The following is a 144,179-nucleotide window of genomic DNA, read 5'->3' as shown; positions in this document are numbered from 1 at the left end:
TTAACAGAGCACTGACTGTGTCTCAGTCCATACAAATCAGATCAGGGTGTCATGGTGGTCATAACACAAAACTCCACTTCTGCTGGAATGAAAACCCTCTCACATGACCACTGTGTGTGTGTGCGTGTGCGTGCGTGTGTGTGTGTGTGTGCGTGTGTGTGCGTGTGTGTGTGTGCGTGCGTGCGTGCGTGCGTGCGTGCGTGCGTGCGTGTGAAACGAAAAGAGAAGAAAGGGAGGGGAAAAAATGAAGACAGCAGAAATAGGACTGGCATTGTATTATATAGCGCCAGCGGTCCTGCTTGTTTATTCACCTATATAGCCATGGCACCTGAGAAAAAAGGAGAACTTAATGCCAGATTTATATGAAGATGGTAAGAAAGAAAGAAAGAAAGAAAGAAAGAAAGAAAGAAAGAAAGAAAGAAAGAAAGAAAGAAAGAAGTATATTGAACCAAAATGATTATGTTTCATCATGCAATCTGCATTGACTATACAATAGTGGAAATAAGCTTAGTCTTTTCTAGGATCTCCTTTTAGTAGACCTTGTACCAGTGAACTGTACCGTCATGAAACTGTACCTTTTCCTATGCAAACTTCAAATAAAGTCTTCAATCAATCAATCAATCAATCAATTTATTTAAGCTTTGTACTGCAACGGCAGATGACAACGGCAACCGGAAATGATCAGCCCTCGATAGATCAACCGCCGCAGCCGTCTCTACTACGGCAGGAGCTAGCTTTCCACGTAGCGTCTACAACGCCTGCTGCGTAGACACGTCGCCATGGGAACCCAAGAGTTCAGCGAAAGGGGTGGGACCCCGCCGCCGACGGCTGTTTTGCTTAACGGTTTGGACCGCAACGGCGATTACGTCATAGCAGGCACCGTAGTCCCGCCTCGCGTCGCGGTAGTTGAAACGGGCTCCTTAAATTCCCCAGTATCTTTAGGCGGGGAGTATATCGCGACAAGGTGCACATTAGCCATACATTTTGAGATATTTTGTGTGTGTCGCTATTAGGGATGGGACGATATGAAAATGTCATATCACGATTATCGTGTAAAAAGAAATGGCGATTTACGATATTATCGCGATAATCAAAATCCATTATCCTGGGGCGGAACATTTGCCAAAAAATTGCAGATCTTTGAAGATCGGCTATTTTTTGGCAAAGATATTTGATAGAGAGTGAAAAAAAGACTGTATCAAGTACGTATATTATAAGTACCTTTAATTACAGAGGGTTTAAGTGGTACCAGATATGCAGCTCGGAAAATAAAAGGTGAATTGATCCCAGTGCATGACGGAGGACGATATCACGATAAATGAAATCTCCACGATACGATTATTGTGAGTGTTTTTTTATCACGATAAACGATAATATCGCGTATCGTCCCATCCCTAGTCGCTATACCAAAGGATATGGGGACACCAAGATCAGATCAGTTGTATAACTTGTGTTCATCCTCTAGGGCGAACAGGAATCCAGACAGAGGTTTTTCGAGAAATTAAGAATAACTAGTAAGACGCCTCAGGGCGACAAGGGCGAGGTCACGCCACAGTGATGTGGACAACTGGACATCATGGGATGTGGACTTCAGGGATCTCCATATATGGGTATAAAAGGGATTTGTTCCACCTGGCATCACAGGGATCTCTCTAACAGGGCATCATTAATATTGATGACACCAGGGAACTCCATATATGGGCATAAAAGGGATTCTCACGCGGCGGTGCTTGACAGCTCTTTGGCATGGGATCAACTTAGAGTCTTGAAGGATGTCATAACAGGTCATATGTTGAGTCTTTGAGGTCAGATGTAGAATCTTCATGTCATTGCTAATTGCGATTTATACCATTCTGCTGAGTCTGAGTCACAGTGATGTGGCACAGAGTATCATCAGAGCATGATGTCAGAGCAGCAAACCCATAGACCGTAGAAATGTGTAGCCCACACGTGTACGCGTCTACATGTGGACAAGCTGTGACAATTCTCATGGTAAACTGCGACCTTTGGTCGCAATAAGATAATGTGTTGGAAGAACAGTCCGACCAACTACTGTATGTCTGTTCACGTACAAGGGATGTGACTTGGATTGCTCTCACACACATTATAGACAAATTATCGTTGTTGTCGGTTGGAAACCTTGTATGTCCAAAACCGTTTGTTTTGTATTTATAAAAATGATTTAAACTAGTGAAAACAGCCGATCTACAAACACACAACGCCTCGCATCTGCTGTTTTCACTACTTTTGTGCGACAGCCTTGTACGATGAAGCAGGGCTTTGCTTTGCGAAAAAATGTACAAATTTGAAACTCGGAAAAACGAGGTTTCTGCCCGACAGTGACGATATAAATCACGAATCATGTTCGTTCGGAAAGTGTCTGCAACCCAACCATCCTGTTTCCTGCTCGGTTACTCCCATTGACGCCGGGTGCATTCAATTATACTGTATTGGATATGTCAATAGCACTAAACAACCGGACAGAAGTCAACTACTCAGATACACTATAAACCCTTAACTCTGAAAGTGGCAGGGCCCACGGTCCCATTTCCTCCAAATAATGATCATTGGGTATTATTATCTGCACCAGGCCTGGCGGGCTGGTTGTATTACTGTAGGTCAGAGGTCTTCAACAGGGTGTTCGGGACCCCTAGGGGGTCCTCAGAGTTACTACAGGGGGTCCTCCAAATCTTTGAGTGATAGAAACCTTTTTTTGCCCTTTTTTATATTAACCACTTGAACCCTAGCGTCCATATTCTGAGAACGTTAGCCAAAAATAGCAGATCTACAAGCTCACAACGCCTCGCAGCTATTTTCGTCAAAGAGGTTTGGTGTAGAGGGGAAAAAGAGCAGACTAAGTACAGAGTGAAAGGTCAAGTTTATTAAGTATTGACGGTTCAAGTGGTTAAATATCTGAAAACACAAATTGACATGAATCCAAAATACACTGATGATTGTGCAGTCAAACGATGAAACTATATGGAATCTATGAACAGGTTGTGGGGGTCCCTGCTTCATCTCTCTCTCAACTAAGGTGTCCTTGGCCTGAAAACGTTGAAGACCCCTGCTGTAGGTCATACTGTACAATCAATTGTGTCCCCCTGGATTCCTTGGATCATGATGCAACTCCTCATATAGGCCTTGGCCAAAACATAACATAAATCGGGTGATCAGGTATATCATCCAGATGTTTAACGTTCCAGTCCGATTGGCTACAGGAGTCTATTTAGTAATAGGATGCTACCCCCAAATTTGAATCACCTCTCAATTTGGTGTAGATCCTGTACTATCCTATGCTATGATCCTATGCTACAAATTTTAGTCACATACCCAAATTAGTTAAAATAGCAGATATACAAGCTCACAACGCAACGCTTCGAGCTGAGTTGTGAGCTTGTAGATTAGCATTTTTTTTCCCCTAATTTATGACATTTCTTTCATGACAGGCTTTTGAAATGTAGATTTTCTTTTTCTCCATGAAAATGTTGCATTGTTGGGGATATTCTTTCTATTTTTATGTTTTGACAATTACTTGTGACCCATAAAATGTGTTTGGGAAACAGCGGTTTAGGATGACATACTGATATGATGAAAATCCAAATGATCTCCAGTTTGATCTGAGCCTCTTCCATCATAGAATTATTAGTTGTTAGTTATTAAATCTAACTATAACTTAGCCTCGGCTCAATGGACAGCTATCCTATGTTACAAAAGACGCCATCTTTAGACGCCAAGTTTACTTTTTTGGTGATAAAACGTAACTGACAGTACACAAGGTATTTACCAGTAAGACTCCCTAATCGGGAGATAATAAGCGACCGTCAGGTCGAAGCATGATTTTAGGCCAAAATGTGTAGGAGCAGTGTCCAAAAATGTGTTTGAAAAAATCGGCCTGATGGTGGCGCTATGTGGGACAGATCCATGTTGATGACATGAGTGTAGACATACTGTGTAGCGATTTGCGTGATTTTAGGGCAAAATCTGTAGGAGTAGTGTCCAAAAATGTGTTTTAAATAATCGGCCTGAAGGTGGCGCTAAATGGGACAGATCCATGTTGATGACATGAGTGTAGAGCAAGTGTGTACCGATTTGCGTGATTTTAGGGCAAAATGTGTAGGAGCAGTGTCCAAAAATGTGTTTGAAAACATTGGCCTGATGGTGGCGCTATATGGGACAGATCCATGTTGATGACATGTGTAGACATACTGTGTACCGATTTGCGTGATTTTAGGGCAAAATCTGTAGGAGCAGTGTCCAAAAATGTGTTATAAAAAATCGGCCTGAAGGTGGCGCTAAATGGGACAGATCCATGTTGATGAGATGAGTGTAGACATACTGTGTACCGATGTGCGTGATTTTAGGGCAAAATCTGTAGGAGCAGTGTCCAAAAATGTGTTTTGCAAGAATCGGATTCATGGTGGCGCTAGAAGAGGGCCATGTGAGAATGTGAGGCAAGGAGTGTGTGTGCAAAATTTGGCATGGATCGGGGCAACGGTTGCGGAGATATGAGCAGGGCAAAAGTGTGATGTGACGTGACAGACACACTGACTGACTGACTGACTGACTGACTGACGGACGGACGGACGGACGGACGGACAGACAGGCGGTGGAAGTTTTGATAGTAAATGCGACCTGACGGTCGTAATAAACATTTTGTGTGGATGACAGAGAAATATTGACCAAGGAAGGAAGGACGACGGACATGCACTGCAAATTATTTGACTGCTGTGTGTGTGCTCTCAGCTGTGTTGGGTGCACTGCGTGTGCGAGGTTCATGTTACGGCACGCAGCCCCAATAGGATCGGCTCGGAGTGGAGGAGGGTCGGCACTCCAAGGAGCGGAGGAAAATCATCGCTCCACTGTCGCTCGGACCCATTTTAAATCTCGCTCGCTCACACTAATCGCCACTCCGATCCCCGTGCAGCTCGTGCTCCGCACCGCAAAAGGGACACAGTCAGAGGCCCAGACAGATACAGAGATCTCCATATACGGGCATGAAATGGACGCAGACAGACAGATATCTCCATATATGGGCATACATGGACACAGACAAACAGATGGTCAAAACGGGTCCTATCATGACAACAGGTATAATGGGGTTTGCATTGAAGGGTTCCCTATTTACATTTACATCATTCCCGAGTAGGCCCACCCCCCACCGCTGAGCTTCTAGTATATCCTAAAAACCAGTAAGACTCCCTAATCGGGAGATAAGCGACTGTAGGTGGCTTATCCCAGTTTATTCCACAAGGCCACTAAACTGCTCCACAAGAGCAAACTGGTATAAAATGACTGCCAGCTGCCTTTACTTCCAGGTTAGGTCATCGATAGGGATGTGAAAAAAAATCGAAAATCGGCGCGTCGATCGTCTCATGCTCACCGCGACTCAAAAAGTACGAGTCGAAAAATCGAAAAATATATATATATTTTTTATTTTTCTAAAGTTTTTCCCCCAAAAATGACTGTTTTAATCGTTGTTCAAAAACGTTATAAGCGTTAATGTTTTCCAAATGTGAGAGGACCGGGTGTGTGTGTGTCGGAGACTGTTGTCGTGTTGTGCATGCGTGCGGCGCTAGTCAGGTCCGCGGACTACAGGTTGAGAAACACTGCTGGACCAGGATGATGCGCACGTCATAGCAGTGCGCGCTGACTTGCCTGACTGTATCAACTCTATGGACTGGATGCGTTTTGTTTACCTCCTGCCTCTGCATGCATGCTTGACACGAAAGCTCGCTTGTTAATGGCAGCGTCGCCGTTGTGTGCGATGATCACAAACCACACTACTCGTCGTTAACGTTAATGCGACACACCCGTGGGGATATATGAGAGCGAGCAGTCAGCGCTCCCGCATGTCCCATATGGACTTTGTCACTCCGCTTCTAGTCTCTAGAGAACAGACTCCATGCTATGATGCTAACGCAAAGAAAAGCAATTATTTATTATAATTATTATTAGGGCTTTGATGCTAGAAGTTCTGATGGGTGCAGCTGCAAAAGTTGTGTTGCTTAAAGTAATGGGCCGTTGTGCTCTCCTCTCAGCTGCTGCTTACCGGGGGAAAAAAAGTGAAAAAAGTCGATCGACGCGTCGATTTTCGGCCACGATGCGTCGATTCGCAAATAATGCGTCGATTAACATCCCTAGTCATCGACTTGATTCAATAATTCAACTAAAAAAATGGATGAATTGCAACTGGTCAGGTGTGCAAAATCGGTGTTATTAGGAATGATGTCAATGGTTTGTGTTGTGTGACGTCAGACCAGTGCTCTGGTCAACCTGGATAAAATGTGACACAGTTTTTGAAGCGGTGAAAGCCGCTTCCAAGGAGTGGCTTTGTGTGTGTCCCATGTCCATATATGGTCATTTCAGTCCAGAATGAACAGGTTTTATCTGTCCGTAAATGTGTGTCCCCCATGTCCATATATGGTCATTTCAGTCCAGAACGAACAGGATTTATCTGTCCGTAAATGTGTGTCCCATGTGTGTCCCCCATGTCCATATATGGTCATTTCAGTCCAGAATGAACAGGTTTTATCTGAATATATTTGTAGTGTCTGTCCCGGTGATTAAAAATGTCCAATGAGACCATAGTTTGAGGATTGGTCAAGCTTCACATGACAATCCGGCCCTCCAGATAAAATCATTCATTCATTCAGAATTCAGAATTCTGTAGCTCTATAGACAATTCAGATTCACCGCTTCACTTCGAACCGAGGTTTGATTTTTAAACCTCACATTTAGTCTGGGTAACACTTCTTTACAGACAGATTGTACTGTGGGAGTCGGAGAGGCAGCGAGCGATACAGAGACAGAGGAGGAGAAAGAGATTGACAGAGAATACATTAGTCTTTCAGCCAGCAAGAGAAAAGGAAACACCTTCCAATTTACAGTCCAAGTAGCAGAAGTGGTGTCCATGAACCAATCTTCCAGGACACAGGTGTCCTGTTCAGAGTGTCCATACACCTTCACGTCTCGGGTCACCCTCCATGAAGACATGACGAGGAGCCACAACAACCTCTACAGTCAAACGAAGAGCAATGAACAGCTGCCCTCATCTTCCTGTCAGACAATCACCAGCTGTGTAACCAGCCAGAAACAAGGAGACACAGACAGGCCGAGATCTTGCGAGGACTTCAACGCAGCCAGGAGAAGAAAAGACACATTTGATGTCCAACCCAGGAAAGAAAACCTCTTATGTGATAAGAGCTTCATTGAGGTATCGACACAGCATGTCCAGCATGTCCACACCAAAGAAAAACCTTTCCAGTGTAAACACTGTGACAAGGGTTTCAGTCATTTAGCAACTCTGAAGAATCACCAGGGTGTCCACAGTGGTGAAAAACCCTTTGTGTGTAAACAGTGTGACAATGGTTTCAGTGAGTTAGGGACTCTGAAGAAGCACAAGCGTATCCACAGCGGAGAAAAACCCTTCGTCTGTAAACAGTGTGACAAGGGTTTCAGTCAGAAAGGTGACCTGAAAAGACACTATCGTGTCCACACTGGAGAAAAACCCTTTGTGTGTAAACAGTGTGACAAGGGTTTCAGTGAGGTAGGGACTTTCAAGACACACCAGCGTATCCACAGTGGAGAAAAACCCTTCGTCTGTAAACAGTGTGACAAGGGTTTCAGTCAGAAAGGTGACCTGAAAAAACACTATCGTGTCCACACTGGAGAAAAACCCTTTGTGTGTAAACAGTGTGACAAGAGTTTTAGTCAGTTATGTAACCTGAAGAGGCACCAGCATGTCCACACTGGACAAAAACCCTTCCAGTGTAAAACAGTGTGACAAGAGTTTCAGGCAGTTAGAAACTCTGAAGTATCACCAGTGTGTCCATAGCGGAGATAAGCCGGGGCGTGACGTTGGAGCAGTGGAAAGTTGAGTGTTTCAAACCCTGCCTAGGCCGACGTCAAGGCAAGGGGGAGAAGGCGACAGCCACCTCATGGCCTCCCCTATATAAGTAACAAGAAATCTTGTGAAATAAAATGCCGCCTATGTATTCTAGTCGCTTCTATCTCTTCACTTTGGTTGCGCAGGTCCGCGTTGGTAAAACATCATGTCCCGTTGGAATCAAGGCGAAACGCCTGGAAAAAAATGGGAGTCCAAACACCAAACACCAAAAATATTTCTGTATCTCCGGACAACATCAACCCTCAGTTGGGCATTGTTACCATTCTGGCGACACTGTTTAGTATCAATGATGTCAGCATGCAGACAGACGGACGGTATTAATAATACCAGTAAGACGCCTCAGGGCGACAGGTGACGGGCCATGTCTTGGCAGTCTGGCCAGTGATGTATATCGGACCGGTTACGCATAATTGAGACCCCTGGCTGGTACCCATATATGGAGATCCCTGTACTGTATATGGAGATATGCTGCGACCCCAAACATGCTTACTCGGTTATTCGTTATGTGAAAATCCTATGACGTCCATCACATCTGACATCATACATACAATCCCTTTTATGCCCATACATGGAGATCCCTGTCAGAACCAGCCACACAGATATGGTCTGTCTTCCTCCATATATGGGCATTCCCATATGAATCCCTGTTAGATATGGGCTTAATATTGATGACATCAGGGATCTCCATATGGGCATAAAAGGGATTCTGTTAGAGTGGTTCCCATGACATCACTAGTTTCAGTAATATTTTTTTTCCCCCAGGCAGTCAGGTTGCTCAACGAAGGGATGAAAGTGAAACGTAGGTAAACATGGGCACTGTACGCATTTTTAAACTGTACACTGTTACACTGTATGGTATTGTTGTTGTTGGGACTTGTCTTGTGTGGCCTGCATGGTATGTGGCCCACACTATTGTCGGTCACTGTGACCATGTCTTTGTGTAATAAGGCTGAGAGTGCTCCTGGCACAAGCATTTCATTCAAACTGAACCTGAACCTGAACAACATACAATCTAGTTTATGCCCATACATGGAGATCCCTGTCTGAACCAGCCATGCCGATATGGGCTGTCTTCCTCCATATATGGGCATTCCCAATTTTCCCACATGAAGTCCTCTTAGATATGAGCCTAATATTGATGACATCAGGGATCTCCATATATGGGCATAAAAGGGATTCTGTTAGAGTGGTTCCCATGACATCACAGTGATGTCAAAGCCTGATGTCAGAGCGGCAAACCCATAGACCGTAAATAAGTGTACACGTCAAGACAGACTGACAGACAGGGTCAGCGAGTGCCGTTTCACATACTAAACTGCGACCTTCGGTCGCAATCAGATATCATGCATGTGAGTCAGGGACGTGCTGGGCCCCTGATTTAGCCCGGGAAAAAGAGTTGTAGAGGCCCTCATTGCGCGCTATAGAGAGAGATCTCTCTCTATAGCGCTGCTGCTACTCAAAGATTTGCCATTTCAGATCATGACAAGCGACAAGCCAGTGGGCCAGTTACTGTACATGAGTTATATTTCGTCGTTGTCGGGTGGAAACCTTGTATGTCCAAAACTGTTTGTTTTGTATTTATCATTTTAAGAATGATTGGTGCGAGGCGTTGTGTGCTTGTAGATCTGCTGTTTTCACTACTTTTGTGCACCGCCCTTATATGATGAAGCAGGGCTTTGCTTTGCGAAAAAATGTATACATTTGAAACTTGGAGATACAAGGTTTCTGCCCAACAGTGACGATTTACTTTGTTGGCCGCCCAGCCCCCAAAATGGAACGAAGGCCGACAGTTGTCCCGCATTTCCCAATGGCCAGCACGTCCCTGATGTGAGTGCAAATGTGGAGGTACTCCATTGGTGTACTGGCAGGCAGCGTAGACAATAAATATAACTGACCATCTAAAGCCCCTTTTTGACTGCAGTTTTAGCACCACACCAAACCACACTACACCACACCACACCGCACCACATAAATATATCTACATTTTCCATTACAAAAAAGTACCCCTATCGGTAAGAAACAAATTGACCCTTTTAACTGTGATTATAATACAATATACATTTGTATTACAACTATCCTAATTATAATGCACTGTAATGGATTATAACTGTGATTATAATACATTATAAAGTATTAATGTATTACTATGATAATTAAAATACACTATAATAGATTATAATAGTGGTTATAACACAATAGAATCTATTATCATGTATTACAACTATATCCTGGTGGTCTAAATGAAAAGTCAGTGAGTGATCAGTCATTATGAAGTGTTTGGCCCTATTTGGCCTAGCTCAGACCTACACTAGAGTGGATACTTTTTAGTACCCTGTTTAGTACCACTTTCACACCACTCTACCCAGGTCCTTGTAGTGGAAAACCTGGCACAAGTGGGCGGTGTGGTGTGGAGTGGTGTGGAGTTGGGCCAGTGGAAAATGGGCTTTATAGACCAGGGTTTCCCAAAGTGGGTGCCGTGGCACCCTAGGGTGCCGTGATGTCAGTCCAGGGGTGCCTCCAGAATAATCTGATATTTGGAAAACATCAATTCATCAATTTGCGCTGTACTTGATGAGTTCTTTTTCAATCTACCAGTGATGTCATTACGTGCGCGTCCCGCGTCAAATACGCGTTCATGTCGCCCAGAGACGCATTCACGTCTTGTTTCTGGGGTCCCGGGGACGCGCCTCCATTATTAATCCATAATTTACCGCATCGCGGTAAAAGAAAAACATTAGCGATTAGCGAATCGCAAAGGCCGCGATGTTCTGCTAAGTAGACTTCCCAAGCAATATGGAGACGTTTAAATTTTTGAAATCCCTTCATAATTGACTACGCAATGATCAAATCAAACCGTGGTGTCTGTCTTTGCTTCCTATTAAACCTGCGGAGAGGAGAGGAGCCAACTGTCTGTCTAACAGCACGTACAAGTTTATTTCCGTTCCAACAGAGTAGGTTCCAACGGAGTAGGCCTACTCCATAGCTACAGGTAGTGAATGTTCTTGTAATCATTATAAATATAATGTCCTTAAATCCTTGTGCATTGATTAAAAGCTGCCGTTTGTCATAAGCTGAAAGTGAAAGTGATTTCTGTGCAACGGTGGCTGCCCCTCCTCTTTCCCCCGCACACACAACTTTTGGTGTGTGTCTTAGGGTGCTTTTTTTTGCCTTGATGAAACTTAAGCAAGGCAGCGACATGCGGTACTTTCTTCCTTGACAATAATGAGAGGCAGACAATACCATTACTGACATTTTGCTGAATATAAAAACGTTTTATATTGCTAATAGCAAAGTAAAAGGGAATCTTTTGGAAACTTAATGGGTCTGTTACTCGGTGAACAAATGGAACCAAATGGACCTGTTCCATTTGTAGGCCTACTCTAGTTTTTTAAAATGTAATATAAATTGGGGTCCCAGTGATATAAATATAATTAAATGCGTGTCTGTAGCCTAGTGTATTTAGAAATCCTAGTTCTAAGTTCAAACATTAGCCAAATTGTAAAATAAATATAAGAAATAGGCAAACATTTTGAAAATAGCCGATCTACAAGCTCAGTCTTTAGACGGCCTTAATAACCTATTGTGGTGTGTAAAATAGCCTATAGAAAAAAGTTAATAATAATAATAATAATGGTACTAATAATAAGGGTAGTAATAATAATAATACATAAAAAAGTATCGAAAACGGTATCGAAAAAGGTATCGTATCGATTCCCAGGTATCGAAAAAGGTATCGTATCGATTCAGAGGTGAACGATACCCATCTCCGCGGCGTTGAATTTTTTTGGGACCCATAAAATATTCCTGGGACTCATCCGAAAAACTCTTCTGGGGTCCCGGGACTCATTACATTAAAAACCTATTAACATCACTGATCTACAACCAACTCTCTTCACGAAAAATAGCAGATCTACAAGCTCACAACGCGTCACAAGCGTTGTGAGCTTGTAGATCGGCTATTTTCCGTGAACCTTCCTCCCCGGAACAGAGATGCTGGGGTTCAGGTGGTTAAACGTCAAGTATAAAGTTCAGGGTTCCCACGGTCATGAAATTCCTGGAAATATTTTGAAATTAGAAAAATATTTTTCCAGTACTGGAAAGGTTTTGGAATTGATCAAGGGTCCTGGAAGGTCCTGGAAAAATAGCTATGCATTGTCTTTGGTTATTGATTTTGTTAATACCTCTGAAATGACAAATTAAACATTGGCCAAATTGTCAAATATTAGAGTAAGAAATTGTGAAAATAGCAGATCTACATGCTCACAACGCCTCGCGTTGCGAGGCGTTGTGAACAAGTAGATGGGCTATTCTCACAATAGAACCGTGTTATACAAAATTCCTCAACTTAGTGCTCATCAGGGTGCCAGGGTCCCCAGTTGAGGTCACGGCCTGAAAAGGTTGAGAACCACTAGCATACACTACCTGTCTTTAGGCATTGCGTATAGGAGTACGCGACTTGTTATTGAGCGGAATTATTGTTATAATATAGTCTTGGAAATTGGGTTAAATATTCTGGAAAAGTTTTGGAAAAGTTTTGGAAATTAATTGGTAAAAATGTGTGGGAACCCTGAAAGTTATTTTCAGTCAGTTCTGATTTCTTTGTGACATAGCCTCCCGTAACTCAGGTGGAAAGATGTGCATATTCACATTTCTTTATAATAATGTAAGATTCAAAGAATTAACTGTAATTCATGGGTGCCGTGGATGAAAACGTTATTTAGAGGGGTGCCCCGAGTCAAAAAGGTTTGAAAACCCCTGTTATAGACAGCTAGCCATCTATCTGCACAGGAGAAGAAAGGAATGGAAGGAATGGAGGGTCAGAATCAAGTTTGACCTGTGTGGAAACAGCATGTTATGATGATATACAGTAGGCTACAGCAATGGTTCTCAAACTTTTAAATTTGAAGCTCTCCCCTTAACTTTGACAGTGTACAAATGGAACCAAATGGACCCGCTGGGGTCCATTTGGTTCCATTTTTTACACTGTCAAAGTTACAGACTTGTAAGGGTCAATTTATCTCTGGTCCAGAGCGTCAGACTGCTGGCTAAAAGACTAGACCAGGATTTCTCAGCCCCTGCGACAGCTCAACTTCAATCAAAATAAACTAAACTACTTCACTACTCTGCAAACCAAAGGTAGTTTTGCGTTCTTGAAAGTCTATTCTCCGCAGTGGGAAACCTCTCAGCACCCCACCCACTCTGTAAAATACATTACTTTTGTCATGAAATAAAATGCATCCAACTCGACCGCCGCTTATTTCCGGGTTGTGAACCATTGTGTCTGCGGTGGCCGCTGGGTGGCTCGAGGTGGGTGCGTTTTATTTCATGACAAAAATAATGTATTTTACAGAGTGGGTGGGGTGCTGAGAGGTTTCCCACCGCAGAGAATAGACTTTCAACAACGCAAAACTACCTTTGGTTTGGAGAGTAGCGAAGTAGTTTAGTTTATTTTGACTGAAGTTGAGCCGTCGTAGGGGCTGAGAAATCCCGGTCTAGTCTTTTAGCCAGCAGTCTGTCAGAGCGTCAGTGCAGCTGACGCTCTGGACCAGAGCTAGGGTCAATTTAGACCCCCGTAAAGGAACCTAGAGAGTCCCTGAAATCCAATTTGAGAACCACTGGGCTACTGGACACACCAGGAGAGGGTATTTTGTTTCACATCCATTTAAACGTCTGTTTGTGTTATCATTACATGCACGCTAAATGCCCTTAAAAGGTCTTTACAGTTCGTAAAGGTCATTGCGAATAAACCGTAAGAAAAAGAAACACGATTATTTCACACTTTTGGTGATGCCTCCATTCATTCATACGGGCAAAAAAAACGACCTTGTTTCGAAAAATAGCGTGCGGTGTGCATGTACTAATACAGTACAAACAGCGGCTTAAATTACTGCAAATTAATCATAATACGAAATAACCGCTCCCGGTGCGCGTGGACCTTTAGGCTCGTAAAAAGGATTCATTACAGTATAACAGATGAGCTCCTGTACGCCCGGGCGCTACATAACCATTGTCAGGTTTGACAAACTGATGAGCTCCGTTGACCTCGCCTCCCCCCCCAAAACGTCCATTGGTAAAACGTCCACATCAAAAGCACTGTCAGTAATATAATAGCTATATTCACAGAGTAGGTTAAAGGGAAGGGGTCAGTTTGGGGTACTTGCGTCTGTTCTGACTTGCGCATGTGATCCAGTCAAACATGCCCTCAGGAGCCCTCCAATTGCGTACTAGAGGCTCCCGTATCACAACAACGCGGTCTTTGTTCGGGCCCGGCCTGTCTAAACACTATCCGGAGTGTTTTGCACATACAGCTAAAGAGATGGATAGCGGACGGGACCTCGAGTTTGTTTTTACCAGAACACTTGAGACTGTTACTGTCTCAGGGACATGCTGGGCCCCTGATTCAGCCCGGGAAAAAGAGTTGGAGAGGCCCTCATTGTGTGCTATGGAGAGAGATCTCTCTCTTTAGCGCTGCTGCTACTCAAAGATTTGCCATTTCAGATCATGACAAGTGACAAGCCAGTGGGCCAATTACTGTGTACATGAGTTATATTTTGTCGTTGTCGGGTGGAAACCTTGTATGTCCAAAACCGTTTGTTTTGTATTTATCATTTAAAAAATGTTTTCTACAAGCACGCGACGCCTCACGGTGCGAGGCGTTGTGTGCTTGTAGATCGGCTGTTTTCACTACTTTTGTGCAACGGCCTTATATGATGAAGCAGGGCTTTGCTTTGCGAAAAAAATATATAAATTTGAAACTTGTAGATACAAGGTTTCTGCCCGACAGTGACGATTTACTTTGTTGGCCGCCCAGCCCCCAAAATGGAACGAAGACCAACATTTTATTTTTAATTTTTTCCTAATGGCCGGCCTGGACCGGCAGGGAATGAACCGGCTGTTCGGGATTTGTCCCGCTTTTCCCAATGGCCAGCACGTCCCTGACTGTCTGTGTGGTATCTGACCGAGGGATCAGAGAGATGCCCTCGCTGTTGCTGCAGGCCTGCTGGGGAAGTCAGTCTCCTCGGTGTATGACAACTAGATGGACAGCCCAGCCCAATCCTCAGTGTACATTTAACTCTCTGTGGGTGTGCAAAATGTAACCGAATGGATTTGGTTACATTTGTACGCTCACAGACACAGGGTTACAAATGGATAAGGTTACGGCGTAACTTAACCCTGCCCAGTTTTTCAGACTTTTTTTAAAGTGTTTTTTGCAGGTCTTTCAGTCCGAGTGTTTCAAAAAAGCAACTTGGTTAAGCACCGTTGGTCCGATCAGTTTAACATTCACCAGGTTAGCATTCACCAGCGTCGGCAGGTTAGCATTCACCATTGTGGCATTCAAAAGTGTCAGCAGGTTAGCATTCGCCAATTTAGCATTCAACAGCATCGGCAGGTTAGCATTCACCAGGTTAGCATTCACCAGTGTTAGTTTTACTGAGGTTAAGGTTAGGTTTAGGAGTATCTCCGTCCCCCAGACTTTCGTCACCTCCGCGCAGCCAATCACAAGCTTCCGCTGCCTTAACCCAGTTTATTTTTTGATACACTCGGACTGAACGACCTGCAAAAACACTCTCCCATGTAGGACTACTGTATATATTAAAATAAGTTCTGGTTTGCACTGCAGATTTATCTGTCTTCAGAGAGGCTAAATGAAACATGAGAATTTTCTCCAGCAGGCTACTTGTCCCGTACACACTCTACGTGTTTATTTGAAGCTTGTTGTCAGGCTGGCATTTCCCCTCATTCTATGCCTTTGACCTCACTTCCATCTCTCTGCCATGCAGAATTGGCAACTGCCATAAAACAATCAGCACGGTTTTAATTGGCAACTGCCATAAAACAATCAGCACGGTTGTAATAAGCTGCCATTATCTTCATTACTATCATTATCTGATAGCGACACTGGGGGAGTGCAAAGTCTCACACTTCCACACTACACAAAGCATTCTGTACAGCGCAGTTCACAGCTATAGTCGACGGCTACGGCTGTCAGTGATGTATCAGCCAACACCATTTACCACCGCATTCCCAGGGAGGGGGAGAGACAATTTGAACCCAAATTCTGACACGTTTATGATTTTGATATCACTTGAAACCATGGCCTGGAAAAGGGGAAGTGGTTTTATGATCCCAGGCTGCTAATCAGTTTGACAGTTTTAAAATCCGACAAAGGCGACAAAGATCCTCACATATGAACTGAAGCTAAGCGCATGTGTTGTTTTTGAGAGCAAAATTTTGATTTAGTTTTAGTCATAGTCTTTTGAATAAAATGTCTTTTAGTTTTAGTCATAATTTAGTCACCTGAAAACTTTCAGTTTTAGTCTAGTTTTAGTTGACTGAATATCATTCAGATTTTAGGCGACTAAATCTACAGTTGATTTAGTCAACTGAAATGTATTTTTGGCAGGCCGTGATGGCATCGTAATGACTGATTTTACACTTGGTTGCTGAAAATAGCAGATCTACAAGCTCACAACGCGTCGCAGCACGGCTATTTTCAGCACGCAACATAGGAGAGCAACCAAATGTAAAATGACTCTTCTCTCCAACATTTTAGTCCCTCCCCAACATTTTAGTCTAGTTTTTATTTTATTGACGAAATTGTCAATATATTTAGTCTTAGTTTTAGTCATTACAGCTTAGTTTTTATTTCGTTTTTATTTCGTTTTCGTCAGTGAAAAAAACGCAGTCGACAAACATTTTTCGTCATAGTTTTAGTCTACAAAATAAGCACTGCTAAGCACATGATTCCCCTTCCATGGAGCTTTGTTTTTCATTTCAGATACCTTGAGAGCACACAGGTGAAAACAATCTTGTGAAAATACGTTTTTAGCGCCTAGCGGCGGCCCTCAAGCGGTCCCTAGAGGCTTACGTCTGCCTGTATCAATATTGACTCGGGCAGTTAGCGTAGAGCGGTACAATCGTCAGGGGATGGTAAACACAACGCAGTAAGTGCACTGTAAGTACGAGTGGCCAGGCGCGTCGCGCCAAATTCTGGGCCCTGGGTACAAGGATTCACTGCGCATGAATGCTTTAACTATTGAAAAATAGCAGATATACAAGCTCACAGCGCGGCACCGAGTGCCGCGCTGCAATTTTTGAAATAGCATCGTGAAAATCTTTGCAAGCCTTTGAATATTTCAAATCGTTCCAAGGTTTTTTGAAAAACCTATGTTTCTATGTCAGTGGTGCGCAAACCTTTTCATGTGAAGGACCCCCAAAATGATATGTATTTGGCCAACGGACCCCCATCTCAAAACATTTAGTTCCAGGGACCCCCCCAGAAGCAAAATTTGAGTTGCAAACGTTCGCTTAAAAAATTAATATATTCAAAGATTTAGACACGTTTTCACGACTTTTCAAAAATAGCAGATCTGCAAGCTCGCAGCGCGGCACCCGGTGCCGCGCTGTGAGCTTGTTGATCTGCTAAAAATGCTAGAAAATAATTAAGGCTCCTCCACCGTGGGCCCTAGTAACTCAGTCCCACTCCCCCCCCCCCCTTGTGAGTTGTGACGCCCCTGCGAGTGGCATTTCTCTGAGGCACCGTTAAACCCCTTCCTTTACAGTATGAAAATGAATGTTAGGACTGGACTGGACTGGAGTGGTGTGGCGTGTGGTCACGCCGATTCCTGTCAGTGCACGGCTGAAGCGCCGCCAAGGGGATGAAGTGCTGCTGAAAGGTCGGAGCACGCAGACAAATTGGCTCGTTGAAAAGTGCAGGCTAACTTCATTATAGCCTTCTGCGAAGAAAAAAGTGTAACACTGCAGTATACTCGACTTGCTCTTCATTATTCATATATTTGCACAAACATCTCAGCATCAGCGACGTATTAAAACTACTTCAACTTAAACAGTATTTTGGGCACGTCTTTATACCGTTGTTCCCTATTGAGCTTGGCCCATTTCCTGGGGCAAGCTGCCCAGATCAAGCTGCACAGGTCACACGTGTCTGTCTACGTATTTCTTCACTCTCAAAAAGCGCCTGCAATGTAGTGCATTTGAAACTACATTGCAGTGCACATCATGGGGTGAGCACTGCTTGCCTCTTGTGAATTGTTTTATTTTAATTTTTGTTTATTTTTATTTGCTGAGTGAGGTCAGACAAAGTGACGTGAGTGAGGTGAAAAAACCTATAACAGAAAACAACGGTAGGTGGACATTTTCAAAAAGTGTCTAAGGTGCCGTCCACATGAAGACGTTTTAGGTGAATACGCAAAGGTTTTTAATCATTTAGACCTTTTGGCCACATGGAACCGGCATTTTTTGAGTGCCTGAATACACATTTTTGAAACCGGGTCCCAGAGTGTCTGAAGATGCTGCCCTCGCATCTCTGTGTGTACAACCAAATGCGCATTTCCTGAAACGATGACGTTAATAATATCTCCCTTAACCCGCATGCGCCGACTCCCCCCTCCCCAACAACAACAACAAACATGGCGGCCCCCATCAGCGTTACGTTCATGCTGCTGAGCGTGATAAGGCTTTAAAGCAAAATGCACCGCTCCCTCCTAGTCCTACACTACCACCGTCAGCAACAAGTGGACAGAAAAATAAATTGCTCTCTCTTTTCGGAGGTTTTTCAAAACCTTCCACAAGCACCAGATGCATCATGGGCTAGTAAGTGTTTCTGTGGGGTGTTTGCATGTTGGGTTACAAAATCGTGGGATCAAAGAAAATTAAGTAAGTGTTTCTTTCTAGTGCTCAGGGACGTGCAGAGAATGTTAGAGAGGCAGGGGCTGAAATTTCTAAAAGGGCCTTTTGGTGGAAATATTGAAAATAGCAGACCTCCAAGCTCACAATGCATCGCGCTGCGACACGTTGTGAGCTTGGAGGTCGGCTATTTTCGGTGCGTGATACCACACTGAACTAAGCATAATCAAGTCAATACAAGATATTTGGTGTAACTAACAGCATGGACTTCTACACAGAAAGGGCAATTCTTTCAACATAAGATGCTGCATTCCAAGTTCAGGAGAGTTTGGACAAGGCAATTTTCTTGAATGCCACTTTCAGGTATGGCATGGAAAGCGGGCATTTGCATTTCTTTTACCATAGTAAAAACAGCATTCATGGTCTGGAAAGGGCACTTTTAAAGGGATCCCTGGCTAATACGACAAATATGCCTTAGTACATTTTCTAAAACGGCTAGTTCCATTCCTTGATTTTGATTGGCTGGTTGCCATGGTATACCTGAGACTGTAACCCACACCTTGAATCAGTTTATATCAAAGCCAGGTGCGTTATTTCTTTCCACTGTGCCGTGAGGCTGAACTAGAGATGCGAGCGTTTGATTTCCTCTCAAATCCTGCCGTGCGGGTGCTTAAAGCACCACCCACATGCATAGGACAGTGACTGAATGGCTCCGGGCGGGGCTTGTAAAGGCAACAAGCGCCCTCTATTCTCCAGGCACCACTCGGCTGTTTAGCTTAGGTTGCTATGCTAGCGTTTTGTTCACCCACATAGCAGCTAAATCTGGATGAAAATAAACATGTGTATGGATCGAATATGGTTCTTAACTTCTTAACATGAGACTGATCTAACACAAGTGTTGTTTCCCTATTTTTTTGGCAAAAAGAATGACGTGACTTTGTAAACACACACTGGCTTCTGTAAGTTCCATTCCTGGATGTGACTGGTAAACGCAAGGAAATGTCTCTTCCTGGTGGCGGAGAAGTGTACTTTTTTCTTTAAATAATGCAATGCTATGATTTTCATGTTGCAATATTTGTGACCGTTTTAGAAAAGCAATAAGCCACGCGAGGCTTGTGGTTACCGGGGTAGTATACACCGGCTGAGAGGCGTTGGGAAACACGAGGCGCAACCACTTGCCTCTTGTGGCTTATTGCTTTAATAATTGTCCTCTATAAATACAATGTAAAATTAAAAACACCCTAATTATTTTATTTCTTCTAGAAATAGCTAATCTTTCACTCAATAGGGGAAATGCCCGTCGCAAGTTGACGATGTCATAAATGTAATTTGTGATCTAACCCTATGGAATGTATGGCATGCTTGTGCAAATAAAAACAAATGTAATACTTCCTATGGTTAATATGAGCATCAAATCAATATTTCAAATGTGTTTGTGTTTTTTTTTTGCACATGCATGCCATAAAAATGACACATGACATTTATGACATCATCAACTTGCGACAGGCATTTCCCCTATTGAGTGAAAGATTAGCTATTTCTAGAAGAAATACAATATTTAAGGTGTTTTTAATTTTACATTGTAGTTATAGAGGACAATTATAATGTATTAAGGCATATTTGTCGTATTAGTCAGGGATCCTTTTAACAGACGGGTAAAAGGGCAGGGGCTCAAGACAAGGCCCCTTGATGTCTATGTGTGCACGTGCCTGCTAGTGCTAATTATAGTTAACTGTTAGTCCCCTTTAGGTGTTTTGTTGATATTTGTCACTGTACATTTGCACATATGAAATTTGTCAACACTACTGGGTGGAGCGGGTGTAAAAACATTAAATACCTTGAGCTCTAAGGCAAGCATTCTCAAACTCTTTCAGGCCGCTACCCCCTAAAATAATCATATTTTAACTGGGGACCCCCCCCCCCCCCCCCCCCCCAACAACCAGCTTGCACTGAGAGCTTGTACATCGACTATTTCCACAATGTTGCCTCTTTCTTATGTAATATTTGACAATTTGGCCAATTGGGTATTACAAAGGTCTTAAAGGTCATTAAATTGTACCTGTAGAAATGTGCAAATGTATACATACACTTGCTGTATATGCTGGTTTCTTTACTGTTGAGTGAAAAAACAATATTGCATCTGGGGACCCCACTAAATAACTTGGGGACTCCCCTGGGGGTCCCGACCCCCAGTTTGGAAATCAGAGCTATAGCGAGCGCTAGCTGCCTCTGGGACTGTAATGGAGCAGTGCAAAGCAGAGTGGATCTCAGTTCACAGCTCTTCTATAAACTTTACACCTTTTATGTACCTTTGCTCCGTTTTCCCACACCCGCACAGCGACTGTTACAGTAGGTCAATACAAATAAAAAAGGCACAGGCCGATACACAACACGCTGCGTTTGGAACGGGTCCAAGTGACCTCAAATATGAGATGACGGATGGAGGGATTATAGCTGCCATGCGTTGTCCGGGTCGGGTGGTTGCCTGCATGGCGGGATCCCTGCAGAGCTGCATGCTCACGGACAGGGGCGTCACTTGGGGGGGGGGGGGGGGGGGGGGGGGGGAGAAGTGGGACTGAGTTACTAGGGCCCAAGGTGGAGGGTAGGGCTGCAAATCTTTGGGTATCCCACGATTCGATTCAGAATCGGTTCTTGGGGTCAAGATTCACGATTCTTTTCGATTCTTTCAAATCCAAATGATTCGAATTCAGAAACGATTGTTTTCCGATTTAAAAACAATTCTCGATTCAAAACGATTCTCGATTCAAAAAGATTCTCGATTCAATTCATATATCAGGATCTACTCCAGTCTGCTGGCATGAAAGCAGAGTACATTTACGTAGCTTTTATAATTGTAAAGGTTTTATCAACTTGCAATAATGTAAACACACAAAGGTAAATCCATTTTTGGAAAATGATAATTGATTCTGAATCTTACCATGTTAGAAACACGATTCGAATTAAAATCGTTTTTTTCCTGCACCCCTAGGAGGGGCCCTAGTAATTTTAGCAATCGAAAAATAGCAGATATACAAGCTCACAGCGCGGCACCGAGTGCCGCGCTGCGAGCTTGTCGATCTGCTATTTTTGAAAAGTCGTGAAAATGTGTGCAAATCTTTGAATATATATATTTTTTATCAAACATTTGTAACTCAAATTTTGCTTCTGGGGGGTCCCTGGTGTAACTCAAATTTTGCTTCTGGGGGGTCCCTGGAACGAAATATTTTGAGATGGGGGTCTGTGGCCAAATACACATCATCTTGGGTGGGGTTCCTTGGCATGAAAAAGTTTGAGCACCACTGACATGGAAACATAGGTTTCTTGCACACATTTTCACAATCTTTCAAAAATAGCAGATCTACAAGCTCACAGCGCGGCACTCGGTGCCGCGCTGTGAGCTTGTATATCTGCTATTTTTCAATAGTTAACATTCATGGGGGGCCCCGCAGTGAATCCTTGTACCCAGGGCCCAGAATTTGGTGTGACGCCCATGCTCACGGATCTACTGTACATGGAGCTGCATGACAATTACCTGGCTGTCACTCCTGTACAGCACATGCAGACAGTGGTGGAAAAAGTACACACATTTTGTAAAAGTATCAATACTGCCCTGTAGATGTACTCCGATACAAGCTTAATGTCCAGAATTCAAAATGCACTTGAGTAAAAGTACGAAAGTATTTGTATCAAAATGTACTTAAAGTACCAAAAGTAAAAGAAAAAATGCCAATGCTACTGCATCGCAGTAGCATTGGAAATTGGAAATACTCAAGTAAAGTACAAATACAGCAACATTGTACTTAAGTACAGTACTTAAGTAAATGTACTTAGTTACTTTCCACCACTGCTTGCAGAGAATGTTAGAGAGGCATGGGCCTGAAATGTCTAAAAGGACCTTTTGGTGAAAATATCGAAAATAGCAGACCTCCGAGCTCCTGAGCTTGGAGGTCGGCTATTTTCGGTGCTTGAGACCACACTGAACTAATGAGATGTGGGGTAACGGCGTGGATTTCTACACAAAGAGGGCAATTCTTTCAACATAAGATGCTGCATTCAAGTTCAGGAGCATTTTGGACAAGGCAATTCATTCTCTTGAATGCTGCCTTCAGGTATGGCATGGAAAGAGGGGCATTTGCATTTCTTTCACCATAGTAAAAACTGCATTCATGGTCTGGAGAGGGCACTTTTTTACAGACAGTTAAATGGGCAGGGGCTCAAGCCCCCTTTGATGACTATGTGTGCACGTGCCTGCAGCACACACATGTATGCCACGCGCTTAATACCGCATGGCATGACACACACATGCACACGTCAGGCACACGTGTGTGTGCAGGGCAAGCAAGCACACATGCAAACACATGGGCGTAGATTTCACTCCTACATTGGGAGGGCCAAGCTACGGGGCCACAACAATCCAGGGTATTTTGTCCCTGTCTGAGCAAAAGCAACATAAGATTCTAATCACTTACTTACTTATTATGAGGGGTGGGGGGTGGGGGGAGTTCAGTGCCAATATTCCCACCCTAAACAGTCATCTTCATTCATTCATTATGTTAAATGACTGTGGCTCTTCTTAATGCAATGAATTTGGTCTGTTCCTCCACAGTGGCTCTCCTCTCTGGATCTGTTTATCTTAATTACCGTAACGTCTTTATTACTGTGGTAATGGCTGAAGACGTCGCTGATGAGCAATTATGTTTAAGTAACGATAGATCAACTTCTGCTTTTCTTCTGATAGTACATCTCACCATACCAAGCAGGGACGTGCTGGGCCCCTGATTCAGCCCGGGAAAAAGAGTTGGAGAGGCCCTCATTGCGCGCTATAGAGAGAGATCTCTCTCTATAGCGCTGCTGCTACTCAAAGATTTGCCGTTTCAGATGATGACAAGTGACAAGCCAGTGGGCCAATTACATGAGTTATATTTCGTTGTTGTCGGGTGGAAACCTTGTATGTCCAAAACCGTTTGTTTTGTATTTGTCATTTTAAAAATGATTTAAACTAGTGAAAACACTAGTGAAGCACACTGCTTGTAGATCTGCTGGTTTCACTACTTTTGTGCAACAGCCTTATATGATGAAGCAGGGCTTTGCTTTGAGAAAAAATGGACAAATTTGAAACTTGGAGATACAAGGTTTCTGCCCGACAGTGACGATTTACTTTGTTGGCCGCCCAGCTCCCAAAATGGAACGAAGGCCAACATTTTATTTTAATTTTTTTCCTAATGGCCTGGACCGGCCGGGAATGAACCGGCCGTTCGGGAGTTGTCCCACTTTTCCCAATGGCCAGCACGTCCCTGATACCAAGGCAAAACCAAAGCAATTTCCCACTTAACTGAATTCATTAGGTTCAGCTTGATTGATGGGAAATATCTATGTCCTGCCCCTGTTATTATTTTTTGACTGCCACCTAATAGCTTCCACCCACCACTTACAGTATTTTCTGGACTATAAGGCGCACCTGACTATAAGGCGCACTGTCAATGAATGGCCTATTTTCAAACTGTTTTCATATATAAGGCGCACCTGACTATAAGGCGCACATAATAGACACTACCGTTGCGTTATGCATCAAACAGATGGAGCTGTGCTAAAGGGAATGTCAATGTCAATGAATGATCCATATATAAGGCGCACTGGACTATAAGGCGCACTGTAGTTTTTTGAGAAAATTAAAGGCTTTTAAGTGCGCCTTATAGTCCGGAAAATACGGTATGTATGTTGTTGAGTGACATTAAATTGTTTTGTACGTTTTAGACTCTCAACTGTGGTATTGCACCGTACTATCCCATAGGCACAGTGTTTAATTTATTCACCAGTGGTGTAAAGTAACTAAGTAGATAAGTAAAATGTTGAGGTATTTGTAATTTACTTGAGTATTTCCAATATCTTTACTTCTACTCCACAACATCTCGGATGCAAATATTGTACTTTTACTCCACTATAATCATTTGAAAACTTTAGTTACTAGTTACTTTTTAGATATAAATGATAGTATTATAAAACATACTTTAACCACTTTAGCCCTATTTTATACCTAGGCAATGTGAAAATAGCCGATCATGCAAGGACCAATGACTCCCCCACATGTAGAGAATTCAGCTGGAGAAATGTGACTTGTTTCTTCTGCAATCCAGCACAGAAAAGCAAATATTCGATTCAGTCTGACTGCTGGAGAAGATCATGTGGCGAGACGTTGGAGAACCATTTTCACATTTTCTGGGGTTGCCCTTCTGTGGTTCCATTTCGGAGAAAGATTCACAGTGTCCTGGAAGCAGTTTTTGGAGATGCAATCCACTTTGATTTCAAAACCATGTATCTAGCTGATTTAGAAGAACTTCACTGTACAAACCAGGATCAATATTTACTAAAGGTATTAATTCTAGCATCCAAAAAGGCCATAACAAAAAAATGGCTTCTGAATAAACTATAAACTATAAATTATTATGGAGAGAATTACATTTAATTTAGCTTTAGAGTGAAATTGGTTTAAACTGGTTTAAATGGCTTTCTCATGTCTCTATTATAAGACCTGATTTTATTTGAATTCAGTTTTTTTAATTGGATTGAAATTTTTGATTGACCACCTAGAGGCGTAGGTTGAGTATGTCCCTTTAATGGACTTTATATACACATGTTAATGAAAGACCAAGTAAATGTGCTGCATGTATGCATAGTAACTAATATGTGAAAGAGTAGTGACAGATAATATCTCCTCTTGTATATTTATGAAGCGTCAGCGTTAGTTTATGCAGGACATGGGAGTCAAGTCGCTGCTCAGCTGTAGTCAGATGTCAGTCAGCTCTGTTCTCATACCTCATTAACATAATCTGCTGGTCATTATGTCACATGACTGCCATACTCCAATCAAAGCTCTCAATCAGTAGGGAAGGCTCCTTAAATACGGCTTGCTTTCTCTACCAATGCTTGGTTTCCGAAGCTTCGGAATCATTTGCTGCTCGCTGCCTCCTCCACCCCAGCCTCCACCTTCATCAGTCTGGCTAAGCTCAAATACTTGTGATTTTCTGATTAAGTTACATGTCAATGTGGTTAAGCTCAAATACTGTGATTTGACTAAGTTCGTGTCAATGTTGTTAAGCTCAATACTGTGATTTTTACTATGTTACATGTCAAGGTTAAGCTCAAATACAGTGATTTTGACTAAGTTACACGTCAATGTATTGCTATTATTCTGCTATTGTATCCCTATGGGGGGTATTGCTTTGCGTTCCCTGATTTTGCTTAGCATGCTCAGAAAAATTTGCACAAAATTTCAGGGAGCATCTCCTATCGCGGAGCCCTTTAAACGCCAAGATTAACTGCATTCCATGTATGCTATAAATGGTTAAATCTGCTTGTTGTGTATTCCATTTAGCAATAAACGGTTAAATGACTTGACGTGAATGTTCCTGACTAAAGTGTGTCTATTGTTTGTTTGGTTGTATGTCATGTGCTGGGTTTAATTTTATTTATTTCTTTCATGTTTGTTTTCCTGTTCTGTTGTGGTTTCCAAGGACACAAGGAAAATACAATAAAATAAATAAATGGGAAAATAAAAATATAGCCGATCTACAAGCTCACAACGCGTCGTTGTGAGCTTGTTAGATCTGCTATTTTCTAAGTAAAGTAGACAATTTACAATTATGGCATTTAGCAGACGCTCTTAGTCCAAAGCGACTTACAATAATAAGACATCAATACATCCACATCAATACATAGAAATAGTAATCTAAGAAAAAGAACGTGGGTAGACCAAGCACCTATTCAGGGAAAATACTTTATATAAAAACCTAAACACACTATCTAACTTTCATGTAAGGTCATTGATGGTAGGAGAGTGCAACGGTAAGTGCTATGGGCTAAGGTAGAGTAGAGTCTGAAGAGGTGAGTCTTCAGACCACGGGGGAAGCTATAGGGCAGGGTTCCCCAATAGGTGGCCCGTGGGCCATTTGCGGCCCGCGGGGGGCTACTGTCTGGCCCCCACCAACCCCAGTAATAATGGTGGTATAAGAGCAGCAACAACACTAGCATATCGTTGTCGTTGTATATCGTTGTCGGGTGGAAATCTCGTATCTCCAAATGTGTACATTCTTTCCCAAATCATACAAGGCCGTCGCACAAAAGTAGTGAAAACAGCAGATCTACAAGCACACAACGCCTCGCGGTGCGAGGCGTTGTGTGCTTGTAGATCAGCTGTTTTCACTACTTTAAATCATTTTTCAAATGATAAATGCAAAACGAACGGTTTTTGGACATACAAGATTTTCACCCGACAACGACGATAGCTGAACTGTCGCTGGAGTAGCGGGAACGCCACCGTCGTCCCCTGCCATGTTGTGGCCCTCGGCTTGGTACCCTAGACATGATTCGGCCCTTGGGGAAAACTAATCGGGGAACCCTGCTATAGGGAGTGAGTCTGTTGTTCTAAGTGCGACAGGGAGTTTATTCCACAGTTTGGGGTCCGGGATTTTGTCCTGGGGTTTTTGGCGAGGGTTCTGTGAGCATCCCTGTGTTAGCTGATCTGAGTGAACGGGTGGGGTTGTAGGGGTCGATCAGGCGATGCAAATAATGTAACGCGTGCAGTTTGGGTAACAAGTTTTCTTTGGTGACAGTAGAACGTTTATTTCTGTCTGGTTTATGGCAGCAGACAGAGTACACACACACACACACACACACACCCCTGCCCCCTCTTCCGAGGCCCCCCAAGACAAGACGGTCCACCACTCCCCCGATCACATGAATAGAGGACTGAGGACCCCCAGGCAATGGCAAGAGATAGAAGAAGCACATGACCACTGCACAGCATGCACGCACGCACACACGCACACATAATGAGAAACAAACACACAACGGCACACACACGCTCCCAGAAATTGTTGCCCTAAACCACATCTTTATAAACACAAAAGCATCCAAGCGAGAGCACATGTACACACACGCGTGCTCAACACACACACAAGCACAAGCACAAGCACACGCACGCACGCACGCATACACCCACACACACACACACACACACACACACACACACACACACAAACACACACACACACACACATACACACACACACACACACACACACACACACACACACACACACACACTTTTGTTTTCAGCAAACATGTCCAGATCCAGGTCAACCCCCGAGGATGCGACGATAAAACACTGTGTTCCAAATCCTACAGCATCGACATGGGGAGCAGGGGCGTCAATTGTGTATGGCAGGGGTATGCAGCTGCCATACCCTGGGTCCAGGGGGGAAAATAAAAGTTACTATTAAATATAAATCCATGAATGTCTCTTTGTCTATCTGCGCTGGTTATTATGTTGTTGAATTACAGTAAAATAACTAAAAATGCAAAATTTAACATAATGGTCGCACTTTAACAAGGTATTATAATTATATTCTCCACACTTGTATTCTCCCCATCTTGACAAAATGGTATATTCCCAGGTTCCGCAGGTCAGCTGCACAGGTGCAATGCATTATTGTTAATTGTAGCACGTTTACTAACATGCTAAGTTTAGCTGCATTTGAAAAACCATTCCAGGCTGCCATATCCAGCCCAAGAAACAGTAGAAACCTGTGTAAAAAACAGACAAAACCCCTTTTTTTCAGACATTGTGAAAATAGCCGATCTACATGCTCACAACGCCTCGCAGCGCGAGGCGTTGTGAGCAAGTGAGCATGTAGATCTGCTATTTTCACAATAGAACCGTGTTATCCAAAATGTAATGCCTATATTTTCCATGAGGACTCCCATCTTTGCCATACCCTAGCTTTTGCTGAACTGACGCCACTGATGGGGAGAAAAACAGGGGCCTTGCTCTGCCCGGTTCCTCCCATGCAGGACGCTGTGCCTGCTCTGGGATGACCGGGGACGTGCAGAGAATGTTAGAGAGACAGGAGCTGAAATATCGTGTGAAATATCGTGTGTCTAATAGTGAAAATGGTGCCATAACATTGTTCCGAAGGTTCACTGTTTCCGAAGGTTCATTAGTCAGAATTTGTTAAGAATACTATGCCCAACTCTAACCCTAACCCTAACCTTAACCTCAGTAACCCTAACTAAATTCGGGACTAATGAACCTTCGGACTAATGAACCTTCGGACTAATGAACCTTCGGACTAATGAACCTTCGTAATTATGGGCAGTCCCTGTGAAAATAGCGTCTAATAGTGAAAATAGAAGACCTCCGAGCTCACAGCTTAAGCTTGGAAGTCGGATATTTTCACTACTTTTATACATGGTCTGGATAGGGAACTTTTTACAGATGGATAAAAGGGCAGGGGCTCAAGCCCCCCTTTGAGTGCACGTGCCTGGGGATGCCTGCAGGTATAACACTAGCTGTGTGGAAGCGAGCGTGTGTATCAAAACACCATCCCACTTCCAGCATGCTTGTGATTGGCTGAACCGGAGGTAGGGAGCGCTCCGTTGTGTTCGCCCGGACCGCGCAGAGGTGCCGAAGATTTACTATTCTGTCCATAACGGCACATAGCTCGGTAACGGCGCTGAGTCGGCTCATGCGACCGTCGCAACGCTCGACACGGCGAATCGCTCGCTACCGTTCGCTCGGCGGTGTCTCACGTGGCCCATGGTCGCCTGAGACGGCGCGCCTCCGTCATCTCCACCAAAAACAAGCGCTCCGCCCTTGGTCCATTGTTGGAACTGGGATGGTGTTTGGATTGACGCTGTGGAAGCAGAGGTCAGTGGCTGGGGTGTATCCTGTGTAATGTATCTATAAAGCATCTGGGTTAAGGCAAGACCAGGGGCGTCAATTGGGTATGGCAGGGGTATGCAGCTGCCATACCCTGGGTCCAGGGGGGAGAATACAAGTTACTTTAAAATATAAATCCATGAATGTCTCTTTGTCTATCTGTGCTGGTTATGTTGTTAAATTACAGTAAAATAACTACAAATGCAAAATATAACAAGGTATTGTAATTATATTCTCCACACTTTTATTCTCCCCATCTTGACAGAATAGTATATTACCAGGTTCCGCAGTTCAGCTGCACAGGTGCAATTCATTATTGTTAATTGTGGCACGTTTACGCCAAGTTTAGCCACACTTGAACAACTGTTCCAGGCTGCCATATCCAGCCCAAGAAACCATATACATTTTGGGGGGAAAAATAGAATGTATTTCTTAAAATAAATGTATCATGCCTGTTGCTAAGGTATGTCAACATGACTGGTGTCTTGCACGCGCGCCTTCGTGCGCGTGCAAGACACCAGTCATGTTGCCATACCTTACCTTTTTCTGAACTGACGCCACTGGGCAAGACCCAAATTTAGAGTGAACATTTTAAACTCAAATCTTTGCTTCTGGGGGTCCCTGCCCCTGGAACTGAATATTTTGAGATGGGGGTCCGTGGCCAAATACATAACACTTTGGGGGTCCACAAAGTGACAAAGTTTGAGAACCACTGCTATACAGTAGCAACATACATTTTTTTCAGGAAACTGTTAGGATTTAGAAGACATTCGTAGAATCGGCCTATATCAGTCATTCTCGAACTTTGTCAGGACCCCCAAAATGATATGTATTTTGCCGCGGACCCCCATCTCAAAATATTTTGTTCCAGGGACCCCCAGAAGCAAAGGTTGAGTTAAAAATGTTCACTCTGAATTTGGGTCTTGCGTACGCGTGGACAAAGTACTCAACTCCAGTACTTCAGTCAAAGTAGGATAAATACTCCAGATCAAATATTACTCAACTACTGTACAAGTGCTCTGTCCCAAAAAAGAACGATAATAATGAAAATAGCAGATCTACAAGCTCACAACACGATGCAATGCAGTGAGTTGTGAGCTTGCAGATCTGCTATTTTCGCTGAAATAGGGCTTAGTAGTAGTAGTAATAATAGGGGCTTAAAGGAGTACTGTAGGTCACCCCCGAGATGACTCACGCCATGGAGAGAATTGATTTCAATAATATGTTTTTCTATATTTGTCACATTCCCAAGACAAACACTTTGATTATAGTAAATTTACCCCCATTGATTCCGGATGGGAACCCAAATGAATTTGGGTCCCCATCCGGAATCATTGGGGGTACATTTATTGTAATCAAATTATTGAATGTGACAAAAAATAAAATAAATAATAAATAAATAATGAACTCGAGTCTCCTTGGTGTGAGTAATCAATAGAACATTTTTCATTTTGGGGGTGAACTACTCCTTTAAAGGGATATTTCACTTTAAAAAAAAAGAGGGGCTTCTCCCCATACACACCCATTGTAACTTCAAACTCTATTTTAACCATGATAGATTCATTAAAAACATCCATTATTTTTTTCTGGTGACTCATACTAACCTCCTAATAAGTAAGCAGGCAGTTTTTTTACAATGGGTGTGTATGGGGAGAGGCCCTGGGCCTGGGGCGCCAGATAACATTTACAGTGCATCAAATATCTAAATATTGAATCAAGCAAATAAAAATATGACATATGACGTCTAATAGACCCTAGAGTCAGTTTTCTGGGCATGTCAGTATAGGCAAACATTGAGCAAAAACAAGATCTATAAGCTCAAAGGTAGTGGTATAAATATACTAGGGCTGGGACTATATTAATTGCGATTAATTAATTACAGAAAATTAACACGATTAAAAATATTAACGCATTTTAATCGCACTTAGTTTTTGCACCACAGAACCTTCAGTTTCGGGCATACCGATCATAGCGATGCACCAACCAAGAAGAGACAACAAACGCAAAGGGAAAAGTAGCCGATCAGAGCGCTTTGCTTGGCCCAGTGGATGCGAAATTTAGATTTAAAATACTCACTCGTTGATTGACTCACAAAATTAGTTTTACTTGAAAACAATGCTTCTCAGGACAAATATTTATATGCGATTCATTTCGATTAATTAATTACAAAGCCTCTGATTAATTAGATTATTTTTTTTAATCGAGTCCCAGCCCTAAAATATACCGATATCTTTGTGTTTTGATGTGAATGTATGGTAGACTGCAGGCAGCCTACCAAGACAATGAATTTGTTGTATATGAATTTAACAGACACACAGTGTGTTGTGAGGGAAGGTAGAAGTAGAAGGTCATCAAGGTTTTAGTACAGTACTACATTAACAACTCCAGACAGAGGGGGCAAGTCTGGTGGTGAAAGTTACACTCGCTCCGTGTCTAATTGGATTGCCACCGGGTACCATCTTTCTTAGAACTGCGGAAAAATATTATGTGAGGCTTGGAGCAAAGACGATGAATTGAAGACTATGTGGCAGGACTTATTTTAACCACTTAAACTCTATTTGCTTCCTATACCAGGCCAGGGTCCCCCAAGGGTCTATACATTGCCCCACTTCTTTTTCCCTCTACACCAAATATCTAACCACCACACTAAATGAAAGGCCCCTAATAGTCGACGGCTTAAGTTTGCAATTCGCCTGGAAGCAAATTGTCTTACCCAAATGTAGACCCGGGCATGATGATTTAGGGAGTGTGCCCGAGGTTTCTGCTATAACATTTGAAACAGTGAACTACAAGTGCGAACCTGGGCTACAACTGGGCCATATTTCATGCTGTCAAAGTGACACAATTAATCCGCATACACTATTATTGTACGTCAACTCCAGCCTCCAGGGATTCTGCCATAAAACAGTCTAATAAAAACAGCACCGCTGAGCGTTCCAAATGAAAGTAAATACTATTAAAGGTGTGAAGAAGGCCATGACAGAATTCAGATTTTTTTTTTATTGCCAGGTAATGTTTGCACATGTGGTGGGGAGGGTGGTGAGAAATATTTCACACAGCAAGTTCCCCAAAACATGCATCATAGAAATAAAGATATAACGCATGAACGCAATATAGGATATATGGATAAATATGTGTTAATTATTGCTTTTGTTTTGTGCAAAGCAGTATATACCGGTAAGTACATCTTGTAGTGTTACAGTGCTTATGCGTAGTGCTTGTGCTTATGCGTGTGTGTGTGTGCGTGTGTGTGTGTGTTTGTGCGTGCGTGCGTGCGTGCGTGCGTGCGTGCGTGCGTGCGTGCGTGCGTGTGCGCGGCTGCGCGCGTGTGTGTTACACCAGTGGAGTCTACTTGTGTAATTTGAAGCCGTCATTAGCTACTGCAAAAGAAGCATGTTGTCATTAGTTCGTCAAAACAGCGCAATGCCAGTAATCAGCATGGCGAATGCGTTCACATTTACATCATAAAATGCAGATAAGCGATGACATTTACGACGTGATTAGGGCGGAGGAATCATTATCAGTGTGTAAATCACAGATGAAATGGACGCTTGCTGTAATATACAGTTACGTTGTCAATATGTTCAACAGCGCTCACATGAAATGTCACGGTGTTTGCCTGGCGAACTGCGCTTCTGAGAAATCAGATTAATTTCATTTTATTTGTCAGGGATAATGTTACACAAAAACCAGAGTTAGCTTATAGGCTACACTAGCTCATTGTCATAATTATGCAGTCCCTTCTGCGGGTCATAATTTACCACTTAAACCCTGTATATACACCATCCTACGACAAATTGGCAAAATTGCAGATCTGCAGTACAAGTTCAAAACGCGTCATTAGCTTGTCGATTAACTATTTTCGCTATTCTATAATGATAATTGTAAGGAAAAAAGTGCATTTCTTTGAACATTTTGGAAACTGTCCGCTTATAATGACAGGGCCAAAATAGTTAAAGGGGAATTCTCATAGAGTTTACTAGCCTACTCGTTCTCAACATTAAACAATGCTCAACAAAGGTAAATCTGAGTGGAAATTCGGAGGGGAAAAAAAGGCTCAAACTAGTCTTCATTTTATATTCAAGTTGCGCTTGTTTCAGCTAGAGTCTCAATGCCCATTCAAGTCAGACTGCCTACAGGGCAGTTCAGAGGACACATCACATGACCCCCAAAATTGAGCCTACATTAATATACACAAAGGCTTAAAACAGTGATGTTTGGTGGGCTGAGCCACTTCTCCCTGCAGCAGTCTCATATGATATAGAATCATCACCTTGTGCAAGTCATACGTTGAAGTGTGTGTGTGTGTGTGTGTGTGTGTGCGTGTGCGTGTGCGTGTGCGTGTGCGTGCGTGCGTGCGTGCGTGCGTGCGTTGTGTGTGTGTGGGTGTGCGTGTGAGAGAGTGAGACAAGTGAGTGTACGTGGAGGCGATGGCAGTTGTTTTTACATGTCTGTCTGTCTGTCTGTCTGTCTGTCTGTCTGTCTGTCTGTCTGTCTGCAGCTAATTTGGCAAATTACTGCATCTATCAGCATCACATTACACGTGCACGATGCCAGCACGGAGCACACTAAGGAACTTGATTCCCGAATAGTTTTGCAAATTCATCATCAACAACTGTCATTCTTGGCTATGGGATCATTATGGGGTGCAGCTAGTCAATCGCACGCAAGCTGTCCTTTTACCAGTAGCCAATTGCAACACTCCTTCCGGCAAAAAGCCGGCTGGACACTAAAACGGCAACACTTGATAATCCATGCATGCAAGAAATATATTTTCCATCTTATTTAGTTACTCCCACATAGGGCTGTCACGATTATGACATTTTACATGACGATTAATTGTCACTCAAATAATTGCGATTAACGATTTAATTGTGTTTTTGTCGTTGACAATTACATTTCTGTTTGGCTATAGTAGATGTTGAAGTTGCACATGCAGAGATGACACATAACCTAAATATACAAAGAAATTAAGGACATATTTGACAACTTTACACTTTAAAAAGAACATTGATAGTGGAAATAGCCGAGATCTGCTATGATGTGCTATCTCCACTATTTTATTAATGTTTGAACATATATAAACATTTTTCAACATGTAAACGATTATGACGATTATCCCAAAATGATTGCAATTATGTCAGATGATTGAGATTATGTCAAATAATTGCCATTAGACGATTATGTAATAATTGTGACACCCCTACTCCCTAGGGCTGCAAGCGAACCTTCGGGGATTCGAACGTTCGTTCGTTACGTTGGCAATCGAAGTTCGAAATTAATGGGTTCAGGTTTTTTTCTTTTTTTTTCTTCTTCTTTTTTTTACACGAAAAATAATTATCAGAATGTGATAGGCCTATTCAGAATATCACAGTAGTAGAGATAGCCAAATACGAAATAAGTTAGGCCTACCGGTAAACACTAACAGTTAATGGTGAGGTGACCGTTATAGTAGTTATAAAATGCACCAGAACAGCTTGGAGCGATCAAGGACTGTCCTCCGCTCCAATTCCGCTCCAATTTGGGGCCGCGCACACACGCTTGATGACAGTAGAGTGAGAGCAGCTGAGCTGGGCAGAGACAGACGTGTGTGTGTGCTGCTGTGCTCTGAACAGCGAACACCCATCCATGCACCCAAAGATTAAACAGCCTTTCTCCTAAGCTTGAGCAAAGATGGATTTCATTGCAACCCCCTAAAGGATTATAATGCGATTTCTGGGGTCGTTACATCGAGACCAGTTCAGCCCGAACGCGACGCGCTCCGACGCAGTCACCAAGTCTAATCATCATCCGTGCAACTCCGCTATACATTGAGCCTGTTCGTCAACAAACTGTGCAACATTTTCTCCGATTGGGTTGGATTTTCCAAGTGTTAGCCTAGGTGTTAATGCAGCCACGCATCCACGCGTTTTCAATGGATAAAACAGCGCATTTAAAACATTTCCTACACTTTTAGCTGGTTAAAGGTACAGTACGTTCGATGGTTCGGAGGTTCGAACGTTCGGTTTTTATTCAATTGAACGAACCATCTAAGGTTCGATGGTCCGTTCGGAAAATCCCCCCGAAGTTCGAATCCCTAAAACAGGGCTAGATTACAGCCCTACTACTCCCACAGTGTTGAGGTGTAGTGTTGGTCTCACTGGTGAAGCTTAAAGACTGCTGTGTTTGTTGGTAGTCTGGGATCACTTCACTTTACGGGGTTTGATCCGGTCGGGAGCGGAAACCACTTTACGTCATGTTGTAGTCCTAGACGGACTACACTTTGGCCGGAACTATCAACCGGATTCAGTTTTAACCCAAAATATTCCCCTGCACCCAAGGACATACTTTTAGGGCCGACCTAATAAACACCTTCATGAGGCGTAGTTTTGCTTTCGAAATATTCGTTTGGTATGTGCATCTTTTAATCCAACTCGTAGCGACTGGCAAGACTACGTAGTCTACTCCAGCATTTTAAAAGGGATTGGGGAAACAAACGGGGGGAACCAAATCAAAGCGACGCCGCTTCTTCCAGTGGTTTCCGCGCTTTAGGCGGAAACCAAACGGTCTGTTGTGAACGAACACCAGGCTCTCTCCCGGGAGAAAGCCTGGTAGGCGAGGTTAGTTTGTTGGAGAGAGACAGACAGACAGACAGACAGACAGACAGACAGACAGACAGACAGACAGACAGACAGAGACAAACAGAGACAGACAGAGGGACACTGAGCACACATCAGGTAAGTTGTGGCTTGAACACAACCACTGTTTCTAAGGTGGCAATCTTACATAAGTCAACTATTACTGATCACATGATCCATACTCCTACATGCACGCGCACTGGACACAAACAGAGAGAGAGAGACACACATACAGAGGCCGTGCACGTACCTATATGTTAACACACACACGCAGACACACACACACACACACACACACACACGCGCACGCGCACACACACTCACACGAGCGATACAACATTCGGTTAAATCTCCCTGATCTGATTAACACCAACATGCTAAACATGACATCATTACGCGTGCACCAATGACTGCACTACTCTGGACACAGAGCGAGAGAAAGAGACACACAGAGACCGTTGACCTCTGACCTGCACGCGCACGGGAGAGAGAAGCTGTTCAGATCAAGTCTCACGACGTCTGACATGCGGGCAAATGCACCGCACAGTAAACTAACATCATTAACAATTAACATATCATAGGGAGACATGTATTAGCATATTGGGTGAGTTCAACAGTGCGGCGGTGCATTGCAGTGCAATTTAGAACACAGCCTTGGTTGAATTTTAAATATGCTTAAGAGGTTTGTGTAGTTCAGATGGGTTTAGGCAGGCATTGAGACTAATGCTTGCCCACCTGCCGCCGGCAGGTAAATACAACTTTCAGGCAGGTGAAGTTTTCTTCCAGGTTGCCCGACCGGGCAAGTGCTTATTTGAGAGGATACGCAACTGTCACAAACACAACACCAGATATCTGTCTAAACACCTGAATGTGGCCAGAGGGCTGTCTTCTGGTCTGTGGAATGTAAAATAAGAGCACTGTTTACCTATAATGTTCTGTTTTTACTGTTGCTAAAAATATGAAATAACATGTGTGAAACCACAGACATATTCAATCATAGCTATGTAGGTATTTGGTATTTGGAGGTATTGAGGTATGACATTTTTTTATCGCACAGCCGAGAAAGTAAAGAAATAAGTGTTAAATTGAGCAGTAATTATTATCTTACCTATGATTTTATAATGGACGATTTACTTTTCGGGCAAGTGGGCATGACCTTTGGGCAAGAAGAACATGATCTGTACTTGCCTGACGGGCAAGTGCCTCTGATAGCTTAGTGTCAACCCCTAGTTTAGGGATGGGACGACAATCGCTATTATCGTTTATCGTGATAAAAAACATGTGTATCGTGGAGATTTCATTTATTGTGAAATTGACACCCGTCATGCAAGTCTGGCATCAATTCATCTTTTATTTGTCGAGCTGCCTATCCGGTATCACTAAAACCTTCTATGGTAAAACGGACCTGGAAATAACGTAATTGTCTTTCTACCACTTTTTGTGGTCACATGTTCAGATACTGGATTCTGATTGGCTTAAAACAGTGGCAAATCAGTCAACAACCTTGAGTTGGCTCATGGACCCCGCCTACTCTTGTGTTGCAGTTGTATAACGAAATAACCTTGCAAGTTACAACTGTGTTTTCTTTCATTTACGTATATGGTAGAAGTGGTAGAAAAGCAATTTACCATTCGAGGGTCGCGGGTTGTTGGCTGATTTACCACGGTTTCAGGGTTGTGGCACGAGGCGAAGCCACTCCCTCTCATGGTAAATGGCTTACTTTTTTCACTCTCTACCAAATCTCTTTGCCAAAAAATAGACGATCTACAAGCCCACAACGTGTTGTGAGCTTGTAGATCTGCAATGTTTTAGCAAATGTCCCGTCCCAGGATAATAGATGTTGGGGATATTTGGATTATCGCGGTAAATCATCGCGATTTCTTTGGTCACAAATGAATAATCGTGGCATGAAATGCAATGAGAAAAAAAGTTCATAATTCCTCCAGCCTGCCACTCTGACTAGGGGTGGATATTGGCAAGAATCCTGTGATGCAATACGTATCACGATACTTGGGTCACGATGCAATAGTATCACGATGTATTGCGAATATTTGCGAAACGATACTATTGCGATACTATTGCAATATATCAGCTTTAAAAACTGAAGACGCTGCTCTAATGAGGTTGTTTTCGTCGTTCGCAGCCATTTTCGCGAGAGACCTCACTCACTGTTGGAAGGGAAAGTAGCTACTATAGTACAGCGCCATCTAGAGGCAGTGGAGTTTTAGGACCGGACTTCTACCATTGGTTCCTATGCTTTGAGAACATATTTTATTTTCCTCAAAGTATCGCGATATTACGGCCTGAAGTATCGATACAGTATTGACAAATAAACTATTGCGATGTATAATTGTCATATCGATTATATTGCCCACCCCTAACTCTGACAGAACTCAATTGGAGTTCAGCAGCCTACTGTAAATAGAGCTCCCTCCACAAACAAACAGCCCCGGCTAACGCAGAACATTGTAGCCGACAGCCCAGGTAGTTAATGAGCATGCCGGGTTAAGAGTGCGAAAGAGCAGTTTCCCTAACCTCACTTGTTGTGACTGGTGTTTATTTCCATGATAAATCAATGTGGGTATCACTTACAGAGGATGGTGTTTTAATCTATTTAGGCCTAGAATTATTGAATGCTTTAACTGTTGAAAAATAGCAGATCTACAAGCTCACAGCGCGGCACCGAGTGCCGCGCTGCGAGCTTGTAGGTCTGCTATTTTTGAAAAATCGTGAAGGATTTGTGCAAATCTTTTGAAGATCTCATTTTTAAAGTGAACATTTGCGTCCAAATATTTAGGCCTAGAATTATTGAATGCTTTAACTGTTGAAAAATAGCAGATCTACAAGCTCACAGCGCGGCACCAAGTGCCGCGCCGCGAGCTTGTGGATCTGCTATTTTTGAAAAATCGTGAAGGATTTGTGCAAATCTTTGAAGATCTCATTTTTAAAGTGAACATTTGCGTCCAAATACATCTAATTCCTAGGGGTCCTTGACATGAAAGAGTTCAAGAACCACTGACATAGAAACATGTGTTTTTCAAAAAACCTTAGAAGGATTTTTAGAAGACACTTATAGAATCGCGTAAAAATTCAAACGTTCACGATTTTTCAAAGATAGCAGATCTACAAGCTCGCTGACGCTGTGAGCTTGTAGATCTGCTATTTTTCCAATAGTTAAAGCATAAAACAATAACACGCAATAACGCGTATACCCAGTCTTAAGTGGCTTAATCTGGATATGATGCCTCCTGTGTTGGACGCAAACCTGCCCCGGCGCTTGTGCTCCGCGGAGGAGAGGCTGAAAGGGGATACGGGGACGACGCGGCGGGGGGGGGGGGGGGCCAGGAGACACGTCCATTTATCAGCGCAGGGGCCCTCGTGAACACTAGCAGAATCTGTCCCTGCGGGGCCCGGGGCATGGACGCATGACAGCGGTTTAGCCCAGCCCGCGCGGCGTCGAGTTTCACCGCAGAGACTGATGTTACGTATCAAACAAAACCCAAAGAGATCGCTAATCCAATTGTCCCACACTCCACTCGCGCAGGCAAATACGTCAAAATCAGATTCCCCCTCACTCTCATCAAGTAAAAACAAGATGCAATCAAATTTCGCCCAATTTCTTTCCCCTCTTTCACCCACTTGGTGCCCGTGAGTTATGATCTGGTAAGAGGGTCTATTTCAGCCTTTGCGAGACATCTTTATTCCCCCCCCCCCCCCCCCCCCTTCCCTCGGTTAGACTTGGAAACCATCAGCTAAATAGATGTACCACAGGTTATTTATTTATTTACTTTATGCTTTTTCAACTTGTAAAGAAGTGCAGGCCGTTCGTAGCCTCTATACCAGGGGTTTTCAAACTGGGTGACGACGGGGCACCCTGGGGTGCCGTGACGGCAGTGCAGGGGTGCCGCGAGATAATTTGATAATATTTGGAATTTATTTGGACACTTGAAAAAATATTTACTTCATTTTAAACCTGAAGTACAAAGTTATTTTCAGTCAGTTCTAACCAAAATGGCTATTATCTCAACGTTTTCCTCGCAACATAATCACTAAAATATCGTCACTGTTGGGCAGAAACCCCGTATCTCCAAGTTTCAAATGTGTACGTCTTTTGGTAAAGCAAAGCCGTGCTTCATCATACAAGACTGTCGCACAAAACTAGTGAAAACAGCCGATCTACAAGCACACAATCGCCAGGCGTTGTGTGCTTGTAGATCTGCTGTTTTCACTAGTTTAGTACATTTTATAGATGATAAATACAAAACTAACGGTTTTGGACATACAAGGTTTCCACCCGACAACAACGATATGCTATAAATATAAGGTGCTGGGAGTGAAAATTATAATGTAGGGGTGCCTCGGATTAAAAAAATATTCATGGGGTGCCCTGAGACAAAAAGGTTTGGGAACCCCTGGACTATACTGTCCTCATTTAACCACTTCTTACACCTTACATACTTAGTTGACAGGGCCCCCCCAGGGCTCAATACTAGGTCCTCACCTGTTTTTTTCCCACTCTACATTTCGTCACTGAAAATAGCAGATCTACAAGCGCACAACGTGTCACGCCGTGACACGTTGTGAGCTTGTAGATCTGCTGTTTTTTTGCCAAGCGCTCGTCCCAGAACAAGGACGCTAAAGGGTGTTCAAGTGGTTAGGGACTGGGTTGCACAGAAAACCAGAGACGACCAGAGTGTCATCCATTATTTGTACGTTTCGCGTACATACGTTTCTTTGGGTGTTTCACCCTTAGGATCCTTTTGTCATCCATTGATAGAGACTCCAGGACAGTATGGAACACTAGTCTCGCGTAGCCAGACAACTATTCCACAATCTCCGAATGCTATATAGAGTCTGGAAGAGCAGCTCCCGAACGGCGAGTATCGGAAGTAGCCACTGCTGCACTGAACTGTAGTCCCATTGGAAACATAACAGAAACACAATAGCTCAGACAAAGTCATTCGAGCTGCCTATTATTGTTATGAGTGTATAGTTTATGAAACGTTTGAAAACATCATGAAGGTGACACCAATAACACCAGAGAAAGACAAAATAAAGCCCCCAGAAATGTTGAAAGGAGACATAACGCTTCCAGTAGGACATGTTATTGCTACTGCACTAAGGGAGCGGTTGCGTCACATCCGCTTTATATTTTTTACTCACCGTTTCTATTTCCGTCTGCCAGACTGTATGCCAGGAGCATTTGACCAAATCGCGGAGGCAACAGTCTGGCCACGCGAGACTAATGGAACACTAACTCATTTGCTTGAGTAGTGAAATAAATTCCCAGGGCCGTATCAGAATTAATAATGGGTATGTGTGTGTTTGTCTCTCGTCCCTCTCGGGGGGATAGGCATTAACGTTACATTATATTGAAGGGATATTCCACTTTCAACAGGGAAACACCTTATGGGCTTTTTTCCAATAACTTTTTTCATTTATTTTTAATAATTATTTGGGAAAATGGAAAAAATGAAATTCAAAAAAAATATATTAAAAATAAAGGAAAAAAGTTATCGAAAAAACAAGGCCTGCTCGCGTATTAGGAGGGTATTATGAGTCACCAGAAAAATAATGGGTATTTTTAATGAATCTATCATGGTTAAAATGGAGTTTGAAGTTACAATGGGTGTGTGTGGGGAGAGGCCCTGGGCCTGGAGGGCCTGGTACATTTACATCAAATATCTAAATATTAGTGCTGTCCGAGTTAACTAAATTAATCGCAATTAACTCACCGTTATGTTAATCGCGATTAATTATTTTAATCGCAATTAATCGCATATTTACAAACATTGGTAACAATATTGGCTATATTGGCTACAAGGTCCATCCCTGTTGATGTAACAAAAAATACAATGTATAATTAAAGCATAAAGGTGGACACAACAGTAATCATTTAGCAGATCCTTATACCCATCAGCTGCAGTCTGTTTAATGCAATACCATTATGATTTATTCAGGTTTTTAATTGATTTCGAATAAAAGATTAACATACTTTCGCATAAATCCAGCAAATATTTCCACTCCCAACTTAATAGGGCCACGAAAGACTTGAAAGATATCCCTCTAAGTTACATTGTGACCTGATAAAAGCTGATGACTTATTTGTGATTAATCGCGCGATTAACTACATAAATCATGCGATTAATCGCAATTAAAATATTTAATCGTTGGACACCACTACTAAATATTGAATCAAGCTAATTAAAAACTGTTCAGGGTGTTCATAAATGCCTGATTAAGTGCGTGTCCAGCTTTTTCAAGATAACTGCCGGTAGTCAATAACATTGGTTCTCAACCTTTTCAGGCTGCGACCCCCAAAATAATCATATTTTAATTGGGAACCATTGGTCAATAAAACGTAAATAAATATTGTCTCAGTTTCCACTCTTATTCATATTTTCCCAGAATGAATTTAGCCAAAATGCCTACAATTCCATGTTTTGACAATGTGGGAGACTGGGAGCGTCGCCTTAATATCATAGCATGTGACCGGATAAGCCACAAAAATATAATTAGGAAATAAAACCTGGTGGAATTGGATGGATGCTGGAATAAACACCATAATAAAACCCATGAATACAACAACCCATCCCTCTGACAGTCCAATGGACATGCTGCACTATCTGCACGCCTCCATGCAAAGTGCCAAGTTTTGCATGCTTGTCTTCGCTGAGCACGGCTGTTGACGTGACACATTTATTATCAAGGTTTGTATGCCGCCCACCACACACACACACACACTGCTATTTTTGAAAAATCGTGAAAATTTGTGCGGAGTCTGAATATTTCAAATCCTTCTAAGGTTTTTTGAAGAAAAAAAAATATATATATATATATATATATATATAATATGTTTCTAACTTTCTATGTCAGTGGTACTCAAAAGGTTTCATGTGAAGGACCCCCAGAATGATATGTATTTGGCCACGGACCCCCATCTCAAAATATTTCGTTCCAGGGACCCCCCAGAAGCAAAATTTGAGTTACAAATGTTTGCTTAAAAACTACATACATTGAAAGATTTGCACACATTTTCACAACTTTTCAAAAATAGCAGATCTACAAGCTCACATCGCGGCACTCGGTGTCGCGCTGTGAGCTTGTAAATCTGCTATTTTTCAATAGCTAAAGTATAAAAATCATTCCCGGCCCCTCCACCTTGGGCCCTAGTAACTCAGTCCCACTCCCCCCCCCCCCTCCCCCGGGTGTTGTGTTCAAGGCTTGGCCCATGTCCCAGTAGGCTTCCCTTATTATCATCATCATCATCATCATCATCATCATCATCATCATCAGATGCCGTGCGCTCTTTATAATGTACCATACCTGCAACTGACATCGGTTATGTTTTATGGCTATGTATCTTGCCTATTTAAGTATCAGTTAATAACCATCTTCATGCCTGCATGCTTCTTGGCCCAATGCAGGTCCCTACAGGCTGACTGGAATTATACTAGACCTGTGGGCACCAGGAGAGGCTTTTTGTTTATTTATTCTAAAGACGACGATTTCTAGCAGATCGTAAAATAGCAGAAGTATAAAATTCGGCTTGCGGTTAAATTAAGTTGCATTAACTCTCAAATACCTGGAACACGCCCGAGTCGCGTTAGATTTGAACCACTTTAACCATTAGTTTATGCTTTAACTATTGAAAAATAGCAGATATACAAGCTCACAGCACGGCACCGAGTGCCGCGCTGTGAGCTTGTAGATCTGCTATTTTTGAAAAATCGTGAAAATTTGTGCGAGTCTTTGAATATCTTTGACCCGATCTTTGACCCGACTTCTAAATCCTTCCTCAAAATCAGCTGTTCTCAAACTTTTTCATGTCAAGGACCCCCAAAATCTAATTTTTTCGGCCGCAGACCCTTATCTCAAAATGTGTTGTTCCAGGGACCCCCCAGAAGCAGAGAATTGAGTTACAAAAGTCTGCTTTGAAAAATATATATTGAAAAATGTGCACACATTTTCACGATTTAAAAAAAAATAGCGGATCTACAAGCTCGCAGCGCGGCACTGTGAGCTTGTATATCTGCTATTTTTCAATAGTTAAAGCATTCAATAATTGTAGGCCTAAATGGGTAAAATTAGGCTACTCATTAACTACACAAATACATAATCTTCCTCATCAGCTATACATTATATTGCTCCAAGAGTCTATAAATAATTGTTATATTGGCCCAGGTGCAATTTCCCCCCCGCAACAACATGTGGAAACACAGTCCCCACGCAGTCGAGTAGAATTAGTTCACGAATAAAATGTGAGCGTTCAACGGTGGTTCTTGCAGGCCTAGCTACTGTAATCTCCTGTGGGCGTACCCCACAGCTAAGATTTGCATCAGATCCCCATTATTTTACAAAAGGTGTGACCTAAGGGTTTGACAGGCTAAACAAACACAAAGCCAAGGAAAACCTGTAAAGCAAGCCTGGCAAAGTGAGCCCAAGTTGTGTTTATGTCATTCAATCAAAGGCAATGCAACACCTTTCTGGATGATGAAATGATAAGGTTTGGTAGCGTGCCGTGTCATGCCCAAAGTGGGGAATACATGAAAGGTCGACCTAAAACAAAATCGACCCAAACTCGTTTCCCAACGGGTCTGTGGCCTTAAGCTATAGATGCAGAATAGACCGAAATCAAATCTTTGCTTCTGGGGGTCCCTGGAACGAAATATTTTGCGATAGGGGTCCATCCGTGGAACAAAATATTTTGAGATGGGAGTCCCGGGCCAAAAACACATTTTGGGGGTCCTTAACCACTGATAGGCACATTCTACAAATGTCTTCTAAATCATAACAATTTTCTGAAAAAGACTTGTGTTGCCATCAGTGTTTCTCAAACTTTGTCATGTCAAGGACCCCCAGAATGATATGTATTTGGCCACGGACCCCCATCACAAAACAATTTGTTCCAGGGACCCCCAGAAGCAAATATTTGATTTTAGTCTATTCTGCATCTAGCTTAAGGCCACAGATCCGTTGGGAAACGAGTCTGGGTCGAGTTTGTTTTAGGACGAGTTTTCCGGTTACCCAAAGTGGGACCCTCAGGCTTCCTTGAGGGGGTTCTAAAAATGGACCCAACAACAGGCCTGTAACTCTCTCTGAAAGTGTACAAATCGAACCAAATAGACATAGGGTTCATTTGGTTCCATTTTCTCATAGTTGGGGGTCCTTGAAATTGAAACAATAACATGTTTGAGAGAACCACTGTTAGGTCCTCTGCAAGGTAGCCCACAATCTGCCGCCTATCTCACAATATACTGATATAACGGCTCCGCCTGCTGGACAGTCTCAAACATTACACATTACCCATGGTATTATGGTTTGTGGGATTTCCCGTTGGTTTGCTTTTAATATACTTCCATACAACACATTGTAGTGAGATGTAACTGTCAGGCAGCCAATGTGTATTTTATTGCATCTTGTATGTGGTAACACACACTGTACTGTAGGCTACTGTGCTTGATTGAAGACTTTATTAGAAGGTTGCATAGGAAAGGGTACAGTTTCATGACAGTACAAATCACTGGTACAAAGTCAACTAAAAGGAGATCCTAGTAAGGTTTACGGCTTATTTACATGAAGCCTTTATGTATTCCATATAACAATGAAAGACTGTCTGTCTGACAGGCAGTAGGCCTACTGTGCATAGGATATCATCAATTAAAAAGAAAAGAAAAGCAAGAAGCAGTTATGATTCTGAAGAAGAGGGTCTTTAAACTTTAAAACGTTTGAACCATGAAGTGATATTTTGGGTTGTTTTTTTCAGTAACAGGGGTCTCTCCGGGTCTTTAAAATAGACCTACATGTGCATTGCAAAATGTCAGCCAGCTAGGAGAGAGTAGCCTTAGCTCCAATTTGTTTGTTTTCCAATTATTATTATTCTCCCCATCACTTCCAATTTCCCCTCTTGTATCTTGTTCTCTATCCTGAAAATACAATTTCTCTTTATAGAGCTGCACAGAGACATGGAGAGTCCTGTTTCTCACTGGTTCCCAAACATGATATGGGTCGGGACCCATTTGTGATCTCTTTCCTACATTTTGTTATTAATTATTATTATTATTTCAAAGGATTTTCAATTAAAGAATCCCCCAAAAGCTACATTTGTTATGAATTAAAAACAAACTAAAAGATTATATATATATGTTTTCAGTTATTTCATGAAGAAATAAAAGAAAGAAATAAGAAATTCCATAATTTAGAAAGAAGTTCGAATTTTAATTTAAGAAGCAGTGAAAATAGCCGATACAAGCTCTCAACGGGGCGCGAAGCGACGCGTTGAGAGCTTGTAGATCGGCTAAAAAGTTTGGGAACCACTGGGCTGAACTTGTGGTGGTGACGTCACTGAGTCGTCCAGCAGCGGTTAGCCGCTTGCGGCTAGTCAGCTAGCTAACGTTCTCCTGGATTTTAGGTTGAGTGATTAAAAACAAATAATTTACAATTAGAATCCCAGAGAAAACATGTTAAATTACATTCAAATTGGGGGGGAAAATAGCTATTATTATTAAGGCCTACCTGTGAGATGAAAACGCTGACGTTGTTTGTTTGTTTACCTCGCCGGTAGAGGCTGGTGGGCGTGTCCAGACTTGACCGTGGTGTGACGTATTGTTGACAAGACGTTGCCGTGGTTTTTACTTTATTGAGTGTTGAGTCTGTTGACAGATGATTTAAAAAAAGGCGCTGTTCTAACTTAGATGAAAACGCTGACGTTTGTTTACGTCGCAGCAGGTGACGGTGGAGGCTGGTGCCTGCCTGGTGAGCGTGTCCCGCGGGTGGGCGTGTCCGACTTGACCGTGTGACGTTTTGTTGACGTTGCCATGGTTTTTACTTTGTTGAATGTTGACAGTCAGATGGTATAAAAAGGTCACAAAGCATAACCTTTTCATTCATGAAGATGATGTTGATGATGAGTGTCCAGGAGTCAAGTGCAGTGGAGACTGTGTCCAACTGTAAAGTACTGTCCACCAGGAGCCCCACCACTAGCACAACTACCTACGAGTGTGATGGTTTCATTGCATTCAGGAGGTTAACCTGGTTACTGAGGTCCATAGATATGCTGAGAGCCTCCAGGCAGAGGGATGCCTGGAGGGAGCTGATGCAGCAGTGCGTGCGGATGAACAACACCCCGCTGTTGCTTGTGTTTGTTCAGTCCATGCTGGAGCGTAGCGCCCTCACCAGGGAGCGAACGATGCTGCAGCCGCACCGACCCATCATCAAGTACATCCCAACCAGCCTGACAGATGGACAGGACGATGTCAAGCTGCACGAGGAGAGGAGAAAGTCACCCCAGAGGAGATCATCACTGACCACCGGGAATGAGGTTGGTTTGTGGTTTCAGGTACCTGAGCAGCCTGGCCACAACCACAACAAGGAGGAGGAGAGGAGGAGTAGGCTAGCCCAGAAAGGAAAGTACATCATGGCTGAGTTGTTGGAGACAGAGAGGACCTACGTCGAAGATCTAGGTGAATGCCTAGAGATGTACCTGGGGGAGATGACCAGTGGAGCGGAGGAGGAGATACCTGCAGGCATCCTCCACAAGGAACACCTCATCTTTGGAAACCTCCAGGAGCTCTACGAGTTCCACAGCAATCATTTCCTGAAGGACTTGGTCAACTCTGAGCTGCCAGAGGATGTGGGACACTGCTTTGTCACGTGGGCTGAGAAGTTCCACGTGTACGTGACCTACTGCAAGAACACGCCTGGCTCCAATGAACTCATATCAGAACATGCCGGAACCTTCTTCGACGACATCCAGAAGAGACGCGGTCTCGATCGGGCGAATACGATCAAATCCCACCTCATCAAACCTGTACAACGAATCACCAAGTACCAGCTCCTGCTTAAGGAGTTATTATCTTGCTGTGAGGAAGGAAAGAAGGAAGAGATCAAGGATGGTCTGGGGGTGATTCTGGATGTTCTTAAGAGAGTTAATGATGCCATGCACCTCGCCATGTTGAAGGGTTTCCCTGAGAACCTGGATGTCCAGGGCAACTTGATACTCCACGAGAGTTTCCAGGTGTGGAACCCCAACGCTTTCATCCAGAAGGCTCACAGCCGTCACCTGTTCCTGTTTCAGAAGTCATTGGTCTTCAGCAAGGAGATCAAGGACTCCGCTGGCAGAACAAAGTACAAGTACAAGAATAAACTACCAACGTCAGAGTTGTTAGGGATTACAGAGCACATTGAAGGGGACCCATGTAAGTTTGCTCTGTTTGCAGTGAGGAACCCCACCTCTCACAGCCAGACTGTACTCAAGGCATCCAATATGGAAGCAAAACAGGAGTGGATTAAGAACGCCAGGGGGGTGATGCAGGGGAGAGAGAATCACCTGAAGTGTAGTCGTTCTCTTCACCTCCCCAAATCACTAGCACTGTTAAAAAGCAGGAGCAGCTTTAGATTTAGCAGGAGCAGTAATAGCTTTGCAGGTACTGGCGTCTCAACTTATAGCAGAGGAACATAAGGCCAGTGGGCTTTGACGGTAACGGGGACCAACAGTAGACAAAACAGAAGACACTGTATTGTCTATAACCTCATCTGTTTTATTATATATACTGTAATTATTATAATAGATAATAATATAATTATTATTTATAAGTCCTGAGTTTTAATTTAACCTCAAAGAGTGTATAAATGGATCAAATCTGATCTGCTGTTGTTTAATAATATCCTGTATTTTCTTTTTTTGTGTTTCTTTTTCATTATTAAAATTTCATGTTACCCGTTCTTAAAAGAACAATGTCACTTGTAATCATCAGTCTGTAACAAACAACTCCAATAAAATATCTAATAAATAACAAAACAGTATGTCAGCTTCTAATATTATCTCACAATGGCTTATAGTAGGGATCATAATGATTGCTGCTGTGCAGCTATGGGACTGATTCCCACTCCCTTCCTTAACATTCCTTTCTTAACACACTAAAACCTGTGGAGGTGTTCTAAAGTGGTCTCAGTCTATGAACACCGAAATGTGCTTGATTCTTATACCTTCTGTTTTTACATTCTAGAGAACTTGTGTTCTGTGGCAATTTAACTCATCTTAACTCGTAAGCCTGTTTAATGTAACATGCAAAACAAGTTAAACAACACATCCAAAATACTTTTTCGAAAAATGTAATTCTAATCTAATTAACGGTCATTGGGAAAGGGGGACCTTTGTTAGTTCAGTTCAGCTTCAACCAGCTGTTGGCTGTTTAGATTATGACGAGCTCCCGGTCCACACAAGGACCAGGAGCCTCCTCAGTAGCCTCCCGGTCCTGTCAGGAGCAAACCTTCTGATTAATTCCCTTATAGGCCACGCTGAAATAACTTAAACATCTGGGATAGTGAGGTATTGTTAGTGATAAGTGTCATGCATCTGTGTTTTGCGTCATTGTCATTTATGTCCTAGGACAGGGGTCAGCAACCCGCGGCTCTAGAGCGACATGCGGCTCTTTAGCTCTGCCCTAGTGGCTCCCTGGAGCTTTTTAAAAAATGTATGAAAATGGAAAAAGTAAAAATATATTTTTTGTTTTAATATGGTTTCTGTAGGAGGACAGACATGGCACAAACCTTTTTAACGTTTTCCAATGCTGTAAAAATGTGTAGAATAAATATTACATTTCAACATTCTCTCCAGGATGCGCTGCAGGGAAAATAAACATTTAATCATGAATGCTCATTATGTATTTGTAGCCTACTTGGTCATTTTGATAGTAGGCTAATATAGCTAATAGACACTTACAGCATGTGTTGCCTTCATTATAAGGCTTATATAAGGCTTTCATTTTTTTTGCGGCTCCAGACAGATTTGTTTATTTGGTCCAATATGGCTCTTTCAACATTTTGGGTTGCCGACCCCTGTCCTAGGATGTCCTGTATGTGGATGTGCAATAAATAGAAGTTCTTCTCCCCTCGTGTTCGAGCATGCTATGCATTCACATCTGCCTGCGTGTGCTCAATGCAAACAAGATTAAGGCATCCATTACATTATAAATCATTTATTGAAATATAAATCTTCTGAATGTACATAATGCATATTGAGACATAGAGATAACATTGGGGTATTGGGTGTTAACTACCTCTTAAGTACAGGCAGACACGGTACCATGGCTGACACCTGCCTTCCTGTCCGCAGCTATAGACAGGGAATCTTCGAATGAAACTAGAGCCAAATCTAACCTGTCTTTGCTCCACGTGGAGCTCAATCCGTGACACGATCCAAAAAAAAAGAGTAAAGTAAGAAAAATGAAAGTGCAACAGTTTTAACATTGACAACGGAAGACATCAGCCCACAGTGATAGAGAGCGAGACAGTATCTAAGACAAAGTAAAGTAGCTATAGGAAATACTGCAGGTGTATATATAATTGGAGTACAGTATCTGATCTACATGATTGTCTAGTCTATCTGGTGTCTTCATCTTAACCACTTGACCCGTGTAATCTTCGCTGACTGGGGTCCCCCAGGGATCAATACTTGGTCCCCTCCTTTTTCCCCCCTCTACACCAAACCATAGGGACGGGACGCTAGGGTTCGTGTGGTCAAATGTCTGTCAATGGGACAGGGATGACGATTGAAGTACGAGAACTCTGTGTTCTCTGTGATTTGGAGGCTCTTTTTGGAAGGCTTATTATTTTTCTTTTCTTGCGTTATAGTGACACAAGATCGAGCTATCAAGTTGTACCAATTATTTATAAAGTTCAACACTTTGGCAAAGACATAACGTAGTGTGTTGTGTTTCTGATGTACGTGCTTCAACTGCAAGATCCCCTGGTGACAGACTTGCTAAGTCCAGTATTATTACTATTATTATTATTATTATTATATCATATGTGTGCAAAGCTAAAATTGGTCAGGTTATTTTGTGTTGTGTTGATCCACAAATCTCTGGAACTTTGGCCATTAGGGGACCTTGTCGGTCACCTTTACAAACAGAGGACAAGGATTGGGCTTCATTGCTTAGCGTTAAAACCCGAGAGGCGGTTCACAGGGCAGAATACGGGTGCAGAAGCTTAAACATGTGCTTGCTATATAAAATATTTTGATCCCAATAATTCTCTCATATATAAAAACACTCTACGTCTATTTACATTACAATCACGCTGGGAACTCTCCTCTGACGAGGGCCTGTGACAGGATTTGGTCGAGGTCAATCGAAGGAACACATTTTGGTGACGACAGCCACAGCTGTACTCCGAGCTAAGAAGTCACAATAGAAGCATGCAGCTTTGAAAGACACACTCCGATATTCGTACTCTTCACTTAACCCACTGCGGTCACTCTGCCCTTTTTGCAAATATTCACAAATAATACATGTTTACATATAGACGAAGTACAAAAATAGATTTGGACCGCTGCGCTTATGTAGCCACCGACGACACAATATGGTCATGTACAAAAAAAAAAGAAAAGAAAAACACAACAATATCATACATAGTCCAGGATTTGTGCTTTTTTAAATCAAAGTATTGCTACTGATTGTACCAGCATCAGGTGCTTATTATCGTCACTGTCGGCCAGAAACCTCGTATCTCCAAGTTTCAAATGTTTTTCACAAAGTTAAGCCCTGCTTCATCGTACAAGGCTGTCGCACAAAGGTAGTGAAAACAGCAGATCTACAGGCACACAACGCCGCGTTGTGTGCTCGTAGATCGGCTGTTTTCACTAGTTTAAATCATTTTTAAAATGATAAATGCAAAACGAACGGTTTTGGACATACAAGGTTTTCACCCGACAACGACGTTATACCGTCGGTACTGTAGTAGGTGACTGTGATGTGTTGATGGCAGTGATCTCCTGTACAGTTTCTCCTGGCTAGGACTGGATTATGTACAGCTTGGAGAGAGCCTGTAATCTGTAGTGGTTCAACATGGCTGGGTGACAGACCGTGGCGTTCTTTTCAGGGAACCCACGTTGTCTCCTCCTTTGCTTATTTTGCTGTCATAAAAAATGCCCTATAGAATAATGCTCTTCTACACAAAAATTACAAAGACGAAAGTGTCTCTCTTCCGTTCTCCCTCCTCGCGTGCGCACTCGTTCCCGTTCCCGACAGTTTGCGCACAGTTCGCGGGGAACGGCGTCTTTTCCGACAGTCCTCAACGTCTCCATTTCATCGCCGCTGAGTCCTCCCTCTGGCAGTGGCGTCAGTTCAACAAAAGCTAAGGTATGGCAACATGCGCGCGTGCAAGACACCAGTCATGTTGCCATACCTTAGCCACCAGTCATGTTGCCATACCATAGCAACAAGCATGATGAATTCATTTTAAGAAGTACATTTTATTTCTTTCCCCCTGTAGCCAATGTATGGCAGCTGCCATACTTTGCCATACCCAATTGACGCCTCTGCCCTCTGGCACCACAGGGAGGGGGAGGGGGGGATGGGGGGTGGCAGTGTCCTAGGTAAGGTTAAAAGGGACGTACCGATAGTCTCTCACAACAGACTTCATCCAAGCAGTCGAGCAAGTGGTTTTCGTTCTGTCCCTCTGCCAGGGGACAGGGCACAGTCTCGGTTTGGAGGTGTGGTGTGGCGTGAGAGGGGGGCTTCAAGGAGAGGGAGGGGGTAATTGGTCGTGAGGAGGAGGGTCTTTGGTTGATGTGTGGCGGGCCTGTATCGTCCTATAGCTTACCCCCCCCCCCCCCCCCCCCACGCTCACAGCCCTCTTCCTTGTGTCCACAGGTGTACAGGGGAGGAATAAGCCCGTATCATAGTCGCGTCCGCGGTGGAAGGCTTTACACCGCGGTGTAGTCTTTTCGAGTCTTTTTGAGTCATGAAACTACAACGTTACATCATTCCTCACGGTGGAGAGCTTTCCACCGTGAGTCCCACCACATCTCTCTGTTTTTACTATCAGACAGACAGGCTCTACACCCCGTTCACTGATTGGTCGACCTGAACCGGTCTAGACGGGGTAAAGGACTTCACCGCGGGCCGTGACTATGATGGCCTGCAATTATTTTCTGACTTGAGGTGGAAAGCCTTCCACCTCAAATTTGCGGTGGATAGGTCTCCACCGTACACTCTGATACGGGCTATAGGAGTGGGGGAGGGGGTGGGGTGGTCACAGGAAGCTGTCCTCGACCAGGTCACTAGAGTCCAGGCACATCTCGTCCAGCAGCGTGATGTCCTCCAGCGTTTCGCCCTCGCGCTTGGCCAGCGTGGAGCTGCTCGACCCCGTCTCGATGGCGCTCTCGTCGGACGTCTGCGAGCTGCGGGGAGGGAGACACGGAGGCAAAGTGCGTTAGTGGCTAGACTGGCTAGTGGCTACTACTATATATAGGAAATGGATCGCGCACACACAGTGGCAAGAGTTACTTTTCCTTTCGCTCTATTGCATTTTAGGATGAGAAGCAGCCCAGCAATCACGGTCAGGACCTGGACCAATCAGTGACGTTCTCGATTGGGGCCAGATCAAGTCAAACCATAGACTAGTCAGATCTGGCCTAGAATATCACCTGATTTCAACCAACATAAATCCTGCCCACGAAAACGGACGTCCTGGATTAATCAGAGAGGGTCCGATCGAGGCCATAACTAGTCAGATATGTCCCAGAATATAACCTTATTATGCTCATATTTCAACTAACATTACAAACAATAACAATAATCCTGTCAAACAAAAAAGTCCATGTGACGTCCTGGTAATGACGTCAAGATCATCCTCATATGGGCTGTGATCTCGCCCAGTTCTGAACATCACCGGAGTCACCGGGGGACGTTATCATAACATCATCATGGCGTCATTTGGCTTGCAAGGAGGCGTTTCAGCTATCCAGACTTCTTCAGTTCAAGATTCAAGATTCAAGATTAATTTATTTGGTCCCGAAGGAAATTTGTCTTGGACATGACAAATAACGTCTACCCGAGGGTAGCAGTTCGTATTCTGAATGCAGAACATGAGAGGGGTCAGCAATTATTCTCTTAGCTTTCTTAACTACACTTTCCTCAAATATTGCTTGAAGGAAAGTGTATGTACATGTTCAGTGTAGGACCCCGCATCAGTCAAGTCAGAGCATGGTGGTAACAAAGAACTGGCTGCTATACATCTATACACAACAGGCTGCATAGGTGAGCAGTGTGGCTGGGTCTCTCAGCCACACAGTTTGCTTTGGCTTCCAGCACCCCCTGGTGGATAAAGTTAATGCCAGCCTCATTACAAGAGTTTCACATTCAAGCTTGGCCTGGCTCAAGTAAATGTTATTTTGGACAGTCAGTAAGTGGTAAATGGTGCATTTATATAGCGCCTTTATCCAAAGCGCTTTACAGAGATGTTGCATTACATTTACCCAAGAGTTGTAGAGGCCCTCATTGCGCACTAGAGAGAGAAATCTCTCTCTATAGCGCTGCTGCTACTCAAAGATTTGCCATATCAGATCATGACAAGTGACAAGCCAGTGGGCCAATTACATGAGTTATATTTCGTCATTGTCGGGTGGAAACCTTGTATGTCCAAAACCATTTTAAAAATTATTTAAAATCTACAAGCACACAACGCCTCGCACCGTGAGGCGTTGTGTGCTTGTAGATCTGCTGTTTTCACTACTTTTGTGTGACGGCCTTGTATGATGAAGCAGAAAATGTATAAATTTGAAACTTGGAGATACAAGGTTTCTGCCCGACAGTGACGATTTACATTGTTGGCCGCCCAGCCTCCAAAATGGAACAAAGGCCGACATTTTTTTTTTTTTTTCCTAATGGCCAGCCTGGACCGGCCGGGAATGGACAGGCCGTTCGGGAGTTGTCCCGCTTTTCCCAATGGCCAGCACGTCCCTGGTGAAAATGTTTCAGAAATGTTTAAAATCTTATGAATCTTGTCTTTTATTCTCCTCTAATTTCCAGTTGGCTCCACTTGTGTCAGTGGGGCCATGGCCTCAACTTTGAAAGCCTGTAATCTAACTATCTAAGTTGCATTCGGTGCTGTTGCCTTGCCTGTGTCGGTTCCTCTTTCCGTACTCGTCGTCCGACATGGGGTCCAGGTCGGGGAGGGGGATGATATATCCGCTGTCGGAGCTGAGGCGCTGCTCGTCGAAGCCGCTCTCGCGGTCCTTGAGCTTGCCCTGGTTCTTGTAGGCGATGCCGATGTAGGCGTCGTCGTTGTCCGCGCACACGCGGGTCACCGCGGGGTGGTCACTCTTCAGGAACTCGTGGTTCACCCTCTCGTAGCACTGCACAGGAGGAGAGGAGGACATTTTAGTGATCACAGGACCAATGACGTTACGCTAGACATTGGACAACACCTGGCTTGCCAACACACTGTTTATTATCGAAAATGCTTTGCCCTGTTGTCATCTGCTGGACGAATTAGAAAAAAAAGAGTTGACTAAAGGCCTATGCACACCTAAAAATGTTGACGACAAAATGAGGATCCAATTAAGCCAAAAAATATATACTGCATACACAGTATATATCCCACACGCTGTCTAACAAAAATAGACTTTACTTAATAACGACGTTTCAGTCCGTACTCCGTAGACCTTCGTCAGGAAAACCACATACGACTGAAATGTGGTTATTAGATAAATATTATTTAGCAAGTTTCACAGTGTGGGATCGTTCCCTTTTGCCCATTTCAAAACAAAGGTTTATGAAACGTAAACTGATGTTTGAACATAACATAGGAGTAATAAATCAGCTCAGTTCGTAAATGACAAAAACACAAAATGATTTCCCCATCAACTGGAACAGCTGCGTGTGTGTGCGTGTGTGTGCGTGCGTGCGTGTGTGCGTGCGTGCGTGCGTGTGCATGTGTGCACACGTTCTGCCTAGCTGCGACCATCAGCTGGGCGCTGAGTCTGAAACCGAACCGCATGGCCCCGTCGCAGACTGAGGTGCTAAAACAGGAGCCTGGTCCCTCCTCTCTGCCTAACCACCATTAGGCCTCAGTGGGTGGAGGGGGTTTGATGTGCCATGTGTGCGCTCTGCCGCGCTGAACAGGATAATTATGGTCGAGAGCCCGGGGGCTGCGTCACTCTCCGCGCTGGAGGGCCGGCCGCGGTGACCATCCAGCTGTTGCGTTAGCACCATAACACCGTGCCGTATCGCTCGGCTAGCGGAAACGCTAGGGCGCTGAGAAAACCCGCACACACACACACACACACAGGCTCTGAACCAGAGGCGTCAATTGGGTATGGCAGGGGTATGCAGCTGCCATACCATGGGTCCAGGGGGGGAAATTAAAGTTACTTTTAAATATAAATACATGAATGTCTCTTTGTCTATCTGTGCTGGTTATTATATTATAAAATACAGTAAAATAACTACAAATGCATTTTTTTTACAAAATGGTCACTTTAACAAGGTATATATTCTCCACATTTGTATTCATCTTGACAGAATGGTATATTCCCAGGTTCCGCAGGTCAGCTGCACAGGTGCAATGCGTTATTGTTAATTGTGGCACATTTACTAACATGCCAAGTTTAGCTGCGCTTGAACAACCGTTCCCGTTCCAGGCTGCCATATCCACCCCAAGAAACCGTAGAAACAGGGGAAAAAAAGAAAATGTACTTCTTAAAATAAATGAATCGTGCCTGTTGATAAGGTATGGCAACATGACTGGTGTCTTGAACGTGCGCGAAGACACCAGTCATGTTGCCATACCTTAGCTTTTTCTGAACTGACGCCACTGCTCTGAACGCACAGTTCCACAGGAAGTGGCTTAGGGATTTGTGTGGCTTTCCCTTCTTCTTTTTTTTTTTTACGAACTGCCATCCTCTTTTAATAGTTTACTCATTTCTCAACCTGTATTTATCGACGTGGCGAAGTAATAAAAAAAAACAAGTTGCAGTTGTTTTGTTGGGAGTGTGTTGCCGTCGGGCACAAGCCAGGAAGACATTTTCGACGAATCATGCATGGAGACAGAGGTCTGGGGAAAAAAAACTAAAAGCGAAGAGGGCAAAAGGCTAAAAGGTTGTCCGTTGACTCCCCGCAACATAAAAGCAGAGGGGGTGGAACAGACAGCCGAGTTTTAGGACTGAAGAGAGCTGTTTGAGTGCAAAGCAGGTGTGTGGTTCAGAGAGATATGTTCAGGGTTTGCTGGCGGAGGGGGTTAGCGGCATGCCTTCTTTTGAAACCCCTCTCTGACAAAATACTTCCAAAAGGTCAAGGATGTCCACAATTACAACGCCAGAGGCAGCGCCACAGACCATGTTCAAACCCAGAGTCGCTTCTCAAACAAAGGGTCAAATTCGTTCTTCTGCCATACCACAAAAATGTGGAACGCCCTACCGAAGGCCTTAAAGGAGTGTAAATCCATAACTTCGTTTAAAATCACTCTAATAAACCACTTACAGGCAGCTGCCACTCGAAACTGGCAACAATAAACCTAGCCTAACCTTACCCTCCCCCTGACCCTTCTTTGTAAATACCTTTTATTTTTCATTGTTTTTGTTTACAACTATATTTTTTCTTCTGATTAATACTGCAGAGTACTGTGTTCTATCTGTCTGTCATTTAATGTTATGAGTTCAAGAGAAGGATCTCCTTGGAAGTAAGCCGCAAAACTTATTAGTCACTGTCATGAAACTGTACCTTTCCCTACGCAATCTTCTAATAAATACTTCACTCAATTAATCAATCAGTGGTTTTTCATATGTGATTTATGATGTTTTATCACTGCTTCTCTCGCATGCGTGAGAGAATTAAATACACGCAGTTCATGCATTTCCTTTGGGGAAATGTAGCCTGTCTGGTCTGTTGGATATTTTCGATAATATCACAACTTTTACAAACTGTGGAGTAGGGCATTCATGAATAGTGATTTTTAGTATTCAAATTATTCAACCTCAAAGTATTCGAATAGTCGAATATTCGACAGGACTGGCCAAACTGTCAAATATTAAGTAAGCAAGAGGCGAACATTGTGAAAATAGCCGATCTACATGCTCACAACGCCTCGCAACGCGAGGCGTTGTGAGCATGTAGATCGGCTATTTTCACAGTATTTATCTGCAGAACTGAGTCACATTAAATGTAATACCTATAATTCCAAGTGCTTGTCAGGGTTCTTATGACTTCCTATCTAGCCAAGCTTTATAAACTATGAAGAAATATATATATTTTTTTAAAGACAAAACGATAAAAAAAAAAGATAAGCGAATATTCGACTTCGGTGAACAACGTCGAATAGTGACTTTGATATTCAAATATTCGAATATTTAGTGAATGCCCTACTGTGGAGACACTCACCCTCTTGTAGCTGGAGGGCAGCAGCGTGGCCACGACGTCGCTCAGCCCCTGGAAGGCGGGCCTCTTCTCTGGCTCGCTGTTCCAGCACTTCATCATCATCTCATACCTGGGAGAGACAAATACAAGCAGTGTTATTTATCACAGGGAGGGGAACGGATGGACAGAACAACCTGTCAACAACCGTCCCGAGGCAATTGGCACGCTGTCATTTAGCGGTGACTCATGACACGCGTTGTGCCATCACTGCTCGCTAACAACTGGCTCCAAGGTTACAGTGTTGCATCTGAATACGGAATTACACACAATTACACACGGGGAGAGCATGCAGGACAAATTATTTGTGGCGCTTCTTATCCATGCAATCACGGTACACAACAACACCACGCACACAAAACATAACGGAGACGAAAGCTTACACATCATCGGGCGCGTGCTCCGGTTTGGCCATCCTGTATCCACTTTTGATCTTGTTGTAGAAGCTGGAGTCTACCACCATGCCTGGATATGGAGTCCCGCCTGTAAGACAAACCCAATGCATATCATTTATATATAATATATATTTCAGATAGTGTAGACTAGAGTAGTGGTTCCCAACCACTGTGCCTGGGGACCTTTGGTGTGCCCCTTGAGACTGCTTGAATGCCAGTATTGTATTTATCATTTTGAAAATGATTTAAACTAGTGAAAACAGCCGATCTACAAGCGATGCGAGGCGTTGTGTGCTTGTAGATCGGCTGTTTTCACTACTGTTGTGCGACAGCCTTGTATGATGAAGCAGGGCTTTACTTTGCGAAGAAACGTACAAATTTGAAACTTGGAGATACAAGGTTTCTTCCCGACAGTGACGATATTTACACCCCCCGTATTATGTTGGTGTGCCCATGGATTCTTGGGACATGAAAAGTGTGCCCATGCAGAAAAAAGGTTGAGAAACACTGGACTATAGAGACAGGGTCAAATAGAGGAGACGTGAGACAAAACTAGAATTGGATTCAACTCGTGTCCATTATGGTCTGTGTACTAACTGGCTGATCCACAAGGCACCCCCGTGGACCACCAGATCAGCGTTATAGTATGCAGTTCACCTTATTAGTAAGGGGAACATAAGAAAATCTGCTTGGTAAGTAAATCGTTACCAAGAAATCTCTTCACCAAAGTGTTTCTAAAGGTGTGTAATAATATGTACTAAAAGGTTGAAATTCAACTCCTGGGGGAAACCTCATAAAAAAAATGATTTGTGTTTGTGTCCCATTAACTTTACTATACAGGAAAAAATACAAAAAATAAATCTGCTTTAAGTAAAGGTGCCTCCACACCGAAAATACTACAGGAGACTTGTTCAAACTGTTCACAGACTGCAAAGAACTGCAAAAAACTAAGCACACTGTACAGTTTTGCGCATGCGCACTGTGTTGCCATATCGGCTCGTTACAAGCGACTTTGATCCTGTTTTCCTATAATGTTGCTAGTTGTGGGTTACTTTTGTTTGGGCATGTTTCTGAATTGTAGTTGCTTATTTGGCCTTGCTTTCAACATTCTTTAATAGCTAATGTAATAGCTAATGTAATAGAGCTCAATAGGTGAAACTGGACGCTTCTTTAGGCTTTGTTTTCATAGACCTGGTCACTTGTTTAACTCACAGAATCTGGCAACCGGGGAGCAGAAGCGGAGATTCTTCCTGTCCGGTGTTTTCTTCTCCTCACACCAAAACAACACACAGCACTATTACTAGCGTTGCCTTGGAGTTGATTAGTATAGGAAATTGAGAGTTGAGATTGTGAATATGCTATTTAGTTAAAATGTGCAACGGGAAAATGTCTCTGGCTTATTTAGGCTTGGTTTTGCTGCAGCAGTAGCAAACTAATGGTCCATTACAACTCGCTACAATTCACCGACGTCCAGGGGCGACTCAACAAAACTGAGCAAGTCCAGTCTTCCAGTTTTCCGTCGATAGCGTTCCCGACCCGCAGCCGAAAACCTACCGATGAGCTCCCGTTCGGCAACAGACGCTTTCCGCCGCTATCCGCCGCCGATTCGGCCACAAATCTGTTTGGTTAAAAGTGGCCTTAACATGTGGGGGGTCAAACTAGGGGTTTTTCATGATGCTGAATCCATTGCAAGCATTTGTTTTGCACGTAAACATTCCAAAAACCCCTAGTTTGACCCCTCACATTTCAGATTTATTTTTTGTATTTCTTTCCTGTATAGTAAATTAATGGGACACAAACACAAATCAGTTTTTTATGAGGTTTCCCCCGGGAGTTGAATTTCAACCTTTTAGTACATATTATTAGGTTATTACACACCTTTAGAAACACATGGTGAAGAAATTTCTTGGTAACGATTTACTTCGCAGATTGGTCAAATATCTTAAAAAATCCGCTTACTATATAGAGAATCGGCATAAATCTTTCCAGGCACCTCATGGTGATTTCATCCCTCCTCTCTTCTTAAGAGCTGACGTACGTGCAGCATGATTAAGACACTCACCTAACGAGAAGATCTCCCACAGGAGGATGCCGTAGGACCAGACGTCGCTCAGTGTGGTGTACATGTTGTCAAAGATGCTCTCCGGGGCCATCCACTTCACCGGGAGGAAGGTCTGTGGGGTGGAATCCAACATGAGGGGGGGACTTTCAAAACACACTGGCGATGTTCAGTAAATAGCCAGCAAAGAGCTACACAACGGGTACACATAATTGTGTATCATTATTTTATGCTTTAACTATTGAAAAATAGCAGATATACAAGCTCACAGCGCGGCACCAAGTGCCGCGCTGCGAGCTTGTAGATCTGCTATTTTTGAAAAATCGTGAAAATTTTGAATTTTGGCCCAATTTTGACCCGATTTTTTAAGTGTCTTTTGAATCCTTCTACGTTTTCTTTTAAAACCTATGTTTCTATGTCAGCAATCTGGCTCTAGCCATCGTGAAAGAAAAGGTCCTTTTCACTTAACTGGAGCTCAGTTAGTCTGTTCTTGAGAGACTGCTATGTCAGTGGTTCTCAAACCTTTTCACGCGAAGGACCCCCGAAATGAAATGTATTTGGCCACGGACCCCCTATCCCCTACAGCTACTGTTAGGCCTGTCACAACTATTACATAATCGTCTAATCGCAATTATTTGACATAATTGCAATTGTTCGGTCACAATCGTCGTAATCGTTTCCATGTTGAAAAGTTTTCATAAGTTTTCAAACATTTTCAAAATTAGTGGAAATAGCCGATCTACAAGCTCACAACCGTGAGCTATCAATGTTATTTTTTTAAGTATAAAGTTGTCAAATATGCCTGTCCTTTCTTTGTACATTTAGGTTATGTGTCATGTCTGCCATGTGCAACTCCAAAGCCGAAATGTCATTGTCAACAGCAAAAACACAATTCAATTGTTAATCGCAAATTATTTTAGTGACAATTAATCGACACGTAAGTTACTGTATGGCAGAAAACTGTAAAGCAGCGGGTTGTTAGATGTCCCCAACAGTAAAGCTGTAAACCTTTCTATCAGTAAAAATCAAACCTCGGTGAAGTGAAGCGGTGAACCTTTATTCTATGTGTTCTAGAGCTATGAACTCTGTGATCTATACATTCTTCCAATTCTGAATGAATGAATGATTTTATCTGGAGGGCCGAATTGTCATGTGAAGCTTGACCAATCCTCAAAGTATGGTCTCATTGGACATTTTTAATCATCAGACCGGGACGGACGTTACACACATATTCTGGATGTACGGGGACAGATAAAACCTGTTCATTCTGGCCTGGAATGACCATATATGGACATGAACGGGTCACACAAAGCCACTCCTTGGAAGCGGCTTTCACCGCTTCAAAAACTGTAAAAACCACTTGCACTGGGCAGAGACTTACGCTGCCTTTGGAAACGTAGTTGTTGTCGTGCATGATGTCTCGGGCCAGGCCGAAGTCACAGATCTTCACGATCTTTCCCTGGGAGAGGAGGACGTTTCTGGCAGCCAGGTCTCTGTGTACACACTGGAAGGAGAAAGGAATGCTATCAATGCATATCACTGCACCGCACTCTGTACAGCGTCTGCGACTAGACTACTCCGTTCTCGTTCGCAAAGCGGTACGTTTCAATTCCAGTCATTTCTCCCCCCCGTACAGTCCGGTAGGACATCTATTCCTGTTCCATTTAATTTCAGCTCATTCTTAATTCCCCATTTTCATATTTTTTTTCCCTAACAAAAGTGCTGCCTTTGTGTAAACACGCCAGTTAGAGGGACGACGGCCACGACCGCTAATAGCTATGAAGCCGAAACGAGGTGGCCGCTGGCTCCGAGCTCCTCGCTCTTGCCTGTGGCAGATCCAGCCTGCCCTTGCGCTGCTATATTGAGCGCCTTGGCCGCTCTCCACGAGCGCTGCTCTGGCCAGCTTATCGCCCAAACCCCTGATTTACTGTGGCCTCCGCTTGGCGCTCGGCGGCTGTCATCAGGCAGGAGACCAGAGCATGGAGCCAGCAGCAGCCCACCATCAGAGTGCCGCCGGTCCGGCCGCGGGAAGACTCATGTGGTGAACACGCCCCCGTCTAACCCATTTAGAACGGGTATACACATTATTGTGTGTCATTATTTTATGCTTTAACTATTGAAAAATAGATTTTGACCCAATTTTTTTAAGTGTCTTTTGATTCCTTCTAAGGTTTTTTGAAAAACCTATGTTTCTAATGTCAGCAATCTGGCTCTAGCCATCGTCAAAGAAAAGGTCCCTTTCACTTAACTGGAGCTCAGTTAGTCTGTTCTTGAGAGACTGCTATGTCAGTGGTTCTCAAACCTTTTCACGTGAAGGACCCCCGAAATAATATGTATTTGGCCACGGACCCCCTATCTCAAAATACTGTATCAGGGACCCCCCAGGAGCAAATATTTGAGTTACAAATGTTCGCTTTTAAAAAAAGATATATTCAAAGACTCGCACAAATCGTCATGATTTTTCAAAAATAGCAGATCTACAACGAGTGCCGCGCTGCAAGCTTGTATATCTGCTATTTTTTAATAGTTAAAGCATTCAATAATTCTAGGCCTAAATGCGCTAATGCCTACCAACATAGAGGTCGGACCAGCCCAGGCCACACCAACGCCAGTGTCTTCGGATATAGAGTCTAACGGAAGCCACCGACATCGCTCCGGCAGTTTTTTAAGGTCACCGAGGTGACCGTCAGTGGACGCTGTGTTTATGTCGGCAGAAGGCACTTCTTTGCCTGTGTTTTCGATTACCTTTTTGCAATTTCTGCTTTATTTCGACGGTAAAGGTGGACAGAGAGCATGAGGGAAAACGGTCCAGCCGCCCGGGACTCAAACCCGGGGACATGCTGAGATTGAGGAGGGTATTTTGCTCCCTAACCATTCAGCTCTCGGGTCTCCCCACAAAGAGTGAGTTTTGGACCCTTACGGGTCACTTTCTACACCCTCTAGAACAGTGGTTCTCAACCTTTTCAGGCCGCGACCGCCAAAATAATCATATTTTAACTGGGGACCCCCCCACTCTGACGAGCACTAAGAGGCACTGAGGCATTACATTTTGTATAACACGATTCTATTGTGAAAATAGCAGATCTACATGCTCACAACGCCTCGCGTTGCGAGGCGTTGTGAGCATGTAGATCGGCTATTTTCACAATTTCTGCCTATAATATTTGACAATTTGGCCAATGTTTAATTTGTCATTTTAGAGGTATCAAAAAGTCCTTAAACGGTCACTTTAGAAATAGAAAGAGTGAGAAAACAATGTTGCACATTAAGTTAATCATCCGAGGACCCCCCTAAAATCATTTGGTGACCCCCTTGTGGAAGCCCGACCCACCGGTTGAGAAACACTGCTCTAGAGTTGAACGAGCGCTGCACGATTTAGCTTTTGCGCTGGAATCCCGAGGGTATTCCGCAGCCTGTGTCTCACTTACAATTTAGGCATTTAGCAGACACTTTTAATCCAAAGCGATTTACAATAAGCAGGTAATACATCAATATAATAAGCAAGCTAACATAAAACAACATAAACAACAACAACATAAACAACAATAGACTACATAATGCATATAGGAACATCAATCTAGAAAAACAATAATATAGGTAGACCATGCACCTAAGCAGTAAAAAATGCTAGCTTCATGTGTGGTAACTGAGGGAAGGGCATGCAGTGTTACAGCAGTGCTATGGGTTTAGGTGGAGTCTGAAGAGGTGAGTTTTCAGTCCACGGCGGAAGCTAGGGAGTGAGTCTGTAGTTCTAAGTGCGACAGGGAGTTTATTCCACAGTTTGGGGGCCAGGAGGGCAAATTGTCTAGGACAAGTAAGCCATTTACCATGAGAGGGAGTGGGTTGTTGGCTGATTTACCTCTGTTTCAACAACCCACAACCCTCGAATGGTAAATTGCTTTTCTACCACTTCTACCATATAAATGAAAGAAAACACAGTTGTAACTTGCAAGGTTATTTAGTTACAATCATTCATTGTTTCAGAATACACATATACTTCCGCCACAGCATATAGTCCCAAAAACAACAATGATTGCAGCCACATTCACTGGCCAAAAACAAACAAACAAAACAAAAAAGAAATCATAACCTAGGCTACTTGTCATGATGTTGATTCACAGTTATTGACACACTTCCTGAAAAGGGTTAGTTGTTTGGGAGGCGCATTGATCTTGGAAAAAACAACTGCAACACAACAGTGGGCGGGGTTGGTTCATGAGCCAACTCAAGGTTATTGACTGATTTACCACTGTTTTAAGCCAATCAGAATCCAGTATCTGAACATGTGACCACAAAAAGTGGTAGAAGTGGATTTTTGTCCTGTTTTTTTTTACTTTACTTACGTTCTTGGAAGCCAGGAACTCCATTCCTCTGGCCACCTGATAGGTGAAGCTGAGCAGGTCGGTGGTGCTGAGGCCCTCCTCGTCGTCTGATAGCAGGTTGTCCATCTCGTTGTCTGGGATTAACGGGGGAACACACAGCGAACAACAAACACAAGATATCACCAACTGGCAGCCGGTGAGCGCAGTGTGTATTCCAACCCACTAGCAAAATATAGAAGTAGGCTGCCTTCTAAACCTGCCTTTTCCTAATGGCAGGGAGAAACCGGGCATTATTATGTGTGCACTGCAATTATCCTCTCCGGGTAATTACAGAGGGCCTTCGCGAACGGGGCCTAAATATTGTCGAGAGGGTGTACCCGGTCGACCTGGTGGCTGAGGCAAACATGGCTCTGAGACTGTTGTTGAGGCGGAGGGTGAAATGGAGAGGAACGAACAGGGGCGTCGCAAGGGGAGGAAAAGAAGTGGGACTGAGTTACCAGGGCCCAAGGAGGTGGAGGTGCCTTAATTATTTTATACTTTAGCTATTGAGGGGGGGGGGGGGGGGGGGGGGGGGGGGGGTCCCTGGAACTAAATATTGTGGAGGTCCGTGGAGGTCCGTGGCCAAATACATATAATTTTGGGGGTCCTTGACATGAGACATTTAGAAGGAAAAAAACCTTAGAAGAATTTGAAATATCCCAGTCTAAGTGGGTTAAACCCCTCCCCCTATGAAGAACATTCATGGGGGGCCCGGCCCGCAGTGAATCCTTGTACCCAGGGCCCAGAATTTTATGCAACACCCCTGGAGAGGAACACAAGAAGAAGGGGGAACGGGGTGTGGACGGAGGAGGGCGGGGTGCTGCTGGGTGCTTACTTACCACCGTTCTGGGAGGGCGGGTGGTCGTAGTGGGACCTGATGTCCGAGTACTTGGAGCCGTTGCTCATCTCCAGCATGGGGACGTACTGGGTGCTGTCCGCCTGCTTCATGTCCATGTAGTCCCCGCCTTTACCCTCGAAGGACAGGATCACGTAGCTGCAGGCCAAAGAGGAAAAAGATACAGTTAACCCACTGAAACCAAAGCATCTGTGTCATTTTAGATCTTAGCGTTGAGCTTTTCAAAAATAGCAGATCAACTAGGGCAGGGTTCCCCAATAGGCGGCCCGCGGGCCATTTGCGGCCCGCGGGGGGGGGTTACTGTCTGGCCCACACCAACCCCAGTAATAATGGTGGTATAAGAGCAGCAACAATTAATACTAGTATATCGTCGTTGTCGGCTGGAAATCTCGTATCTCCAAATGTGTACATTCTTTCGCAAATCATACAAGGCCGTCGCACAAAAGTAGTGAAAACAGCAGATCTACAAGCACACACAACGGTTTTGGACATATAAGATTTTCACCCGACAACGACGATATCTGAACTGTCGCTGGAGTAGCGGGAACGCCGCCGTCGCCCTTGGGGAAAACTAATTGGGGAACCCTGAACTAGGGGTTCAGAGTCTTGCTCAAGGACTCTTCGACACTAAAGGGCTTTGCACACAGGACGGTTGCGTTTTTTTTCTCCGTTCACTGCATGATTACAACGCATTGGTTTTTGTGTGCAAGGCTGTGGGGAATCGACATCACTCATAAAAGGAGTCAATGAGTTTTTACCGCATGCGACAAGATGCACGAATCAAACTGGGTTCGATCGGGTAAAAAAAAGCACATCCGCAGCCACTTGCCGCATGGCAAATTCGGAGCCGGTGTGCATGAGGTCATAGAGAATCATTGTTTTCTCGTGCGAAAATATCGCATCTGTGTGCAAAGCCCTTAACACTGGGGGAGGCCGGGATCGAACTGGGAACCCTTCGTGAACCCTCTATGCTCTAAGATGGCAAATCGAAATCTTTAGAGTGCGAGGACTACTGATTTGGAAGGCATTTATAGAATAGAATAGAATTCTCTTCTCTCAACACATGTTAAGAGAAGCGGAGCATGGACTCTTCTCTTCTCTCAGCACATGTTAATGTCCTTGGCTCCCCTCGTGGTGGCTGGCACCAGGGGTCAGGGTACGGGTGTGGCCGGGGCTGGTTCACTCTGAGGTGCGGTCACGCCGTGAGTCACCCTCTGACTTGTAGGAACCCAGAACTTATCCTTTTTTTCTCCCCGCTAAAATAGACGATCTACAAGGTCACGACGTGTCACGTTGCTCAGCGTTGTGAGCTTGTGGATCTGCTTTTTCCGCTGTTTCATTGAGTTTTTTTGTTTTTGTTCCACTTATGACAGGCACGTGCACACATAGACATCAAAGGGGGCTTGAGCCTCTGCCCTTTTATCAGTCTGTAAAAAGTGCCCTCTCCACCAGTGTCCAGACCATGAAGGCTGTTTTCACTATTGTGAAAGAAATGCAAATGCCCTCTTGCCATACCTGAAGACGGCATTCAACAGAATTTGTCCAAACTCTCCTGAAACTCACCGAAAATAGCCGACTTCCAAGCTCACAACGCGTCGCGCCGCGACGCGTTGTGAGTTTGGAGGTCGGCTATTTCCGACGTTTTCACCAAAAGGCCCTTTTGGAAATGTCAGCCCCTGCCTCTCTAACATTCTCTGCACGTCCCTGCACTTATAACGTAAACGTAAGCAAAAAGCTATCGCAGAACTTCAGGGGTTCTGGGAGGTCTCTCGGGTTACGGAAGGTGGGTCGGTTATAGCCTTTGTAGTCTGAAAGAGCCGAAAGATGTGCGGCCAGAGGGAAAGAAAGAGTGGGCCACGGTTTATTTACAGGGAACCGCCTGGAACCGACACGATTAACAGGTAACCCCCCCCCAACCCCCCACCCCCCACCACCACCGCACAGTAATGGAATCAGGCTGCAAGCTGAGAGCCCTTCAGACCAGAGATTCGATTAGAAGACGCCAGACAATCTCCTCCTCAACCACGGTGGAAGATGGGAGGGGGAGGGTTGCCGATTAGACGCTACCAAGTGAGGGAGCTTGTGTTTGTGTGTGTGTGTGTGTGTGTGTGTGCGTGCGTGCGTGCGTGCGTGCGTGCGTGTGTATGTGTGTGTGTATGTGTGCACAGATCGTGTTAATGGCTGTAAAACCTGGCCTAGACGAGGAGGGCGGGGGTGAAACGAACGAGAGAAACCTAACCGCTGTATATGCGTGTCCATATGGCGTTGTGTCCTTAATGTACTTGAGCCATGCATTTACGGGCATCCAAACCCGTCGTAATTATTCTGGGAATTCCGCGGACGAACATAATGTATTTCAAACGTGTCTTACAAGGGCATGTGTGTGTGTGGGCATGCTTGCTTTTGGCTGGTAGTGTATGTGTGCATGCACTAGGGCATTCATGAATAGTGATTTTTAGTATTCGAATTATTCGACCTCAAAGTATTCGAATAGTCGAATATTCGACAGGACTGGCCAAACTGTCAAATATTAAGTAAGCAAGAGGCGAACATTGTGAAAATAGCAAATTTACATGCTCACAACGCCTCGCAAGAGCATGTAGATCTGCTATTTTCACAATATTTATCTGCAGAACCGAGTCACATTAAATGTAATACCTACAATTCCAAGTGCTTGTCAGGGTGGGGGTCCCCAGTTCAAATTATATTTATTTTGGGGGTCACGGCCTAAAAAGGTTTGAGAACCCCTGGTATAGAGCATTAAGAAATTCATCCTCCAGGGGCATTGACAACTCATTCTTATGACTTCCTATCTAGCCAAGCTTTATAAACTATATATTTTTTAAATAGAAAAAAAAAGAAGAAAAAAAAAAGAAATAAGCGAATATTCGACTTCGGTGAACAATGTCGGATAGTGACTTTGATATTCGAATATTCGAATAATTGGTGAATACCCTAGCATGCATGTGAAGGCACTGCGTTCTCCTTGCGTACCTTCGGCTGCTGTCGTCCGCAGGGTTGATGCCAAAGATGTCCAGTTCCTTCTTGTTCTTCTCCGGGTGCAGACTGACGAAGTTCTCCCTGTTCTTGTGCAGGTAGTTCACCAGGTCGCCATGGAAGCAGTACTCTGTGATGATATAGATGGGGCCTGCACGCACACACACACACACACACACACACACACACACACACACACACACACACACACACACACACACACACACACACACACACACACACACACACACAGATTAATACACACACGTTGATGATTATGATTTTTGGTGCGTGACACATCCATACTAAGTATAAATCAGATATAATACCAACCTCAACCCCTAAACGTAATTTACGGTAAAGGTCTTGGCACACTGCTGCGTTCTTTTCGGACGAATATCGGAGCGAATTTCGGAGCACGTAAATAAAAAAATCACACCCAATGTGAAGTGAGCGGTGGTCGTGCTAGCATAATGTCTTCAGACTAGGATTTGAGTCTAGGATGTACAGGTTATGCTACACACACACGTTTTGCTATGGCAAAACGCTGAGGAAAAAGGCTACAGACACACGCACAGCCACTCTATGGAACGGTTGCACCGCTCAAAAATCGACCTCACATTATGTCAATCCCATTTGCCCGTTTCATGTTTATTTTCGGACCAGGGTAGATTTTTTTTCCGATTTTCACAACTGTCGCCACTGGGTGCCTAGCTCTCTCTCTCTCCTTTCTCCTTGGCCAGAAAAACATTTTTGCGAAAAACGAACGAAAAAACGCAGCAGTGTGCAACCACCTTAAGTCAAATCCTAACCCTAACCCGTCAAAAACGTTTTTCGAATATTTCACACCAAACGATTAATTTTGGCGATGCCATATTGATTCACGATACAATTTGTGCTTTTATTTGTGGAAAAAATCTATCTTGTTTAAAAAAATAAATGCATGGCTTTATCGCTGCATAATATTTGTGTTCAGTTTGGATCTACTCATGACAAAATGAGTTTAAAGGCAGTTTAACGTAAAGGGAATTAATTACAGGAAATAAACGCTCACGATGTGTATGGACCTTAAGGGATGACTATAAATGGTCCTCACGAGTGCTCATTATAATATGGTAGCATTTTTGTCTACTCTCTCAGAGGACCACTGAGGACAGCTCAGAAACCCGCCTACCAGTGACATCATCGATGGGGAATCCAAGCTAATAGAAACTGCAGGCTTTCTATTCCTGGAAAGCTCACATTAATACATTTTCTTTTTTTAAATAAAAAACCTGCCTAACGATGAGGTCACTGGTAGGCGGGTAGGCGTTTTTCTGAAGTGTCCGCAGCCCTCCTCTGAGACAGAGGGCCATTTTATCATGAGCATTGGTGAAGGCCAATTATATGAAGATGTTGAAAACAGGTGGAGTTGTCCTTTAACTCTACAATAGTTTTTAACCATACATCTACGATGTCTCTTGTGTGGCAAATGTCTCAAATTCTATACTAATGCTACACCTGTGGGGACATTTGTCCCAAGTATAGTAAGACAAGCTCTCTCTCACACACACACACACACGCACGCATACGCACACGCATGACACGTGCACGCACAAACACACACACACACACACACACATCGGCGTCAGTCTGCAGGCTAATCTTATCAGAGGCTCATAAAGGCTAAAAGCATCGTCAAGAGGGCAAGCCTTTACTCTGCCATAAAAACCCCCAGTTAAAACGCCGCACCCACCGACACCCTGGAGAGAGCTGTCAACATATCCCCACTGTCACTGCCGCGTGCGCCTTGAACCGCCATCTAACCGTGTGTGTGTGTGTGTGTGTGTGTGTGTGTGTGTGTGTGTGTGTGTGTGTGTGTGTGTGTGTGTGTGTGTGTGTGTGTGTGTGTGTGTGTGTGTGTGTGTGTGTGTGTGTACACTTGTATTACTCACTTGTATTGCTCATGAGGGCCAAATGTCCAAACAAGTATATCGTCGCTGTCGGGCAGAAAACTTTTTTTTGCGTGAATTAAACCCTGCTTCGTGATACAAAAGTGTCGCGCAAAAGTAGTGAAAATAGCAGATCTACAAGCACACAACTTTGTGTGCTTGTAGATCGTCTATTTTCACTATTTTAAATCGTTTTTTAAAATGACGAATACAAATTTTAACGATTTTAGACATACAAGGTTTCAACACATAGATATACATAGAAACATAGACACATTAGACTTTTTTTTTTTGTTAGACTTAAAATTAGCAAAATATTCAGTTTAGGAATATACTGTACATTTAGCGGTCAGGTTTAGGGGTCACGGTTAGAGATGATTCAAACTCAGTTGCGTGCCGGTGTTGTTCTCCGAAGATAGACTATCTGCAAGCTCACAGCGCGTCGCATTGCGTCACGTTGTTGTTGTTAAGTGTGTGTACGCACACGTGTGCATGTGTGTGTGTGCGTGCATGCGTTTGTGTGCGTGCATGTAGTTACCTGACTTAGTGCATGCTCCCAGCAGGTTGACAATGTTGAGATGAGGTCCCAGATGAGTCATGATCTTCAGCTCTGACATCAGGGCCTGTTTCTCACTGGAGCGCGCCGTCGCTGAAAAACAACAACAGCCGATTAAACTTCATTCCGTAATACGTGAACATTATGTGGAAATAACATTCACTGAACATACAGTAGCATCTACAAGCTTTGTGATCTTAGCTTTGTGAGCTTGTAGAATGTCTATCTTTGGTCAATGAAAGTCATTAGGGGTTTAAGTGGTTAACAGGGTTCCCACGGTCATGAAATTCCTGGAAATATTTTGAAATTAGAAAAATATTTTTCCAGTACTGGAAACGTTTTGGAATTTATCAAGGGTCCTGGAAGGTCCTGGAGAAAATAGCTATGCATTGTCTTTGGTTATTGATTTTGTTAATACCTCTGAAATGACAAATTAAACATGGGCCAAATTGTCAAATATTAGAGGCAGAAATTGTGAAAATAGCCGATCTACATGCTCACAACGCCTCGCGTTGCGAGGCGTTGTGAGCATGTAGATAGCATGTATCTAGATGTATCTAGATAGCATGTAGATAGTATAACACAATAGTGTTATACAAAATTCCTCAACTCTTAGTGCTCGTCAGGGTGCCGGGTCCCCAGTTAAAACATGATTATTTCGGGGGTCACGGCCTGAAAAGGTTGAGAACCACTGGCATACACTACCTGTCTTTGGGCATTGTGAATAGGAGTAAGCGAACTGTTATTGAGCTGAATTATTGTTATGTAGTCCTGGAAATTGGGTTAAATATTCTGGAAAAGTTTGGGAAATGAATTTGGTACAAATGTGTGGGAACCCTGGGTTAAGCATTTGGGCCGCCCGTCAAATAATTAACTTCACGTTATCGTTTACTATTTACGCAAAAAAAAATCAAACCTCGGTTCGAAGTGAAGCGGTGAATTTTTATTCTATGTGTTCTAGAGCTGTGAAATCTGTGTTCTAGATCTATACATTCTGTGTTCTAGATCTATACTTTCTATGTGCTTTAGTTCTACATTTTTATGAATTCTGAATTCTGAATGATTTTGTCTGGAGGGCCAAATTGTCACGTGAAGCTTGACCAATCCTCAATCCTGGACGCACGGGACATGACACGGACACGGGACTCCTTGGAAGCCTATGGGACAGACTGTACGGGACAGACAAAGCCACTCCTTGGAAGCGGCTTTCACCGCTTAAAAAAAAGAAAAAGGGTCAAAATGAATGCCTTCAGTCCCCTGACTTACGTTTCAGCATTTTCACAGCCACCTTCATCACGCGTTGGGAGCGGCTCAGCTCGTAGGCGGTGCCTTCCACCACCTTCCCGAACGCTCCGGAACCAAGGATACGACCTGCAGGGAAGATTAGAGGCGCCAACGTAACGGGATTAATTCACACACAGTAGAAATACAAACACACTACTCCAGGGTTCCCCAATTAGTTTTCCCCAAGGGCCGAATCATGTCTAGGGTACCAAGCCGAGGGCCACAACATTGCAGGGGACGACGGTGGCGTTCCCGCTACTCCAGATATCGTCGTTGTCGGGTGAAAATCTTGTATGTCCAAAACCGTTGCATTTAACATTTTAAAAATGATTTAAACTAGTGAAAACAGACGATCTGCAAGCACACAACGCCTCGCGATGCTTGTAGATCGGCTGTTTTCACTACTTTTGTGAGATGGCCTTGAATGATGAAGCAGGGCTTTACTTTGCGAAAGAACGTACACATTTGGAGATACAACGTTTCCACCTGACAACGACGATATACTAGTGTTGTTGCTGCTCTTATACCACCATTATTACTGGGGTTGGAGTGGGCCTGACAGTAGCCCCCCGCGGGCCGCAAATGGCCCGCAGGCCGCCTATTGGGGAACCCTGCACTACTCACACAAAATGCAAGCACATCCAAGCACTCTGCCTTCTGGAATAAAGCACCTTACAGACGGAAGGCGGTTGACACTGGCGTTCTCGCTTGCATCAGTGGGGATCGAGCCGCGGGCGAAGACACAATCGCTCCGCGAGTAAACGCTGGCCGATATTTACAAAGATGACCACAATCCCGTGAGCGTGTGCAACTTCTCCACGCCCCTCAACTTCTCCACGCGTCCCAAATAATCGCCCGCCTCTCATTGAAAACGAATTACCATAGCGCGTCAACCGCCCTCCCTTTAGACTTCTGTGGTGGCTTTGATCAGTGAGTCAGACACTGGCCAAACCCCGTCACTGCCCACGCCACATGGGCTTATCATCATCACCGGCACTTCAAAGGCAGAGTTGTGACACAAGGCACGCCGCGGTCCGACCAGTACACAGGCACTGGGAGGCCACCGCGGCCCACGGCTACAAGACCACAGCCCTTTCACGCCGTCGCCCCAAGCCAGTGTTGTTTTTGACAGCAAATTTTGATTTAGTTTTAGTCAGAGTCTTTTGAATAAAATGTAATTTAGTTTTAGTCATAATTTAGTCACCTGAAAAGTTTTAGTTTTAGTCTAATTTTAGTCAACTAAATATCATGAGATTTTAGTTGACTAAATCTACATTTGATTTAGTCAACTAAAATGTATTTTGGCAGGCCTTGATGGCATCGTAATGACTGATTTTTTGCTTGGTTGCATGCTGAAAATAGCCGATCTACAAGCTCACAACTGAGCTTGTAGATCGGCTATGTTCAGCACGCAACACCTGAGAGCAACCAAACATATAATTACTTTCTCCTCCACTAGTCCCTCCCTAACGTTTTAGTCTAGTTTTTATTTTGTTGTCGAAATTGTCAATATATCTAGTCTTAGTTTTAGTCATCACGGCTTAGTTTTTATTTCGTTTTTATTTAGTCTTCGTCAGTGAAAAAAACACAGTCGACAAACATTTTTCGTCATAGTTTTAGTCGACAAAATCAACACTGCCCCAAGCTCACCGAGCACGAGTCTCTCGCGGGGGAACTCCCAGCGGGAGTCGTAGGGCAGCTGCATGGGGTCCACGTAGATGTACTCGTGGCCGTCGGGGCTCACCGACTCGATCACCCTCCAGCGGATCTCGTAGCGGGGTTTCTGTGGGATGGAACACACAAAGACGAGAGCCGGTCTGTTAACACGTTGTCTGGTCTAAGACTTGTTTGCCTTGTTGCCATTCAGATCATGGCTCTGATGGACATCCGTTAAACACTTTCAACCTGGTGTAACTATTAAGTGAGTTTTAGGTAAAGATTTTCAACATTTTCTGTGAATGTAAAAAAAAAAAACTTTCAGAAATCTCCCAAAAATTCTAGAAATTGCTAAATGTTCAGCTTTACAAGCTCATAGCATGTCGCCATGCAACGGATAGTGACCTCGTCTGTAGAACGGCTGTTTTGCTGTATTTATTCGTTATTTCACAGAACTCCATTTGGAATTCTGATTACACTGCACCATCACAAAATCCCCCAAAACAGGTCGAAATGTTAAGATGGCAATCACGGTATCAACGTGTTACTTTTAACACCCGTTGCCGTAACACCGACGTTGCCAACATGTGCGAGAAGGCGACAAAAGTGAATGCCAGAGAATCAGCCCAGTGGACTGCATGCAGTGTGAGGAGGAGGAATGGGTGAGGAGGAGATGAGATGGACGCTGCAGGCCACAGTACCTGCTTCCAGATGATGACCAGGACAATGAGTGAGATGATGACGAACACCAGGAGCACCAGGACTGCAGCAGCTACAGTGAGCTGTGAGTGAGGGCCTGTTAAACATACACACGCATGCACACACACACACACACACACACACACACACACACACGCATGCACACACACACACACACACGCACACACACACACACACACACACACACGTTGCAACCATTATCTTCTTATTCGATCAACTACTTTTTCGGATTAATCAAGTGTGTTTTTTATTATATTGAAAAGATATATATATATATATATATACAAATTGATGAAACGTTTAAGCATCATTTTAAACTATGTTACACATAGTTGTGTCATCTAGTGAAACTAGATGATCTACGGTACAAATTGCTCACAGCGCTTAGCCATCACTGCACGTTGGGAGCTTGTATAATATCGGCTATTGTCATCATTTTTGACGTTTTGGGAATTATTTTTGAAAATGTCACCTATAATGACTAAAATAGGGATCAATTATTTAATGACCCATTCATATTTTATTAATTATCGATCATTTTGTATAATCGATTAAATCAATTTTATACAGGTCGCTCTGGATGAGAGTGTCTGAGAAATGAAGTTAACCCATTTAGAACGGGTACACATTATTGTGTATCATTATTTTATGCTTTAACTATTGAAAAATAGCAGATATACAAGCTCACAGCGTGGCACTCGGTGCCGCGCTGCGAGCTTGTAGATCTGCTATTTTTGAAAAATCGTGAAAATTTGAATTTTGACCCGATTCTATAAGTGTCTTTTGAATCCTTCTCGATTTGTTTGATTAACTCTTGCATCCCTAGGTCACACACATGCCGGAGGAGTACGTCGAGTTTGATCATGTGATGATGAAATGAGTGAATGCGTCTGTGTGTGAGCTTGAGCCCTTTCACAGCGTTGCATGCGGTGGGGGGGGGGGGGGTTCCTGACAGCAACGGGGGTCCGCCTTGTTTACCAAGCCCAAAACGTGGGCTGCAGACATGAAGAAGAAAGCAGGTTGGAAGAAAGGTTGCCAAATGGCCCTGTAAGTATCTTGAATTTCAGAATAAGAGTCCTCCCCGAGCAGAGGCCTAAGATCAGCCGTACTGTAACTGATAACAATGACAGCGGCATTCTGACAGCTGCTAACGGCTCTCCCTGCTAGCAACGCTACCGAACAAAACACCTCACACTCCCAGAAGCCAATTAGGTGGAAACAAGACAGCGGCAAATGACACTAGACATCTGAACCGTGTGTGTGTGTGTGTGTGTGTGTGTGTGTGTGTGTGTGTGTGTGTGTGTGTGTGTGTGTGTGTGTGTGTGTGTGTGTGTGTGCGTGCGCGCGTGTGTGTGGTGTTTGTCTGTGTGTGAGGGGGACGCGTTCATTTTCCAGGTGTCCCCCTACCACTCCACTCTCCTTCTATACCTTCTTGTCACCTTTGTTGATAGGCTGCTATAGCTTACTTTTTACATATGTTTTGTTTTGTTTTACTATGTACGGCGCTTACTACGCTGTTGTTTTTAAAAGTGCTCTAACCCAGTGTTTCTCAACCACTGTGCCTGGGGACCTTTGGTGTGCCCCTGAGAAGGGTCAAGTGTGCCCCTTGAAACTGCTTGAAAGCCAGTATTGTATTTATCATTTTAAAAAATGATTTAAACTAGTGAAAACAGCCGATCTACAAGCACACACCGCCTCGCACCGCGAGGCGTTGTGTGCTTGTAGATCTGCTGTTTTCACTACTGTTGTGCGACAGCCTTGTATTATGAAGCAGGGCTTTACTTTGCGAAGAAAAAAGTTTTCTTCCCGACAGTGATGATATTTACATCCCCGTATTATGTTGGTGTGCCCATGGATTCTTGGGACAAGAAAAGTGTGCCCATGCAGAAAAAAGGTTGAGAAACACTGCTCTAGCCTATAAATAAAGTGGATTTGATTTGATTGGATTATAGCCTACCATGTCGATTTCTGTTGGTTTAGATTTCGATTTTTTTTGCTTGACAAAACAACCGTTTTCTTTGAAGCACTACAAAATGCTCACTTATAGAGGTCGCTCTGGATAAGAGTGTCTGAGAAATGCCTAAATCTAAATGAAGTTAAATACAATTCAACTATACTAATGTGTAAATTGAGTGTATAGGCGTGCGCGCACTTACCGCTAGCGACTAGCTTGACCTCGCGGGTGACGGCCGCCATCTCGTTCCAGGCCCGGCAGCGCACGGCCAGCGTGTTCTCCAGGTGCCCGAACATCACCTGGCTCTCCAGGTGGTTGTCCTCGTCCACGTGGGAGTCCACCGTGACGTCAGTGGAGTTGGTCAGCAGGGGCACCCACTGGGACGAGTCGTTGGCACAGCTGCACGGGGCGCCGAGCGAAAGACAGAGAGAGAGAGGAATCACTACGTGGAAGCCTTGATCGCGAGGCAACATTTAGACGCTAGGGCCATCACGATTGTATGACGTTTTACATGGCGATTAATCGTCACTCAAATAGTTGCGATTGACGATTTAATTGTGTTTTTGTCGTTGACAATCACATTTCTGTTTGGCTTTCTGGCTTTGAAGTTGCACATGGCAGATATGACACATAACCTAAATATACAAATAAATTACTGACATATTTGACAATTTTATATTTCACAATCGCGACGCGCTGTGAGCTTGTAGATCTGCTATTTCCACTACTTTTTGAAAGCGTTTGTAACTATATTAACATTTCTTAACATGGAGACGATTATGACGATTATGCAAAAATAATTGCGATTACCTCAAATAATTGCCGTGCTGCAGAATTAGCCGATTCACAAGCTCACTATGCGCGTCTATTCTGTGTGCAACTGAGTGTTAAATCAAGCCTTGATAAAGCACAGGGGCAGACGGAGGGCCTGACAAGACTGAAAGGACGTACTGTTTGATGTTCTTGTGTCTTTTGAATCCTTCTAAGATTTTTTGAAAAACCTATGTTTCTATGTCAGCAATCTGGCCAGCCATCGTCAAAGAAAAGGTCCTTCTCGCTTAACTGGAGCTCAGTTAGTCTGTTCTTGAGAGACTACTATGTGAGTGGTTCTCAAACCTTTTCATGTGAAGGACCCCCAAAATCATATTTATTTGGCCACGGACCCCCATCTAAAAATATCTAGTTCCAGGGACCACCCAGAAGCAAAATTTGAGTTACAAACGTTCGATTTGAAAATACACATATCCAAAGATTTGCACACATTTTCACGACTTTTTTCAAAAATAGCAGATCTACAAGCTCGCAGCGCGGCACTCGGTGCCGCGCTGTGAGCTTGTATATCTGCTATTTTTCAATAGCTAAAGCATTCAATGATTCTAGGACGTACTGTTTGATGTTCTTGCAGATGAACCATTCCACCTCGGGGGTGGGATGCCCTCCAGCCACGCACACCACAGACTGGCCCGTGGCGGAGCCGTGGTGGAGGTCCATCAGGTCCACGATGACGGCAGGCACTGCGGATGTACAGGGATGATGCAGAGAATGTTAGAGAGGCAGGGGCTGACGTTTCTAAAAGGGCCTTTTGGTGAAAATGTCGAAAACAGCAGACCGGTCGGCAATTTTCGGTGCTTGATACCACACTGAACTAAGCATGGATTTCTACACAGGAGAGGGTGATTCTTTCAGCATAAGATGCCGCATTCAAGTTCAGGAGAGTTTGGACAAGGCATTTCTCTTGAATGCTGTCTTCAGGTATATCATTTAAAGAGGGCATTTGCATTTCTTTCACCATCGTAAAAACTGCATTCATGGTTTCCGGAGAGGGCACTTTTTTACAGACAGGTAAAAGGGCAGGGGCTCAAGCCCCCTTTGATGACTATGTGTGCACGTGACGGATGCTGAACCCAGGCAGACAGGGAGCAGGCGACACAGCAGAGTGAAAGATTGAGGGGAAGAGAGAGAGAGAGAGAGAGAGAGAGAGAGAGAGAGAGAGAGAGAGAGAGAGAGAGAGAGAGAGACAGACAGTGAAAGATAGTGGGGAGAAAGGGAAAGAGGATCAGGGGTGGTATCCAGAGAGATAAAGGTGCAGCTTTAATGTCGGGGCTTCGGAGCATTCTTGTGGCTCACCTTTGACCTGCAGGCTGAAGCTGGTACTGCGGCTCTGGTTGCCGTTCTCCACCAGCACTGTGTAGTTCCCACTGTCCTCCTCTTTGGCCCTGATGAGGGTCAGAACGCTCTGGTACCTGCCAGGAACCAAGACCAGACACAAAGACAAGCGCACAGTGTCACAATTAAGCTATCAGGAGGATCCTATCACAGTCAAATCCAGAATATATATTTTTTTCTCTATCATTTTTATCACACGATTTTGTAACCCTTTTTTTCACCTAGTGCCAAGTGCCTAAGCTGTAATCTTGGGCTCTGCTCTCCCTCTGCCGCGCCTGGGGAGACAACGGACTGACCTCATTCTTCCTTCTATGCATGAGGAGTCCAAGTTGCTTCTTTTCACCTGACAGGGGGGATTTCCCCGGTTTAGACGTAGCGCGTGGAAGGAACACGTTATTCCAACCAGTTCCTTTCCCCTGCATCAGGTGCCCCGGCTGGCCAGGGGGAGGCATTATAGAGACCAGGATTACTGCATGTTTTTGTGAGGGTATCAACCCTAGGAGACACGGGGAGAACATGCAAACTCCGCACAGAAAGGCCTTTTCGCCAACCCCACCTAGGGTGTGGGCGCTGATGACGCGGAGGAGGGAACACGCCCCCAACGCCCACAGCGTCCCCCCGGCGGGAATCAAATCCAGACCTTCTAGCTGTGAGAATAATTTAAATCAGTGGTTCTCTTAACCTTGTCATGTCAAGGACCCAAATGTAATATGAATTTGTAATATGAACACCATCTGAAAATATTTTATGACTCCCATAGACGACTTCTGTTGTTAAAAGCTTAGAAAAATACATAGAAGTTTTTGAAAATAAAGTCATATCGCGAGTGTTGCGAGCTTGCGGCTAAACTGATTTTGACCCCCCCTTGCTCTAAAAGCTGTAAAAATTGACCCGTACGTGTTGCTCCGTAATTACAGGGGCCCCCTGGCAGTTTGTCCTGGAAGCATGGGAATGCTGCGGGCGGCTTGTCATTAGCGGCGTTTCGAGGTGCAAGTTTAAGTTCAAACGACCCCTTCACCTGGTCTCGCTGAGCTGCCGGAGGCTGCTGGAGATCTCCGCCGTCACGTCGTCCAGCCGGCGGCCATCTTTGAGCCAGGTGACGCGGGTGCTGGGGAAGGACTCGATGTTGGCTCGGAACTCCTTCACCTCGTCCAGGTCGGCCGACTCCAGGGACGCAAACTCGGGCCACAGGGACACAAACGGGCTCTCTGTTTGAGAGAGAGAGAGAGAGAGACAGAGAGAGAGAGACAGAGAGATAGATAGATAGATAGATAGATACCTTTATTATCCCAAGGGGGAAATTCAGTTGTCCAGTTGTAGCACAGCAGTATACAGTTATTTACAAAGTTACAGAGAAGTAAGAAAAAAAGATAGGAGGAAAAAACAAGAACAGTACAGTACAGTATCTAGGGGGCAAATAATATATAAATATATATACATAAAGTGTCTTACAAAAAGAGACCATAGCAGTCAATGCTAGTTAGTGCAACACGTATCTCACTGTCATTGTTAAACAAAGCAAAATACTCAGAAACTACCAACACAACCTAATAGTGCAATGTCAAAAATCAGTGCGAAAGAAACAAAAAAACAGCTCAAAGAAGAAGAAACTAGGAAGCATGTCACAGCAAGACGCACATGAGCACTCTCCCTGGAAGGTCCTTAGAGGTCAAAGTCAATACAGAAATAGTTCCGTCAGTCTAAGTTAGGAAGGAAGTCCTTACAGAGAGAGAGATTAGCGGAATATGTTTGTGCAGTCTGCATCGTCCTCAACACAACTTTCATATATGTTCCACACAGGCACATATTCCCCATTTTATATCTATTCCTCTCTCATCACAGTATGATATTGACATAATGCCGCACACTGTTTACTGTAAACGCCTGGGTTATACGGAGCTGCGCATGGGTGTCTGCACTGGAAGTAGATCTAGGAGTTGTGTCGTACCGTAGACGGTGACGGCGAGCTCCTTGGTCTGGCTCTCGTTGCTGACGATGTCGGTGATGGAGCAGGCGTAGATGCCGCTGTCCTTGGACGAGGCCAGGGGGATGGTCAGGGTGTACTGGATCTCCTGGTCCTTCTTGTTCTCACGCACCGTCTTGACGCCGCGCTCGGCCTGCAACAGACACAAGCCATCACGCACTGTACTTCTTTCGTAGTGTCTGTTATTCTGGAGAAACCTCTTTAAGAAGTTTAAGGAGAGAAACTTCTTTAGGAAGTTTAAGAAGAGAAACGTCTTTAAGGTGTTTTAAAAAGGATTAATCACCGGTAACTGCTACTCACTAGTAGGAGCTTTATATTTCACTTGTTCCTTTTAGGTTTTAAATCCTCTAATTCCATCCCCTCTCATTGGAGTTCCCTCAGTAGTATCTCTTTGTATCGTACTGTTTTGTACGTTAAAAATGCAAGGCTGTGTAATTACTTTGCCACTTGGCCAGCTCGCGTTTGAAAACTTTGGTCTCAAAGTGATTTTACGGGTCAGATAAAGGTTGTGTAATAAAGAGAGGGAGAGTTGAGAATTGAACAGAAATAGCCCAATTCGAAGCACTGAAATTCAACACAAAGCATGCATGTATGTGCATCTTGCAGTCTGTGGAGAGCAGACTGTGTGTGTGTGGTGGGTAGGGCATTCACGAATAGTGATTTTTAGTATTCGAATTATTCGACCTCAAAGTATTCCAATAGTCGAATATTCGACAGGACTGGCCAAACTGTCAAATATTAAGTAAGCAAGAGGCGAACATTGTAAAAATAGCAGATCTACATGCTCACAACGCCTCGCGTTGCGAGGCGTTGTGAGCATGTAGATCTGCTATTTTCACAATATTTATCAGCGGAAACGAGTCACATTAAATGTAATACCTACAATTCCAAGTGCTTGTCAGGGTGGGAGTCCCCAGTTCAAATATGTTTATTTTGGGGGTCACAGCCTAAAAAGGTTTGAGAACCCCTGGTATAGAGCATTAACAAATTCATCCACCAGGGGCATTGGCAACTCATTCTTATGACTTCCTATCTAGCCAAGCTTTATAAACGATATATGTTTTAAAGAGAAAACAATAAAAAAGCGAATATTCGACTTTGGTGGACAACGTTGAATAGTGACTTTGATATTCGAATATTTGGTGAATGCCCTAGTGGTGGGTGGGTGTATGTGTCTCACCTGTTTGCCCGGGTATTTCCAGTGGTCCTCCAGTATCTCGGCCCCCCGGGCCACACAGCTGACAGTAATGGTCTGTCCCACCAGCAGGGCGGTGCGTTGAGCTTTGAGCTCCACACGCAGCTCAGAGCCTGACACGCAAAACAAGACATCCGTCAATCATCAACTCACGTCCACCGAGGAGCATTCCATGATGGGACCCATTATTTGGCAGGCTAGAAAGCCATCTCGGATGGGATGTGATTGGTTCAAATCAGTGGTGTTGGTTTAAAGGAGTAGTTCACCGCCTAAAAATGTTTTTTTTTTCTATCGATTTCTCACGCCATGGAGACTTGAATTCAATAATATGTTTTGTCGCATTACTAAGACAAACATTTGATTACAATGTATTTAAACCCATTGATTCCGGATGGGGACCCGAATGCATTTGGGTCCCCATCCGGAATGAATGGGGGTAAATTTACTATAATCAAAATGTTGTCTTAGGAATGCGACAAATGCTAAAAAATATTATTGAACTCAAGTCTCCATGGTGTGAGTAATCAATAGGGAAAAAAGTCATTTTGGGGGTGAACTACTCCTTTAACTCTGAATGTCATTGAACATATATTCGGGAGTGTTTATTTTGGTGCGATTCATTTGCGTTAATTCAAGCTGGTGTGTTTGTGTCGCGAGTAAGTCCACACAGAGCGTGAAAATTGCAAACAAAAGCATCAACCTGCGTAAATGAGACATCACCAAACTAATGATGTGAAATATTCGCTGATGCATTTTCGGATCTTATTATTAATCGCGCATTCCAGCGTGTTGGGACCTTGAGTCTCAAAACATGAGGATGCATATCGCTGGGTGTCGGGTGGAAACCTTGTATGTCCAAAAGCTTCCTTTATTTTTGTTGTTATTTTAAAAACGATTTAAAATAGTGAAAATAGCCGATCTACAAGCACATGCTTGTAGATCGGACTCTCTAGTACACTCGCTGTTCAACCTGCTGCCCATGGGCTATACCAATACAAATATATTGTCTACTTTCAGTGTGGACAAATGTCATTTTCTCTCCAAAACCACTACGAAACTGTTTTTGTTTTGTTTTATACAATACTTTTTTTGCTATTTTGCTTATTCCAAAAGAAGGAACGTGACAATCTTTTTGTTCATTGAGAATTGGCCTTGTACTGTAGATGGAAATGTGTCTGTTTTATGTGTGTTTCGTACTACTCATGTAGTGTGTTACAAAATCCAAAATAGGACCGTCATTTTTAGCTTGAGGCCCTTGGACTTTTTGTATTTTGCTGAGTGGCCCCTGAGCCACCTTAAGTTGAGTAGCCCTGCTCTAGTATGATGAAGTAGGGCTTTAATTTACCAGGTTACCTAGTCTGGGATCACTGTCTTCACTTTTCGTGGTTGTAACCGGTCTGGAGCGGAAACCACAACACGTCATGTTGTAGTACTCAAAGGATTACAATTTGCCGGAAAGATCAAACCGGATTCAGTTTTAACCCAAAATATTCCCCTGCGCTCAAGGACGTACTTTTATGGCCTACCTAATAAACTCCTTGATGCGGAGTAGTTTTGCTTTTGAAAAATGTGTTTGGTATATGCATCTTTTAGTCCAACTGTTAGCGACTGGCAGGACTACACGAGGCTACTCGAGCATTTTAATAAGGATTGTGGAAACAAACGGGGGAACCAAATCAAAGCGACGCCGCTTCTTCTAGTGGTTTCCGCGCTTTAGGCGGAAACCAAACGGCCTGTTGTGAACGAACACCGAGGTTACAGGTTACCAAGGTTTCTGCCCGACAGCACACAAACTTTGCATACTATGCAAACACGCAGACAAACTCACCTGCCCAGCCGTGGACGATGTACTCGTCGCTGTGGTGCTCCTCTCCGTTGACCAAGGCCTTGCAGACGTAGGTCCCGGCGGTGAACATCCCCACCGCGCCTCTCTTGCTGTCGTAGACGCTGGCCACGGGCTGCTGGGTGTCCACGTTGACCAGGGTCACGTTGGCGCCGGGGTCGGACACGCGACACGGGATCTCCATCTCCTCGTGGTTGGACAGCACGTGGTTGCCAAAGGGCACCATGGACGGCACGAAGGGCACCTCTGGATCTGGGGGTTGAGGTCAAGACGTTTTGATTTGATTTGGTCGTTCAAAACGTTGGTATTGTCTTTGTTTCCTTACAGACCCGAAACCTAGAAACTAAATTATGGGTCTGTAAAGCTGGTTGCAGACTGTTGCGTTTTTTTCGTTGCGTTTTGGAAATCTGAAATCCGCAAAAAAACAAACAAAAAACATACGTTTTTCAGGCTAAGTGGAGAGAGAGAAGAGAGAGAGAGAGAGAGAGAGAGAGAGAGGGACCCAGTGGCGACAGTTGCGAAAATCGGATAAAATCAACCCTGGTCCGAAAATAAATACGAAACGGGCGGCAGTGTGCAAACGTGATTGACACAACGAGAGGTTGATTTTTTTTATTTACGTGCTCTGAAATTCGCTCCGATATTCGGCCGAAAAAATACCTTTAATTTGAGAGTGTACAAATGGAACCAAATGGACCCTTTGGATCCACTTTTCCACTTTTACAGTGTAGATCGTTATCCCAACTCCCAGAGGGAGGACAAATATTATTCCATCAAACAGACGGTCCATGAAATTAAAAGGTTTGAGAATCACCGATGACACAAAAAAACGAACGAACAGTTTGAGATCACGCGGTCCTTGTTTGTTTTTTTTTCTTTTGTTTTTATCCCACGATTTTGCAACACATTTTTTCACCCAGTGCCAATTGCCTATGTAATCCTGGGCTCTGCTCTCCCTCTGCCGCGCCTGGGGAGACAACGGACTGACCTCATGCTTCCTTCAATGCATGAGTAGTCCAAGTTGTTTCTTTTCACCTGACAGGGGGGATTTCCCCGGGATGGACGTAGCACGTGGAAGGAACACGTTATTCCAACCAGTTCCTTTACCCTCCATCAGGCGCCCCGGCTGGCCAGGGGGAGGCATTATTGAGACCAGGATTACTGCATGTTTTTGTGACGGTATCAACCCTAGGAGACACGGGGAGAACATGCAAACTCCACACAGAAAGGCCCTATCGATGACCCCACCTACGGTGTGGACGCGGTCCTTGTTACCTGGCACATAGACGTAGATGCTGGCGTCCTCCGCCTCGTCGGTGGTGCCGTTGCCGCTGTAGAAGCAGGTGTAGAAGCCGGTGTGCGCGGCCGTGGCATTGTCCACGGTGACGGTGGTGACGAACAGGCCGCTGTTGTCCTCCTGGGTCTGCTCGGCCAGGTAGACGGGCGTGTCCCAGGCCAGCTCCGCCTCGCCGCGGCAGGTCAGGGTGAAGTCGCCGTGCAGGGCCACCACCATCTCATCCTTCTGGGGCAGCAGCAGCGGGGCCGCCGACGGATGGAACAGGATGGCGCCCGTAGCTTGAAGGAAATGGACATGGGTCGTATGCGGGTTAGTCGCAGATCTGAATGCGTCTGCAAAGGCGTCAGTGCTAAACTCACGTCTCTAAAGCTTTCCACGCTGCGGGGAAAGCCCAGTTTTAGTTCGGAATCAACCAGTGTGATCCGGTCTCAAACCGCCTAATCTATTAGTATCCCGTTGTGTGCAGCAATGTTATTGTTCCTACCACATGAATACTGAATCGAGTAAGCTAGGGATAGAAAATGGAATTGCCAAACAAAGTATACTGAGAGTTACTAGCACAGACCTCATCCGCAGCCACTGATTCTCTCTAAAACTGTGAAACAAGTTGATCCCAGTCTACACCAGTAAGACTCCATAATCGGGAGATAAGCGACCGTCACATCGCATACACAAACTTTAGAATGCAATCATAGCCAATCAGGAGGGAATGTGGGAAATGGGACAGATCCATGTTGATTGTGTACCGCTTTGTGTGATTTTAGGACAGAACCTGTAGGAGCAGTGTCCAAAAATGTGTTTTGCAAAAGTCTGCCTGATGGTGGCGTTAAAAGAGGGCCAATTGAGAAATCAGGGGCAGAGGTTGTGATTTGCCATCCAAGCAGTGTGTGTGCAAAGTTTGGCATGGATAGGGCCAACGGTGGCGGAGATAAGCTACTGTAGAATCATAAATGGACAGGTTCTGAAGATGGTGGTGACGGTTCCTCTTACCTTTCACTCTGAGGCTGAAGGAGAACTGGGCGGTGTGTGACCCGCTGAGCGCTGTGATGGTGTAATTCCCGCTGTCTTTCTCCAGGGGCTGGCGGAACGTCAGAATGCTTTGATACCTGCGACGACACGAGAAGATAAAACACAGCAATCAATTTGAGGATTCGGGACTTTTTACGTCCGTGTCTCTGCAGGAGTCTGGCTGTCTGGAGCTAATCTCGCAAACCGCTGGCCAAATCGGCGCCAATGAACCTCTTGTGCGCACTGCCAAGAGACCGCAGACCTACCTTCATACATTTTCTTTTAGCCACAAATGTCTATATTCATTGTATGATGAATGGCAAAAATATATATATATATTTTTTTCTGTATTCTAGTCATTTATGTGCTCTGCTTCTGTTATCTGCTTCTGCTTCTGCATATTGTTGTTTTTTGTTTTGTACTATTGTTTTTAATCTCGGCACTGCATGAAAAAGAGGGTCCAGACGAGAATTAAATAAAGGTTTAAATGAAATGAAACAAGATCACAACGTGTCCCGATACGACGCGTTGTGAGCTTATAGATTTGCTATTTTAGCTATTCTTTTTTACAGAAGAGAACTCTCTCAGAACTGAACACATCTTTTGTAAGTACACCAGGGGTCTTCAACAGGGGGTCCGGGACCCCTAGGGGGTCCTCAGAGTTACTACAGGGGGGCCACCAAATCCTTTTGTGATAGGATCATTATTTTCAATTAAAACCTTTGAACCCTCGCATCCCTATTCTGAGCGGATCTACAAGCTCTCAAGTTGAGATCTTGTAGATCGGCCATTTTCAGCAAAGAGGTTTGGTGTAGAGGTCAAAAAGAGCAGACCAAGTACAGAGTGAAAGGTCAAGTTTACTACGTATCTAAATGTCTGAAAAACCATGAACACGAATCCAACACAGACTGATAACAGTCGACTCAAACAAGTCGATGAAAATCTGCTTCATCTCTCTCTCAGTTAAAGGACAACTTTGTTTTTTTAAAACAAGGGTTCATATTTTAGATTGTAATTAGAGAAAAGAAAAAGTGAGTGTTAAAATGTTTTCATTTGCTTCGTTCTATTTTTTTATCGTGTTCACCGTGCTAAAATGTGGGGCATGCATGCGTACGCATGGGGGCATGCGTACAAGTGGCTAAATATGTCTTTTTAGACACAATAAGCCAGCAGTTTCTTTATTGCTATGTACAGTAACACTTCTAGCCCCCATAAGTCACATCCAACTATGAAAGGTTGCGTTGTATCTTGGGAATGGGCTTATTCTGTGTAAAATGACATATTTAGCCACTTGTACGCATGCCCCCAATCACTGAAATAATAATCTCTAAAACAATAGAAAGAAGTAAATGAAATCATTTTAACACTCATCTTTTATATTCTTTAATTACAATCTAAAATATGAACCCTTGTTGTAAAAAAACTAAAGTTGTCCTTTAAGGGGTCCTCGGCCTGAAAGCGTTGAAGACCCCTGAACTACACAGGATAAGCCCCAAAACACCACCCTCACCGGTTGCCCTCCAGGTGGCTGGTCTTGGTGAGCAGATAGTAGCTCTCGGACAGGGCGGTGCCGTCCTTGAGCCAGGACACCTTGGGCGCGGGGTAGGCGTCGATGAGGATGGTGAACTCCGTCTCCTCCAGCAGGCTGACGAACTCCACCGCCCCGATGCCGCTGTGGTCCATCGCCACGAAGGAGCTCTCCTCTGGTGGAGGTAGGAGAGGGTAGGAGATATGGAAAATATACAATATCACCATACACGATCTTATCACGATTCCTTTTCGTGTTGGTTTTTATGGTTGTTCTTCAAGTTACGTAACAGTACAACCACCTACGAGGTAACAAAACCTAAAGGAAAATGGAGTAACAGACCGTTTAGACCGGTGGTCCTCAAAGTGGGGTCCAGGGACTCTCTGGGTTCCTTTTGGGAGGTCTAAATTGACCCTTACAAGTACGTAACTCTGACAGTATACAAATGAAACCAAATGGACCCTTACGGGTCCATTTGGTTTCATTTGTATACTGTCAGAGTTAAGGGGTGACCTTGCCATTGTAAAGTTTGAGAACTATACTGATTTAGACCAAAATGCAGGTTTAAATTAATTCTGCAATGAATCTCTGTATTAACAATTCAACAGGATTTTTTATAATGCTCCCTCATTGTATCACGATATACGATATCTCTGAAAAGGCATATCGCGGAGACATTGTAACGTCTCAACGATATTCATCACCATATCGCCCACCCCTAGACGGAGAGAGAGGTAGGAACGAGCCAAGAGAAACGGGATGTAGAGAAAGAAATTTGACGGAAGAATAAGACAAAAATATGAGAGAGAGATAGAGGCAGGAGAAACGAAAGTCTGGCAGACATCTGCGGAAGCCATCCCATAAAACACGGTGGATGATGATCATAGCAGAGGTGTAACTTCACTTCGGGATGGTCGAACCCGAGGACCAGCACGCCCCTGACGGCACTTTGACGTACACACAGGAAACCACGACCCAATTTACCTGACCAGGAGCACGATGGGAAAGCGATCAAAGTGGATTTGGTGTAACTTCTCGAAGACTGTGGGGAGCGCGAGCGTTCGGTCAAACCGTTAATAGGCCTAGAAATATTGAATGCTTTAACCAGTGAAAAATAGCAGATATACAAGCTCACAGCGCGGCACCGAGTGGGCACCGAGTGCCGCACTGCGAGCTTGTAGATCTGCTATTTTTGAAAAAAGTCGTGAAAATGTGCGCAAATCTTTGAATATATGTATTTTCAAAGCGAACGTTTGTAACTCAAATTTTGCTTCTGGGTGGTCCCTGGGACTAAATATTTTGAGATGGGGGTCCGTGGCCAAATAAATATCATTTTGGGGGTCCTTCACATGAAAAGGTTTGAGAACCACTGATATACCGGTAGTAGTCTTTCAAGAACAGACTAACTGAGATCCATTTAAGTGAAAAGGACCTTTTCTTTGACGATGGCTGGCCAGATTGCTGACATATAGAAACATAGGTTTTTCAAAAAATCTTAGAAGGATTCAAAAGACAATTATAGTCTTATATAGAATCGGGTAAAAAAAAATCTAATTTTCACGATTCTTCAAAAATAGCAGATCTACAAGCTCGCAGCGCGGCACTCGGTGCCGCGCTGTGAGCTTGTATATCTGCTATTTTTCAATAGTTAAAGCATAAAACAATGATACGCAATAATGTGTACCCCGTTCTAAATGGGTTAACATAGCTGCTGAAGGTTGTGACCCGGACCAAGGCGGAAGGGGAAACGTACCGAAGACGGTGACGGCGACGCTGCTGGCTCGGACCTCGCCGCTGAAGTCGTTGGTGACGGAGCACTCGTAGACGCCGCTGTCCTGGGCGGTGGCTTTCTGGACGTCGAGGGTGTAGAGGACCCGGTCGGGAAATGTCTGCTTCATCTGAACAGCGTCCATGGCCTGGAAGAACAACATGGATGTCAATAGGGCTGCGAATCTTTAGGTATCCCACGATTCGATTCAGAATCGATTCTTGGGGTCACGATTCACGATTTTTTTTTTTTTCAATTCGTTCAAATCCAAGCGATTCAAATTCAGAAACGATTATTTTCCGATTTAAAAACGATTCTCGATTCAAAACGATTCTCTATTCAATTCATATATCAGGATCTACTCCAGTCTGTGGCATGAAAGCAGAGTACATTTTACGTAGCCTTTATAATTGTAAAGGTGTTATCAACTTATTGCAATAATGTAAAAACATTTCTGATTTATTCATGCTTGCACACATTCTTTTAACTTGTACAAACACAACATAATATCTATTTTTCGATTTTTGGAAAATGAGAATCGATTCTGAATCTTACCATGTTAGAAACACGATTCGAATTCAAAACGATTTTTTCCTGCACCCCTAGATGTCATACAGGTATATCGTCGTTGTCAGGTGAAAACCTTGTATGTCCAAAACCGTTCGTTTTTCATTTATCGTTTTAAAAAATGATTTAAACTAGCGAAAACAGCCGATCTACAAGCACACAACGCCTCGCACCGCAAGGCGTTGTGAGCTTGTAGATCTGCTGTTTCCACTACTTTTGTGCGATGGCCTTGTATGATAAAGCAGGGCTTTACTTTGCGAAAAAAAAACATACAAATTTGAAACTTGGAGATACGAGGTTTCCACCCGACAACGACGATATGGTTAATAAGGGCCTCATAGATTGGCTATGTTCTGTGGGCGACACCGGCACACAACTAACGGCCCTTATTGTGTGATTAATTTGCCTGAAAAACATATTTCTTCGTTTGCATACACGAGTACATCCACACAGAACACGAATATTACATGACAGATAAAACGACGAAGATCTTTTGCATTTTCTCAAACGGAGGTTCATTTTCACCACAAATAAACTCGCCAAACGGTATGAAAATCAGCCATCATCACCTACAGAATATGAATACTTTGATGTGAAATATTCCCAGACGCATTTTCGGGGTTGTTTATTGTTCACGCTACCGGCATGTAAAAAAATAACTTTTAGTATAAATCAGTCTTTGGGCTTTTCTTTTTGAGCCACTGGATTTGGACAGACTCATGCATGCTGACAGAAGAAAGATGGCCTTCTCTATCCTGAATCTTGTTTTTCTTTGTGTTTTGGGGAAAGGGGGGGGAGGATTTCTCCCTCTCACTGTGCGTTTCCCGTTCCTTTGCAGGTATCAGCGCTGGGTTCCATTTATCAGTGAGTGAGAGCTGATGGCTAAAACACTCGCCGGGCCCACAGGAGATAAATCAGGGTCGCAGTGCCTTTTTAAAAGCCTGTAATTGCAACTGAGACCAAAGCCGGGAGTCCTCCTGACAGCCTCTGGAAAACGGCTTAGAGGAATCCCATGCACTAAAAAACAGACGTTTTTGTCCAAATGTGCTGCAGGGATTACGGGCGCACAGGCGCGCACGCGCACACACACACACACACACACACACACACACGCGCGCGCGCGCGCGCGCGCGCACGCACGCACGCACGCACGCACGCACGCCAAATGGAGGAAGAAATAAAAACGATTCTTATGCCCTAAAATACATGCAGCGTGCTCACGTACTTAATGCATAAAATGTTTCACAGGGATCACGGGGGTCAGGTGGAAGTGGGGCGTATATCTGCTCTACACGTCCCGGGGTCACAGCGGTCACAGGATTTACTATCCTCCCTTCCTTTTGAACTGAAAGTCCTTCCTACAACGAGACGTTTCGTCCTAAACTTCCACAAACAACTCTCTCATCAGTCGCTCTACCTATACCAGCTCATACAGGTGTTTCACACGCTGTGGCCATATACTAGTCCAGTGGTTCTCAACCTTTTCAGTCCACGACCCCCAGAATTATCATATTTTAACTAAGGACCCCCCCATGCCTCTACCCTATAAGCACTAAGAGTTGAGACATTACATTTTGTATAACACGGTTCTATTGTGAAAATAGCCGATCTACATGCTTGCGAGGCGTTGTGAGCATGTAGATCGGCTATTTTCACAATTTCTGCCCCTAATATGAGAGAATTTGGCCAATGTTTAATTTGTTATTTTAGAGGTATTAAAAGTCCTTAAATTGTCACTTTAGAAATGTGCAGATACCCTCTATACACTTAAACTTTATGTTGGTTTATTTACTGCTGAGTGAGAAAACAATGTTGCACATTAAGTTAATCATCTGGGGACCCCCCCAAAATAATGTGGGGACCCCCCTGGCGGTCCCGACCCACAGGTTGAGAACCACTGTACTAGTCCATGGGCCATACGAGATGTTGCTCTCCGAAAGGTGGCAAAGGTTACTATGCATTTTTGACATTACATTATATTTTGGTATGATAACCCTTTCTTAGACACAGCTAAATTGGTGTTATCAGCTGCTAAAGTCGGTGTCCCGTTAACTATTACTATATACAGGAAAAAATGCAAAAAAGAATCTTCTTTAAGTAGCATAAGAGGGTTACTAGGGTTTTTTCATGATTCTGAATCCATTGCAAGCATGTGTTTTTGCATGAAAAACATTCCTTGGGCTAAAAATGGCTACCCACAAAACTGTGAAAAGCGATGACTCATCACTAAACAATAGTTTCGTGGGGGCGTTTTTAGCCCAAGGAATGTTTTTCGTGCAAAACACATGCTTGCAATATGGATTCAGAATCACGAAACATCTCGTATGGTCCATGGACTAATAGCAATAAACCATTGCGGCTGCGGGTCTTACTGGAAAGGTCCAGATCCATGCATTTACATCGTCACACTGTCGAGCAGAAACCTTGTATCTCCAAGTTTCTAATTTGTATGTTTTTTTTTCCGTAAAGTAAAGCCTTGCTCCATCATACAAGACTGTCGCACAAAACGAGTGAAAATAGCAGATCTACAAGCACACAACACCTCTCTCTCTCTCTCTCTCTCTCTCTCTCTCTGGATCTCTATCCTTTCACACTAAACAAATGGTGCTAAAAGCACTAACAGTGGTTGTTTGCTTTGGTGCTATGTAGTGAGGTATATAATAGCAAGTCAAATGGTGTTATATAGAACCATTAGAGGTGTCTGTCTGTCTGTCTGTCTGTCTGTCTGTCTGTCTGTCTGTCTGTCTGTCTGTCTCTCCCTCAGATGTCAGTGTGTAGACCAGTAATTCTCACTTTTTTTATTTCAACCCCCCCAGTTTGAGTTTCATCTCCGGTCCTCAACCAAGAACCACTACTTCAAAATCCTTAATGTTGCCTTAACCCAGAGAGTGCACAGAGCCTCAAGGGTCCATCTGGTTCCTAACCAATCAATCATCTAGCTGGGGGACCCCCTGGAACTCCCCTCAAGGACAACTGCATGGGGGTCCCCCAGAAGACCCCATGTTGAGAGTGGTCTGGTGTTTTATTAGCCATTATCTTGTCTGCTCCCTGAAGCCTGCCGGCTGCGTTGCTAACGTCCAAGGGCGTCACAAGGGGGAGGAAAGTGGGACTGAGTTACTAGGGCCCAAGGTGTTGGAGGGGCCTTCATTATTTGATACTTTAGCTATTGAAAAATAGCAGATATACAAGCTCACAGCGCGGCAGCGAGTGACGCGCTGCGAGCTTGTAGATCTGCTATTTTTTGAAAAGTTGTGAAAATGTGTGCAAATCTTTGAATATATGTATTTTTTAAGCGAACATTTGTAACTCAAATTTTGCTTCTGGGGGGTCCCCGGAATGAAATATTTTGAGATGGGGGTCCGTGGCCAAATACATATCATTTTGGGGGTCCTGCACATGAAAAGGTTTGAGCTCCACTGACATCTAAACATAGGTTTTTCAACAAAAAAAACAATAGAAGGATTTGAAATATTCAAAGATTTTCATGATTTCTCAAAAATAGCAGAGTGCCGCGCTGCGAGCTTGTATATCTGCTATTTTTCAATAGTTAAAGCACAGGGGCCCCACAGTGAATCCTTGTACCCAGGGCCCAGAATTTGGTGCGACACCCCTGCTAACGTCTCCATGAGTTCCAGTGTTTTATGACTCTTTTCTTTGGCTCTGCTCTCTCTCGCTGTATTTCCTCCTCTCTTCATTGACTTGGTGTCCCTCCGTGTTCTGTTCCTGCCCCAGCGGCGCTGAGACTTAATTTCGGTGAATAATTATGTTGGACTGCAGACTTCGCAGGGGAGAAGCGTAACAGAGCTCCGAGGACAGTTATAAAAGGGAAGGGAAACCAGGACAGGAAGGAAGGAAGGAAAGACAGGGATGAACGCACACGTCTGAACCTGGGCGCGTTCTATCTAAATCTTTGTCCGAACGCATTAATCCCAGAGATCGACCTGAACGAATGGATCGCAGTCTCGATCTGAACGTGTGACTCTGAACCTTCACTGAAATCAGAATCTCAACCTGGGTGCAAGAATCTCAACACACAAATCCAAATGTCAATCTGTCAATGCATGGATCTCAAACCAGGGCAGGAATTTCATGAAGGCCATGAAGGCCATGGCCGCCGTTGCCCCTCAGTTTGGCCTTGTGCCCCTCAAAGTCTCAAACCAATGGCATGACTTGAGGCCCCAGCTGACTGTACCACTTTCTCCTCTGCCTCTTTATTTCTGCCTTTATTTTATTTTAAGGTATCTGTCCGCTATTTGTGTTCTGTATTTTGTTGTTTTTATTGTATTGTTTGATGTATTGTTGTCTATGCCGCTGCAACCCAATTTGCCCTTTGGGGACACTAAATAAACCAACCTTGAACCTTGAACCTTCTTTCTGGTGAATATGTAGACACTAGACACCAGTGTCTCTTTCTTGTCATGTAGACACCAGTGTCTCTTTCTTGTCATGTAGACACCAGTGTCTCTTTCTTGTCATGTAGACACCAGTGTCTCTTTCTTGTCATGTAGACACCAGTGTCTCTTTCTTGTCATGTAGACACCAGTGTTTTTTTTTGCTGAAATCTTTTTCTGAAATCTCCCCAGAGTCCCCATCTTTAAACCAATCCAGAGACTTTGATCGGTGAGAGACTTTGATTGGTGAAGAGCTGAGCATGGTTCAGATTGTAAATACCATCATTTATCTATTTCACTGCAGATTAGGTTATCATCCCTGACCCTTAAATTCACCAAATTCTTTCAATGGACTAAAATCTTGTTTTATTTGATGGCCTTCCTGTCCTGGCATTTGGCCTTATTGTGCCCTCAAAAAATGGACAACACCAAAGGCCAAGTGGCCATGCCCCTAAAATGATGAATTTCCAGGCCTGATCTCAACGCATTAATCCAAATCTCAAGCTGGACCCAAGAATCCGAAATGCATGAACGGGAACGCGCGAATCCAAATCTGAATATCGTCGTTGTCGGGTGGTAACCTCGCATGTCCAAAAGCGTTCGTTTTGTATTTATCATTTTAAAAAAATGATTTAAACTAGTGAAAATGGTTTTACATGGCAGTCCCTGACAACTCACCTGTTTCCTGGGGTGGAGCCACTGCTGGTGGAAGGCCATGCCGGTGGGGGCCACGCAGGTGACGTTGAAGGGCTGTCCCACCCTCACCGCCTCCTCGCTGGCCCTCACCTCCACGCGGAAGTCCTCTGACTCTGCAACAAAGCAACCAGAGAGAGAGTCCCAGTTAAAAACAAGAAAAGACATCTGAACAGATACAAATACTCATTCATTCCCATATCCGTTACTCTGCTAAACGCAGGCCGTTAGTAGGGTGTGATGACTCTAGTGTAATGTGATGTAATGTATGCACTTGACCTGTAGGTCAGCACTGTGTGTTGTGCACTATTCGTTGTAATTTACTTTCTGTCTGTCTTGTCCTGTTGTTTTGCAACAGCCTGCATGTCCAAGACAAATTTCCTTCGGGACCAAATAAATGAATCTTGAAATCTTGATCTTGAAATGGGACAAGATATCAGCACCGTCATCCTCATGATGAGATCTCATGATGAGATCATGTGTTTTCTGAGCGGTGGCTCGTGTGCAGGGGCGTCACAAGGGGGGAGGGGGGGGGGGGAAGAAGTGGGACTGAGTTACTATATTATACTTTAACTATTGAAAAAATAGCAGATATACAAGCTCACAGCGTGCTGCAAGGTTGTATAGATCTGCTGTTTTTGAAAAGTCATGAAAATGTGCGCATATCTTTGAATATAATGTACTTTTTAAGCGAACATTTGCTTCTGGGGGGGGGGGCTGGAACTAATCTTTTGACATGGGGGTCCGTGGGGGCCCTGTTGAGCACCACTGACATTTCAAAAAGAAGGATTTGAAATATTGAAAAATAGCAGATCTACAAGCTCGTAGCGTGGCACTCGGTGCCGCGCTGCGAGCTTGTATATCTGCTATTTTTCAATAGTTAAAGCACAAAATAATTGAAGTTAATCCTTGTACCCAGGGCCCAGAATTTGGTGCGACAACCCCTGCTCATGTGTGTGTGTGTGTGTGTGTGTGTGTGTGTGTGTGTGTGTGTGTGTGTGTGTGTGTGTGTGTGTGTGTGTGTGTGTCCAGTTGATGACAACAGGACACTCACACGGTGACAACAGGAGTGTGAAGTCATCTCCCCCAGTGCTAATGACATCATGACCTCATGATGGCTGTCACACGGTGAGATCACTCCTCTCTCTCGGCTCCGAACCGGTAAACACAGAGTGTTAACAGCTGCGCACAATAATGTTCCCCAGCTTGTCCTGTTACCCTTCACTTTTACTGCTGCTTGAAAGGAAGAGTAACGCAATAGTCGTTTCCCCTTTCTTCAGAAGTACACGATAGTTTAGCTTTTTTTTGTGTATTTTTAATTGAATGATTATTAATAAAGTCACAAGCCTACAGTAAAATGTTAAGAGTGACACTCCGTTGGGGGAATTGTATTTGCATAAGTTACCTAAGCTTTTGCAGCGTGGCCAAACAACAGTCTGGAGTTGTTGCTTTTTCTGTCAAATGCACTCATGACTACATGGAGGAATTCATAATTTCGCACATATGCCTTTCATGGCATGACATGAGAGCTAGTTGTTTTCATATTGTTGTCTAATTCAGGCAGCTGCAAAGCGTATGTTTTATGTCCCTCGTGGGAGACCAAACATCTAGCACTCATTCAAGATCCAATCCCCACTTATGAGATTCAGTCAACCTACTGGATTCCTACAGCAGTGGTTCTCAACCTTTTCAGTCCACGACCCCCAAAAGAATCATATTTTAACGGGGGACCCCTCATCCCTTACGAGCACTAAGAGTTAAAGCACAAAAATTTTTTTTTTTAAAGATTTGTTTTTGGGCTTTTTATGCCTTTATTTGATAGGATAGTAGACTGACAGGAAATGGGGAGAGAGATGGGGAATGACATGTGGCAAAGGTCATCCGGATTGAGAATCGAACCGCGAGTGCCAGCAGGCATCATAGCCTAGTATGTGGTATGCGCCTTGACCACTAGGCCAGCGGGCACCCCGAAGCACTACATTTTTGTTCAATTGTGAAAATAGCAGATCTACATGTTCACATGTGTAGCGTTGTGTCGCTTTGCGCCGCGTTGTGAGTTTGTAGATCGGCTATTTTCACTACTTTCATTTAAAAACAAAAATTGGGATTTTAATATGGGATTTTGGGAGTCGTGACCCATAAAAAGAGTGTCCGTGACCCACAAACGGGTCCCGGCCCACTGTGTGCACTAGGGTGCTAGTGGACCTTCTTACCCTTGTCGCCGTCGTCCACCGTGTAGACGTCGCTGCGGGCCACCCGGCCGCTGACGGTGGTCTCGCACTGGTACTGTCCGGATGCCAGGCTGCTGATGAAGCCCATCTTGGTGTCGTAGGGGGCGGGGATCTCCTCGCCGCTGGGGACGCTCTTCAGCAGGACGTGGGAGCCGGGGTCCGACGCACGGCAGGGGATGATGGTTCCTCCCGTGAACACCGGGACCACCAGGTTTTCGGGCTCCTCCGGGACAAACGGAACCTGGGGATCTGTGTGGCACACACGAGAAACATATGGGTTGTTATGGTTCTTTAGAGGGTTTCTATTGCTTCTTGAGCTTAGTTTAGGCACCTCTAATGGTTCCCTATAGCACCATTTGGCAAGGGTAGCAGTAGCACCTTTAAGATGCTGTACCTAGGGCTGTCACAATTATTACATAATTAATGTTGAGAAATCTTAATATAGTTACAAACACTTTCAAAAAGTAGTGGAAATAGCAGATCTACAAGTTCAAACTCTCAAACGTGGCCCCCAGTTGCCCATGTATGCTATAGAGCAGGGTTCCCCAATTAGTTTTCCCCAAGGGCCGAATTATGTCTAGGGTACCAAGCCGAGGGCCACAACATTGCTACTCCAGCGACAGTTCAGATATCGTCGTTGTCGGGTGAAAATCTTCTATGTCCAAAACCGTTGGTTTTGCATTTATCATTTTAAAATCATTTTAAGATCTACAAGCACACAACGCCCGTTGTGTGCTTGTAGATCTGCTGTTTTCACTACTTTTGTGCGACGGCCTTGTATGATGAACACAACGACGATATACTAGTGTTGTTGCTGCTCTTATACCACCATTATTACTGGGGTTGGTGGGGGCCAGACAGTAGTCCCGCGCGGGCCGCAAATGGCCCGCGGGCCACCTATTGGGGAACCCTGCTATAGAGTGTTTGTTCAGTATAGCCTAACAGGGGTCTCCTCGCCTCTCCATCTGTTTAGTAAATAAATTAATCTCCAGGTGGGTTGCCAGTTTCATCCGAAATCAGGAGAGAGACCCCATTTCAGCTTACATTTTACAGCGTTCCTGTTTCAAATGTGTCTGCTCACTTCTTTGAGCCATCATTTTCACTTGTATTGATCGTTTACCCCTGTCCTGCATGCATCCTCTCTCTGGATCAGGGGTCTTCAACGTTTTCAGGCCAAGGACCCCTTAGTTGAGAGAGAGATGAAGCAGGGACCCCCACAACCTTGTCATAGATTCCATATAGTTTAATCGTTTGACAGCACAATCATCAGTGCATTTTGGATTCATGTCAATTTGTGTTTTCAGATATTTAACCACTTGAACGGTCAATACTTAATAAATTTGAACTTTTCACTCTGTACTTAGTGTGCTCTTTTTCCCCTCTACACCAAACTCTTTGCCGAAAATAGCCGATCTACAAGCTTGTAGATCTGCTATTTTTGGCTAAAGTAAAGTTCAGAGAATATGGACACTCTGGTTCAATTGGTTAATATAAACTAGACCAGGTCACCTGGTTCTGCCAGACCCGCAATGAAAATCAGAATGCACTGAACTAACACATGAACACACAGGATTGTATAGGCTGAGCAGCTGGAAATGTTTCTGAGCTTGTAGATGGGCTGAGGAATTTATAGTGTCAGCAGCTCGTCAGCCAACTCAACTCAGCTGGTCCTGTACAGGTGACGGCACTCAAGGCAATCAGCCGAGCAAGGGAAGGGAGGGGCAGATGAGCAGTCAGAGGCAAACACAGGCACACTGAGGAAAAGAGGGACCGACCGACCGACCGACAGACCGACAGACCGACAAAGCCTTTTGTAGGCCGACCCCCTGGGTCTGGCAAAAAGGAGAAAAAAAGGTTTCTATCACACAAAGATTTGGAGGACCCCCTGTAGTAACTCTGAGGACCCCCTAGGGGTCCCGGACCCCCTGTTGAAGACCCCTGGTCTGGAGAATGCATCTGAAAATGCATTTTCTGTTTGCTTAAGTGCTGGAGAGACAGGGACCCCCTGTTACTGAACAAACACCATAGCAGTGATTAGCCTACTATATGTGCTGTTTAACACTTTATTTGAACACAATAAAATCAGGCTACTGCAGCAGCCAGCAGGGTTGCACTCATGAATAAAAACAATGCCATGCACAGTGGTGTAAACTAGTGACCAAGTGCATTTACTGCTCGATGCGACACGTTGTGAGCTTGTAGATCTGCTATTTTCAAAAGATTATTTTACATTGGAAAACTTGGAATGGGACGTTGTGCACAATGAGTACTTTTACTTTCGGTAATCAAGTACACTTTGATACCAATACTTTTGTACTTTTACTCAAGTAGCCCACATTTTGAATTCCGTAAATTCCTTTTACTTGTAAGGGTTCCCACACACCAAAATACCTATGTGAGTGGATTCCCCATTCCGCCAATGCATTTCAATGAGAATGGAGCGGTTTCATGCCAGTAGAGGATTTCTGCAAAAAAACGCTCCATTCTCATTGAAATGCTAAATAACAAACATGAGTACTTTTTCCATCAGTGTAACTGGCGCTTTCTTCAACATTATTGTTTTTACCTGGGACTGGGGTGGGCGATATGGTGATAATTATCGTTGAGACGATACAATGTCTCCACGATATGCCTTTTCAGAGGTATCGTATATTAACTCTATATTGTGATACAATTGAGGGAGCCTTGTAAAAAATCCTGTTTAATCGTTAATACAGAGATTCATTGCAGAATTCCATTAAACCTGCATTTTGGTCAAAATCATCAGTTCTCAAACTTTATAATGTCAAGGTCTCCCCTTAACACTGACAGTATACAAATGTAGCTTCGGCCTAAGTTCAATAAAAAGATTAAAACCGCACTTGCTTTAGTCCACGTCACTTCCCTTTTCTCACGCTGTCAGAATTCACTCATTCACAAATCTAAACGTCCCCTCCCTAACCAATCAAATCCTACAACCTGTCTGCGCTCAGCCAATCGGCGATTAGGCTCCATTCTATGAAATAGCCCTGCTTCTAACCCGGCATTCTCTTTGCAGACAGCTTCAAGCACCCCACCTCCGTCCCCAGCTCCTCCTCAGTCCTGGAGTCAAGGGGAAGATGGTTCTCCTGCTCTAGAAGATCAGAACTATCACCACCAGCGTCTAGACTCCATGGGGGGATCTCTCTCCTATTCTAAATATATAATTGTTTTGCTAATGGAGTCTAATCGCCAAATGTGTACTTATTTATTCCTTTGCTTATCATTTCATTAAATACGTGCATGTTCAAGAGTTACATACTTGTGACGTTCAATTTAGACCTCCCCAAAAGGAACCCTAGTTTAGTTTTTGTCAAGTAACTTGAAAAATAACCATAAAAACCAACGTGAGAAAGAATCATGATAAAATCGTGTATTGTGATACAGCTTGGGGAAAACATTGTGACATTGTATTTTTTCATATCGCTCCATACCCCTACCTGGGACATAGACGTAGATCTCGGCCTCGTTGTCGTCCTCGTCCTCGGCCTCGTATCTGCAGCTGTAGTACCCAGTGTGCGCAGCGGAGGCGTTGTAGATGAACAGGGTGGAGGTGTAGTATCCGGGGTAGACGAAGGTGTTGTCGGGCAGCGGCTCGACCCACTGCACGTTCCGCTTGCCCGTGCAGCTGATGTTGAACACGGACATGCGCTGAAGCACAAACTCCTCCTCGTTGGATATGATGGTCGGCGGCGACAGCCCGGACGAGGCTGTTAGGAGGAAGGGGATTTTTTAACATGTGCGTTATTTGGAATACCAGAAAACTCGCCCTAAAACAAACTCGCCCCAAACTTGTTTCCCAACGGGTCTGTGGCCTTAAGCTAGATGCAGATTAGACTAAAATCAAATCTGTGCTTCTGGGGGTCCCTGGAACAAAAACGTTTGCAATAGGGGTCCATCCGTGGAACAAAATATTTTGAGATGGGGGTCCACGGCCAAAAACACATTTTGGGGGTCCTTAACCACTGATAAGCACATTCTACAAATCTATACTATAATTTTGCGAATGTCTGAGTGTCTGTCACAGCGTTTCTCCTCAGTGGCTGGAGCAATTGATCTGAAATCGCATCACCATAAGCATATGAACACACCTGACATAACTGTGAAGCCCGTTTGTCACTTTCACAAATCGTATGCTGTATATTAGCATTTTTATGGTGTATCTACTATCTATTCTGCATCTAGCTTGAGGCTAATCTATTCTGCATCTAGCATGAGGCAACATGTTTAACCAGCTCTGTGTGTGTGTGTGTGTGTGTGTGTGTGTGTGTGTGTGTGTGTGTGTGTGTGTGTGTGTGTGTGTGTGTGTGTGCAGGCGGGTGGGTGGGCGGGGGGGGTGTGGGGGGAGGGGGGGGGGGGGGGGGGGGGGGTGGAACACAGTATCTCTGTAGCCATTAAACGAAACGGGTATTTCTTACATTGATGCGCCTACATATTATCATGCAAACACCAGTTAAAGTTACTTTCCATCCCTCCTATACTGTGTGCACAGTGCACATCCCATAACCCACACACTGCACATCATTTCGGAGCTCATATCTTTGAACGGGTAAGGGCTAGTGTCTTCTAAATCATAACAATTTTCTGAAAGAAAAAAAACTTATGTTGCCATCAGTGTTTCTCACACTTTGTCATGTGAAGGACCCCCAGAATGATATGTATTTGGCCACGGACCCCCATCACAAAATATTTTGTTCCAGGGACCGCCAGAAGCAAATATTTGATTTTAATCTATTCTGCATCTAGCTTAAGGCCACAGACCCGTTGGGAAACGAGTTTGGGTCGAGTTTGTTTTAGGCGCGTTTTCCGGTTACCTATTTGAGCTGTTGCGGAGTGTTGATTATGATGAAAGGGAAGCACATGTGGCCTATAAAGGCAGTGGTTCTCAAACGTTTTCATGTCAAGGACCCCCAAATTAGGCCCTATTATTAGCCCAAGGACGCCCATTTGAAAGATATACCATAATAATGCCAGGGACCCCCATAAGAGAGGATTTTTACAGCAGTGATTCTTCCCAAACATTTTCATTTCAAGGACCCCCAGTTTGACATGCATTAGGCTAAGTACGGACCCCCATTTAATGGCATTTCTATATCTGGGACCAACATTTGTAAAACCAACAGGTCCATTTGGTTCCATTTGTACACTCTCTCAGTTACATTTCCATAAGGGTCCATTTGGTTCCTAACCATCCTTTAGCTGGGGACCGCTGGAACTCCCTCAAGGACCCCTGCCATGGGACCCCGGACCCCACTTTCAGAACCAATGGATGCCTATAAGCCTATAAGGTTCTGAAACATTTTCATGTCAATGGCCAACATATTGATGTATAGGCCTATAGGCTAATTTGGCCACAAACCCACATTTGGAAACATTTCGGGCCAGGGAACCCCATGCGAAAAGATTTTAGATTTTATTTTTTATTTATTTAGAAAAGAGGTCTTCGTTTACATAGCATTTTGCTTGGGGCCCCTGGAAACCCATCAAGCAGAGGCGTCAATTGAGTATGGCAAGCTATGGCAGCTGCCATACCTTGGCTACGGGAGGAAATAATAAAATATACTTTTCATCGTGCCTGTTGCTAAGGTATGGCAACATGACTGCGCGTCCAAGACACCAGTCATGTTGCCATACCTTAGCTTTTTCTGAACTGACGCCGCTGCCATCAAGGACCCCTGGGGGTTCCCGGACACCACTTTGAGATTAAACTAAAGGGTTAGTCAATAAAGGAAAGAAAAGCAGGCTCCACTCTTACCTGATGATAAGACCCCCAGCAGGACAACAGCAAAGAGGAGCGCGCTCTTCGTATCATCCATGGCCGCGGGTGAACTTCTTCCCTAAAGAGAAAATAAGCGTGTCGTTTAAAACGGCTAATGGACATCTAATTTACACGATTAGGCAAACGATATCTCGTCGCAACAACGCATTGAATCGATCCAGAGAATTGCTCTTCTTTGGTCAATAAATCCATGACTTGTAGACTTAATCTCGGTCTGGCTCGTTCAAATCATGGCCGTGCGTGTTTAGTTTGGAGCTTGGTGGAGACGCTGTGGCTTTGCTCTCTGGGGACATTAAGGCTCCGTCTTGGACTGAACTTATGTTCTGCGCACCAAGTCCTCCTCCAGATGCGCTCCAGCTGGGTATATAGGTGCCGCCGCTAGAGGGCGACATAGTCCACGTTTTGAGTAGCTTCGGAGAGTCCTGGGATCAGCGGCGTCCGTTCAGAAAAAGCTAAGGTATGGCAACATGACTGGTGTCTTGCACGCGCGCCCTCGCGCGCGTGCAAGACACCAGTCATGTTGCCGTACCTTAGCAATAGGCACGATTACAGTACATTTTATTATTTTCCCCTGTAGCCAAGGTATGGCAGCTGCCATAGCTTGCCATACCCAATTGACGCCTCTGCTTCGGAGAGTCCAGGGATTGCATCTCCCGCTGACTTCACCGCTGTTGTTTGTTTCAAACTCCTCTCCAAAACGAAGTGAAATGAAAATAAATGATAATCATTTGGGGCATGTAATAAACTCTCATCATGCAGAGGCTACGCAAAGTGAGGGACTATATAATTTGATTTAGACCCATGGAAGTCGTCATTGTTTGGCTTTTACGGGATAAATAGGAACGTGCAAATATTCGCTAAAATGCATGCCAGATGTTTTTGTGACTTAATTCCATAAACATGAGCCCGTCCTTTTAGCCCGTCGTAAAGTGAATCTGTCTGCTGTTTGCCTGTTGGTCACATTCCGCTGCAGCTCTTATCTGCCTGTGATGTTCGGACCCTGCCTGCGCGCCTGGATTTCATCAACGGCTGCCTGAGCCGCTCGTTCCCATTAAGCAGCGCACAAAGCGCACGACTGCTGAAAATGCATTCATTAATAGTCCAATTTTGACGTCTTTAACGTCAATTCACTCAGACCAATTGGACTCAGAGATAATTCCACGTATATGACTTTGAAATGTCACATTGAGGTTCATAATCCACTGCGTAAATATTTGACATCTCCATGTATAACCCTCCAAGCAGTAAATTACGGTTACAAAATTGTCTGCTCATATACAAAGCTCCTTGTGGCTCCTCAGTCTCAGTCGGGCTCATCCGGACAGGGTAATTATGCATGGCACAACCTGGGTTTGTTCAAACTCTATAATTAAGTCGACCCACTCCACGGAACAGACTGAAACGCAATCTTATAGTCGCGTCGCGTGGGAATCCCTTGACAAATGTTCTAATCCGATTTGACATGTTTGCAGCACACGCCTTGTTTTAAAACAAGTCATTTTCAGGGGAGGATTTTGCGCTCTGGCGGTGGATTTTCTAGGACAGACTAGTGGTTCTCAAAGTGGATTCTAGGGACTCAGTGGGTTCTTTTAGAGGGGTCGAAATTGACCCATACAAGTCTGTAACTCTGACAGTGTACAAATGGAACCAAATGGACCCTAGCGGGTCCATTTGGTTCCATTTGCACACTGTCAGAGTTAAAGGGAGACCTTGAAATGTCAGAGTTTAAGAACCACTGTTCTAGCATATTCAGAATCGCTTGCAGAATAGGCCTGCCCTATATACACTGCTGCATCAAGATTCAACTGCGCCTTATGTCCCCTGTTTTCTCCGCTCCCACACAGGGTAGACAAGACGCTATAGTCTCCCACCAAAAGCCTCGACAAATGTCCCATGCAGATATCAAATGGTTCTGCCGGACAGTGGTGCACTCACTTGAGCAACAGCTGAAATCGGGCCGCTGTGTCTCAACTTACTCTCCTCTGAGATAAGTGGTTACACATGCAATCAATACCGCAACTTACTGAACAATTGATTGTCAACGGGGGTGATTGCAAAGAGTGAACAATAGGGGCTCTATGAAATAGGCTAACATATGGGGCGTCTGAAACAGATATACAGTTTTAGCGTTGCGTATTTTGCAGGGAAAAGGGTTTATTATGTAGCCTATGTGCGACATTTCGCACAATTGATGCGTGTCCCGGGAGACATTCCTCAGTGAAATGGCAGTTATAACGGAGTGCCTTGATGGTGAGTCCCCATTGATAGAAGAATTCTTCTTTCCACGTTCAGCTCCATAAAGCTGCAGTCAGTCAGTCAACGGGCCATTCCTTATTGTGCAGATATTCCATTTTAATTCCAACGCGTTCCGAGTGCAGAGAAAAGCGACGTTGAAAATATAATCTCCAATGTGTTTCCCATTAAAAGCGGCAGGCAGCATCCCCACAATGGTGCCTCAGTCTTCGAGGTGACACCTCCAGCTGTGAGGCCGAAGACGAGCGCTTTCATCCAGCCGAGTCAGCGACTCTCCCTGCCCGTCATCCGGACGGGCGTGATGAGGCCATATGGTGCACGGATAACACAGCTCTCAACGAGAAAAGGTGCCAAACTATTCCAGAAGTTTCAAAAAAGAAAGAAAAAAAAAAGTTTTGCGCAAACTTTTCCAGTTGTGGTGATTTGGTCAAATTATGTTTGTACGCTATGTGTATAGGCTTTTATGAAGCATTCAAATTTGCATTTAAATCACTTGCATGGACCTACCAAAAAGTATTCAATTTGGTCTCGAAACCTTTTAGTCTTCGTAATGCAATCTATTAAAACAACAAAGTTTTAATAGCATGTTTTATAACAGCAGAAGGCACTCATATTTTTGACTCCGGTTACTTTTCAATTACCTTAAGAAATCCCTCGTATTAATTCCTTTGGAGTGAATATATCCAGAATGAAGGGGAACGGAGCATTAATTTGCTCCTTTCACAAGCAGCGGGTAATAATCCTTTCAGTGCGCGCTGCTCCGTCTACATCCACGACCGCCTTCACAAATGCTGCTGGAGCTTACAGCGACCTGTAATTGATTCAATGTTACAGTCCATCCTCTTCCCCCCTCCAAAAAAACTAATCATCTGGCTCAAACTAAATAACTCTCAGGAAATGACCCCCCCTCTCTCTCCAGCGGCGTCAGTTCAGAAAAGGCTAAGGTATGGCAACATGACTGGTGTCTTGCACGCGCGCCCTCGCGCGCGTGCAAGACACCAGTCATGTTGCCGTACCTAGCAACAGGCACGATGAAAAGTACATTTTATTATTTCCTCCGGTAGTAGCCAAGGTATGGCAGCTGCCATAGCTTGCCATACCCAATTGACGCCTCTTCCCCTCTCCCTCCGAGCCGCTCTCCAACTATGGGCTTCCTTTCAAAATAAGAGTCCGCTTCTTTCAGCGAAGGGCTCGAATTTCTGCAGTTCAAGTACATAGGCTCTATAACATGTGTCGTTTAGGTGATGGTCTGCTTGTTCGAATGCAAGATCGTATTCATCTTAATTTTGAGGAAACTGACAATTGCACATTGGGGGGGAAAACCCCCAAATGTTTTTTCTTATTATAAGCCTATTACAACAGCATAGACTATAGTTAGTAGCCTATTAGGTCTCACTGCTGCACCCATTCGTTATATTGTAGTAGGCCAGATAATGATGTTAAATGGCATGTTCGTGAATTATGGTGACATTTTGTCAGGTAAGACTTCTCCCTTTAAAACCACATTCATACTTCATATAACAGATAAGTGGGTTTAGTTCTGCTCTGCTCAGCAATGTCTCACTGCACACAAGTTGAAACACTAACGCCTGGAACTCACAGGGGGCGCTCCAACACCACTAATGTCCTCACACACACACCCACCTCTCCACCCACTCCCACTCTCCTCCTCCTCCACTCCTCCACCCCTCACCCCCACCTCTCTCCCTCCCTCCCTCCCTCTCTCTGCTCTCTCTCTCTCTACTACTCTGTCCTCATCCTCTGACTGAGCGTGTGTTCGCACACGAGCGCTCGAATCTTCCCTGCAAAATCAGATGTGTTGTTATATGGATTCTGGAACGGATCAAACTTTTCTTTTGTGCAACACATCATCACAGGAGGACACCAGCAAAAGCAGTGACTATAAATAATAAGAAGGCCCTCCCGTATATCAGCAGCACGTCCGCGTCAGCTGCTTATCGACTCCCTCTCCTCCCTCCCTCGGAGTCTTGACTGCCTTTTTACCCCCATCCAGTCCCTTCTTACCCCGGGGTTCCTACTGGAATAATGGACCATTATGAATCACCTATGTTAGCGCGGTGAGGCGGGGCATCGGCCCCGGTGTCTGCGTGTGCACAGTGTGCAGTAAAAGCCCCTGGGCTCAGGGGGGCTCTGGTGGTCCCCCCCCGCCCCTCCTCCTCTCCAGTGGCGTCAGTTAGGAAAAAACTAAGGTATGGCAACATGACTGGTGTCAAGACACCAGTCATGTTGCCATACCTTAGCAACCAACAGGCACGATGAATTTATTTTATTCCCCCCCCCCCTGTAGCCAAGGTGGCAGCTGCCATATCTTGCCATACCCAACTGACGCCTCTGCTCCTCTCTCTCTCTCTCTCTCTCTCTCTCTCTCTCTCTCTCTCTCTCTCTCTCTCTCTCTCTCTCTCTCTCTCTCTCTCTCTCTCTCCCCCCTCTCTCTCTCCCTCACTCGCAGTCTGAATTACTTCCACATGTCCCCCTTTAAAGACGAAGCGCCAAAAGAACAGTGGCCCTTGTTCTCCAAACAAAAGGAGTCACATTTTAGTATAGGTTTTCAAGCTTCCCCCTAAAAAAAGTGGAGTATTCTTCCCGTCTTGAGTGTTTTCGTTAATTGTGTCCAAAAACCTGACCAAAACATTAAAGAACAAAGAAGTTGGAGCAGTTGACATGCAGGCAGCAGACTGTATAGCACAATGTCCACCCAGACACATGATGTATGTGGCGAGCTGCCAGAGTCAAATGAAAGCAGCATGATGATATTTTAAAATCCTCAGTTCTAGGCTCAAAGAGTCACATGTAACCAAATGGTTCATTTGTTCTCTCTTGTAGTTGCAAATGGAACAAACAGGCGAATTGAGTGACAAGACAAAAACCAGTGGTGTAAAGTAACTAAGTAATGTACTTAAGTACAATTTTGAGATATTTGTACTTTACTTGTGTATTTCCAATTTCCAATACTTTTCCTTCTACTCCACTACATCTCGGATCCAAATATTGCACTTTTACTTCACTACATTTATTTGAACATTTTGAATTCTGGACTTTTACTTGTAAGGGTGCCCTCACACTAAAATACCTATAGTGGAATCTGCGTTCCGCCAATGCATTTCAATGATAAGGGAGCGTTTTTTGCAGAAATCCTCTGCTGGCATGAAACCGCTTCATTCTCATTGAAATGCATTGGCGGAACGCGGATTCCATTCTCATAGGTATTTTGGTGTGAGGCACCCTAACAGAGTATTTCTATATTGCAGTATTGATACTTTTACTTAAGTAAAATATGTGAATAGCCTACTTTTTCCACCACTGACAAAAACACAAGAAGAATCTAATCTACAAACTGCAGCCTAAATGTCTTGAATGAGAGTTTCTCTTGGGTAATATGTGTGCTGCCGCTGCAATATTACGCCAAAGAGCTAGTTTTCTTCCATGTCAGGTGTGGTCCCATTCATAGGCCTACTGTGGTTCATTTTGAATGATCGCACATCACGGAGAGGAAATTCCTGAGGGCCAATCATCACTTCCCCCCTGTTTCCTCAGCTGCACATATTGTCCACAAGGGGGCAATAGACAATGTTGCTATTCAGATTATGGCATTACCAATTCAAGGCTTAACTCTTTAAGATAAACATACACACATTAAATGATTTACGCATGTCAAAACGCAAATGAGCAAAGCCAGCACAGCAAAGCACAACTGCACATTCTTTCTCTCTCTTGCACGCACACACACACACACACGCTGTCGCGCACACACACGCACACACACACAGGCACACACACACACACACACACACACACACACCTTTTAAAGTCAAAACCTGCCTTTTCCTTGTCAAATGTCAAATGTCAGCATCTTGAATATATTATAGGCTAAAAAGGCTGAACTTTCAGGACAAACTACAACTTTTTAGGTTGCCCATACGTTGTCACAGTGAATCCCCGCTGAGTGAATAAAGTAGGCTATTTTTTGTTAATGTTACACAACATTTTACAGAGTAGCCTAGCCTATATGTTTCTATCATTAATGTTAGGACAGATCGCACTCGTGCGAGTTAGATATACACCTATACTATCAACATAATCACCTTGGTTTAGTTTTTTGTTTTTTTAATCGCAGATCCGAGCGAACTGTACCAAGGTATATCGGCCTGGCTACAGCTGAGCTCATCCGGTGTGGCCGTCACCGTGGCTAATTGATGATCCCGACTCTACAGTATCCAGAGCTCTGGCAACAAATTGACCCTATACGGCCCACCAGTCAACACCCGGCAGAGCCGTCACTTTAATGGCCTCCACGGAACTCCCTCGGGGCTCGGGGAGCCAAGAGTCACCTCCTCAGGGACCGAGGAGGAGGCGACCTTGAGCCGCTGGGAGGGGAGCTGTCCAGCGTGCTGAAATGACAGACCGCTGTTTGGCCATGTGTCCCCACGCCATCATAATGTGTCGCAGTGGGGGAACAACTCTCATTCTGTTTTACTGAAGTACTGACATTTAAACTATATAAGGCCTACAACATTGTATAAATACTACTCTGTTACAAGTAAATGCGCAATCAAAAATTTATATATAGGCCCTTGACTTGGTTGGCATCACAATATAATCTACAAAATTAGTGGGGTAAAAATATAAAATGGACTATAAAAATGTAAATGGTCGACTCAAGTATAGGCCAAAATATATGAATACATGAGAGGTCGACCTAAAACAAAGTCTACCCAAACTCGTTTCCCAACGGGTCTGTGGCCTTAAACTAGATGCAGAATAGACCAAAATCTAATCTTTGCTTGTAGGGGTCCCTGGAACAAAATATTTTGCGATAGGGGTCCATCCGTGGAACAAAATATTTTGAGATGGGGGTCCGCGGCCAAAAACACATTTTGGGGGTCCTTAACCACTGATAGGCATTCTAAAAATGTCTTCTAAATCCTAACAGTTTTCCTGAAAAGAAACTTATGTTGCTATCATTGTTTCTCAAACTTCGTCATGTGAAGGACCCCCAGAATGATATGTATTTGGCCACGGACCCCCATCGCAAAATATTTTGTTCCAGGGACCCCCAGAAGCAAAGATTTGATTTGGGTCTATTCTGCATCTATAGCTTAAGGCCACAGACTCAGACCCGTTGGGAAACTAGTTTGGGTCGACTTTGTTTTAGGTCGACCTTTCCTGCTACCTGACAACTGACTCTGCTGCATCCAAACCTATATGGCAGACATGCCAACTAATTGTCTGCCACGGGTGTATATATATTGACTGGTAATCAGGCCTACTCCTGGACTTTGAGGAGAGAAATTGTGCAGCCCTATTGCAGATTCGCGAGCAAGAGGTCTCCTAAAAAGGCACAAGTTTGTTTCCCCCCGTGGCACTTGAACACCTCCTAGCCTATATCCCATATATCTCCCCATGGGACAGGCAGCTGCAACCGGTTGAAAAGCGCTCTTATTAATTGTCTTTTGTCATGCGTAATTGCCACACTTTCAATGAGGCCTGGTGACGTGGGCCTACTTAGGTATAGCCTGGTCGCCTCTCCATTTACATGTTTTACATTTGGTGTAAAGTAACTAAGTAGCCTACATTTACGTATGCAACTCATTACTACATTTACAGATATGCAAGTACTGTACTTAAGTACACTTTTGAGTTATTTGTACTTTACTTGAGTATATGCAATTTACAATACTTTTACTTCTACTCCACTACATCTCGGATCGAAAATATTGTACCTTTACTCCACTACAATTATTTCAAAACTTTAGTTACTTTACAGACATAAATTATAATATTATAAAACATACATAAACCACTTTAGCCCTATTGTATACCTAGGCTGTTTGAAAATAGCCGATCTACAAGCTCACAACTGTTGTTGTGAGCTTGTAGATCGGCTATTTTCAAACATTTTGTACTTTTACTTTTGGTACTTTAAATACATTTTGATGCCAACACTTTTACACTTTTACTCAAGTACATTTTGAATTCTGGACTTTTACTTACGGAGTAGGCCTACATCTACATTGCAATAGACTATTGATACTTTTACTTAAAGGGGAAGACTGACAACCCATTTTCAATATTGAACTATGTCATGTCATACTTAGAGGATACTTAGTGGAAATAGAAAAAAAAAGTCCCAAGTTGTACTTTACAATACAAACCCCAAAATCAATCCTCCAGTTCTAGGCAACATAGAAGGGGGGGAACTTTTTTTCTATTTCCACACAACTCCTCTAAGTTATATTAATGACATAGTTCAATATTGAAAATGGGTGGTCTGCCCCTTTAAGTACAACATGTTAGTACTTTTTCCACCACTGTACATTCCGCTGTGTCGTTTATCGTCTACTGTCCTCCTAAACCTGTAACATTTTAATAACAACACCAATGTTATCGCTGTGTGTAAATCAACGCTGGCTCATTGGACTAATAGACCCCTCAAAACGAGCTTCAGTCCATTATAGTGGCCTGACAGTTCGAGGTCACGGCTCCGAGAGGGACTGAATGGGGGGGACTTTCTCCAAACTGCAGTTAAGTCCATTGTTAATCAGTTTTAATGGGACGGTGGGGTCTTTCACTGTCACACCTGCAAGGGGTGAGCTCTAATTCGATTAATAGGAACTTCAATATATATTCATTAGGTGGCTTACCCTCAATAAGCAGGGGCGGCCGCGTCGCACCAAATTCTGGGCCCTGCCCTGGGTACAAGGATTCACGCACATTTTGTGCTTTAACTATTGAAAAATAGCAGATATACAAGCTCACAGCGCGGCACCGAATGCCGCGCTGCGAGCTTGTAGATCTGCTATTTTTGGAAAAAAATCGTGAACATTTGTGCAAGTCTTTGAATATTTCAAATCCTCCTAAGGTTTTTTTTGAAAAAAACATGTTTGTATGTCAGTGGTGCTCAAACTTTTCATGTCAAAGAGGATCCCCAAAATGATATGTATTTGGCCACGGACCCCCATCTCAAAATATTTAGTTCCAGGGACCCCCCAGAAGCAAATTTGTAGTTACACATGTTTGCTTAAAAAATATATTCAAAGATTTGCACACATTTTCACGACTTTTTCAAAAGTAGCAGATTTACAAGCCGCCCTGTGAGCTTGCAATATCTGCTATTTTTTCAGTGGCTAAAGTATAAAATAATGAAGGCCCCTCCACCTTGGGCCCTAGTAACTCAGTCCCACTCCCCCCCCCCCCCCCCCCCCTTGTGACGCCCCTGGGCTTACCCTCAATAATATATGATCACACCGGCGTTGGCGTGAATGGAGAGGCATTTATTTCCTCTCTGAATGGGCCCGCATGGGACCGAAACTTTCACCTGCTTCCCTGCTCAATTAGGAATGTATCCCAACCTCGGCAGAAACGGGTTAAATTAACCGTTAGCTAATTCCCAATACACGGCCCCTCCTACTCCTCCCCGAGGTTCCGTCCATTTGAACGTACGTGCCCACTTTAATTCACCATAAGTTGAAAGGTTCAAATAGTGCTTAATGAAACAGTGACTAAATCGCTCGGAGGAACCCTGTAGCTGTCTGTTCAAAAGCCCCTCTGTGAGTCCGCCGCCTGTCGGGGGTCCGCGGCGCTAAATGCGAGCCCCCCAAGGCAGGACAATCTAACCTGTCAAAGCCTTTGCTCGCTTCTATATATCCTTGTTCTGTGGTTTTTGAAGCAAATGGCAGCATAATCAACCAACGTGGGACCGAAACCGCAATTAAACTCGCTTTGGACAACCCAAAATCTCTTCAAAAGCGAACATTAATGGACTATTGGCTGTCCGTCCCCCCGGGGGCGTAATCGGGTACCCTTTTGTGGTCAGAAAAACACGCACGCACGCACGCACGCACGCACACACACACACACACACACACACACACACACACACACACACACACACACACACACACACACGCACGCACGCACGCACGCACGCACGCACACACACACACACACACACACACACACACACACACACACACTACATCCATTGAAAAATTGAAATAGCCCATAACAGGACAGAGCTCAAAGGCCTATAATATAATATTTTTTAAATCATATAATATGATTTAAAATGATGATGAGCTTAATATTTCCGGTCCCCACACACACACACACACACACACACACACACACACACACACACACACACACACACACACACACACACACACACACACACACACATATATATATATAGCAAACCATTGGCCAAAACAATAAAAAGGGTATCTAATAATATTTTGTCAACTGAATTTTGACACTTCATCTCTGATATTAACTTTATAATGTCAAATCTCATCTGAGAAGGCCTTATAGGTTTCAAACTCTGTAACAGAGCTGCAATAGAGCAAAGTCTGTAATAAGCAAATGGGCCAATTCAACCCTGTGATAAATGTATTTATTACACACACACACACACACACGCACGCACGCACGCACGCACGCACGCATGCACGCACGCACGCACGCACACACCACACACACACACACACACACACACACACACACACACACACACACACACACACACACACACACACACACACACACACACGCACACAGAGAGAGAGAGAGAGAGAGAGAGAGAGAGAGAGAGAGAGGGGGGGGGGGGGGGGGGGGGGGGTGAGAGACGCATTCTAACCATCATATTCTAAACAAATAGCTGTCATTTAAGTGCCCTGCATAGTTTTTGTAGAGCCTATACGCTTACACATTCCTAAGGCTATTAATTCACACATTTGATCATCATCGCCATCATCGTCATACATATCAAACAAACAGCAGTGACAAATATTCCCAGGTGCAACTTTCCAACGTTTTATTATAATAAATACAAATGTACATTTTATACAAATTCACGTGCACAAATAGTTTTCGGACAGGTCGTTTATGCGTTTCTTAGGCGTTCAATGCCACAAGACCATATAGGCTGACGGGAGTGGGATATATATGACAGTAATGACACATAGGCTGAGGATGATAATCAAGTTCAAGGATTTCTGAATAGTTTATCCATGACAAATGTATATGTCTAAAGTCAACATTTATTCACAATTCACTCCTCTACAGTATTGGCTAAATATGTTGTCATGTACAATTGATACCACATCTCCAACATGTCATAGTGGTTCTCAAAGTGGATTACAGGGACTCTGTGAGTTCTTTAGGGGGAGTCTAAATTGACCCATAAAAGTCAGTAACTCTGACAGTGTACAAATGGAACCAAATGGACCCTAACGGGTCCATTTGGTTCCATTTGTACACCGTCAGAGTTAAGGGGAGGACTTGAAATGTAAAAGTTTGAGAAACACTCATGTCCAACTATACTTTACGTATGCAGTCCCGTGACCCTGAGGTTGCCCGTAGCGCAGGGTGTGTAGAAGTAAGTGCCAGCAGTGTAAATGAAGCCTTATCAGTGTGCTGTCAGTCATATGGGTGACACCTCTTTCTCCTCCGACGCGGAGGCCGGCGATAGGGACTCCTCGTCCTCCGACCGCGGATAGTCTGTGTGGCCCGTGCTCGTGCACTTGCAACCGCTGTGCGCGCTCCGCGGCGTGCCCTTGCCCTCCTTCTTGTGCTTGACCCTGCGGTTCTGGAACCAGATCTTCACCTGCTTCTCGGACAGGCTCAGGTACGTGGCGATCTCGATCCTCCGGAGCCGGGAGAGGTACATGTTGGACGAGAACTCCCTCTCCAGCTCCAGGAGCTGCGTGCTGGTGAAAGCCGTGCGCATCCTTTTGCCGTTCTGGATGTGGCTGTTCTCGGAAGCGCCTGCACGGGGAGGGGGGGAGAGAAACAGTTTTGTGAGGGGGGGGAGGCTCTCGTTAAGATCACAAGATCACAGTCCATCGGTGATGCAATTGCGCCAACAATCGCCGCGCGTAAAATGCGTAAAAATGGATAGATTGGCATTTAGTAAGTATACTTTGAGACAATTCAGTGTTTCTCAAACTTTCAAATGTCAAGGTCTCCCCTTAACTCTGACAGTGTACAAATGGAACCAAATGGACCCGTCAGGGTTCATTTGGTTCCATTTGTACACTGTCAGAGTTACACAGCCTTGTAAGGGTCAATTTAGACCTCCATAAAGGAATCCACTTTGAGAACCACTGGTATAATTAAATAGGTGTTATTCTAAGGTTGATGTAAAGTCATTTATATGATCTAAAACAGTGGTTCTCAAAGTGGATTCCAGGGACTCTGTGGGTTCATTTATGGGGGTCTAAATTGACCCATACTAAGTCTGTAACTCTGACAGTGTACAAATGGAACCAAATGAACCCTACCGGGTCCATTTGGTTCCATTTGTACACTGTCAGAGTTAAAGGGAGACCTTGACATTTGAAAGTTTGAGAAACACTGATCTAAAAAGCCTGAGATTAAAAAACAGTGGACTTACCTATAGACAGACAGTGGTATCTCCTGGGGTCCGTGACGCTGTAGGTGGGCGTGCAGACAGGTGTGTGTCCCGGGTGGGAGTGGGACAGCGCCGCAGGGGACTGGTGGTGGTGATGATGGTGAGCTGCTATCCTGTGGCAGTACTGCGCCGCCTCCGCGCCCGGAAACTGACTCGTCTTCAGCATGGGAATGCCGCCGCGCGGGTGAGTCGTGTGGATGTGGGACGTGACGCACAGCGGGCAGACGCAGAAAGAAGAAGTGCCACTCTTCCTGGAGGGACACGCCGGCGCGCCGCTGACGGTCATGACGCTGGGGGAGTGCATGCTGATGGGGATGAGAAAGTCCTGGTGGTGTGATGGGTGGTGGTGCTCCGCCGGCCCGGGGCGATGCACCGAGTCCTTGATGATCAGAGAGTCCACGTAGAAGGACCTCGACATGATGATGGCTGATGCGCGGTGGGTATTTTAATAGCGGTGGCGGCTCCTTGCGCGCAAAGATGATCGCAGTTTCTCATCTGAAGCCCTCGGGATCTCAAAAGGTGCTTATGTTTGATGGTTCAACAAAAGGGACCCAGAAGAGGGCTGGCCCTGGGCTGGCAGCGTCACCCACGTGTGCACCCACCCGGCTCTCCGTTTGGGTTTATGCTGCCTGCCTGCGAGTGGCCCACGACCACGTGACGTCTCCCCCAAACTGCCAAACATAATTTGTTAGAGATTGTTCTTGTTTTATTTGCCCGACGTTTTGAAAATGCTCGAGCACAAACAAAAAAAGGTTGAGCATTATCTATATGCGGGTCTATTTCTTAAATACTTTCAGGCTATATGTTATAAATGGTGGGAATTGGGAAATCATTTTTTAACAGAAGTACTTTGTTCATGGAGTGTGTGAATTAGTTTTTAATATCAACATCTGAAACTAACTTTACAATTGCTTGCTATATGTCCAAAATTAAGATTGTTATGTTCAAAAGTAGCCAATGCCACAATGTTGAACAACAAAACAAAAACATTTGATTTATTAAAATCAAGCATTTGGGAAATCCCTGCAACGTGAATGCGGCAATACCGTATCAATAGCCTACTCAATAAAGAAACATAGTTGTCTCAAGTCATTGGACAAATTAGCCTAACTTGTAGGCCTATTAAGTGATAAGTAGCCTGTGGGAAAGATAATCCATACATGCATAAAATATAGGTCTACACCTAAATTAATTGGATTTGATCGTTCCTCTCTTTATTCTTCATTCAAAAATGTAATTAATTAGAACACAGGCTATGTTTGTTTGTTTATTTGTTTATTATTGGCTATTAAAAGTTGTAGGCCTATAGACGTAGCATATCTTGGATGGTGGAGAGATGTGTGAAAATACACTTTTAGCCAAATTAGCCATGGGGCTCAGCTCAGAACTAATTGCTGCGTAGCCTAAACACACTTTGCGTCTGGTTGGGAAGACTTCGCGTCCAGCAATTAAAGAATTATGAACTGCTGCCGAGTCTGGGTCGTATAACTTGTGCAGCTATTTGATAACGATTAGGATACAATTAGAAAGTGTTCATTATGGCCAGACTGTGCCGGGTAAACAGCTAGGCCTATAACTATTTCAGAAATGCGTTAATCCCTCATCTTGTGACAATAATTAGCGAGTTTGATCCCCGGGCGGGTCAACATGGTGGGGTTTAGCTTTTGCTTTCATCTGCGAAGTAACGCCTCGAACCGCCAGACAAGGAGTTGAGCACTATAGGTTTATGGTGCAAAAATATATCAGGTGCACAACAATCTCTGCATTAGGCTATCTCTTTGACTATTAGGTCGAACACGACTAATTCCTGCAGGCAAGGAATTTATTTTGAACCGAATTAAGTTTCAAAACACACCATTTATTTTAGATTGTTTATAGGCCTACCCTCTAGTAAGGAGTAAGACCATAATGATCCATTCTGGAGCTAATTTATGGCAGGGCCAAAGCAGCTTGCTCATATTAGGCCTAATTTAATTACAGACTTTGAAAGAGTCGGAATGTGACTTGATATACTGCAGCTACTGACATAAACAGCTGATACAAAAAAACAAACACGTCTGTCACGTAGATAGTAATTGTTCTAATAAAGTGAGCACTGAGTTGTTGTTATGGTTCAGATAACCACTTTAAGTCTCTGTCTAACAGACTGAGAGAGAGAGAGAGAGAGAGAGAGAGAGAGAGAGAGAGAGAGAGAGAGAGAGAGAGAGAGAGAGAGAACCAGTCAGGCCTGAATGATGCGTGGCGCGCGCCCTCATCACACCATCACACGGCCTCCGATATTATTTTTCCATAATTCTGCACGATAAAATTTCATTGTCTATTAAGTAATCCCACAAACGAGGCCCTTTATGAGCCTATAATGAGGCCTAATTGCCGGGACTAGTGGAGCCACGTGGAAGGATTTAGGAAGGCATTAAGGCTCGGCCGGGGTACTGAACTAAGCACAGGCTGTTACCTAGCCATTACTTTCATAATTCAAGGAGAAAATTAGTCCATTTAAGGGAAAGAAAATCCTTTGATTCTCTTTATTCTGCTCGGGGTGACAGGACCGCGGTTTGTGTCCGCCTCGGTTAAAGAGGCCGCGTACGCAACAATTGGGGGCCGTTACAGCATGTCTCCCCCCGTTAGACGTCCGACTCCGACATGGGGGGGAAAAGAATGTCAAAAATCTATATAAAGCTCTCGGAACGTCACCTCTGCCTCACTATCAGGGGCGTCACAAGGGGGGTGGGGGAGTGGAACTGAGTTACTAGATCTGCTATTTTTGGAAAGTCATGAAAATGTGTGCAAATCTTTGAATATAGGCATATGTCTTTTTTAAGCGAACATTTGTAACTCAATTTTTGCTTCTGGGGGGGGGGGACGTCCCTGGAACTAAATATTTTGAGATGGGGATCCATAGCCAAATACATGTAATTTTGGGGGTCCTTCACATGAAAAGGTTTGAGCACCTCTGACATAGAAACATAGGTTTTAAAAAAAAAAAACCTTAGAAGGATTTGAAATATCCAAAGACTTGCATAAATGTTCACGATTTTTCAAACATAGCAGATCGATAAGGTCACAGCGCGGCACTGATCCTTCAATAGTTAAAGTACCCAGGGCCCAGAATTTGGTGCGACACCCCTGCTCACTGTCTCCATATGTGAGGGCCCAATACTTGAAACTTTGAGCAGTTTAAAGGACAACTTTGTTTATTTTTACAACAAGGGTTCACATTTTAGATTGTAATTAGAGAAAAGAAAAGATGGGTGTTAAAATGTTTTCATTTTTCTGCTTTCTATAGTTTTAGCGATTTTTATGACTTAGATTTCAGTGGGTGCATGGGGGCATGCGTGCAAGTGGCTAAATATGTCTTTTTAGACACAATATAGCTTGAGATTTCTACTAACACTATACCAGCCCCCATAAGTCACATCTGCCCATGAAAGATTGTCGTGCATCTTGGGAATGCATGGGCTTATTGTGTCTAAAAATACATTTATTTAGCCACTTGCACGCATGCCCCCAACCACTGAAATCAAAGTCATTAAAATCGCTAAAATGAGCATTAAATGAAAACATTTTAACACTCATCTTTTCTTTTCTCCAATTACAATCTAAAACATGAACCCTTGTACAAAGTCGTCCTTTTTATCTATACTGTCAATATAGGTCAATTCAGCTCACAAGTTTGTTTTTCTCTCATTGGAAAACCATTAAACTTCACTTGTGTGTCTCTGTGCGCGTGCATGTGTATGCGTTTTTTGTGCACGTCTGCATGTTCGTGCGCTCACGTAAAAGTAGGCCTACATATTGTGTGTGTGCGCGCGCGTTTGCGCGCAGAGCTGCGCACGCGCCTCCGCAGTGCACCGCAGTGGCAAGAAAACACACACAAACTTGTTAAAGTGTACGAGCAACCCCCCTCTCATTCACGTCGCATCCCATGCCATATTATACCGTGAAGAAGTCCATTAACGTTTTGTTGAACAAGCGTCATTAAGTTGTATCAACGCCTTTTTACAAACGTGCCATTGTTGCGCCGGGCCAGCCCCGCGCGGCCCATCTTGGCCAATACAGTGGATGATTTGGCCCTTTATTAGTTACCAGGCAACAGATCGTGAATACCAAAACTCAAAGGAAAACACTCTGGTCCGCCATATAGTCCTCAATGGCGATGGGAAAATGAACAATGATCCCGCGGACAACATAATGCCACTGCAATGACTTTTCATTAACAATTATCTGGTGTGTGTGTGAATAGCAGCTGCAATGGCCACTCTCCATCTCGTTGGTCCGCAGAGAAAAGGAGGGCCCAGGGAGAAAGAGCCCCAGCCATGAATGGGATCCCGCAGGAGTCAGGGGTTCACGGCTCTCCCTGAATGTGGAATCTAATTTATATCTCAATGAATAATTAGATTTCTATGCAAAAATGAGTTTGAAATAATTACGTCTTAAGGTGGCGTGACAACTTAGCCGGGGCCAAACAAAGGCGCGCGCTCCCCTTAAATGGCTCACACCAGAAGTTTATTCGCTCCCTGTCAGATTGAAGGACACAATATTGGCATTTCTTGAAATGTCACTGAAAAAAAAGAAAAAAGAAAGAAAAAAAGACTGATGAAAAGAGTGAAAAACAGGTTTGTTCGTGCAGCTGGACTCACATCCAACTCTTTAAATAACTGCATATCAGTATCTCTAGAGTAGAGTGGAGACATGCAAGACTTGACTAAAACCACTTAGCAATCTATACTTTGACAAATAGCAAAAATAGCTCATCTACAAGCTTGTCAGCTATTTTCACACAAGACAATCTTGACCATTTCTAATTTTTGGTTGAAAGTGGTTAAAAAAAACAAAAACAAAAACAAGAAAAAACTTTCCGTGATTATGAATGGATCACACTATTCTAGACAATAGTCTTCAGTTCTATTCAAAAGTAAAGTGACAGGCCCGGGCCCTCGGTGCAGGCTGGCTGAACAAAGCCAGAGAGAGTCCTAGTGCATGCACTATAGAGATGTCCTGTGCACCCCTCTAATTAGAGAGACGCTTCTCGGTCTCACAGAGGAGCCACAGCCTCGCCAGACACTCCAGACTGAAGTGTGCCCGTCCGCCAAGAGCTGTCTGGAGGTACACACACTCCACACACAAACATATCCAGCACTTTGCGTCTGTGCTCGACAGCGCGCACAATTAATGAGCGTAGAAAATGAGATAAACTGCGCCTGATAGTGAGGCTGACTGCATGCCGGTTCGAGTTCCCAGAGAAATCTCTTTATTGGGGCTTCTCGTTAGAGGGCCCTATTCTCTCCCCTCGGCCGTCTTTGTTGTTTCCAAAAGACTAAACAAGTGCCATTACAAGGCCAAAATAAGCTGCGGAGAACAGAAGAGCCCTTATTTCAATCTCTTCTTGCTTGAGCTGTCAAACGTTCCAGAATTTCTGTCCTGGTCTTATTAAGACGATAGTTCTTCTCTACTCCATCCTCATCGCAGCAATGATCAGTTGTTCCCGCTGAAGTTAAGGACTTATTGTTGCTCTCTCTCACTGTTTTTCTTTTCAGACATCAAGACGTTAATGGCTGGCCTTTTGCCTAGCAATGGTCTTCTCTTGGTCTTATAAGAGCTGCATTGGAAAAGAGCATGGTATAACAGCTACATTGGAAAAGAGCATGGTATAAGAGCTACATTGGAAAAGAGAATGGTAGCTAACAGTTTGTTATACATAGGAAATTAGGAATTCTATAGATTTAAATGGTCAAACCTTTCCTCTTATTTAAGTCTGCACAATGTGTTAAAGGATATAGCCTTTTTTCAACATCATCTCCATACATGGTACATCATTAATGCTCACTATGGGACGATGCCATTTCTGTCTACAATCCCTTTGTCTCAGAGTGGATTGTGAATGTAGTTTGAGAATGTGCCTGCCAGTGATTCAGACCATGTTTTAATGATGCAAGAACAATGGCTTCTATTTCAGCTTGCTACCTTTCCAGGAAGAGACAGGATGTAGTTTCCATTAACTTGGAATCCCCACTGATGATGTCATTGGTATAGGCAGCTTTCGGAACTGTCCACAGCCCATATCCGAGACACGTGACAAGTAGACGGAATTGATGCCATCTTAAAATGAGCATTAATGAGGACCAATTATATGAAAATAAGGATGCGAATGGGTGAAGACTTTTGAAACTAGGCGTGACAATGAATGGAAACCCACCGGAACCTCCTGCGGTGAACCTCAACCAAATGAGACAACTTCTCACTCCTGTGGAAGAGGGGGCCTGTCGCTTAGTTGTGTGACAGAATATATTAGACCAGTGGTTTTCAAACTTCTTCCTGTCAAGGACCCCCAAATTCACAATTATTAGCCCACGGACCCCCATTTGAAAAGATATGGTGAGGAGAGAAGACTTTTACGTGTGGAATTTCATCATGCACACCATTTAATGGCATTTCTATTTCTGGGACCTGTCCATTTGGTTCCAGTTGTGTTGCATTTGTACACTCTCTGAGTTATATAGACCCATAAGGTTCCATTAGGTTCCCAACTATCTATCATTTATCCGGGGACCCCCTGGAACTCCTTCAAGGACCCCTGGAGGTCCCTGGACCCCACTTCGAGAACCACTGTTTTAGGGCTGTCACAATTACATAATCTTCTAATCGCAATTATTTGATATAATAGTGATTATTTTTCATAATCGTCATAATCGTTCCCATGTTGAAAAATGTTCATATGTTTTTTAAAAGTAAAGAAATAGTGGAAATAGCAGATCTGTAGATCGGCTATTTCCACTATCAATGTTATTTTTTAAGTATAAAGTCGTCAAATATGTCAGTAATTTCATTGTATATTTAGGTTATGTGTCATATCTACCATGTGCAACTTCAAAGCCTAAAAGCCAAACAAATACGTAATTGTCAATGACAAAAACCCAATTAAATCGTTAATCCCAATTATTTGAGAGAAAATGAATCGTCACGTAAAATGTCATAATCGTGACAGCCCTACACTGTATTAGACACATTACTTCCTGTGAGAGGTGACAGGAAGAGTTCCAAAGGGTTGAGCGACAGTGCTCCCTCCACCCATATCTGCCCCAGCAGTAGTCCCTTCCTCCGTGTAGAAGGGGACTTGATATTGTAGCCGTTTTTTTCCCCCCCCTTTGAAAGGTCTGAAATCCCTGGGATTGAGCTTGTGTGCTGGAGCGGAATCAGGCAGGAATGTGTGGCCACGGCCATGTCTTTTGTCGCCGGGCGGGCAGGCGCTGAATAGACCCAGGCAGGGACGTGCTGGCCATTGGGAAAAGCGGGACAACTCCCGAACGGCCGGTTCATTCCCGGCCTGTCCAGGCCGGCCATCAGGAAAAAATAAATAAAATGTCAGCCTTTGTTCCGTTTTGGGGGCTGGGCGGCCAACAAAGTAAATCGTCACTGTCGGGCAGAAACCTCATATCTCCAAGTTTCAAATGTGTAAATGTTTTTGCAAAGCAAAGCCCTGCTTCATCATACAAGGCCGCCGCACAAAAGTAGTGAAAACAGCAGATCTACAAGCTCACAACGCCTCGCGGTGCGAGGCGTTGTGTGCTTGTAGATCGTCTGTTTTCACTAGTTTAAATCATTTTTAAAATGATAAATAGAAAACAAACGGTTTTGGACATACAAGGTTTCCACCCGACAACGACGAAATATAACTCCTGTAATTAGCCCACTGGCTTGTCAATTGTCATGATCTGAAATGGCAAATCTTTGAGTAGCAACAGCGCTATAGAGAGAGATCTCTCTCTATAGCGCGCAATGAGGGCCTCTCCAACTCTTTTTCCCGGGCTGAATCAGGGGCCCAGCACGTCCCTGGACCCAGGGCTTCAATCTCTCTGCCCCCTGTTTATCAGACTCCAGAGAAGCAAACAAACCCATCGCTTCATCCTGCTTGATTAACATAATCCAGTATCTTATACCTGCCAATCACTGGGTTTTCTTCTGTCTGTTGGAGTCGAGGCTTGCTGGACACCGATTAAAACCTGGATCTTCAGTGTGCAACTTCCGCCGAATTAAGTCTTTAAAATACCAAGACCAGCTGTAATCTCCATTCATGATACTTTTAATGATTTGAATTAACATCGATTTCATTCACTAGCACACTAAACAAAAATGGTATTACATCTAAAAGAGCGCTATAACCCACCTAGAGCTCTGAGGTCCGCAGGCCAGTCACTGCTGACTCCGCCAACAGACCAAACCCGAAAAACTAGAGGTGACCGCGCTTTTGGCGGCCCCAGAGCTCTGGAATAATATCCCCCCCCCCCCCCCCCTACATCAGATCTGCTCAATACGCACCTTTTTTTCTCTGGCTTTTAATAACCCCTAAAATTAGTCTTATCTTTCTTTGTTGCCTTTTGAAGTATCTGCTTGTTTTTAATTTTTTTTCTTGATGTAATGTTTTTCTGCATATTGTATTTTGTATATTTTTAAACTTCTTTTCACCTGTACAGCACTTTGGTCAGCTTAAGGTTGTGTAAAATGTGCTTTATAAATAAAGTTTGATTGATTGATTGATAAAAGTGGTTCTATAGGGCACATCATCATAGGGGAACCTCTTTTGGTGCAATATAGCACCTATTTTCTTTTTTACCTGTTTTAAAATGATGCCATATAAAACCAATAGAGATGTTATAAAATGAAGAACCAGTAGTTCATGTAATGAACCATACAGACCCTTACAACTTCAACACTTCAAGCTTATACTGTCACATCACAAGTACACAGGTGTAAAAGTGTGAGTGATAAATTTTTATTCATTTTCTTTGTGTATGTGAAAGATCCTTTTTTTGCAATTTCAAGAAAATTGTCATAAGGGTGGAGAAAAAAGAAATAAAAAACAAGGAAAACAAAGACACAATGTTAATATACGGTAGCACCACTTCAACCACTCAAAGACATTGTTGAGTGTTTTTCTTCCTCTTTTTAATCTGCTCTTTAAAATCCTTTGTGAATAAAAGTAGAGAATGTTTACAAGCACAAGATACTTCCCGGGTTGATATTTAACAAACTGACACATGGCTCCCAAGACACACACGGCTCTTTATGTCTAAATAAATAATAAGTCTTCATGATTTATTTTTCTTTCTGTGGAGCTTGTCCCCCTTGAGATGAAGTATTGATTTGGTAAGTGTCATGTATACTGCGGGGAGTTTCGTTAAGTTGATGTTCATCATTGCCACTTCTTGCGCCGCTGTCCCAGCACTCAACAGTAGGTTGGCACAAATCTCTAAATTGAGACTGCGGCCTCATTTTCCCCTGGCTGCCGTGCTCAGCATTGCTGTAATGGTGCTGGGTTTGTGTGACAGAATATGTTAGACCAGTGGTTTTTCCTGTCAAGGACCCCCAAATTCACAATTATTAGCCCGCGGACCCCCATTTGAAAAGATATGGTGAGGAGAGAAGATTTTTATGGCTGGGATTTCATGCATTGTACTTGGTCTGCTCTTTTTTCTTTTACCTCCACACCCAACCTATTTGCAGAAAATAGCCGATCTACAAGCTCTCAACGCCTCGTGCTGCGAGGCGTTGAGAGCTTGTAGATCTGCTATTTCAGGCCAAAGTTCTCCTCAGAATAGGGAAAGCGAGGGTTCAAGTTGTTCACTTAAAAGAATGATCCTATCACACAAGGATTTGGCAGCCCCCCCTGTAGTAACTCTGAGGACCCCTTAGGGGTCCCGGACCCCCTGTTGAAGACCCCTGGCGTAGAGTGGTTTTTCTTCCTCTTTTTAATCTGCTCTTTAAAATCCTTTATGAATAAATGTAGAGAATGTCTACAAGCACAAGATACTTCCCGGGTTGATATTTAACAAACTGACACATCTTCACACGTCTCTGAATTGAGACTGCGGCCGCATTTTCCCCTGGCTGCCGTGCTCGGCGTTGCTGTAACGGCGCCGGGTTTGTGTGACACGTGAAGTTTGAGAGAGACGTGCAGCCGGCTGTCAGGATCTCTTTGAGTTTCCTCCCCGTGCTGGGCTCATTTGGACAATGAGGAATGCATCAATCTGATCTTTTCCGTGGCTTTTTTCCCCCCACTTTTTTTCTCGCAATTTAGTTGTCATGTCAATTCTCCCTGTAGCCCCTGTCACTGCCAACCGCCTATTGTTTGTCTTGGGGAGGGTGTAGAAGTCTAGTGGTTCTCAACCTTTTCAGGCCGCGACCCCCAAAATAATAATATTTGAACTGGGGACCCCTCACTCTGACGAGCGCTAAGAGTTGAGGCATTACATTTTGTATAACATGGTTCTATTGTGAAAAATAGCAGATCTGCATGCTCACAACGCCTCACAACGCGAGGTGTTGTGAGCAGAGTGGGACTGAGTTACTAGGGCCCAAGGTGGAGGGGCCTGGAATTATTTTATACTTTAGCTATTGAGAAATAGCAGATATACAAGCTCACTGCGAGCTTGTAGATCTGCAATTTTTTTAAAGTCGTGAACATCTTTGAATATATGTACTTTTTTAAGTGCACATTTGTAACTAAAATTTTGCTTCTGGGGGCTCCCTGGAACTAAATATATTGAGATGGGGGTCCGTGGCCAAATACATATAATTCTGGGGGTGAACAAGCAGCACTCAGTGCCGCGCTGTGAGCTTGTATATCAGCTATTTTTCAATAGTTAAAGCTATACTGTGTAAGATGCTCAACTAGTGGTCAGTAGCCCTATAGCAAACCGCGGTCGCGTCCGCGTCTTTCGCCCGTTTTTCGTGCCTCCACAACGCCGAGAGCTATCTTTAGAGGGGTCCCTGGTTCCTGTGCGTTCAGGCATTCCGGAGAAACGGACTACTTCACCCTGCCTGGTAGGCGAGATTACCTTTTGAGTAAAGAGACACACGGGCGACTACAAATATGGCCGCCATAGCGACCCCACTTCAAGATGCGCTGTGATTGGCCGGCAGTGTATAACCCTCGCTGTGATTGGCCGGTAGTGTGATGACGCAATTTTTCCGCGAAAACCGGTCCCCGGTAGGGATCATAGAAAACATATAAAGAGAAGGCTTTAGAAGCTGAAAATAACGGAGTGGGGGTTCTAAAACTTTAGCGATTTAACAGTTAGGACAATTTTAAGATTTGTTTTATAAAAAAAGTTACATGGTATAACTTTAAAGTACCCAGGGCCCAGAATTTGGTGCGACACCCCTGTGCCCCCTAAACACTCACTCCCTTTGCTTGACTTTTTTTGAGCCAACTCCCCCCACCCCAAATGGTACACGCACACGCACACACACGCGCACCCGACATCTTTAAAGCTGTTGGTATTTCGGCATTCATTCATATTCATTGCTCAGTTCTGCCGCCAGCACAAGCCAACATAATTGAAATCCCCCTCTCTTAACTCCACCCCACCGCCCCACCCTAACCCCACAATTTTTACATAATGATGACCGTGTTCCATCCGCTAAAGTGCCTGCGATCCCTTCCCTGTTGCTCAGAGAGGATTATGAGCTCCGTGCGCCTTAATAAGGCCAGAGGCTGCTTGCCTGCCCGAGTCTTTCACTGGCCTGTCTGCTGCTGGAGCACTGATTCCCCAACCTGACGGCCACGGCCCACCGGTGAGCCGTGAGGATATTGCAAGTGGGCCGCAAATCACTGGCAAAAACATCAAGACTTTATTGATCGACAAAACATTAATATGAAATGTCTTATTAAAAAAAGCAAAACGTCATGGTGTTTCTTTTTCTTTAAAACCTTGAGAAATGTGTTTTGATTGTGATAAATAAAGTCGATGTTAGGTCCATTGATCCAAGCCGGAACACACACAGTTGATTCATTGGTCATTAAAATAAATGTGCTCTGAAAATGCACATGCAGGGGTCATCAATATGTTCGTACATGGACAAATGTGTCCGTGGCAAGACTTGTCGTTGTATGTGGCGAATTCTAGATTTTCTGTATTACGTGTTCATGATTGAGAGAAAGGAGAAGATGGAGAAGGAGATCAGCCGGAGAATCGGAGCAGCAGGAGCGGTTTTGCAGTCGCTAAATCGCACTGCGGTGAAGAAAAAAGAGTTGAGCCGGAAGGCAAATTAAGCTCTCTGTCTTCCGAGCAATCTTTGTTCCTACTCTTACCTATGGTCATGAAGTGTGGGTCATGACCGAAAGTATAAGGTCGTGGGTGCAAGCGGCCGAAATGGGTTTCCTCAGACGGGTGGCTGGTATCTCCCTTAGAGATAGGGTGAGAAGTTCAGTCACCCGAGAGAGACTTGGAGTAGAACCATTGCTCCTACACTTGGAAAGGAGTCAGCTTAGGTGGTTTGGGCATCTATGGATCCCCCCCCGAGTGCCTTCCTAGGAATTATATTATTATATATGCGTATAAATCAAACGTCAGTCTCCTCTGAAAGCCCCGATATAAAAATCTGCATGCAAATCAAAACCTGTTGCTTGGAATTCACCCCCGATGCTTTTATGCCAGTCATCATTACTGATAAAATGTGTCATTAGTCACCATCAGAGGAGCAGCTGCTTTTACAGTGCGACTTTGATGTGCTTAACACGGCTCCGATACATTGTTGCTTGTCATCAGTGACTTTGCAGAATACAATTAGCACAATCCTGTTCAGTGTATAAAGCTAAGCTCTCATGTTGGTGGAGCTCTAAGGCCTTTGTGGATTTAGCCTTGCACGTCACTGAGTTCTGTTGGTTCTGCCTATCAGAGCCTTTTGATATGTTTACACGCTTCTCTCTGTGTGTGAGTGTGTATGTATGCTTTTTGATAAGCATGCAATAGAAGTTCTGCTTCTGTGTGTGTGTGTGTGTGTGTGTGTGTGTGTGTGTGTGTGTGTGTGTGTGTGTGTGTGTGTGTGCGTGCGTGCGTGCGTGCAAGTGTGTGTGTTCCCCTGGCAGGCACATGCACACATTGACATCAAAAGGGGCTTGAGCCCCTGCCCTTTTATCCGTCTGTAAAAAGTGCCCTCTCCAGACCATGAATGCAGTTTTTACTATGGTGAATGAAATGCGAATGCCCTCTTTATATGCCATGCCTGAAGGCAGCATTCAAGAGAAATGCCTTGTCCAAACTCTCCTGAACTTGAATGCAGCATCTTGTGTTGAAAGAATTGCCCTCACTGTACCAAAATCCACACCACATCTCCAGTATTGCCCTTTTTATGCTTAGTTTAGTGTGTTACGAAGTACAAAAAATAGCAGACCTCCAAGCTCACAACGCGTCGCACTGCAAGGCATTGTGACTCGTGAGCTTGGAGGTCTGCTATTTTCGATGTTTTCACCAAAAGGCCCTTTTAGAAATGTCAGCCCCTGCCTCTCTAACATTCTCTGCATGCCCCTGCTGAGTCCTGTTGGTTAAGCCTATCAGAGCCTTTTGATATGTTTACACACTAATAGAAGTCCTGCATCTCTGTGTGTGTGAGTGTGTATGTATGCTTTTTGATAAGCACGCAATAGAAGTTCTGCTTCCCTGTGTGCGTGTGTGCCTGTGTGTGCGTGTGTGCGTGTGTGTGTGTGTGTGTGTGTGTGTGTGTGTGTGTGTGCGTGTGCGTGCGTGCGTGCGTGCGTGTGTGTGTGTGTGTGTTCCCCTGGTGGTGCATGCATTGGTTATTAGTTAAGCAGCCTTTGAATTCATGGGATAAAGTGAACTGAAGTTGGTGTATTAGTGGACTGTTTAAACAGGATATGCTGAATTAAGATGATATACACTGATGGGAGACATAATGCTGTACAGATCGCGATAACATGTTTTAACCACTTTCATCCTCGAGTCCGTATTTTGGGTCGTTATAGGCAAAAATTCTCAGAAACCTAAAATAGAATATCATCACTGTCTGGCCAAAACCTCTTAACTAAATTTTTGAGGTTTTTCAAAAAAAGAGAGAAAATAGATTCAAGCTCAGAATGTATTAGATTACATGTTGTGAGCTTGTAGATTGGGTTTTCTTTGGTTTAAAAGGACCATAGTGGGGATCTGGCATGTATATCCTAGTTGACTACAACTCACACTGTATACTTGACATCTACTGCTAACCATACTAACCTATTTACTTACTAACCTCCAACCATACTGTGGTATACATGGATTTAATGATTTTTGAGGAAGCCATTGGATACTATTTCAGTAGGCTACGATATGAAAATCAAATTGCAGTGAGTGACTTGAAACTTCTTTGAGATAACTAATCAAAGTGAACTTTATAATGGTGCCTTTATATTTTGTTATGTGACTGTTTTTGGGCATTTTAAAGGCGCAGATTGATTTGAAAAGCCTGCCTGACGCCAAGATTGATTTACAAACAAAATCCAAACATCCATGATTTATTATCAAACATTGACTCAATTATTCAGGTTGTAATGAATTTGTCTTATCTTTATAGTCATTAAAAAACAAACAAATATAGTATGACTATGAACTCTTGGCAGAGTCAACATTAGGAGTTGACAGTAATCAGTTACTAAAAAATAAGAGCCTTGCATGTGTGTGCCTGAGTGCGTACGTGCGTGTCAATCTCCTGACCCCTCTGTCTCCGCTGCCAGTGCGGGGATAGTGGAGTGGATTCATATTCATAGCATCACAAGGCATCGTAGCACGTAAAGTCATGTAGTGTTTTTGAGCCCTGCAGAGCTCATTATACAACAGGAGGCTAATTGTGTGGCAGGCAGTTTGGACATCACATGAAGCAGCTGGCCTGCTGCTGCTGTGCTGCTGCTGCATCCCAGTACAGCAGAGAGGGGAACACGGCCCTGGGCCCGGAGGACACAACTCTCATCATCATCATCATTTATTTATTTAACTTGTTGGAAAAGTTTGGTTAATATTATTGTACCAATGTTGTCTTAAGGTCAAACTACTGTACATGACAGATCATGTATTAATTGTGCTGTTTGTCCCTCTTATGTTCCAACACAAAACCCTGTTATTCTTTTTACTTAAAATTTTTATCCCACGATTTTTGTAACCCATTTTTTTCACCCGTTGCCAATTGCCTAAGCTGTGATCCTGGGCTCTACTCTCCCTCTGCCAACCTGGGGAGGGCCCCGAACTGAGCTCATGCTTCCTTCAATGCATGAGGAGTGAGCAGGCCGCTTCTTATCACCTGACAGGGGGAGCTTCCCCGGTTGGACGTAGCGCGTGGAAGGAACACGTTATTCCAACCAGTTCCATTCCCCTGCATCAGGCGCCCCGGCTGGCCAGGGGGAGGCTTTATAGAGACCAGGATTACTGCATGTTTTTGTGAGGGTATCTACCCTAGGAGACACGGGGAGAACATGCAAACTCCACACAGAAAGGCCCTTTTGCCAACCCCACCTAGGGTGTGGGCACTGATGACGCGGAGGAGGGAACACGCCCCCAGCACCCACAGTGTCCCCCGGCGGGAATCGAACCCTGTTATTCTAACATTGTTATGCACGTGATGAGATATGCTCCACTCCAGGTCTGTAGAGAGAGGATGACCAGAGAAACGTCGAAGTGTCCAGACACTTTGATAATGAAAAGCCAAAACATTCTACATCCTTGGCTTCTGAACACGACACCGTCTCATGATTCATTGTTATGTTTAACTGTCCAATGAATGCTTGACAAATCTATTTTCCCTGTACCTACTGAAGTATATCTGTGAAATAATGTTTTGTATGGGCAAAAGGCACTATGGGTGAATGGCTGTACTGTACGTTGAACCATTCTTTCAATACAACTAAGAGAAAAACTGACTTGCACTGGTATGTGGTCTCCTTTATTGTGTGGGAGTGATATTCAATCATTTTGGGGAAACTGTCTGATTCACTTGGGAAATAAAAATATTTCCATCATAACTCACGACCATGATCACATGGTATGGAGCACAGATAATATACATACATTAGGGGTGGGCGATATGGAAAAATACAATATCACGATATTTCCCCAAGCTGTATCACGATACACAATCTTATCGCGATTCTTTTGTTGGGTGTTGGGATTTTATGGTTATTTTTCAAGTTACTTAACAGTACAACCACCTACAAGGTAACAACACCTAAAAGAAAAAGGAGTAACAGACCATTTAGACCAGTGGTCCTCAAAGTGGGGTCCAGGGACTCTTTGGGTTCCTTTGGGGAGGTCTAAATTGATCCTTACAAGTATGTAACTCTGACAGTATACACATGAAACCAAATAGACCCTTACGGGTCCATTTGGTTTCATTTGTATACTGTCAGAGTTAAGGGGAGACCTTGACATTTTAAGTTTGAGAACTACTGATTTAGACAAAAATGCAGGTTTAAATTAATTCTGCAATGAATATTTGTATTAAATATTCAACAGGATTTTTTATAAGGCTCCCTCATTGTATCTCAATATATATGATATCTCTGAAAAGGCATAGCGTGGAGACATTGTATCGTCTCAACGATATTTATCACCATATCGCCCACCCCTAACATATATAGTATATAATTCATAACAAACATAACAATAATATTCAGACGTGGTAGAAAAGCGGGTATGGCATACATTATTTGAACCAGGGCAAGGCATTTTTAGGAAAGCTCACAATTTACAAATAACTTTTGCCTTGTCGGCTTGTAGTAATAAAATCAGTTTCCACATAGATTGCTGGGTTTTATAGTACTTTGGCAAGTATTTTTGTCTGAAGTTCAAAATATAGGGTTCTTACACTCAAACAATACATGGTACTCATCCCCAACTCTATTGTCGTTGCATAGGTTACAACATCTCTGGCTTCTTCCCAACCCTTTATTGCGACCGTAGGTCGCATTTACTACCAAAACCTCCACAGGCTGTCCGTGGGTGAGTGAGTGAGTCAGTCACACTTTTGCCCTGCTCATATCTCCACAACCGTTGCCCCCATCCATGCCAAATTTTGCACACACACTCCTTGACTGCCAAACTACAACCTCCAAGGACCCCTGGAGCCCCAGGGGGGGTCCCTGGGGGACCCCCAGATGTAAAAAATGACCAAATGTGGTCACACGTCACACGTCACACTTTTTCCCTGCTCATATCTCCGCAACCGTTGACCCGATCCATGCCACATTTTGCACACACACTCCTTGCCTGCCAAACTACAACCTCCAAGGACCCCCCGAGCCCCAGGGACCCCCAGCTCCCTGGGGGACCCCCAAGTGTAAAAAATGACCAAATGTGCAAAAATGACCAAATGACCACCCCAACGGGGCTGCTCACGGGGAATTCCCGGGGACCACCCACTCCTCGTGCTCCAGAACGGATGCAAAAGTGGTGACGCCCCCAGTGGAGGACCCCCTCCACTGCAGCTCACATAAAATGCCGATAAGCGACCTACGGTCGCTTATCTCCCCATTAGGGAGTCTTACTGGTATCTGCCAGTAACCTTTGGGATTCTTGTTGCGACCGTAGGGAGCTACTTACTGTAGAAACCTCCACCGGCTGTCTGTGAGTGAGTCCGTCACACGTCACACGTCACACTTTTTCCCTGCTTATATCTCCGCACCCGTTGACCCGATCCATGCCAGATTTTACACACACACTCCTTGCCTGCCAAACTACAACCTCCAAGACCCCCAGGTCCCTGGGGGACCCCCAGATGTAAAAAATGACCAAATGTGCAAAAATGACCAAATGACCACCCCAACGGGGCTGCTCACGGGGAATTCCCGGGGACCACCGACTCCTGGTGCTCCAGAACGGATGCAAAAGTGGTGGCGCCCCCAGTGGAGGACCCCCTGCCACTGCAGCGCACATAAAATGCCGTAACTCGGGCTAGGAGCGTCCGGGAGAGCCGGGGCCGGTACCTATTCGTCCGCCAAGGCAACGCGGAGACCCCACCCCTCATTTCTCACATGGCCCTATTGTAGCGCCACCTTCAGGCCGATTTTTAAAACACATTTTTGGACACTGCTCCTACAGTTTTTGCCCTAAAATCACGAATATCACTACACAGCATGTCTACACTCATGTCATCAACATGGATCAGGAAGATTTTGGAAAAACAAAATTTTGCCCTATTTGTGGAGATAAGCCACCTACGGTCGCTTATCTCCCGACAATGGCAAAACACTTATTGTAATCCGCCATACTTAAAGGGGCACTCCACCACTTTTCAACCTATGTTCATATAATTGGTCCTCACTCAAAAATAGCTTTTTTCTTTTTTTTTTTTTTTTTCCTCAGAGGAGGAATGTGGGCAGGTCAGAAACCCATAGTCTTGTGACATCATCGATTGTCAATCCAGCTTATAGAAACTGCAGGCTTTCTATTCCTGAAAAGTTGCAATTTTAAAGTGGAAGCCATTGTTCTCGCGATAATAAAAATCTAAATATTTTTTTCAAAAATATTGATTACATTTTTTTTTTGGAAAATGATGATGTCACAAGACTATGGATTCTGAACTTCCCACAGCTCTCCTAGGAGACTTGGACTGAGTAGAAAAAAATTGTGATATTTTATCATGAACATTAGTGAGGACCTATTATATGAAGACAGGTTGAAAAGTGGTGAACTACTCCTTTAAGTCAGTAAGTAAGTCATGTTCTTGCAAATTTCTGCTCGTAATAACTGCCGCACAATTTACGCCACCCACGCAATATATACATCAAAACGTGCGGCTCGGCCGGGAATGGTGTGCTATTACTTTTCTAAGAGAAAAGTTGTATCGTTTAATTGATATTAATTTATTAGTGAATTAATGTTACCCATTGACTTATAATGGGAATCGCAAAAACTCACATTCAATATTTTTTTCCTCGCAAACCATAGGGGCTACAGTTTCAAAACTTGGAGAGGAGATTTATAATGATATCAAGGATTAAATAAAAAAATCATTTCGTCAGTTGGCCTCATGGTGGCGCTATAACAGTCCACTTTACCTTTCGTCCTGTAACTCTTGAACCGTGGGTCGGAAAATTAAAATTCCTTTTTCCCTGGATTCCTTGGGTCATGACGCATCTCCTCATATAGGCCACGCCCATTTGCGTCAGGATAGATTTTCCGCCATTTTGAATTTTCTTCAAAACACACTTTTTTCTCCTTTTCCTACATATTTTCTCCAAATGTCACAAAAATCGATACACACGATCTATGGACTCATGCGATAAACATATTTAAACGATATTTTGATAGTCCATACCGTTCTTCCGTAACAGGGTTCCAAAGTTAGCGGGAGGAGCCCGTTTTGTAAGAAGTAGCCATAAATCACAAACGAAACATCCAGTCAACACCAAATTTTAACCACGAGTGGGGGGCGCTATACTGAACATATACCCAAAAGCATTTCCACTTCGACCCATAGGGGGCACCACAAACGCGCAAAACGTAACCGTTTCATGCCAAAACGTGTTTTTCAGGGGGAACGACCCTCTCAAAACGAAACACTAACACTAGCGAGCTGCAGGCAGACTTAAAATTTCTTAGAAATTTTCTTTTCTAGTTTACTCTGAAATTACAGATGGCCCTTCTATGATTAAGGTTTTAACACAGCAAGAGTGTTTTTCTAGTTTAAGCTCTTGTCTAAACTCCACATAAATGTCATTATGATGTCATACTGCTAAGTTCACTTTCCACTCATGATAAATCATCGTCATCCACAGAAGCAGGGGCGCTGCCAGGGAATCCTGGGCCTCCTGAAAACCCCCCCACCCCAACCCAGCATTTATTTGAGGAATTCAATCAATAGACCATCTTCGAGGGAGCCCCCCGTCACACTCAAGGGCCCTCCGAACTTTTCACCCAACGCCATGGCCGCCAGGTAGTCCACCGGGAAAAACAACGACCAGCATCCCCCCCCCCCCCCCCCCCCCGGCCCCCCCCCCCCGGTCCCCCCGTCCCTAGGGCTGTCACAATTGTTACATAATCGTCTAATCGCAATTATTTGAGGTATAATCGCAATCAGTTTGCATAATCGTCATAATCGTTTCCATTTTGAGAAATGTTAATATGGTTTCAAACACTATCAAAAAGTGGTGGAAATAGCCGATCTACAAGCTCACAACGCGTCGCGCTGCGACACGTTGTGAGCTTATAGATCGGCTATTTCCACTATCAATGTTCTTTTTTAAGTGTAAAGTTGTCAAATATGTCAGAAACTTCTTTGTATAGGCTATTTAGGTTACGTGTCATATCTGCCATGTGCAACTTCAAAGCCTAAAAGCCAAACAGAAATGTAATTGTCGACGACAAAAACACAATTAAATTGTTAATCGCAATTATTTGAGTGACAATCAATCGTCATGTAAAATGTCATAATCGTGACAGCCCTACCCATTCCCCCGTCGCCCGCTGTCGGTCGCGCCCCCACTCTCGCGTGCAAAGTTTCTAAAACTTGCTGAAAAGCATTGATGAAACCAGTCTCATCCCCTTTAGTTTCACAGAGGATGTTTTTTCTCTTCTTTCTGTCGTAGTAGCAGCGATGGCCCACAATGGACACTCTATTCATGTGGTCCCCAACGTTGCAACAGGCTCCCTTTTTACTCGTTAGAATTCTCTTTTGAGGTCAGGGCCAAGAGCTCCTGTCTGCATCCTCCTATAGCAGGGGTGTCGCACCAGCATTCTGGGCCCTGGGTACAAGGATTCACTGCGGGCCCCCCCGCACAATTATTTTGTGCTTTAACTATTGAAAAATAGCAGATCTACAAGCTCGCAGCGCGGCACCGAGAGCCGCGAGTGCCGCGCTGCGATCTTGTAGATCTGCTATTTTTGAAAAATCTTGAATTTTTTTTTTTTTTTGAAAAAAATAAAAATAATATATATATATATATATATATATATATATATATATATATATATATATATATGTTTCTATGTCAGTGGTGCTCAAACTTTTTCATGTGAAGTACCCCCAAAATTATATGTATTTGGCCACGGACCCCCATCTAAAATTTTCAGTTCCAGGGACCCCCCAGAAGCAAAATTTGAGTTACAAATGTTCGCTTAAAAAAATACATATATTCCAAGATTTGCACTCATTTTCACGACTTTTCAAAAATAGCAGATCTACAAGCTCGCAGCGCGGCACTCGGTGCCACGTTGTGAGCTTGTAGATCTGCTATTTTTCAATAGTTAAAGCACAAAATAAGGCTAAAATATAAAATAATGAAGGCCCCTCCACCTTTGGGCCCTGGTAACTCAGTCCCACTCTCCTTCCCCCCTTGTGACGCCCCTGCGTCCTAGCAGCGTGCCAGCCAGATAAATGGAGAGCATTTTTTGTAAGGCCGGTCTGAGCTTTGTGTTTGCACAGAGTCACAACTTTGCACGGGTGCAAGGGGGTTGGTGGTGGGGTTACCATTTGTATGCAGCCTGCAGCCTGCTACCCCCCCTGCCCCCCCCAGGCCCACACTCTCACCTGCCTGCTAGCAGTGAATCACGCAGCTATATCAACCGAAGCGTGTTGATGTGTCTGCACGTGCGAGAGCTTTAACTTGCACCTGTCATGTGTGTTATTCCTGCATGTGCGCATGTAACTCAGTGCATGTGGATACACACACACGCACGCATGCACGCACACACACACACACACACACACACGCACGCACGCAGGCACGCAGGCACGCACACACACACAGACAGCAATTAACAACTATACAATTGTGGAAGTTTACTTATTCATTTTACATTAAGGTTTTATTTCCCCGTTTTATCTAGCATCCCTGCTTGTGCCATTATGGGCTAAGAAGAGTATAAAGAAGAAAGAAAAGAAAGATTTAGCCAATTGCAACAAGTTGTGAGCTTGGCTATTTTCGCTGTTCATGGAAGAACTAGAAGTATACATACCGTTGTTTCCTGTTGAGATTGGCACATTTCCTGGGGCAACCTGCCAAAGATCACACATGTCACAAGTCTTTTTTTTCCTTTTTTAGCGGTGCATTTGAAACCACATTGCGGTGCACATCGTATGGGGTGATCACTGCTTGCCTCCTGTGAATTATTGAATTTTTAAAATTTTTGTACATTTTATTTTTATTTCGTTGCTGAGTGAGGTCAGCAGACAAAGTAATGTAAGTGAGACGAAAAACCTGGGTGAAATCAGCCAACCAGCAAACAACGGTACTTAAGTGATTAAGTACGTGAGAGAGAGCATTCAGAAGATCAGTGTAATTGTGTGCCAGATCTGTTTGCTTATATGTTTATCATGACCACTCCTGCATGTGTGAGTCTTGGCAGTTCGTGTCCGAGTGTCTATCTGAGCGTGCATGCCTTTTGGTGTGTGTGTGTGTGTGTGTGCGTGTGTGTGTGTGTGTGTGTGTGTGTGTGTGCGTGTGTGTGTGTGTGTGAGCGCAGAGGATGGAAAACGGAGGTATATGGGTGTCAAACAGGAGGTCTGCAGATGCCTTGTCCAAGCCCAGAGCCGCTAAGGTCCCTCCCTTTGACAGAGTATCCATTCAGAGTCAATGAGCTGGGTCAAAGCCTGCGCGTCAGGCTGCAGCTCGGGCCTAGCACTGGGGCGGTCCAATAGGTCAGGCCTATTCACATGGCGCTGTCATGCAAATGAACCCACCCACGCTTAAACAACTCTCGGAATTTTTATGTCTGCTCTCTGCCCCCCCCCCCTCCTCTTTTTTTTCGTCCTATTTTCCCCCTTTTTCGCTCGGCCCTCCCCTCCTCCCTCTCTCGCCCTCTCCAAAATCTCTATCCCCGTGCTCTCACAAAGTCATTGACGAGACATTCAAAGCCTTTTAAATTGGCCAGCTTCATTGTGCAAAAGAGGTGGAGACGCAGAGAGAGAGAGAGAGAGGGAGAGAGGGAGAGGGAAAGAAAAGAGGAGTGGGCCTAAATATACTCCGAGACTGAAAGTAGTTAGATCATGTTCTTTTCATGGTCCGATTAGAATCAAATCGATCCCCGCCCCTCCCTGACACTCCAAGCCTTGAAGAGGAGCGGCCGAACAAAGATATCTCTGGGACGAGAAGGGACGGGGCGAGGGGGGACGAAAAAGACCGAAGCTGAATGCTAAACATGCTCTCGAAGAAGAGTCCCATCTTCTGAAGTCTCACCAAGCCGCACCCCCACCGCCCGAGCCCCAAGAGAGTACATTTGTTTTAAGTACAAGGGGGAGGTGCAGGTTTTTTATTCATCGCTTTTTTGATCCTTTTTAACTGCACTTCTGAAGAAAAGATATCGCCACAGCGATTATGCGGCTTAGGACTTTGAAAAACAATGAGGTGTCTTTTTTTTTACAGTAACGGTTACGGCACTTTATTGAGTAGAAGAGTCTGTTGACCGAGGGTTTCTTTTCGTGCGAGGCCTAATAGGTTTTGTTGGCTGATTGGCTTGGGTATACAGCGTTCATGCGAGTAGCGCCTAGCGCTGCTTCACAGAGATGAAGTGGGTGTTTGAAGCAAGGAGGGCCGGTGCATGGTGGAGTGTCCCGCCGTGTCTGGCTGAACACCAATGGAGCAGGGGTTCTTCTCAAAGATATTCATGTCAAGGACCCCAATCTGAAAAAGATTTTTCTGCCAGGGAAACATTATGTCTTCGACATAATGTTTCCAGATCTTTCAAAAGGTTTCGGAATTGGTAGATCTACAAGCTCGCATCGCAACGTGTTTGGAGCGGTGAAATCTCGATATTTCGACGTCCCATTAGTCCGACTTAGTGTTAGGTTTAGGCATAGTTTTACTGAGGCTAGGGTAAGGGTTAGGGTTAGGTTTAGGCATAGTAGCATTCACCAGGTTAACATTCACCAGGTTAGTATTCACCAGCATCAGACTTATCTTTATCTTTATCGCTCCCAGTGGGAATGGGCCTTAAAAGTGGTTGGTCTGATTATGATGTTGCCAGGGACCCCTTGGAACTCACTCATGGACGCCCATGGGGGTCCCCCTGACCCCACTATAAGAACCACTGCCCTGGAGGGTGAGGGGCAGAGGCGTGAATTGGGTATGGCAAGTTATGGCAGCTGCCATACCTTGCCTACAGGGGGGAAAACTATAAAATGTACTCCTTGAAATAAAATCATCATGCCTGTTGCTAAGGTATGGCAACATGGCTGCTGTCTTTTGCATGTGTGCAAGACACCAGTCATGTTACCATACCTTAGCTGTTGCTGAACTGACGCCACTGGTGAGGGGTGGGGAGGAGGAGGGGGAGGAGTTGAACTTGGTGACACCCTGTGGTTGCACCTGCAGCTGAAGCCACTCCTTTCATCAAGCTGCCATAACTCTGTCTGCTTTTATCATCTCCCTTCTTCTCAACAGCGAGCGATGCAGCTCAGCAGGCCCAGGTTTGAACGATGCACTTATAGCCATGTGTTTTCAAAACACATGCTTGTTTGTGTCATTTATATAGGTGAAACTTTTCAAAAACCGTTCAACAAACACTTTCTAAAATGATCCAAGAATCTTCAATTGAAAGTTTTATGAATTTGAGTACAAACAGAGCCCAGATGTAAACAAGCCATTGTGCTTTCTTGTTGTTTGAATACTATTAGTAGACCTTGTATCTTCTGAACGGTCCTGTCCTGTATTTTTCCTATATGCGAACTTCTAATAAAGTATTCAATCAATCAGTCAATTCTAAAAATGTAAAAATTGCAAGAACAGCTCAACGCATGGTGAGCTTGCCGGCTATTTTAGCTGCACGTCATCGTCGTGTGTCGACATGAAAAACAGGGCTCAAGTGTCATCAAAAAGCATGAACTTATACTTAATTAATTGAGTTAATTGTCTCTCATTAATATAATCTATGCTGTATTATGGCACTCCGGCAAAAAAAAAAAAAAAAAACAGAAGCAAACTCAGTGCAGTATTTTCTGGTTGGGCATTTCACTTATAGCAAATAGTCTTTAATACTGGCATCCATAACTCCCTGTGAACATAATCAGACAGACTCTAGCCATATTGTAGAACAGAGCCCAAAACAATGTATTTATTTTCAATCTCGCATGCTGGGAATTAATTTCTTAAAGAACTTTTATTTAGATTGCTTTTACAATGTTGTGAGCTAGGGGAACTCCACACCCAGACAACTATACCTTGTGGCCATTTTACCCCTTCAAAGGTATTTTAAGAAATGTAAATCCATTTGCTGTAAAAAAATAAATACAAATCTGAATCTAACTACAACATATATTTTTGGGGTGATCAGGTTTATGTTTTCAGACATACAAATGTCATGTCAATGTAATACAAAACTGCAAAACAATATAAAAAAAAGTTGTTTTCTGCCACTGTGTAATTGTGGCATTTGTTTTGCTGTTTATTAAGCATGGGGCTGCCTGTGTGTGTGTGTGTGTGTGTGTGTGTGTGTGTGTGTGTGTGTGTGTGTGTGTGTGTGTGTGTGTGTGTGTGTGTGTGTGTGTGTGTGTGTGTGTGTGTGTGTGCGTGCGTGCGTGCGTGCGTGCGTGCGTGCGTGCGTGCGTGCGTGCGTGCGTGCGTGCGTGCGTGCGTGCGGGCGGGCGTGCGTGCGTGCGAGTGTGTGTGTCTGTGCGTGTGCGTGTGTGCGTGTGCGTGTGTGTGGACCATTTTTTCCCAGTGTTTCTAAGTGACCATTTATCAACCTCAATTGGATTATGACTTATGGCTATATGCACAGTGTGGGTGTTGGGCCTGAGAATCAGAAGGGTCAAACAAACTGTGATTCTGTGGACTATGCTGCAAACTTGTAAGCTTGTAGATGTGTGCTATCGCAGTGGTTCTCAAAGTGGATTCCAGGGACTCTGTGGGTTCCTTTAGGAGGGTCTAAATTGACCCATACAAGACTGTAACTCTGACAGTGCACTGTCAGAGTTAAAGGGACTACAACATGAATTTCACATTTTTCTATTTTTTTGGTCTTCCCAGTGTCTCTTCAAGCCAAAAAAACAATGTATTAATCGGCCCCATTCTATGTCACAGGGGCTCATTTCCATATTACCGCCCCTCCACCTCAGTTTCCTGGTAACTGAAGAGAAGGGGGCGGTACTTTTGGCCCAAAATTGGAACGATACAGGGAAGATTAGCATGGTGCCATGCTAAAATTGGAACGATACAGGAAAGATTAGCATGGTGCCATGCTAAAATTGGAATGATACAGAGAAGATTAGCATGGTGCCATGCTAAAATTGGAATGATACAGAGAAGATTAGCATGGTGCCATGCTAAAATTGGAATGATACAGAGAAGATTAGCATGGTGCCATGCTAAAATTGGAACGATACAGGAAAGATTAGCATGGTGCCATGCTAAAATTGGAACGATACAGAGAAGATTACGATTGACTATACATGGTTCTCAACGTGGTTCTCTAATATTCTCTGTATCGTTCCAATTTTAGCCCAAAGACAGCGCCCCGTTGCCAACAAATTGCATATTGGTATTGCATCTGAAACGGCTTGGAATTAGAGACGGACAGAACATGAAATTTCAATATCCGAGTGGTTGTCTAGGCTAAAACCTGTATAAAACCCTATTATGGACCAACATTTATATAAAACATATATTTTTAAAAGCATGGTGTGGCCCCTATAAGGGGAGACCTTTGAAAGTTTGAAAGTTTCAGAAATACTGTGCTAGAGGGTTAGACCGGGTACAAGGATTCACTGCGTTATTTTGTGCGTTTAACTATTGAAAAATAGCAGATATACAAGCTCACAGCGCGGCACCCGAGTGCCGCGCTGCGAGCTTGTAGATCTGCTATTTTTGAAGGTTTGAAGTTTTTTTTTAAAAACCTATGTTTCTATGTCAGTGGTGCTCAAACCTTTTCATGTGAGTGCAGACCCAGGCAGTTTGTTTGTGTTGTGAATCCATGAGAGAGGCCAAAGGCACTCTGTAGACGCGGAGAGAGACCACCCTGCAACCACCACTACCCCCATCCCTCTCTCTCTCTCTCTCTGTCTCCCTCGCTCTCTCTCTCTGACTCACTCCCACCTCATCCCTCCGTTCCCTCTCCTATTCATTCTGCAGCTGCAGTCCTGCGCCCCTCTCTCTCTCCCATACAAAGTTTCTCTCCATCTCTCTCTCTCCATCTCTCTCTCTCTCTCTCTCTCTCTCTCTCTCTCTCTCTCTCTCTCTCTCTCTCTCTCTGCCCCTCTCATTTGTCCCCCTCCAGAAGATGGATGGTGAATCCCCTGCAACGGGCTCCACAAAGGGCCGTGCCACAAGGTGAGCAGCCCTCAGCCGCACAAGGCCCGGCGCTGCTGCCTGCCTCCTTTTTAGCCGACCGCTAGCTCCTTGCCTGCCCCGAATGTGTGTGTGTGTGTGTGTGTGTGTGTGTGTGTGTGTGTGCGTGCGTGCGTGTGTGTGTACGGGGGGGTCCGAGCGGCACAGTATGGCAACAGATGCTTTTGTTCGGCCAAAAGTCTGAAAGGGGGCCATGGGGCGGAGGGGGGGCTAAGCCAGTGTCAGAGTCATTTTTCTCCCCTTCTTTTTCTCTCTCTCCCTCTCCTTCTCGCGCCCCCCCCTCCCCCCTCCCTCCCCAGCTGTGCACTGCCGCGGCGACGGAGCAAGAGGAAATGTGAGGGCAGCGGCGTGATGGAATACGTAAGTGGGGCGCGCGGTTTTGGCCTGTTTTGTGGGCGACTCCATTAAAGGGTCGTTTATCTGCCCTGTGATCCCATTGTCCCGGGCCTTCTTCGTCGGCCCCGGTGTGTCAGGGGGACGTAATTGGCCGATTGGCCACGGTTCCGCGGCATGCTGAGGTGATTTATAAAGCTGTGAATGGGGCTGACTCCTCTCCCGGAGCAAAGCGCTTTTCCCCTCTCCTTCCCATATAGGGACGACACGGCGCTGTGGAATAACGCTGAATAAATGCCCAAGAAACGTGAAAAGGATGAAACGTCCCCAAAGCTTCTTTGTTGCCGGGTGTGAAATCAGAGGCGGTTGAATAAAAAAAAGGGAATCGCCCTTTCTCCTTCCCCTCCCTTGTCGTCTCTTTTTTCCCACCTTTCTACTCGGTCGGACTTTCTCGTGTCACCTCTCTTTAGAATCTATTCTGCTAGTGTCTGTTGCTCAGCCCCACATCTCTCTCTCTCTCTCTCTCTGCCACTTTTCTCTATTTTACATATCGTTGTTGTCGGGTGGAAACCTTGTATCTCCAAGTTTCAAAATTGTGTTTCGCAAAGTAAAGCCCTGCTTCATCATACGAGGCCGTCGCACAAAAGTAGTGAAAACAGCCGATCTACAAGCACACACCGCCTCGCGGTGCGAGGCGTTGTGTGCTTGTAGATCGGCTGTTTTCACTAGTTTAAATCATTTTTAAATGCTAAACGAACGGTTTTGGACATACAAGGTTTTCACCCAACAACGACAATA

At 44.1% G+C, this 144,179-nt stretch overlaps 2 protein-coding genes across 2 annotated transcripts; both read right to left on the bottom strand.

The window, feature by feature from the left end:
- Positions 1 to 52,897: 52,897 nt before the first annotated feature.
- pdgfra (platelet-derived growth factor receptor, alpha polypeptide) lies at positions 52,898 to 106,352 on the bottom strand. Its single transcript, XM_080723513.1, has 29 exons — positions 106,215 to 106,352; positions 103,297 to 103,378; positions 100,982 to 101,251; positions 97,506 to 97,772; positions 95,278 to 95,408; positions 89,627 to 89,789; positions 87,856 to 88,048; positions 86,328 to 86,443; positions 85,316 to 85,615; positions 84,026 to 84,292; positions 82,183 to 82,310; positions 80,967 to 81,135; positions 80,037 to 80,226; positions 78,980 to 79,095; positions 78,240 to 78,366; positions 77,055 to 77,251; positions 74,880 to 74,974; positions 74,173 to 74,305; positions 72,505 to 72,609; positions 71,221 to 71,331; positions 68,749 to 68,902; positions 65,738 to 65,892; positions 64,881 to 64,993; positions 61,919 to 62,041; positions 60,541 to 60,652; positions 58,467 to 58,566; positions 58,051 to 58,156; positions 54,793 to 55,028; positions 52,898 to 53,072 (listed from the first exon to the last, which is right to left on the bottom strand). The coding sequence occupies exons 2-29, from the start codon at positions 103,355 to 103,357 to the stop codon at positions 52,925 to 52,927; spliced, it is 4,386 nt and encodes a 1,461-aa protein (XP_080579639.1). The 5' UTR covers positions 103,358 to 103,378; positions 106,215 to 106,352; the 3' UTR covers positions 52,898 to 52,924.
- An 8,663-nt stretch (positions 106,353 to 115,015) lies between these two features.
- On the bottom strand, positions 115,016 to 116,423 carry gsx2 (GS homeobox 2; the record flags this gene model as incomplete). The annotated part of the gene is made up of 2 exons (XM_080721223.1): positions 115,016 to 115,359; positions 115,988 to 116,423. The coding sequence occupies 2 exons, from the start codon at positions 116,421 to 116,423 to the stop codon at positions 115,016 to 115,018; spliced, it is 780 nt and encodes a 259-aa protein (XP_080577349.1).
- Between the last annotated feature and the right edge of the window lie 27,756 nt (positions 116,424 to 144,179).

The sequence above is a fragment of the Nannobrachium achirus genome (genome assembly GCF_963921795.1).
Source record: "Nannobrachium achirus genome assembly, chromosome: 1".
In the NCBI taxonomy this organism is placed as follows: Eukaryota; Metazoa; Chordata; class Actinopteri; order Myctophiformes; family Myctophidae; genus Nannobrachium; species Nannobrachium achirus.
This window is presented reverse-complemented; position numbering and strand designations above follow the sequence as displayed.

Bases quoted from the DNA above. Each gene is read 5' to 3' on its own strand.
- pdgfra (XM_080723513.1), bottom strand. From the start codon at position 103,357: ATGGATGATACGAAGAGCGCGCTCCTCTTTGCTGTTGTCCTGCTGGGG. The intron at 77,252-78,239 runs GTACGTCCTAGA...CGCCCCGTGCAG, and splicing joins ATCTGCAAGAACATCAAACA to CTGTGCCAACGACTCGTCCC. The intron at 71,332-72,504 runs GTAAGTCAGGGG...GTTGTTTTTCAG, and splicing joins GGCTGTGAAAATGCTGAAAC to CGACGGCGCGCTCCAGTGAG.